Below are 144,179 nucleotides of genomic sequence, written 5' to 3'. Positions count from 1 at the left end.
ATCCTAAACCATTTGACAGTGATAAAAATAGGATCTTTAACTCCTAATCTTTATGCCAAGTCACTCATGAGTTAACTTAATTAAACTTCCAAAAATGAGTTCTAAGTTCTAAGAGTCTTATACATCCTCTACTTTTAATATGCACTTAATACACTTCTTAAAAATCTGGTCATCCTGATCTAATTACTACACAATATCTTGCTTCTAAAGCAAGACGTATTTAGATGATTTTTATCATCTGTGTAGGATATAATAATCATAAAATCTTGCTTAGCAGTGAAAGTTATTATTTATCTCTACTTTAAAAACATACCATAATCATGACATCTAAATATAGCACTATATAGCCAATTAAGCCTACTCTAAGTAGAATGTGTGAAGCTTCCAGATACATGCTCTTTTATATCATTTCAATTAGATTTCAGGACTTACACTTTGTGATAGCACATCCAGTTTCCGATTTCTTCTCTGCATTCTTGGCTGGTACAGTAAAAATGTAAATTAAAACCATTATTTACTTGTTCAGCTATCATCAAGTTTAATCCAGTAACATGATTATGTTAGTGGAGACTTCTTTTTGTGCCAGTCTTTAATCTTATCCACAAATTGGAAAGAATGCTGAGAAAAAGACAATCTCAGATGCTGGACAGAGCACTTGGCTGGTCAACAGCACTTGGCTGTTTTAAGATGTGCTAAGTAGAGCAAAACAGAGCTTCTGTAAATTATGGTATCTCATTCCACAGCTCAGAGAAAGTAACTCTTTTGACCTCAGTGCCAATAATAAGGCTAGATGGTATTCGCAAGTGCAGCTCACTTGGGAAAAGATAAAGGGGTGGAGGAGGGTGGCTAATGAAAGGAAGGAAGAGAAAGGGATCAGAAACATAAAAGGGGAAGATGACTAAAAATATGATAAAGAAATAGAAATGACCAGATATTCTATAGAGTCTAGTGCCAGGAGGCAATGGTCAGGGTAGGCTAGATGCTATAGTAGTAAAAAATATCCCCTGACTCTCTGTGGCTTGACACCAATATACAGGCTTCAGGTTTCATGCCTATTATTATCAACAGAGGAACCCTGCTCATTGTAATCACTCAGGGTCTTTAGGGTGAAGCAGCTACCACCATTTGGAACACTACAAATCCTGTACCAGAGTTGCCAATTGCACAGTAGCTCTTAGTTTTCTCCATGAAATGACACATATCACTTTACTTGATGTTATTAGCTAAAACAAGAAACATGGACCCACCTAATTTCAATGAGGGAAGGAAGTACTATTCTAAACATGCCTTGTAGGAGAATCATACATATTTGCTCAAGTAACAATAATATCTGATATTATTATAGCCCCTGCCAGATAGTGAAGTATATGAAGTGTATACCACATAGTGCACTGTGCTTGACTATCCAGTATTCAATTTCCCTTTATTCTCTCTCAACAAATTTTTTTTCCTGAAGACAGTAATGGGAACAACTAAGAACTACATCTTCCATTTTCCTTTGTAGACAGAAGTAGCTTTAGACATAGTTCTGGCTAAAAATATAAGTGGAAGCCATTATGTGGAACTTTGAGGAATGGTCTGAAAAACAGTCACAGACTTAACTGGCTCATAGCTTTCCTTTCTTCTCCTGGGGAAAGGAAATTTTGTGATGCTGGGGAATTGGGGAAGAGACATCTTGCAACCTTGGGGACCGGAGTAAGCCTGAGACACTGATAAGACTGTGATTCTAATGCATTAACCCTGAATTACCAACTTTCAAACTCCTAGTTGCATGAGGGAAAATATCTCCCTATTTTGTTCAGCCACCGTAAGCACTTTTGTATGCTGCTGAACCTATTCCTAAGCAATTCAGAGCGCGAAAGCAGGAGTATAACAGATCCTAAAGGACAGAATCAATTTACTAGAAACCCCGTAGTAGCAAGAGTTAAGGATCTGCTCATTTTTCTTTTCCCTAAATCTCTTTCAGAACTGTGGCACCAAAACAACATTTTTTTTTTCTCTTAGGAATATCTAGAATCACTTTCCACACTGTTCATAGTCTTCTTGTGACTCCATATTTCTATGTCATAAAGCTATGTGGAAAAACTGAGCACAACATCAGCTTTTGACTTGATTATGGTTCTAAGATGTTATTTTCTTCACATTTATTGTCTTTATTAAGTAGTAAGGTTATCAGTGAATCTCAGATATAGATCCTTTAGACCATCTTCCCTGGCAGCACCCCAAAATGCCTCCAATGCTCCCCACTTATGCTGCTCTCCTGTTACATTGCCCCAGTATAATCCTGACCCTCTCTAAAAGCCTATAGTTTGCTTTCAAGTCATTTATTTATAAGACAAATGTGTCAACATGATAACATTAGATGGATTTCTAGAGGCAGAAGCAAATTCTCAAGTCTAGGAGGGATAGCATGAGGAAGACAGGGTAAGCAGGTGGATAGTTCTGTTTCTACAACTACCATTGTGGGAATTACACAGTTACAATAGGAATTTATTAGCTTGCATATATTCAACTTTTTTGAAATATTCTCCCATGTTTTCTTCCAATCACAGAATATTGCCAGATCTTTGTCTTTCTGGTAGGTTTTCTTAAGTAAAACATTCTGTGGGTATGTGATGGTGATTACGTGCTTGCCATCACTTTGTTGTTCTCTTACTGCTGACGGACTGCTCCATAGAGTAAATGTTATGGGATGATGCTATGTTAAGCCATATTTTCAGAAAACTGAAAAAAAATGACCAGGAAATAGCTGAGGTCAATGGTTTCCTAGGGAAAAAAGAGATAACTGTATGTATTTATCCCTTCATGCCTTAGTAAATTTGCTGTCTCTGGCATGTGAGTTTTACAGAATGACAGGTGTCAGTTAAGAGAGGTCTGACTAAAAATAAGAAAAACATTGTTAGTAAAACACATATTGTTTAAAATTGTCTCAGAGAAAATCATAAAGAGCACTCTTAAGGTGTACTGGCACATACCTTTCCACAAAAAATACACCACAGGAGTAGAGGCCCAATTACACCAGTTCTAGAAAGATAAAACTTTCTTAAATTAAGTTTTATTTTTACACTAAGGAACATCCTTCACTTAAACAACATAATGCTTCTTTTCCAGGAGTGGTATTCTTCTATTTCCCTCACTTCCCCTGAAAAACTATTTAACAGTAAGGATTGATCACCATCAAACATGTTTATATTCATGCCACTCTCTCACCATAGTTCTCTAGACCAGGAATAATCATACAGCCCATCGCGGGCCCATCAATTTGTATGAACTCCAAATGTGGAATATAATGACAAAAAATTAGTGTATGTGGGTGGATAGAAATATGACTTGTAAATTTAACAGCTGTAATGTGGTCATATTCAATCATGCCGTGAATACAAGTATTTGATTTAAAAAGCAAAAGAACAATGCCTCATGTTCTATATTTTCCTCATGAATAACATAAGAACTTTGTCATGTCTTTATCTTCTTCTGGATTATCTCCATTCTCTCTTCACCAAATGTTGGCATTGAGGTAGCATAACATAGTAGGTAATAGCAGTACATGGAACTAACTGCCTGGGTATAAATCCCAGCTACACAGTTGATCAATCTGTGACCTTGAGCAAAGTCAACTAATTCTTTATGTCTCAGTTTTTTAATTTGTAAAATGGGGATATTAGTATTACCTTCCTCAAAGTATTGTCATAATAATTAAATGAATTAGTATTTGTCATAAGAATTAAATGAATTAATATTTATCAGATACCAGATGATTAATATCAACTAGTATCTAATCAGCTAGTATCTTTTATAAAAAATAAATACTATAAAAGTAGTATTTTATTACATAAATAAACATTAATGTTTATTAAGTGGAAAATGGAATTTTAAAAGCAAATTTACATGGCAAACACTTCAGTCATTGCAAATATTGACAGTATAATTATTACTAAGTATTTTATTTGTTATTACTTTCCATATCACATAACTTTCTTCTAAATTCATTTTCCTTTAGTGGAGTACATCCTCTTAGATTCCTTACAATGAGTATCTATCTGTGGGAAACACAGGTAATAGTTTATTTAAGATTTTGAATCCTAAAGTGTATTTTTAGATAGGACATCAAGACAAAACAGAGTTTATTCTAGGAATCCAAGGTGTTCCACATCAGAAAGATATACTAGTGTGATTCACTATATTGAGTCAAAAAAAAGAAAATCTACACAGTCATCTCAATATGTACAGAAAAAAAAAACTGCATTGGGCTACAGGATCAGCTGTCAACTTTGCTTTACTCCACCCACCCTCTTCTGTGGTCTACTCTGCATTGCAGATGCCAGAAAATTTATTTTACAGAATTTTCTTCCCTATATAGTTTCAGGCTAGAGCCTGCCAATGAAAGGACCTTGCACGATATTTGGAAAGTGAACTATAGGAGAGGTTTATATTCCAAGGAGGTTGTGAGAGCCAGATACCATGGTTTCATAGATTTCTGCACAAGTTCCTACTTGGCTGCTGCAGATCAAGACCAACACCTTGGCCTTTCCCAGAAATCGGAGAGTTGCAGCAGTTTCTTGGCAAACTTGGGAGAGTCACTTGTTTAGCGGTTCAGATTGAAATCATCAGTGAGTCTTGCCTTGACCCCTCAACTGCCACTCTTCCTGACCTTCACTTACTCAGCTCTTATCACATTCATATTAGTCTCCATTTCTGTTATTAATGGCATTAATTGTAATTATACTTTGGTACTATTTATTGAGTAAAACAAGCCAAATAAAATAATTTAAAAATCAGAAAACGAAGAATAGATAAAAATGTTCTTGTGCTGACAAAAGCTTAACCAAAAATTTACAAATACACTTATTTTTGTTTTTTCATGGTGAAGAATGCATTTAATTTACATTTCTAAATTTAAATATAATTTAATAATATCGATTGTTTTTATAGTTTCATTTCTTTTTCTAAATTTCAGCTTTTATTTTTGATTATGGGGGTACATGTGCAGGTTTGTTACATGGGTGTATTGCACCCAGGTAGGGAGCATGGTACCCAATAGGTAGTTTTTCAACCCCCTCCCCACTACCTCTCTCCCCTACTTCTAGTAGTCCAGAGTATCTACTGGTCCCATGTTTATATCCATCTGTGTTCAATGTTATACACATTTATTTTAAGGTCAGAAACAAATTACAATGTGCATTGTCACTTCTACTGTTTAACAGAACTGGCCAGGAAATTAAATGACCTAGAAGAATTAGAAGTGAAGGGATAAATCAATTATTACTTGTAATGATGGAAACATTTACATTAAAAAAAGATAATCAGCAAATTATACAAAATGATAAAATAGATATACTACATTTGTGGATGAAAATAATGGTATCTCCCGCATGTTCTTACTTATAAGTTGGAGCTAAATGATGAGAATACATGTACACATAGAGGGGAACAACACACACTGGGGCCTTTCAGAGGATGGAGAATGGGAGGAGGGAGAGGATCAAGAAAAACAACTAATGGGTACTAGGCTTAATACTTGGGTGATAAAATCATCTGTACAACAACCCCCCCTTACAGAAGTTTACCTTTGTAACAAACCTGCACTTGCACCCCTGAACTTAAAATAAAAATTAAAAAAAAAGAAAAATAATGGTATCTCTTTATATCATCAGTAACTGATTAGAAAATGTAATTAAAAATAATATACCATTTTTAATAGCAATAACTCACTCTCTAGAAATTAAGGCATAATCAAAAAGGAAATTCTTTGAATAGTGTGGCATCTGTGAAATAATAAGTATACAGATGTCTGGAATAGTTTTGTAACTGTCTGCTACCTGGCCACCAAGTCAAGGTTACATATTTCAGGAAACTTTATGGCAGCAATCAGCTTCTAAGCACCACTGAGAAGCAAACAACTCCAAACCACTTATTGCCTTATAGGAACAAATATTTATTACTTGACCGTATTCTATAAGAGCTTGAGTTAGCTATGGCTCTTCTAGGCTCTGGTAGGTTTCCCATGCCTTCTTATTTCAAGACTTAGGCTGAGGTAGTAGCTGCTATCTGAAGTCTGCTCTTCTCATGGTAGAGTAGAAACTTAAGAAGACAGAGCTAAAGCACAAAAGCTTCTCTTCTGACATTATATAAGTCACATTTGTTTACATCACATTAGTCAAGTAATGTCAATGGAACAAGGAAGTATATTCTGCCTACAGAAAGGCATAGTAAACGCAGAAAAGGAACAATTGAATATTCTGCAACTAAACAATTTACTGTATGTATGTAAGATGGTAGAGAGCTTGTGTGAAACACAGTAAATATTACACAAATTTTACCTCTTACTTTTATTTTGTTGAATTCTTACAATAACCCTGAGGAATTTTTTATTACAAAAAGTGGAACTTTCACAATAAACAAATAACGTGTTTAAGGTTATATAAATAGCAGCACCAGGATTTAAATTCAGGCATCTTGACTGAATCTGTGGGTATTTCCCATACCCACACAATGGTGATCATATAGAAACTGATCACAAAGTTGACAGTGTACTCAATACCAACACCAATTTTTAATTGAAAAAGTTACAGTAGCTTAAAGAAGCTTCAGGTGGTAAATTTTCTGCAGATAATTCCTCATCTAAGTACATAAATCCACCCATCAAGAATAATTTTCTTATTTCATCCTGTCTTTGGACTCAAACTTAGACTGGAACTATATTATCAGCTCTCCTGGGTCTTCAGCTTGCCAACAGTAGATCTTCGGACTCCTCAGCCTCCATATTGAAATGACAAAAGTGAAACTGAGAGTTTAAGCAAAGTGTGCTGAAAGACACAGAGCTCTGTATAATGAAATATGTCAACATTAAAAATATGTGCATTACTCAGTCAATTGATATTTTTCAATGACCAATATGTGGGATTGCAAAATCATACAGAAGTATAAGATCTTTCCAAAATGCAAGGTAAGTTGAGCACATGCATCTTGGAACCTGAGGACTGTCTTGACTAGTGCCCAATATCACTGACAACCCTTGCCCACTGACAAGCAGAGCAACTGTGCCTTGTTTATATCCCCTCAGAGCCTGACAATCAGCCCATGTAGTGACCCTTGTCCTCAGCAAAGCTATACCACTGCCTCCACAAACACCCACAATCTAGGCCACTGAGGCACTTTCTGACACCACTGATGCTGATTACAGCCAAAAAAATCACATGAAAACTACACTATTGCACCCACCCAGAACCAAAGTCAAAGTACCCTGCACAACTGAAACTATAGGGCACATCTATAGAAAGAAAACTCTTTTTTAAAATAATATCTACTCCATAAAATTGAAAGAGCCAACCACTCTACCAGATGCACAGATATCAACATAGAGACACAAGAAACATGACCAAGCAAGAAGCATGATATCCCCAAAGGAACACAATAATTCTCTAGTAGCAGAGCTTAAAGGAAACAAAATCCATGAAATACCTAAAAAATTTCAAAATCATGGTCTTAAGGAAACTCAGTGAGTTACAAGAGATTATAAATATATAATTTGACAAAATTAGAAAAGCGATGAATGATCTGAGTGAGAAATTCAACAAAGAGATATAAAAAGGAACCAAATTGAAATCTTAGAGCTGAAGAAACTAATGGATGAAATACAAAAATACAATAGAGAGCCTCAACAACAGTCTAGACCCAGCAGAAGACTTTCTGAACTTAAAGGCAAGTCTTTTGAAATAACCCAGTCAGACCAAAAAAAAAAAAAAAAAGGAAAACATGAATGAATGAAGAAAGCTTACAGGAACTATGGGGCACCTTTAAGCAAATAAATATTAGCACTATGGAAATTCTAAAAGGAAAAGAGATGAGTAAAGTGATAGAAAACCTATTTAATGAAATAATTGAATTGCAGAAACTGTACAAATACATGTAAATTAAACAACATGCCAAATGACCTGAATGACCAAAGGGTCAATGAAGAAATTATGAGGGAAATTAAAAATTTATTGAAACAAATGAAAACAGAAGCACAGCATAACAAAACCTACGATGTACAATAAAAGCAGTCCTAATTGGAATGTTCAGAGCAATAAACACCTACATCAAAAAGAAATAGAAATATTTCAAATAATTAACCAAATGATTTACATCAAGGTACTATGAAAGCAAGAAAAAAATCAAACCTGAAATTAGTAGAAGAAAAAAGTGACAGAAATCAGAGCTGAAATAAACAGAATTGAGACTAAAAAACCGAAAGATCAACAAAATGAAAAGGGGGTGTTATGAAAAGAAAAAATCTACAAACTACTAGCTAGACTAATAAAAAATAGAGGACATCTAAATAAGCAATACCAGAAATGAAAAAGGAGACATTACAACTGATATCACAGAAATATAAAATCAGTAGACACTACTATGAATAACTATATACCAAGAAAAATAGAAGACCTAGAAGAAACAGATACATTCCTGAACACATTCAACCTAGCAAGATTGAACGTGAAAGAAGCAGAAAACTTAAACAAATAGAAAATGAGGAATGAAACTGACTCAGCAATAAAAAGCCTCCCAACAAAGAAAAGCCCAAGACTAGTCAAGTTTTCACTGCTGATTTCTACCAAATGTTTAAAAAATAACTACCACCTATTATTTTCAAAATATTTCAAAAATTTAAAGGTGAAGGAATTCTTTCAAACTCATTCTACAAGGCCAACACTACCCTGATATCAAAACAAGACAAGGACACAACAACAACAAAAAAGAAAACCACAGACCAATACCCTTGATAAATACAGATACAATGATTCTCAAAAAAATGCTAGCAGACTGAATCAAACAGCACGTCAAAAAGATTGAACAACATGATCAAGTGGAATTTATCCCAGGGATGCAAGAATGACTCAACATAAGTAAACTGATAAATGCAATGCATCACATCAACAGAATGAAGGACAAAACCCATATGATCATCTCAACAGACGTAGAATTCATACTTAATAAAATTCAATATCTCTTCATGATAAAAACTCTCAAAAATTAGGTAAAAAAGGAATGTACCTCAACACAGAAAAGGCCATATATGACTTACTCACAGCTAACATTGTACTGAATAGGGAAACATTGAAAGCTTTTTCCTCTAAGAACTAGAAGAGGACAAAGATGCTCACTTTCACCACTTTTATTCCACACAGTACTGGAAGTTCTAGCCAGAGCAATTAGGCAAGAGAAATAAATAAAGGACAGCAAAATTGGAAAGGAGGAAGTCAAATTGTCCCTGTTTGTAGACAACATGATCTCATATTCAGAAAAACCTAAAGACTCCACCAAAAAACTCTTAGGTAAAAGAGTAAATTTTAGGGGGTGTTATGAAAAGATAAACAAAATCTATAAACTATTAGCTAGACTAAGAAAAAATAGAGAACATCTAAATTAGTAATATCAGAAATGAAAAAGGAGACATTACAACTGATACCACAGAAATACAAAATCAGTAGAGACTACTATGAATAACTATACACCAAGAAAAATAGAAGACCTAGAGGAAATAGATACATTACTGAACACATTAAACCTAGCAAGATTGAATATGAAAGAGACAGAAAACCTGAACAAACTGAAAATGAGGAATGAAACTGACTCAGTAATAAAAAGTCTCCTAACAAAGAAAACCCCAAGACCAGATGGCTTCACTCCTAAACACCTCCTAAAATTTGTATTGAACCACAAAAGACCCTGAAAAGCAATACAATCCTGAGCAAGAAGAATAAAGCTGGAAGCATCACAATACCTGACTTGATTAAAACAGTATGACAGTTGCATAAAAACGAACAGATCAATGTAACAGAATAGAGAACCAAGAAAAAAATCCATACATTTACAGCAATCTCATTTTCCACAAAGAGCATACATTGGGGAAAGGACAGTGTATTTAATAAATACTGCTGGGAAAACTGGATATTTATATGCAGAAGAATGAAACTAAACCACTATCTTTCACCATATACAAAAATCAGACAAGTAGACCACTTTTTTTGATATATATCAAGCTGTATAATTGTGGATCATATGATAGTTCTATTTTTACTTTGAGAAACTAGACCACTATCTGTCACAATATACAAAAATATACAAACATACAAAAATCAACTCAATTAAGATTAGACTTAAATGTAATATCCAAAACTATAAAACTGCTAGAGGAAAACATTGAGGAAATGCTTCAGAACGTTGGTCTGCGCAACAATTTTATGCGTAGGACCTTAAGAGCACAGGAAACAAAATAGACAAAGGGAATTATATCAAACTAAAAAGTTTCTGCCTAACAAAGGAAACAATCAGTGGAGTGAAGAGACAAACTACAGAATAGGAGAAATCATTTGCAAACTATTCATTACACAAGGGATTAATATTAAGAATATAAAAAACTAACAACTCGATAGCAAAAATCCAATAATCCATTTTTAAAATGAACAAATGATCCAAATAGGCACTTTTCAAATCTCTGCAGTCTCTTAAACAGATTGACTATGATGCATGTCACATAAAACAGTTTTCTTTTTGTTCTATTGTGGAGTTTTTCTGGGGCTGGAGAAAATTCTTTTAATTATTTTTCCAAACACTGTGTATAATTACCAGACATGATATAAACACATAAGGTGCCAACCGGAATTTACTCAAGAGGGGACTTTCCCTCTCAGACTTCCAGTCAACTCACACTTGTGCAACAAAGTGCATGCTGTCCCCTAAATATGCAGGCAGAACTGTGTTTCTGCCTATTTGGTATCTATAGTCCTCTACAGTCACTTCTAGAGAGACTAGACCAAATTTCTACCAACTTCACTGGGCAACAATCAATCATTTTATCCCAATGACTCTTGTTATCTTCAGACCTGAAACTGATTCAGAGACCATGGGGCCCACAAACCTAATCAGAGTAACGTGTTCATTGAGTACACATGCAGACATGAGAATCTCCACTTTCCCCTTTTTTCTCTTGGTAAAATGTTCACAAACGTGCAGGTAACACCTGCTGCTACTCCAGCCATTCAGGCCCTAAATCTGCAGCTCTACATTTTGTATCCAGGTCTTGAGATTTGGGAAATAGAAAATTTTTATCTAAAAATGCAAGTCCTTTTGGTTATCAAACTCAGACATTGAAATGAAAGTGCAGCTATGTCATTTTCCCATTTAAATTATGTATTCATCTCTTGAAACTGTTCACTATCGCCACAAGTAGATATATATTAAACTAATAATACCTCATTGGACACTATATCTCATACCCTAAACCGTAATGATATATGTCTAATCAATAACCAATGTTACTTCTTTAAATAAATAAAAATTTCTGACAACTCTAAAAAAAAAAAAAAGAAGACATATAAATGGCCAATAAGTATAAAGAAAAATGCACAACATCACTAATCGTCAGGGAAATAGAAATCAAAATCACAATGAGATATTGTCTTACCCAAGTTAAAATAGCTATTATAAAAAAGACAAAAAATAACAAGTGTTAGTAAGGATACAGAGAAAAGTGAATTCTTATACACTGTTAGTGGGATGGAAATTACTACAGTCATTATGGGAAATAATACAGAGGGTTTTCAAAAAACTAAAAATAGAAATACCATATGATCTACAATTGTAGTAATTTATATATATCCAAAGGAAAATAAGTCAGTATGGAGAAGAGATACTAGCACTCCCATTCTTATTGCAGCACTATTCACAATAGCCAGAATATGGGATCAACCTAAGTGTCCACAGACAGATGAATGAATAAAGAAAATGTGGCCTATATACACAATGGAATACTATTGAGCCATAAAAAATGAAATCCTGTCATTTGCAACAGATGAATGAACCTGGAGGACATTATGTTAAGTGAAATAAACCAGGCACAGTAAGTAAATACTGCATGTTCTCACTCATATGTAAAAGCTAAAAAAAAAGGTGAGAATAGGAAGACTAGAGGGAAGGGCAGCATAGGGAGAGGTTAGTTAACAACTACAAAATTAAAGCTACATAGGAGGAATAAGTTCTAGTGTTCTACAGCACAGTAGGGTGACTATAGTTAACAATAATTTACTGTATATTTTCAAATAGCTATAGGAGAGAATTTTGAATGTTCCCAACACAGAGAAACAGTAACTGTTTGAGGTGATGGTTATCTTAATTATTCTGATGTGATCATTACATATTGTTTACACATATCAAAATATTACACTGTGCCTCATAAATATGTACAATTGTTATGTAATTTTAAAAGTACAAGATAGATCAAGAGATTTTAATGTCACAAATTAACAAAAAAAAGTTTAGATGTAGTTTTAGTTTCTACATTGCAACCAATCTTTAAGAATAGATGAGTATAGAAATTAATTTAGAAACTACCACTTCTTTAGTTTTGGTGTACTATCAAAAGGTATGTTCACAATTATCTGAAAAAGTATATTGATATGTTCCTCCCTTTTCTAATTTCATATGTGTTTTAAGGCTCTGTTTTCTTCACATACCTCAACTAATACAACATATCACAATACATTGAATGCAGACACAAGAACAAAAGAATAATTTTCTCATTTCTTCTATAATTCTAGCAGAAATTTGCCAAATAATTAATGAGGCCACACTATATGGAAAGCATGGGGGAATAACTTAATTAATTGGCACTACTGACCAAAATTTAGTTTCCTATTTTTCATTCCAAGGAGAATTTTTGTTTTCAAGTCAACCATTATCTGCTAGCAGGATTCCTGTAATGTTAGAGTAATAAATTAGCATTTGGGCTTAAAATATTTATCAAGCTTGAGAGTATGTTTATGTATTATTTTTATTTTTTGAGATGGAGTCTTGCTCTGTCACCCAGGCTGGAGTGCAGTGATGCAATCTGAGCTCACTACAACCTCTGCTTCCCGGGTTCAAGCGATCTTCTTGTCTCAGTCTCCTGAGTAGCTCAGATTACAGGCGTGTGCCACCACATCTGGCTAATTTTTGTATTTTTAGTAGCGATAGGGTTTCACCATGTTGGCCAGGCTGGTCTCAAACTCCTGACCTGAGGTGATCTGCCTGCCCTGGCCTCCCAAAGTGCTGGGATTACCCTGTGAGCCACCGCACCCGGCCTAGAGTATGTTTAGAATGAATTTGTTTTCTAGGGGCTGATCATATCAGACCCTAATAAATTACAGATTCTGCTTAAGCAAATAAATCAAACAAATATATACAATTTCAACCTCATGCCCATTTACTTCAGCAATATGCTAACTTCGCAGGGTCTAGTAAAGACTAGATGTTACAGACTAAATATGTGTGCTACCCCCAAATTTGTATATTAAAGCCCCAATCCCCAGTGCAATGGTATTTGGAGAAAAGGCCTTTGAGAGGTAATTAAGGTTAGACGAAATCGTGACGTTGGGCCCTCCTGTTGGGATTAGTGCTTTTATAAGAAGAGACACCAGAGAGCTTTCCCTTACCCCAACACACACATTTACACAGAAGAGGTCATGTGAGTGTACAGCAAGATGGCACCCATTCGCAAGCCAGGAAGAGAGACTCACCAAAACCCAACCATGCCATAGCCATGATCTTAGGCTTCCAGCCTCCAGAATGGTGAGAAATAACTTTCTGTTGTTCACATCATCCAGTATATGCTATTTTGTTATGGCAGCCTGAGCTAAGACACTAAGTGAGATAAATGAAAAGCACCAGACATAGAGTAGGAGTTTTTAAAATGACAGCTGCTATGTTTTTAGAGGGTAAGGGTAGGAGGAAAAATAAATGATGAGTAAACTATGTCACTAATCTTATGAGTTTACAACCTAATATGAGTTTGAATTTTCTGCATGTAAAAGATGAAAGTTATAAATACACTGTAGAAATTTTTTAGACATTTTTTCCCAGTCATCTTTCTTTTTTAATTTCCTCTATTAATTAATTGATTGCTATACTCATTTATTCATCCAACGAGTATTTATTGAGTTACCCACTAAGGCTAACTTAGCAATGTTAGGCACTAAAGCTAGAAAGCTGAATAGTACATAGTAGTCCATTTCGTCTATCTAGATTCTCATGTCACTACTTCCATACCAACCTTTACAAGCAGATTAGAAAATAGTGTGAGTCCCTTTACTGTTTATTTAAATATTAATGATTTTTAAAAATCTCACACGTAACTTTATCTTTCTGATGTTTTATTGCAAAAGAACATTGCAAAAGGATTTTGGTTTCATAGTACATTCCATTTTACTTCTCTAACTAGGGTTAAGGATTCGCTAGTCCAACTTCTAGCCATTTTATACAACACAATGTCATGAATATTCATGTGTAACTCTTACCCCTCACTTCCATTTTTTTCACTAGCAGTTCCCTTCACCCTGAACTCCTTAAGTTATTTAATCTTGTCTTGTAAAATTCACACATTTCTATGGATCACTTCAAATCCCTTGTGGCTTCATATAAATACTAAAATTGTCCAGTGTGTCTCTTGAAGGATAGAGGTGAATGTAGCTGTTCTTATAGATCATATTTACACTACTTTCAATAACTTCTCTGGCTAATTTTTTTTTATCTCAAATGCAATTTCATGATTAAAACAAACTCTAAGACTTTAAGAGCTAAGAATAGTCATGCTCTACATCAAATATCCTGAAACAAAATGGAAAAGTAGATGCTAGGTTTTTTTCAGCAATTAATTCAATAAATCAATGTTTAATGAATGTCAGATATTTTTAGGAAGAATTATGAAGATTGTGATGAATAAATCACATAAAAATAAAAGTTATTTTCATAGGTAGGAAAGTGGAAAAGGTAATTTTTTTGAAGTCACAGTTAGTACAAACTACACTCCATAACCTTAAATAATTTGGAGAAAAAACTTAGTATTTTTTTTCTCATTGACTTTTGAAGGTACTTGTAATATTTCTATAGCATTTTGTTCCAGGTCAAGTAAGATATCTGCTATTAAACAATTTATAATGACATTAAGCCACTGTAGATTCGTTAGTCATAACTGAAATTCTACTGTTCTAATATAAATGAAATAGATGTTTTGGTGGTAATATTGTTTTTTATTCCATTTTTTCTTTTGTAAAATTGTAGTAAGAACATTAAACCTGAGATCTACCCTTTTCACAAATTTTTGTGTGTATTATACAGTATTATTAACAATAGAAGTGATGTTGTACACCAGATCTCTAGAACTTATTGACAGTGGATAACTGAAATTTATGAATAGCATAACTATTTATGAATAGCAAAGTTTTGAATAGTAATTTTTTATTTCCTCCTCCCCACATGCCCTGGAAACCACCATTCTACTCTCTGCTTCTAAGAGTTTGATTATTTTTGACTCTTTTTCTAAGTTGGAGTCATGCAGTATTTGTCCTACTGTGACCGGCTTATTTCACTTAGTGTAATATCCTCCAGGTTCCTCCATGTGGTCACATAGAGCAGGATGTCCTTCTTTTTAAGGTTGAATAATATTCCATTGTATGTATTTACCACATATTCTTTATGCATTCATTCATTGATGAACATTTAGATTGCTTCCACATCTTGGTTATGTGAGTAATACTGGGATAAACATGGGATTACAGTAGCCTCCCTTTATCCATGGGAGAAACATTCCCAGACTCCCAGTGAATGCTTGAAATTGTGGATAGCACTGAACTCTACATATACAGTTAACCCTTGAATAACATGGGTTTGAACTGTGCAGGTGCACTTATATGCAGATTTTTTCAATAAATGTATTGAAAAATTTTTTGGGCTGTTGCAATGACTTGAAAAAACTTAGAAATGAGCCATGTAGCCTAGAAATATCAAAAGAATTGAGAACAAGTTATTTGATGAATATATACAATATATGTAGATACTAGTCTATTTTATCATTTACTATCATAAAATACACATAAATCTGTTACACAAAATTAAAATTGCTCAAAAATTACCCACACAAACACTTACAGACCATACCTGGTACCATTTGCAGTTGACAGATATGTAAAGATGCAGAATGAAATCCTAACTGCATAAAATTAACTGTAGCACATACTGTACTACTGTAATAATGTTGCAGCCACCTGTTCTTGTTGTGGTGAGCTGAGCTCCTGTTGCAAGTATATGCTTGAAACGCCCTGTGACACTGATCATCTGCTTGTAAGAAGTGTGTCTTTCCAGTATATTGTGTGTCACACTAAAAATTGATCTCTGAAGTTTCTCGTATATTTTTCATCATGTTTAGTGTATTATAATATCATAGACCCGGAATAACACCATCAGACCCACACCAAGTGCTGGAAGTGTTTCCAAGAAACAAAGAAAAATTATGACATTACTATAGAAAGTTGAATTGCTTTATATGTACCTTAAATTGGGGTCTGCAGCTGCAGTTGCCTGCAATTTCAAGATCAGCATAAGGACCATTATTAAAAAGAAAAGAAAATTCATGAATCTGTCGCTGCAGCTATGCCAGGAGGCATAGAAACCACACACTTTTTGCAAAATACCTTTTAATCTCCTATTGAAAATGCAGCTTTTATGAGGGTGCAGGATTTCTACAAGAAAGGTATAACTACAAACTCTAATATGATTCAAGAAAAAGCAAAGTCATTATATGACAACTTAAAGCAAAAGAAAGGTGAAGAATCTAAAGCTGGAGAATTTAGGGCCAGCAATGGATGGTTTGATAATTTTAGAATGTGGTTTAGCTTAAAAAATGTCAAGATAACAGGAGAAGCAGCTTCTGCCAACTAAGAGGCAGGAACTGAGTTCCCAGGCACCTTTAAGAAAGTCATTTGAGGAGAAATAATATTTGCCTAGACAGGTTTTTAATGAAGATCAAAGTACCCTTACTCTGGAAAAAAATGCCACAAAGGACATTTATTAGTAAGTAAGAGATGGAAGCACCAGGGTTTAAGGTAGAAAGAGATCTGTAGTTTTGTGCAAATGCAGTTGGGTTTATGATCAAGATTTCCTTTACATATAAAGCTGCTAACTTCCGAGCCTTGAAGGAAAAAAATAAACACCAGCTGTATTTTTTACTGTATAAAAACCAAAACCAGGATTTTGGTTGTACAGTAAGAAAGCCTGGACAAGGAGAAGCCACTTTCTGGGTTGGCTCCATCCTTTCTTTGACCCTGAAGTCATGAAGTATCTTGCCAATAAAGGACTGACTTTTAAAGTTCTTCTGACATTGGACAATGGCCCTGCCCACCCAGAACCCCATGAGTTCAACATAGAGGATATCAAAATGACCTACTTGTCCCCAAACACAACGTCTCTAATTCAGCCTCCAGATCAGGAGATCACAAGAACATTTAAGGCTCATTACATACGGTACTTTATGGAAAAAAATGTCAATAATATGGAAGAAAACCCTGATACACAGATCATCAAAATCTGAAAGGATTACATCATTGAAGATGTCATTGTTGTTTAGAAAAAGCTGTGAAAGTCATCAAGCACCAAACAATAAATTCCTGCTGGAGAAAACTGGGTCCAGATGTAGTGCACAACTTCACAAGATTCACAAGAGAGCCAATCAAGGGAATCATGAAAGAGATTGTGGATATGACAAAAAAGGTGGGAGTGAAGGCTTTCAGGATATGGATCTTGGAGAAATTAAAGCGCTAATAGACACCACACCAGAGGAATTAGCAAAAGGTGACTTGATGGAGATGAGTGCTTCTGAGCCAGTTCCAGACTGGGAAGGAGAAGATGTAGAAGAAGCAGTGCTGAGAAAGAAATTGACTTTAGACAATCTGACATAAGGGTGCTGATTTTCAAGGCTGTTATTGACTCTTTTACAACATAGGTTTTTCTATTATATGGGCACTGAAACTAAAGCAAATGGTGGAAGAAAGGTTGGTACCATATAGAAATATTTTTAGAGAAATAAAAAGGCAAAAACTCAGACAAAAATAACGCTGTATTTCTGTAAAGTCACACTGAGTGTGCCTGCCTCTTCTGCCTTCACTTCCAACTCCTCCACCTCTTCCACTTCTGCAACTCCTAACACAGTAAGAGCAATCCCTTCTCTTCCTCCTCCTCTGCCTATTCAACACAAAGAAGATGAGGATGAAGACCTTATTGATGATCCATTTCCACTTAATGAATACTAAATATCTTTTCTTTTTCTTATGATTTTCTCAATAAAATATTTTCTCTAGCTTACTTTATTGTAATATAAAGTATATAATAAATACAACAAACAAAATGCATGTTAATCAACTGTCTTATATTATAGGTAATGTTTCTGATGGACAGTAGGCTATTAGTAGTTAAGTTTTGGGGGAGTCCAAAGTTTATACACAGATTTTCAACTGTACAGGGGTTGGCAACCCTAACCCTTGCAATGTTCAAGGGTCAACTGTACTTGCACACATTTCTTTTTCCTCCTTTAAATTTCACTAATAGATTTGTTCTTATTATAGATCTTAGCAAACTCAGCATCTGAATTTTTTTCTTTCCTCATTAAGTCAATAATTTTCACCTTTTTACTTAGAGGAAGCACTGTACTGCTTCTTTTTGGCATGTGCAAATTCATGTTTTGGGTGGGACAGGGTAGGACGGTAAATGATTTCATCACACTAGGCAGAATAGTCTGCAATTTAAACCTTATAAATTGTTGATTTCTGAAATTTTCCATTCAACATTTTCAGACTGCCATTGACTGTGTGTAACTGAAACCAGGGAAAGTGAAACTGAAAATAAGGGAGAAATACTCTACAAATATCTCTTCGAGATGCTGATTTCAAATCTTTTGGACAAAGACCCAGAAGTGGGATTGCTGGATGATTATGGTAGCTCTGTTTTTAATTTTTTGAGGAAGTGTCATGCTGTTTGCCATAGTGGCTGCACCGTTCTCCATTTCTATCACCAGTGTACAAGGGCTCCCATTTCTCCACATTCTCACCAATATTTGTTATCTTTTGTCTTAATAATAGCTATCCTAACAGATGTGAGATGATATGTCATTGTGGGTTTGATTGCCATTTCCCCGGTGATTAGTAAAATAGACTTTTAATGCACTTTCAAGACATTAGCTCCTCAGCAATGGGGTCTCCTTGTGGACCAAGTCCTTCTGATGTTCAATATTCTTATAAAGGCATGGCTCTTGTACAGACAGCAGAAGCATTAGCAAAGTGTTTTAACATTTATCTGCATATCTGGAAGCCACATTTTGAAGATTATCCAAACAAGGGTAAGAACTGGGCAAAGGGAATAATAAATGTCTTCTCCATTGATAGGCCACACAAGTCTACATACTGATCATCTGTCAAGAAAATAGTATAAATTAAGCAAAAAAGATGCTAATTGGAGCCCCAGTCCCATAAAGCAGATCATTTTCTTTTAAGTGTCCAGGGAACATGCAGAACAAAGCTGGAGTTAGTAGTATAAGTCACTGGGCAAGACAAAGCTGTAAGAGGCGTATCCTCAGGTAACCAAACCAAAGCATAATGTCCCTAGAGCTAAGCTGGCATAATTATTCATAAATTCAAATACAAGTTTCTAATTTTTCTGAAAAATGAGTTTGAATTGTGCCTTCTGGGAACTTGGTGTGTGGGAGGAAGTAACAGATCGTGAATAACCTAGCATTTATTGCAAACAAATATGGTCATTTAAAATGTCATCTCCTTGTAATAGCCAAGGGCAAAACACCAGAAATTAACTCAGCAAAAACATTTATGCAGTAGGTAAGTTTATGTGGGCTATGTGTTTAGCTTTATACACTGAATTCAAACTTGGTTAGTACCTAGGAATCATAGCAGAATGGCCAGTCTTAAGGTAGCTTCCTTAGACATAAAATTATGGACATCAGATTTTTTTTCTTGGATACTTTACAATTATCAGCTGAAGGCTGGTCCCTGCAGTAAATAACCACTTCAATTATTGCATACGATAAAATAATTAAATAATAAAGAATAATAATGAGAACAGAAAAAAGTAATTCTTGCACATACCATGTGCCAAGTACTATTTTAAGTCCTTCACATGTATTAACTGATCGAATCCTAATGACAAACTAGGGAAGTGCTGGTATTATTTTCTTTTTATGGAGAGTTTCATATTTTCCCGGTGTCACAAATTTTCTGAGGGTTGAAGTTAAAGTTCAAATACAGAATTCTTCCTCTGCATTCTATGCCATTAACCATTGTGGTTTATTCTCTCTCTCCCTCTCTTTCTCTCTCTCTCTCTCTCCAGCCTAAATTATCCATTAGACTAATAGTCAGTGAAACCTGACAGTCTGTTAAGTAGGTTTAAACATATTTTGCATATGGGTTTTGGTCAACTTTAAAACCAAAACTAATGTACAAATTAACTGTGAACAAACAATGATGCCAAGGAAATTCATATTAATAATATTAATTTAATCTAAGATATGATATTATTTTGCTAAATTTAAGATTAAAGTTGGTTTTAATAGTAGAATGATGTAACCAAGTTCACTTTTATATTGAATTAGTTTCGGAATTGCCCTTTAACAATATTCATATAAAGACCGACTATTTGCATGAGCATGTTATTAAAAATTGGTAGAATTATATTCAAGTTTATTTTCTAGATCATTTGCTGCTCTTTTTGAAGCATAGGGTGAAGCACTAGATTAAGTTTCAGAAGTGCCATTTCAGTTTTTGTAGTTTGTGAATGTATATATGTTGGGTACTACACAGAACCGCAAGTAGAGAGTTTATAATCCGACTTCCAGAAGATTTTCCTAGTATCTAAATTATAAGAGAAAAGAAAGGGACAGGGGATAGGAACTGGGGTAGGGCCATGCAGGCGGACAGAGGGCTAACATAATCACATGCCGTGAAAGAGGAAGAGGAGGAGTGATGGATGTCTGGTGGGTAACCAAGAGTGTCAACAGTGTATAAAGCAATTATTGAAATCAAGAACAAAATAAGTCTTCATTGCTTAAATATGTATTATCAATGAACTGCTTTAGTCTTTCTTCTATCTACAAATGTGGGATCTCCCAAATACATTCTCACACAATGTGAATATGGTCCTGACTGCCAGAATGCAGGTTGTCTTCTGTTTGTTGTTTAATTGGGCATGTCTTTACTACCAAGAATGAGGGAGGACAAATTATTTTATTGCTTGTATCTATTTGAACTTTTAAAAACATTTCATTTGCACAAAGTATTGTGATAATAGTCTTAACATAGAGCAGCCACATTTGATATAAATAAATACAAATAAATTTTATGGTAGTTTTAGGCTATAAAACAATCTTGATGATTCCAGATATGCTTATAATACGTTTAAAAATTTTTATAATAAAAAATGTAAAAATTATCATAAAATACTGGACTTACTGGAATATTTTCAGAAAATCCCAGTACAGTTGGAGAAATAAGCTGTGGTAAGAGACATTATGGAACAATACTTCAGGATTCCAACACCCCATACTGCACTGTGATGGCAGAGGCAAAAATCAAAAATAAAACTGGCTAAACAGAGAATTCCCATTTATTGGAGAAGAACTGAGTGAGGATAAACTGAAAGGTTTAAGGGAAAAAATAAACCTAAATAAGGCTTTTCTTCTTATCTTCATGCACTCAAAATGACAGTAGTGTTGAAGAGCTGTTTTGCCTACAATGACCTATGTATCCTATTCATGCAGATATGGTATGATGATTTCTCCTGACAACACATTTCTAAATGATTATTTTCCTAGACATAATTTTAAATGGATTATGTTATTTACATAAGCATTGGAAATGTTTGCTCAAGAGCAAATGGCTTTCCTTGCTCTTTACAGTGAATCAGAAGTAACTCACCTAACCCTTCACTTAAATAGCTCATGGGTAACTCCAGACGAGGCAATTGGAAAGGGTACAGGAAGACCGGGATGGTGGTGTAGTCACCTCTCACCCTAGTTCTTTGCCTTTAGCCTTCCTAATTGTGAGTGGTGGCTGTGATTACCACTGATTGTGTTAGCATGGCAGACAGAGCATGCCAGCGACAAAGGCTTGTGCCTCATTACTCTGAAAGCAGATTAGGAGGATTAACGTGCTTCGGCTTCACTATGAGAGTTTTTCGTTTTTAACACATGTTATGAATATAAAGAACCCACCTTTTGGTTGCCTTAGATCTCCTGAGAGTTGGATCCTCTGTTTTAGAAGGTCTGCCATAAACGAAAAAGCACCTATATGAGTTGAAGGGACCAATACTCATCCCAAATGACTTCTTTGAAACTACAGGTGTATTAAGCAGTGGGGAAATCTGGATGTTTGAATTATAACTGTGAAAATAGCTTTTGTTGGTAAAAGTACTAAAGGTCACTGGAGCCTTACATTTTGAAAGATAATATTTTACCCTGATTTTTATATTGGCTCTACGATGCTAAGGCAGGGACTTGTGGTCAGTCTGGCACAGGATATCAGAAGTCCTGCCAGAAACATTTTTCACATCCTTTGATGAAATACTGCATTTTATATGAATCATGGTGCCTCCTTTTCAAATCTGAAGGAATGGCTTGTCAAAAAATTCTCATAAATTCATGAGTATGCATGCAAGAGCAAAAGAAAGAGGACTCTGTGTGCCCTTTCTGAGTGGCAGAGAAGTCAATGAACATTTAGGAAATGACTATGTAAGAGTAATGAACCGTTTGGGAAAGCGGACTGAGAGTACTCAGCCAAGACCTACGATTAGGGCTAACGCAACATCCCTGTGGCTTTATTAACCCCAAAATGGATCTAATACAAGCTCAATGTGGTCAAGTGCCTGCTCACTGCTGCTTCCCCCACTGATGAATTTAAAATGACTTGCAGCCCCTGTACTTTTCAGTTCTGATAAGTGTCTATAATGGGAATTCACACAGTTTAATTGCCATTCACCCTACCGAAAATATAATGCCTTAAAGACTGATGGTGAAATTAGCCTAGGTCACAAAGTTTCTGACTGATGCTGCCTGAGGTAGTGGTGGCTCCAGTTCTTCGCAACAGGTGGCCCTGTTGCGTTCTTATGTGTAAGAAAAGGAGGATCTGCTCACAATAGCATGCTTGTGGGAAGCAAGCAGTTCTTTGAATGACTAGAGATTGACTCTTTATACTTTAAAAATGCATTAAGGTTGGTAGTTTCAAAGTAAAGTGGCCTGGAAGGATTTTATTGCTTTGGTCAGTGTAAAATCAAGAATATAAATTAGTAAGCCTGTAATTTAATGTTCTCTTGCTTTAACTAGTTCACAGGCACACTGAGAGCTGAAAATTTCCTTTGTTTGTAATGAATCTGTACTGTAAAATTATTTTGGAGATGAAACATAGATTTTCTATAGAATTATATAACTTTAAGCTTTAACATTACTATTGTTTTATCTAAAACATTAATCCTTTTCTGCCTCTGCCCCCTTTTTTTTTTTTTTTTTTTGAGATGGGATCTTACTCTGTTGCCTGGGCTGCAGTGCAGTGGCCCAGTGGCCCAATCTCAGATCACTGCAACCTCCACTTTCTGGGTTCAAGCGATTCTCCTGCCTCAACCTCCCAAGTATCTGGGATTACAGGCACTCACCACCACACCTGGCTAATTTTTTTGTATTTTTAGTAGAGATGGGGTTTCCCCATGTTGGCCAGGCTGGTCTCAAACTCCTGACTCCTGACTCCTGGAAATGCCTGGATGCCCAGGCAGAAGTTTGCTGCAGGGGTGGGGTGCTCACAGAGAACCTCTGTTAGGGCAGTGCAGAATGGAAATGTGGGGTTGAAGCCCCCATACTGAGTCCCTACTGGGGAACTTCCTGGTGGAGCTGTGAGAAAAGGGCCACTGTCCTCCAAATCCCAGAATGGTAGATCCACTGACAGATTGTAACATTCACCTGGAAAAGCCATAGACACTAAACACCAGCCCATGAAAGCAGCCTGGAGGGTGGCTGTACCCTGTAAAGCCACAGGGGTGGAGCTGCCTAAGACCATGGGAACCCACCTCTTGCAGCAGCATGACTTGACTTGGATGTGAGACCTGGCGTCAAAGAAGATCATTTTGGAGCTTTAAAATTTGACTGCCCCACTGGATTTTAGACTTGCATGGGCCCTGTAATTGTTTTGGCCAATTTCTCCCATTTGGATGGCTATATTTATCAAATACCTGTACCCCCATTGTATCTAGGAAGTAACTAGCTTGCTTTTGATTTTACAGGCTCATAGGTGGAAGGGACTTGCCTTGTCTCAGATGAGACTTTGGACTATGCGTGGACTTTTGGGTTAATGCTGAAATTAGTTAAGACTTTGGGGGACTGTTAGGAAGGCATGATTGGTTTTGAAATGTGAGGACATGAGATTTGGAGGGGCCAGGAGCAGAATGATATGGTTTGGCCGTGTGACCCCACCCAAATCTCATCTTGAATTGTGCTCCCATACTTCCCACGTGTTGTGGGAGGGACCGGTGAGAGATAATTTGAATCATGGGTGCGGTTCCCCCCATACTGTTCTCATGGTAGTGAATGAATCTCATGAGATCTGATGGTGTTTTATCAGGAGTTTCTGCTTTTGCATCTTTCTCATTTTCTCTTGCTGCTGCCGTGCAAGATGTCCCTTTCGCCTCCCGCCATGATTCTGAGGCCTTCTCGGCCATGTAGAACTATAAGTCTAATTAAGCCTCTTTTTCTTCCCAGTCTCGGGTATGTCTTTATCAGCAGTGTGAAAACGGACTAATACACATATACAACCAGAATGCTATTTATTTTGGCCAAGAAGAATGTGTACTTGTTTTGATAGTATCAAGTCCTGAAACATGTGCCTATAAAACAAATTATTTTAAGTTAATCAGGTATATTGTGCAAATTGAAGTATTCTAAAAATGAACAGATACATTATCTAAGCTGAAAGAGGGGAACAAAAATCAGGCAGTAAATGAGCAACTTGGTAAATATCACTATTCAGAGTGATTAATGGTATGTGCTTTTGGAGTCAAATTTGTCTAGCTTAAATATCAGCTGGCTAACTTTGGGGAACTTACTTAAGAGTTCTCCAAAGACCTAGAGAGACATCTCTAAGTCTCAATTTCTCCATCTTTAAAATTAGACAATAATTTTTACTGTATAAGTTTTTATAAAGATTAAATTAATTTTATAAAGAATGTAGCTCAGAATTCTACAGGTAGTGAGTTTTGATAATTGGTACCCATGAGATTTACTCTGTAAAAATTAATTTGACAAATATTTATTGAGGTCCATTGTGTGCCAAACATGATTTACTTACTATGTAGCAATACACTTGTGGGCAAAAGCAAGCATAGTCCTAACTCTCTCAGAGCTCCCCAGTTCAGCAGGGAAAATTCTTTAATCAAATGATCTCATGAATAAATTTATAATAAAATTACAACTGCAAAAAGTACATGGCACCATAAAAGGATTTAACAGGGAAATTAAATTAATTAAAGATACTAGGGAAGGTTTCCTTGAGAAAGTGACAATTCAACTGAAATATAAAGAAAAAATAGAAATAAAATACAGAGAAAGATTTCTCCAGGCAGCATTTATGAAGCCACATGGGATGAGGAAACACTGCTCATTAAGAGAGTGAAAAAAGCCATTGCTGTAGAACCGCTAAGTGTGAGGGAGGAACAAAGAGTTGAGGTGAGGATGTCATGGAAGGGGTTGCTTGTATCTTGCATGGGCTTAGAGTTTTAAATGGAGCAGGATCGTGAACATACCCCATTGAAAAGATGACCCTCACTGCAATGAGAAGAATGGATTGGAGAGCAGCATCAGTGGACATGTGTAAGCCAATAGGAAGCTTAGGAGTTTAGGAGTTTAGGCAAGAGAGAGTGGCAGTTTGAGATAGGGTAACAATAGTGGAAATGGAGATGAGATACTGGATTTGAGTTCATAAGTACAGGACTTGAAGTTGAATTTAAAACGGCTTTATTGCGAAATGCCTGGGACGCTATCCCTTATCCCTTCTCTCTTTCTTTTCTAAATGTCTGTTTCATACCTTCTCTTTTTTTCAACGCTCTTCCTCCTCCATTCGCACTCTCAGATAAAGACCTTGTTCCAGACTCACTGAAGAAATGGAAGCAATCAGAAGAAAAGTTCTGGATGCCTCAAACTGCACCTACCAGCTTCTGCACCCTCTTACACTGTCCCCTGCTCTGACTCTGGTTTGACTATACAAGCCTGTCTCTAGCTAGCTCTTGCATATGTGCACCGGATCCCACCAACACTCAATTTCTCCAGCAATTCTCTTCTCTTTCTGTCTTCCCTCTCCCTCTCTCTCTCACACCGTTCTCCTTAGTGTACAAATATGCCCTTTTTCTCTCATTAAAAAAACCCTCTTGATCCTGTTTTGTCCAATAGTGCTTTTCCATTGTTTTGCTTGATTTTAAGCAAAATTCCCCCAAAGAGTTATTTGTAGTTTTTCGCCAATTCTCCTACTTCTATTGTCTCTTTAAGCTCACTCCAAACCAGCACCATTCCACCAAAACTATAACATACTGTAACCAACAAGGTTTAGTCATGCACAAATTTGTATGCTGAGCCTAGAAAACACAAGAAAAAACTTATAAGAAATGTATAACCCTTAGTCACAATCAGAATAATTGTGAAACCTACAGCCACAATCTATTGCATGCTAACTGTTATTACAGACTAGCAACCTAAACCTTTCATGCAAATTCACATTAATTGACCTGCTAACTGAGCTATTTGGTGGGCAGAAGTTGGGTAGTTGTTATGGACAAACATTGTAACGCTTTATAGCCTGCTGCTGTGTCCCTTCTCTGCCAGCTTACTGTAGACCTCTCTGTGATTCATGGCTATCTCAAGAATCCAAGCGTTGATTTTTAAACTCTAATGCATTTAGGGTTATTTAAGAAGTAATCATACATGTTTTTGTCTTTATGGTATCATAGTAAGTATGAAAAATAATAAAGATGTCATTATTGACCACCAGCATCATTTAGAACATACCTAAGTGGGGGTTGGGAGGGGTGGTGAGGAAGAACCTTAGAACAACTGATTTCCTGAAACTATTTATCTCAATCAGAGTGTGTCTCATACTAAAACAGATGAAGGCAGAAAACAGTACAGTACATGAAGTGAGAGGAACGAAGATTTATTATAACTGGATAGGTTTTGGGACCACAATTAAATGTCACATTAATAAATGGGCTGAAAGAACATACTTTATCTGGAAAAATAATGAATTTAATAAAATAAATAAACTGTAAAACATCTGACTTTGCTGCCATTATAGACCTCCTCAGTATTTCTGCTTCAATTCTACATTAGGAATTCAAATTCACATCTATGCATCTGGCATAAATCAAAACTGATGAATTTGTTAAAGGATTTCTATTTGGTGTTGCTATTCAAGAAAATGAGTTGATTCATAACATCTTACAACTTGCTTCTGGTGCTTTAAAGGCAAAATCATTATTTTGATGTTGAATAATAATAAGAATTTTAGTATAAAGAAACTGAAAATGTTTACATAACATTGAAGCAAGACTTTAATATAGCAACTCAGGATTAAAGATAGGTACTACAATATGGGCTAGAAAATGATCTGTTGAATAAACTTAACAAATTTTTACCTCAACTATCTACAGTAACAGTCCTGATATCTTCAGGTTTATAAATAAATAATGAAGGTAAAATACACATTTAGGATAATATGATATTTGTCTTCATATTATATGTTCAGTTCAAATGGGTGCTTAAAATTATTAAGATGAATAATACAAAATTACCAAAAATATCAAACTCTAAACTTTTAACTTCTCAAAGAATGGAGGCCAGATAATATTAATTTGAAATATGTGCTATTGTCTGAATGTTGGCATATCCCCAAATTCATATATTGAAATCCAAACACTGAAGGTTATGGTATTTGAAGATGAGCCCATTGTGAAGTGATTGGATCATGAGGGCATAGTCCTTATTAAAAATATTAGTGCCCCTATAAAAGACCAAGGGAGCTTGTCTCTTTTACCCACTTGAGGACTCAGCAAAAAGATGCCATCTATGAGAAATAGCCCTGATCAGACCCCAAATCTTCCAGTGCCTTGATCTTGGACTTTTAGCCTCCAGAACTATGAGAAATAAATGTTTCTTGTTGGTAAGCCACCCAGTCTGTGATATTTTTGTTATGGCAGCCCAGACAGAATTAAAGAATATGCATATTTTGACTATTATGTGCAAGATATTCAGCAGCTGAGTGCATAGGGATGAACTGTCAGATATGAAAGCCATTAATCCCACTTGACAGTTAGGAACTTGAAATACGGTGAATCCAAATTGAGATGTGCTGTAAACAATTCATACTAGATTTTGAAGACAAGACTTATTATTTTTAAAAGAATGCAAAATATCTCATTAAGGACTTCTAGTATCCTTTCCAGAATGTAAAGAGCAGGAAGGAACATCACCCCCACCCTTATAACAAAAATGAGTTGGAATAACTTCAAATTCATGATTCTTTCGTAATCTTTCAGAGAACTGAGGTTGTAGAGCAACCAATGGGCCAAACTCTAAGGAGGGGCAGGCACCTGCAGGGAAAGAGGATACTGTGTGCTTGCTTCCCAGATGCCACTGGGCACCAACAAGTAGAATTCAGATACAATAGTCAATGAATTGGTGAAGGCTCAGGGAAGGCTGGAAGGGCAGTGCAGAACCCTTGAGACCTGTAGAAAGTGGGGAAGTTCTCACCTTCTTGTAGGATTTTTCTCCACGAATCCTCCCATGTAATCACAGAAAAGATGAGAGAACCTGAAGAAAGTATTGGATTTCATGCAGACCTGGGGTAGAAGAATAGCACACCAAAACAAGGAGCAAGAAACTCTACTTGAACTTTTTTTCTCATCTCCTCTGACTGAAAAAAGCCCATGGGAAGAAAGGAAACAAACACTTTTTCCTGTAGAGTACTGCTGACAAAAATACCAGGAAAAACCAACTTCTGGAGATGCTGGGCCCACACAGTCAGTCAAGGGGCAGGATAAATGAGAAGATCACATATATGAGGGTTAAAGATATTGTGCCTGTCTAAGGTTGAGGCTTAATCAGAACAGGGAACACCTCACCACCACCCACCACCCACCACCCACAAGCAAATGAGCTTCAGTAATGACAGTGGACAAAGAGACCCTCTCTGTGGTGCAATTAGAAAGGAGCACCTAAAGCTGAGGGCAAACAAATATTAATATGGCAAGTCAGTCCTCATTCTCCACATAAGGTTTCACGATGGGAATACAAAGGTTGCACTGATTTTAACTACAGAAACCACAGCTTCAAACATCTACACTAAAGATCTAGCAGATAGAAATATGTACCATTCCCAGGCTAAATTATATATATGAAAACCCACAGCCAGGAAACAAAACAGTCATCAGATCCAAACTCAGATATAGCACAGATGTTGGAACTATGTGACAGGAAATTGAAAATAACTATGACTAATGTGTTCAAGGTTCTAATGGAGATGGTAGACAACATGCAAGATCAAGTGGGTAATTTCAGCAGAGAGATGGAAACAATTAAAAATAATCAAATGAAAATGCTAGAAGTTCAAAAATACAGTAAGAAAGATAGAGTGCTCCTAATGTGTTCATGAGTACATTCAACACAGCCAAGGAAATAATCAGTGAACTGGAAGGCAGGTCAGTAGAAATCATGTGAACTGAAACACGAAAAAAAGAAAGAGTGAAACAAAAATAAAACAGAGCATCCACAAACATTGGTACAAAACCAAGCAGCATAACATACACATAGGTAAAATGCAGAAGGAAAAGAGAGAATTTGGTAGAAGAATTTTTTTGAAATAATGAAACAATGATGACTAAGGATTTCCTAAAAGTAATAACACATAACAAACAACAGATCCAAAAATTCATAGAACACCAATAAGAAAAATACCAAAAGAGAAAAAAACAAATGAAAGAAAACAGAACAAAACAGAACCACATACATAGACATATCATGTTCAAACTGGTGAAATTAAAATTCAAACTGAAAATGCTGACATCAAGCAGATATAAAAGTCACATTATAAACAGAGGAACAAAGATTAAACTTACAGTAGAATTCTTATAAGAAACTGTGAAAGCCTGAAGACAATAGAATGATATCTTTTTTTTTTTTTACAAATGTTCAATTCTTTATTAGTGTACATGTCATTACAGTTGGTTTAGATGGTAAATATAGAAATAAATAAAATACAGTTCATTCAAACAAAGGAAATTAAAATGAGATTAAAGAGTCCTGATCAAAAAAAAATTACAACTTTCAGCTGAAAAACTGTAAAAGTTACATACATACCTAATGGCACTAGGAATGTACAATCTCAATTATTGGAAATATAAGTGAGTGACTCAGTCATAAGAAATTATTTAATATTAGTATTTTTTCTTTTACAGACAAACATAACATACACACGGTTTCTACCTTCTATAAGACAAAGTAGAAAACTAACCATTACTGCATTTACCTTAAAACACAGCACTGACTGTGCCACAGATAACAATTCTATAGATAGGCCATGGTATTGAATGCATGGTTAAGTTTTAGGAAAGGCATATATTTCCAGAAGTAAGTATGTTAAATACACAAATATCTATAAATAACAAAAAGTTATCAGCAAAAATGCTTAGATTATAACATTCCCAAACTTTCTAACATTTTAAGTGTTTTAGATACATGTTGTCTGACCAGTTCATTTGGTTACAGTTTTAAGCTAGCAAACCATTACCCTATAAGAGGAGCTAAACTAAACTACAACACTGCACAAACTTCCCAAGGAAGGTAACTTGAAAAGTCTAAAAAGTGATTCCAATTATTCTAATTAACATTTGAGATGCTAAAAGAATCAATGACTCAAGAAACACTTTGAAGTAATTCCATTTTTCTTTATCAATTTTCTAAAAAAGTATTCACATAAATTTAAGATCCAGATTGCTTAAGAGTATGTCTTCAAAGTAGGTTTATCACTAAAGCATTCTGATCCATAGACATAGTCTTAATGCTTCTAATATGTAATTCCAACCTAAAATCACAATCCTTGGTTTGAAAACATCAAAGCTAAGAAACAAAAAAATAAATCAGGGTGAAAATGTGCAGCAGCTATAGCTACAAAAGTAGAAAATAAATTCTATTTTTTCCATATAGACTCTACGAAAATATAAAGCCCAAAGTCAGTGACAACAGAAGTTTACATATAAATGGTGTTTAAAAATAGAAAGTTTTCTAAAGCTTCTCATGAAATGTCAATGAATAGTCATAATCTGAGTTAAGACCTTATAAATCAAGGTTAAGTTATACATAACTATGCTGATTTACATAACTTCTACAATGTCCAACTGACATACATAATTTAGACAGCCATAGGAATTCATAATGCCCTATCATATCATCTCTCAATACTGGATGTTTATTGTTTTATAGTTTTACTACTTTAAGTACCAAGAAGCCTTTTCAGAGGAAGAGTTCCATCTCTTCCCTTGATCCCCCAAAGTATAGGTAACAAAATATAAAATTAAACAAGATTTATGTTTGATAAACTAACATATAAAATTACCATTGCAATTTTCATAGTGACTGCTAATAAATGTAACAGTCATCATAGAGCCTATAAAGTATATACTTGTTTTTTTTATTATACTTTAAGTTCTAGGGTACATGTGCACAACGTGCAGGTTTGTTACATATGTATACATGTGCCATGTTGGTGTGCTGCACCCATTAACTCGTCAGTTACATTAGGTATATCTCCTAATGCTATCCCTCCCCCCTCTCTAAAGCCAATATAAATGAGATCTTACTAACTAAATGTTAGTACATTTGTTGACCTGAATTAAATCCATCCAAAATTGAATGACAACAGAAAAATTTCATCTATATAATTGATCCTGTATTTAGGAGCCATAGAATATCTTTGATGTACTGAAAAATAAATGCTGTCAACCCGTAATTTATACTCAGTAAAAAATATCTTCCAAAAAGAAAGCAGATATAGAAAAAAAAACTGAAGTAATTCATTTCTAGTAAACATACACTACAAGAAACTGTATTAAGGTTCTTAAAGGAGAATAAATATAATACAAACAGAATTTTGGACCCACACAAAGAAATGTAGAGGGCTGGAGTATAATTAAGATAAAAGAACTTCTTATTTCTTAGATAAAATAGTCTGAAAAATAACAGACAGTTGCAAGAAAAAATAATAGCAATATGGTTTGTGTTTACAGTACACGTAAAACAAATTATATCAGTGGTACAAAGCATGGACGGAAGCGATTGGGAATATACTATTTTGAGATCCCTGTGCTACGTGTTAAGTGGTATGATATTTGAAGGGAGAATCCGATTAATTAAAGAAGTATATTGTAAATTCTAGGACATAAATGATAAATCAGTAAAGAAAATAAAATGGAACCATACAAAGCTCAATTAATCCAAAATAAGACAAAGAAAGTAATAAAGATCAAAGGGAATGAATAGTGAGAGAACAATTAGCGCGATGGCTCCCAGCTGCTCCCGGCATCAGCCTCTGAGTCAACCCAACTGAGGTCCCAAACATTATGAGACAGAGATGGACCACACTCTTTATACTCTGTTCAAAGTTCCAAGGAAAGAATTGTGAGGTTCAATAATAAGAAATTGTCATCTATAGACATTCTGTTTGAAGATAGTTTATTATATAGTAATAAGTAATTCAAACAGTTGGAATTTATTAAATTGAAAGACACAAACAAAAATACTACCCAAATTAAGCCAAATAAAAATATATGTATAATAAGGGTGTAGGAACATCTCAAATACTTTTGAGAAACATAATTGTGCCTGACAGGTCATAGAAAGTCTTTAGTCAGTGACTCTCTTTGTATCTCTATCTGGTGGCACATAGATCCCTGCATTATACAGGCGAATAGACTGGCGTATGAGACATCTGACACTGTTACTGACTGCTATTTGGAAAGAAAGTATCAAAAAACAATGTGACAGGACTTATTTCTGTGAGGATAAAGGAAAGAGTGATTCAGAGATTCTAGTTCAGCATACCCATTATGAACAGGGGCTTACAGGCCAAACAAACCTCAATCAAATTCCACCTGCTGTACTTTCTAGCTGGGAGGCAAATTTCTTTACCTTGCCAAGTCTCAGTCCTTACATATATATTTGGAATAATAGAAATTCACAGATAACATTTTAGAAATCAAATGATATACTGTTAACAATGTCCCTGGTTCTCAAGTAAGCTATTATTTTAGGGTGTTTTGGATAACTGGTTAATCAGGGGATTTAAACCACTGAGACAAAACAATAGGAAGAAGAATAAATCGGGGAAAAGAAAGTTAAATTTTGCACATGTTGAATTTTAAATGCTTGTGGGACATTTCACTGAAGATAAACAGTAGATAGTTGAGCATATGGGTCTGTAGGGAGCAAAGGAAAATAGGCTCAAATTAGATTATAGCCAGTTTCTGGAGGCAATTAAATCCCAAACTAAAATATTTTAGGTAATCAGAAGACGTTGGAAGCTTCAGAGCAGGAAAATGAATTCTGCTGCTAATAGAAAAAGATCTGTACAGAAATCATTCTTCCTTATGTGACTCTCTAATAATAAAATACTGGGAGGTTAATTTTAAGATACATTTTTAAGAAAAATTACATTGTTAAAGTGTTTAATTGCTCTAATCATTTTATATGCAAATAGTTTTCAACATCACTAATGGAGAATAATATATGCCCTCAGTGTCAATGTCATTTGGAAAATGATGAAGTATTTTAGAAAAGTTGATGTATATTGTCAAAGCATTGTAAAAACATTATTATTTAAAATTATAGAATTGTGGAGAGAGATCTCATTTTTAACCTGGGACTAGAGTTCAGCAAGTGAGGGAGGCACAAATCAGCGCTCTGTGTCTAGCTAAAGGATTGTAAACACACCAATCAGTGCTCTGTGTCTAGCTAAAGGATTGTAAACGCACCAATCAGCACTCTGTAAAATGGACCAATCAGCACTCTGTAAAATGGACCAATTAGCTTTCTGTAAAATGGACCAATCAGCAGGACGTGGGTGGGGACAAATAAGGGAATAAAAGCTGGCCACTCCAGCCAGCAGCAGCAACCCACTGTGGTCCCCTTCCATGCTGTGGAAGTTTGGTTCTTTCGCTCTTCACGATGAATCTTGCTGCTGCTCACTCTTTGAGTCTGCACTACCTTTATGAGCTGTAACACTCACCAAGAGGGTCTGTGGCTTCATTGCTGAAGTCAGTGAGACCACGAACCCACTGGGAGGAGCAAACAACTCCGGAAGGGAGGAACAAACAACTCTGGACGCACCACCTTTAAGAGCTGTAACACTCACTGCGAAGATTTGTGGCTTCACTCCTGAAGTCAGTGAGACCACGAACCCACCAGGAGGAACAAACAACTCCAGACGCGCCACCTTTAAGAGCTGTAACACTCACTGCGAAGGTCTGCGGTTTCACTCCTGAAGTCAGCAAGGCCACAAACCCACCAGAAGGAAGAAACTCTGGCCACATCTGAACATGTGAAGGAACAAACTCCACACACACCGTCTTTAAGAACTGTAACACTCACTGCAAGGGTCCGCGGCTTCATTCTTGAAGTAAGCGAGACCAATAACCCACCGGAAGGAACCAATTCCAGACACAGTGGCATGTGCCTGTAATCCCAGCTATCTGGGAGGCTGAGGTAGGAGAATCACTGGAACCCAGGAGGTGGAGGCTGCAGTGAGCCAAGATTGTGCCACTGCACTCCAGCCTGGAAGACAGAGCAAGACTCCATCTCAAAAAAAAAAAAAAAAAAAAAGAATAAGCATACATAAAAGGAAATGTATAGATACGACAGTTTTTAGGATTATTAGATGCAAATTATTAAGTACACTGAATAGACAGCTAGCTATAGACAGGTGGATGATAACTAGATAGACAATCTGCACAGATATATGCAGCGATTAAGAAACTAAAAGTTAACTATAAAATTACCTCCTGATGTACCAAAATAGATGTGGAAAATGCAATGATTCAAATTTAAAATTCAAGCAATGGTTTAAACACTGTTTTGACAAAGCTGAGGAAGGAGTTATAATTGAAAAGATATAATAGAAAAAATTATCCAAAATGTATTATTACACAGAAAAAAAGATTGCAAACATGTAAGGGGTTAAGGGACATAGAAAAAGAAGTGAAAGGTTCTAAAATGTATCTAATTTATGTCTCAGAAAAAAGGAAGAGAAAGAATCTGGGGAAGGTTAATATTTGAAAAGACCAAGATTGAAAGACTTTCAAAACTCATGAAACAGCCAGAGGTCCATCAAATCCTAAGCACAGCAAATAAAAAAATAAATCTTCAACTGGCCACATCAGAGAGAAGCAGAATAATACCAATAAAAGAGAGGCTCCTAAAAGCAGTCAGAAGTGAGGGGAAAATATGGGTTAGCAGAGAAGTTAAGTGGCAGTCGACTGGACTGCAATATTGAGAATCAGGAGGCAGTAGAATGCCTTTATTGTAATTTAAAATAAAATAATTGTCATAATTATATACTAAGAAAAATTCCTTCAATAATGAAGAGAAAATAAGAACATTTTGGATTTATTTTAAAGAGGTTACATCACCAAATCAAATATACTTCAGGAGTAAAATGGTTTTATATGAAAAATCTGAGATGTAAGAGAGAATGAACAAAAATGAATGGTAAAAATGATGAAAATAAAAATGAGGGTTGGCCCTGTATAGCAATACTAACAGCATCTTATAGGTTTTCAAATAAGATAAAATTAAAATTCACTACAACATGACAAGGTCAAGAAAAGGCTAGATGGATGTAAGATGTTTTAAGATGTGTATGTTTCCTGAGAAAAAGGTAAAGGTATTGACTAATGCAAGACTTTGATACATTTAGTAGAATATTCTGTTATTTCTATGGTAAGACTTAAAGGAAACAGAGTATATCTTAAAATCTGGTGAAGAGGAGGGAATGGAATGATAAACCATGAATGGGTAGATAGGAAAAATGGGGGGATTGAAGGACTAAGAATTTGCCAGATGAGTAGACAGAGACCACAAATGTGTCCTGGTGGGGAAGCCAAGGAGGAATTTTTTTCAAGGAAAACATGGTCAGCAAGGTCAAACACTAGAAGGACCAGCAAGTTAAGAAATTAAGAGGCCACTGAACTTAGGAATAAAAAAGATACCAAAGAGCCCATTGCGTTGAATGAGTTGTTTTACAGGACACCAGGTTAAAGAGAGCTAAGAAGTCAATGAGAAGAACAAAAAAACAAAAACACCCCAGACTGTATATGTCATCATCATTTACAATAATTTTGCCTTAATGTTACAATAGACTTTATTCCCAATTCCATTGCCCTCTATTTTGACCAAAAAAAGCACAATATAGTAATTGCTTATGACTTCAGTATTGGGCTTTTGAAAATTCTATTACCTGAATTTTGCATATTTATGGCAGAGGAATGGAACTGAATTATCACTTTATATTACTATTAAACAATTTGGTTAGAACAACATATACCAAGAAATCATTTCCTGTTTCTGTTTGGATAAGATCCTCAAAAAGTTTTCTGTCCATCTGAGTTTAATTCTTGTTAATCCCTATTATGGGTAACTAAAATAGTTTTTTATGAATATTACCATTCTTCAACATAAATAAGACTTTCAAAAAAATTAACCTTGAAGGAAAGGAAATGTAGGCATGGTATTTCATAGGAGGTGTTGCTTCAAGTGAGAATTGACTCATAATTGACTCATATTGGTGTGTGAAGTCAATAGAAAGGGTGGAAACAAATGGCTAATAGGTATAGAAGAGGCAAATATGGCTCAGAGGAAATGGAATCCAGAGCACAGGTAACTGAACTAAATTTGGGAAAGTGGAAAGAAAGCTATTATCTAAATTAGCTAACTACATGCAGGACACATGACACATATTTTAGATTATTCAATCTTCATAGCAACTCTATGCAACTGTATTATCTCCATTTAATAAATTAATGAAGGAAATAAGCCACAAAAAGTGAATGTAGATATTTTTAACTAGGGGAACAGGACATTGGGTGCATTTATTTATCATGACTTTTTCAAAAAACTGGATGGAAGGACATGTTATTCTTAATTCTGTTAGTGAGAGGTGGAGAAAGAAGCAGCCTCTTAAAGGAGGAAGCTAACCGTGTGAAAAATGAGACAGACTTGTTATATCATTTAAATGAATTATTGCATAGAGATGACGGGTCAGTTAATGTAGACGAGACTTTCCAGAACCCAAGTGTAGAAGTAGACAAGTTGAAGAGGGGATTGATCCAAAAAGATTAGCAAGGATACAATAAAATTTAGTCTCGTTGGCTAGATAGTGATTAAAATGATAGGCCATGATGTCTAAACTAGACAAAGAAGCAGTTTTAAAATGAGGGTGGAACTTATAATTTTGAAGAAAATGGAGTCATTATGAATTGTGAAAAATGTAGGTAGCTGGAAGGACAGCAAGTTTCACGCAAGAACAGACACTGAAATTATTCACAAAAACTTCTTTAATCTCCCTACCTAGAATTTCAGTCTTTTCTGTGTTTACATAGCACATCTACCTTTCTCACAACATTGACATAGTATGCCCTTTGCCAAAATAATTTGTATATGCATATGATTTCCTTTGGTAGATTATTAGAAATTGAGACTAGATTACACATGTTTAAAAGGTGTAATTAATAGATGCTTTATATTCTGATGGCTTTATTATACCTAGAATATTTTCGGTTATACAGGTCATATAGAATATTGGTGGCTCCCATCTATTTCAGTTATACAAATCCATCTCACCACCAGAAATATCTACAGGTCAAAACCTTCTGATTACTGCTCAGGTCTGTTGCCTATCATAATAACCAAACTCACTTTGCCTCTGGAATTCAAAGGCTTTTATTTGGCAGTCTCTGCCCCTTCATGTACCACCTTCCTGTTGACTGTGGAAAAGAAACACCTATCTATTGCCATTGCAGGGTTAAAGGAGCTAAAAACCAAACTCAAAATTTGACCTACGGACTACTAAATAATTTACTTGAGCCATCTTTTTCTTCATATTGTTCCCTTTGGAGTCAGTCTGGCACAAGTGTGTGTAATTGGTAGACTCTAAGGCATGTGTCTATAGTCAAACTGCAAGGAAGGACAGAAAGTGAGTTTCTTCTGCTTTGGGGAGAATGTACAAATAATCTGGCAATTTCTGGAGCTGATATCAGCTGTGGCTACAACAGTAGAAGAAATAGTAAAACTCCTACACCGCTGTCAATAAATAGTATGGAAATAAGTATAAATATTGATTAATGTCCATTAATACACTAATTGTTTCAAGCTAATTGCTTTAAGATTTTGTAATAATAATTGATAATTGGGCCTCCTGATATGGAAGCTTCTAAGAAGCCTTTCAGCAATCTCTGCTAAATTAGCATGAGTCACAACAGATGGTAAAGCAGCAATACACATTCCTTAAAAAGCACAGGATGATTTATGGCAGTCCTAAGTTTATTATTAGATTGGTGCAAAAGTAATTGAATTTTTTGCCATTACTTTTCATGGCAAAAACTAATACTATTTGCCAATTCTGTAGTTGCTTCTTATCCTAAATAGGTTAATTTTGAATGAATCTGATTAGTAATATACAACCCATTCTGGGTAATTCTCATGTAAGTAGTAAATACACAGTATATAAAAAACTTTAAAATGTATAAACACTATATTAAAAATGAACACCCATAATTAAGAGAAAACAATGTCTGGATATGATTAGACATTAGGATACATTGAATAGAATTTTTAAAGTATCAAATATCATAAAACAATAGTATTAATAAAGTACTACAGCTTGTAAAGTCTTCTAATATTCTGCAGAAATCACACCCTGGAATGTCTCTTGAATCTGTGTGATAATCAGTGCAAAACAAAACAAAAAGATTTTTATTTCTGGAACTAAAATCTCCTTGACTATTTCAACAAAAGTGTATTTGTGCTGTGACTAGCGATCTACATGAAATGATGCTTAGGTGTTTTATTATTACAAGTTGAAAGTGCTGAACATATAAATACTTTATCAAAATGGTAATCCCATTCTGTTAAAGCTTAAGACTGAAATACCAAAAAGTTTTAATCATCAACAAGAAAAATTTTTTAAACACCATGAATCAATGTAATTAAAACAATAATAACTTTTGTAAAAATAATTAGTCAAAAAACAAAGATTAAAATCATTTTAAAGAGCCATTAACTTTAAAAAAAATTTTTATTTACTGAAAATAATCTAAAATATTTAGAAGTTATGATACATTGAACGGAATTTTTAAAGTACCACATTGGTGGACTGCAGCACCCTAGAGTTTATCTTGTTGCAAGAAGTGATGTACCTACTGAAATGAGAAAACAGCATTTTAAAAAATATTGTGATTAAGACAGTGAAACTTCAGTTACTATCAACTTAGATTCAACGGTTTCCCCTAAATAAATTTGAATAATTTATTAAAAACTTAAATTCTAGCTCAATAGTGCTAAAATAAATACGAGTTAGATTGTATATCAAATTTATTATTAATGCCTGAGGGAAAAAGAACAATAAGGAAAACACATAAGTTTAAAAATCCTATTTGTTTTTTGATTCTATGTAAATAGTACTAGTGTAATTTTAATAAGAAAGTCTGTTTTTTCAGCCCAATTTTTAAGATAATAGTTCTATATTTTACATTAGTACTAATCTAAATCTTTGGATGTTGCCTTAAGAAAGTAAATATATTAAATTACTTTAAATATTTTCTTGGTGAGCTTTATATTTATTACTGTCTATTACATGAACAGTGTAGAATTAAAGCATATATCAGATTCCATATGAACTTGAATAATGAAAATTGGAAGAATAAATAGTACTCAAAGTTGTGGCTTTACTACTGAAGTTGCAAAAAGACTTTGGAAAACTTCAAGCCATTTGCTTTTATAAAAGTTGAGAAATGAGTGTAAGCATTTTGAAAATGAAAACTCTTTTAAACCTTTAGCTTTAATGTGCAATATTATCATTAGTGTGTCAATCTCTTCCTAATTTTTCAAGAAAAAAAATGACTCACATAAAACTAAATAACAGACACTTTGAGAGAGTAGTAGGGGCCAACAGGAAGATAAACTAGGCCATACCATGTGAAACTAAGACAAAAATAGAGTTTTAATTCTCAGAAAAAATAGATCACCGAAAATATTATATAAAAAATTTCTTTGCTTTTGGACAGCAAAAATGAAAAATATCGTGAGCTTATTATTTCTTTCAACTTTTGAATCCTGAAACTCAGCCAAATATTTGCAAAACTTTTTAAAGAATAAAAGTAAACAGAAATTAAATATAATCATGCCAACTAAAGTGTCACTTCAATAAATTATTTATGAAACAGTTAATCAGAAAGTTATAGAATATGTAAAAATTTCTGTAGTATTATAAGGAATTATAATTTTTAAAATAATAGAATTGTTTTAACATAAGCTAAGAAAAGATTTAGCATCTCAAACAATATTGTTAATGCTATGAAACTTCCTCTACTTAACTCTGGTGCAATTCATTTCACCATATGAAATGAACACCACTGTATGTTCATTTCACAAGGAAGTTGTCAAAAAAGTTAGATATGGTTTTCTATGTCAAGTCATTACTCTTCAGGAGTAACATATCTGTTAATAACCATGTTATACAAAAAAATCATGCCAAAAATTTGTGACAATTTTAAAAATTATTTGACATAGTATTTGTGGTATAACTTAGATTATGGAGTAAGCATTTTTATAATGTATATGTATTGACTGATTTTTTTAAAGAAAAAAGGAGATACTTCATGAAATTTAAATTTGTATATTAATTTATTACTATACTATTGGGAAATGTTACTCAAACATAACTAAGCTGTATAAAAAAAAACTAGTAAACATGGCAGTGACAAATGTCTACCATAACCATTTTCCATATATGGGTGCAGTGGCTCATGCCTGTAATCCCAGCACTTTGGGAAGCCAAGGCAGGAGGATCACTTGAGCCCAGGGGTTTGAGACCAGCCTAGGCAATTTAGTGAGATCCCCATCTCTTAAAAAAAAAAAAAAAAAAAAAAAAGTCAACAATCCCTGCTCTCTTGGAACTCCCATTGCGGTAGGGGTGGAGGGAGACAGATGATAAACAAAATAAATCTGCTGTACTGCCGAAACTTGTCACAGAAGCAACACTAAAGAGCTTGGAAAAAATAAATGACTGACACCTATCATTTTAAAAACAAAAGAAAACAGATTATGAAGGCATCTCAGGGCCTGGAGTGAGGGCAGTCAGGTGTTAAACTGGAATCCCCCGCAAAAGCCCGATTCTTCCAGGTCCTATTTCTGCCCCATAAGCTGGAGGAAGAATGGTGTGTTTTTGTTTTTACCTACTGTTAAATGTTTGGAGACACAAACTTAGAGTTCTAATAAGGAATTGCATTTCTTTCTCTGCCAAAACAACAACAACGACAACAACAACAACAACAAACCATTATCATCATTTAAATCATCAGAAATTGTTAAGAAATTACTTGCATGCATTTAACATGCTTCCTCTATGTATCCCCAAATAAAATATCTGTAAAGGCAAATCGCATAAGGCCGAGTACACATGAAAAAGCTCAGTTTACTTATCTCAATTTCCCAGTAGTTATTAAGAATATTAACGACAAATGCAATAAGAGTATAGAGCCTAAGTCTCTTCTTTGAGCTTGGTGTATTTATCCAAGAGACCAAGCTTAGCAGGATCTCATGAGAGTTCCTACCGGTACTTTTCACCCATTCCTGAAGCAGAGGTCACAGAACAGCAGCAATAATCCAGCACAAATGCAAGAGCACTGAGAGACTGGCTCCAGTGATCCTCCTGCGTTTCTGCACTATCCCAATGGCCCTGTGTATCTCTAGAGGCCATTGGGCTTCTGAGGCTAATAAAATATTATCATAGACCCTTTGGTTCCAAGAAGAAATAAACTCTACACACAGTCTTCTCCCAGCAAGCAGAGTATAATCTCAGGGAAGAGATAAGGCACACTACTCACACCCTTTGATGTCTTTTCAAATTAATCTTGCCATGACAAATCAATCCATTACAATACCAAAATGCTCTTCTTTATTTCATTGCCCATTTGTAGTTCCATCTCTTAAGTTAATTTTATCTGTTTTATATTCCTTGATATTGAAGTGACATTAATTTAATAATGTACTTTTTAATATAGGTGTAATTGAAGTGCACATTGGAGAGTCCTGCTTCTTAAGATCTAGATATGATTAGTTTGTTGCCCTAGTTCACATCTCCTGGAAAATTTCAATGCCATTTCTGAAATGAATGCAAATTTTGAGTGCCATCAGATTTTAGTTTTTCATTTCATTAAGTATTTATGATTTGTCTTCTACTTAGCTCAGTTCCTTGGTTGCTACTACAATAAAACAACTTAACAGGCTTTTGCTTGCCACATATTTTCCTAAAGGTTTAGGGGAGTGCTCAGGGGAGGATGGTTACATTTCAGGAACTAAAATAACATAAAATATTAGCCATTTCTGTTCTTGACATTTTTTCCCTCAAAACATGTAATTTTTCTTTATTATGTTCTTGCTCACTTCTTTTCTGTGACTTTTCATCTGCTCTTGCCATGCCTGTATTTCTGGTATTGTGTTATTTACCTATCATTAATTGACATATAATGCATGCACATAAACACCTAAGAATGATTATACAGTGAAACTTAGTTTCCTATGCAAAATTCCCAATATTATTCTCCAGAAGAGTCTATAGTCAGTATTTTATTCACTCTTCTGGAAATGTTTACACATATAAATTATATTTAAATAATACTTGATAATATTTAAATATTTGATAATATGACATCATACTATAAACACTTTTACCTCCTATTTTTCCACCAAATAAGTAACTAAATATCTAATAATCTTTTCAAATCAACATATTTAGTGCCACTACACTCTTTTTTGAAAGATGCAGAGTATGTCAATGTACAGGTTTACCATAATTTAGTAAAGCATATATCTGATGAAGTTTAGACTCTTCCCAATTTTCCGCCTTTATCCAAAAAGTGCTGTAATGATACCATTTTTGTTTACATTACAAATAAAATGTCTACAGTTACAAATAAAATGTCTACAGTTTAAATCAATGGATCAAAAGATTTATGCATTTTAAATCTGATACACATAAACTTGCCAAATTTCATTTCAAAGAATTTACACCAATTTACAAACATAATAAACAGTGTATAAATCTTTGTTTACCCAAGTATGTACTATAAAACTTTGGAAATTTGCTACTCTAATTGGTGAAAATCGTAATCTTATGTTTGAATGTGAATTTCTTTAACAAGGAACTATTTTTAAACGTCTGTACTTATATTAGCAGAGTTCTCTCTGTATCTCCAACAAGTTGTTAGCCAGTGTTACTGGCTTACATTTTGTCCATCGTATGTGCTGTGAATATTTTCCCAGTTTATCATTTGTCTTTTCATTCTTTCTATGGTACTTTTCTCTTGCAAAACAAACCACTCTATTTTAATAGAGAAATTCCTTTTTAAAATTTTGTTTCTTGTATCAAGAAGTCTTATTCCCAAATTTTTAATCTAATTACTCACATTTTCTCCTGTTCCTTTTACATTGTTTCTGATTTATAAAACATTGATTCAGTGAAAATATATTTTGGCATAAGTAATGAGACAGCAAGCAAAGCTATTTTTTCCAAAAAGCCTACTCTTGTAGAACATGAGCTTTCTGAAGGGGAGAAAAAGCAAAAGACAGATGATACTGTTTACATAAAACTCACATTGCTTCTTCCTTCTGCTCTCAAATAAGAATGTGGCCATGCTGGCTTTGCTTCACGTTCTGGAAGAGCTATCATTCTGTTAACTTAGGGTACATTTGTTTCCAATTTCTTAAAGTGTTATTTTTATATTATTTATTTTTATTTGTTTTCTATATTCTTTTTATTTTCTGTTACTATGTTTGCATTTACAATTTTTAATTTGAGTAAATTCAGAAAAGTCTAGAAAATACATATGAGATAAATGAGTAAAACACTCATCCCACAACTATAGATATCAACTTTTACTGTTTTGAGGTATATCACTCAAATACATTTTTATACTTATCTAAAATTATAAGTAGATGGGACCAAGATTTAAATTTTTCTTAAAAATTAAATAAGAAATATCCTTTTATGTTCAAAATATATACACTTGTACACACACACACCAAAATACCAAAATGACTAATATTGTTAGTGACACCAGATAACTGTATTTTTTCCTACAATCTTTTTTTTTTTTTTTTTTTTTTTTTTTGAGACGGGGTTTCACTCTTGCTGCCCAGGCTGGAGTGCAATGGCATGATCTTGGCTCACTGCAACCTCCGCCTCCCAGGTTCAAGTGTTTTCCTACAATCTTTATGTGAACAAAGAATTACTTGCAAGATTTTGCCTTTATTTAAAAAGAAAAAGAAACACAGATCTTCATGCATAGATTATTTTGTTTTCTCCCCTCTACTTTCCTTTCCCACCCTACTACCATTAGCTAAATAACATTAATAATCTCGTTATATAGCTAAATGAATACTTGAATATGTTTATGTATTTTTTAGGTATTTCTCAATTAGTAACACTTCAGAGAAATTCTTCTAGTTCATCAGTTATGTATAAAACATATTCTACTTAATAGTTGCATAATATATCACAGTTGGACTGACTGTACTACAATTATTTTAAATACTTTCATAATAATAGTTATTAAAATTCTTCACAAGTTTCTTTAAATATTTTCTTTAATGTATCCTTCTCTCTTGCTGCTTTTCTTCCACTGATCAGATTTCCGAAAAGTGGACTGCTGGCTCCAATTATGCATTCATGTTAAATTTTAATAGCAATTGTATGGTTGCTTTCCAAAATTATTATATTAATTGGCCTTTCCATCTGCATACATATGCATCATAACATATGCCTAGCTTTCCTAATCTCACCAGCACTGAATGCTACCAGGTTTCTTTTTTTTTTTTTTTTTTCAGACAGAATCTCGCTCTGTCACCCAGGCTGGACTGCAGTGGCACGATCTTGGCTCACTGCAACCTCCACCTCCTGGGTTCAAGTGATTCTCCTGCCTCAGCCTCCTGAGTAGCTGGGATTACAGGTGTGCGCCACCACACCCCGCTAATTTTTGTATTTTTAGTAGAGACGGGGTTTCACCATGTTGGTCAGGCTGGTCTCAAACTCCTGACCTCATGATCCGCCTGCCTCAGCCTCCCAAAGTGCTGGGATTACAGGTGTGAGCCACCACGCCTGGCTGAATGCTACCAGTTTTTAAATGTTTTATTGCAGAATTATTATACAGAAAAGTATACAAATCATACATATACAGCTTAATAAACTTTAACAATATGAACACACCTAAACAGAATGTTAAAAGCATTACAGAAGCCTTCCTTGTAGGTCCTCCTAGCACAGGTAGCCATTATCATGACTTCTAATAACATAGCCTCCCTTTGACCACTTGTTAAATTTGTATAAAAGTAATTAAATAAAGTATGAAATCCTTTGTGTTTGGCTTATGTTCCTCAAAATATTTGTAAGATTCATTACTATTGTTGCATGCAAAAATAGTTTCTTTTAATTGCTCTATAGTACTTAACTCTGTGAATATAGAATTTGATACTTTGTTTATCCAATGTATTGTCAATGTACACTAAAGTTGTATTCCAATTTTTAGCTCTTATGAATAGTGCAGCAAAGAATATTCCAGTGCGTGTGTTTTGGCAAACATATGCTTCCACTTCTGTTGGCTCTACATCTAGAAATGGAACTCCTTGGTAATAAGGCTGAATTATTTTTGTCTACATTTCCAAAGAGCTTTCTGAAGTGACTTTACCAATTTATACTCCTACTCATGCGCTGCATGAGAGTTCTAGTTGCTTCAAATCTTCATCAACGTTGGTATTTTTTTTCATTTTACTTTTAGCTATTTGGTAGTGTGTAGTTATATTACATTATTTAAATTTTATTTGCTTAATCTTTCATGGTGGGGAACATATCAACAGATATTCTCTAAAATTACTAAATCAAGAAATAATAGTATTAAAACCATTTGGAGACATAAAAACTATATGTAAGTCTCAGAAACTATCAAAAATACAACACATACATTATCACCGTTACAACCATCACTGTAACCAACCACCAAACCAAGGGAAGCATAGACTAGATATCTAAAGTGAAAAACAAAGTCCATATTCAATATAGAAAAAAATATCGGAATTAAGGAGTATACATTCATACCAGATCAATCAATATAAAAGAGATGAGTCAATTAAAAAATGTAGACTTAGATTAAAATCAAAGCCCGATAATGTGTTGTACAGAAGAAATATGCTTCATAAAGCAAAACACAGATATTGAAGTGAAAAAAAATTGATAGATATAACATAGAAATGAAAATTAAATGAAAACAGGTTTGTAATCTTATTATCAAATAAAGTCAAATTCAAGGCAAAAATACAGATTCAATTGTCACGAATTTTCTTTTGCACCAAGTAAGGTAACATCAAAATTAATTTTGAATAAACTCTATGAGAAATTTAAGGAATACAGGTAAAAATAAATCATAAAATAGTCACCAGAAAATTTTAACTTGTCTCTCAATCTATGAAATATAAAGTGGGTAAAAATAATTAAAATGGAAAAATCTAAATTGTAGACTTTGTAATATCAATTTTTATCAGAAATTGACATAAATGTTTTTCAGATGTTTATTGAGATAACTATATGCTTTTTCTTTACTAAGTTTGTTAATATAATAAGTTACATTTATAGATTTTCTAATCTTAAATCAAAATAATCCCACTGGGTCATGCTGTATTTTCTTTTTAATATAATGCTTCTGAGGAACATACATCTGTAGTTTTAAAGAACTGAATTTTACTCTTACCTTCCATCTTTTCTCACCACCACATTTTGGCTGGTTTAATTATTAAACCAGAATATTTCTTTATGTGATAACGTAGACACCATCTACATCAAATTACCAAGGGTAATTATTTACCAGGCAGTTTCTTGGGCCCAGATGAGAATTTCAATTCGGAATCTGTAAGAATAGAATAGGATCTAAGAATAAGCATTTTAACATGTATCAGAGATTTTCATACATGCTAAAATTTGATCTTGTTTGTTCTATTCTCATATATATATTTCATCTTTATAGTTAAAATTTATAAGTTGGTTTAGCTGCTTTTGACATTGTCAATTTAGCTATTATTACTTTTAAAAAATGTGCAATTTCAGTTTTTCCCAATTTGCCTTCACAAACTGTGGTAGTTTTGGTGTCGTGGTATTATTTCTATATTAACAAAGTTATAAAATGTGCATTCTGGATTCTAATCATAACTTTCATATTTTGTAGAATTATTTATGTATTTAAAATAATTTAATGATATATATAGTTGAGTATTTTATTTAGGTTGATGCAAAAGTAATTGCGGTTTCTGCTTTTAAAAGTAATGGCAGAGGCTGGGCGCGGTGGCTCACGCCTGTAATCCCAGCACTTTGCGAGGCTTACCTCCTCATCTGAGGTAAGGAGTTTGAGAGCAGCCTGGCTAACATGGTGAAACGCCATCTCTACTAAAAACACAAAAATTAGCCAGGCGTGGTGGCAAGTGCCTGTAATCCCAGCACTCGGGAGGCTAAGTCAGGAGAATCGCTTGAACCCAGGAGGTGGAGGTCTCAGTGAGCTGAGATTGCACCACTACACTCCAGCCTGGATGACAGAGGGAGACTCCATCTCAAAAAAAAAAAAAAAAAAAAAAAGTAATGGCAGAAACCATAATACTTTTGCAACCACCTATATCAGATATGACAATTTCTGCCTTCTACATTTAGGCATTTAGACTATTTACATTTTTAAAATTTTTTCAGAAACATCATATCATTCTGTCACCCACACTGGAGTTCAGTGACAGGATCATAGCTCACTGCAGCCTCAAACTTCCGGGCTTGAGCAATCCTACTGCCTCAGCCTCCCAAGAAGCTAGGACTACAGGTGCATGCCATCATGCCAGGCTAATTTTTTTTTTGTAATGTCTTTTAGAGATGGGGTCTCACTATGTTGCCCAGGCTGCTCTCACATTCCTATACTTAAGTGATCCACCTGCCTCAGCCTCCGGAGTCGCTGGTATCACATAGGTATGTGCCGCTGGTTTCTGCCTCTACATTTACATTCAATATAATTGCTGATGGCATTAGGAGTAAGTGATCTTGATTTTTAAAATATTGTTTCTTCCTCACCACAATGCCTTTGGTGACTCCAATTACACATATATAAAGCCATTTGAAGTTGTTCCACAAATCACTGAATCTCTTTACATTTTTAAAATTCTCTGTGTGTTTCCTTTTGCATAATTTCTATTGCTGTGTCTTCAAGTTTACTAATCTTCTGAAATTTCTAGTCTGCCGTGAATCCCATCCAATATAGTTTTTATCACAGATATTGTAATTTTCATCTCCAGATATTTGGTCTCGATAACTTTTTATAATTTCCATACATCTACTTAAATTTTTTAATGTACAGAATAGTTTTATGTGTTAAGCTCTTTGCTGATTTGAACACATGTATCAGTTCTGGATCAATTTAGATTGATTTATTTCTCTTTTCACTATGGGTCTTATTTTCTTGCTTTTTTATGCCTGATAATCTTTGATTAGATGACAGAATTTGTAAATGTTTTCCTGTGTCATCCTATATATATTTTGCCTACTGATAAATGTTTTGAGCTATATTTTGTAATATATTTAAATTTCTTAGAAACAGTTTGATTCCTTCCAGTGCTGCCTTTAAGATTTGTTGAGAAGAATTAGATTAGCATTTTGTCTGGGTCTAATTATTTCTCATTACTGAGGCAAGAACCCCTCTAGGCACTCCACCAACGCTCTGTGAATTATGAGGACCAAAATAATCATCTTCCAGTGAGTAGATACCCATTTGACTTACTGAATCTAGGCAAAGGAAAAACTACTGGAAATGTTCTGACCCATTTCTTTAGACTGTTTTCTGCTCTTTCCTTTCCATTCTTACCTTCCCCTCGATGTCTTCCTCTTCCCACAGAAGATAAACACTCTTGCTACAGCACACTCCTCACACTTTTCTACAGCATACCCTCATCCCCAGCTGGGTGAAAATCAGGAGCCAATTAACACAGTAATTTACTATTTAAGCCTCAACAAATTTATGATATAACTGTTGAAAGAAGGAACTCTAAGTTATATTTTAAAAATAATTAAATTAAAATGTTATTCTGGAGCATTATGAGAGCTTTTAGGTGATTTTAACAAAAATAGTGTTGGTGTCATAAGCTTACTCAGTTCACAGAAGAAGAGGCATATCAAAGATTTTTCCCACCTTGGCCCAGGACCCTTCACTCAGCATTGCATATCCACACTGGTGCAGCCTTTTCCCTCTCTCCTCATCTGTTCCTGATTTGAGCCAGTTCCTGCCCAGGTGCAGATACTTAGTTCCATGTCCCCTTTAAGAGTCTGTTACCTTGGACTTGGCTGTTGCTCTGGATTCTCTAGCTTCAGCTTTAAGCCTTGCCTAAAGCAGATTCACCCACTTGCTTTCTGTGCATGATGATGTTAATTTGTTTAAAGCCATGAATTTTCTGCAAGGATGACATAACTCTGTTGCACCATCATGCAACTATCTTTAAGAATGTGTTGGTGGATAAAATGTATTCAGTAACAGTCTGTACTGTTATAACAAAATACCTGAGACTGGATAACTTGTAAAATTCATTTCTTACCATTCTGGAGATTAGGAAGTCCAAGATCAGGATGGGGCAGGTTTGGTTGTCTGTTGAAGACTATTCTCTGCTTCCAAGATGGCACCTTATTGCTGCAACCTCTGGAGGGGATATCACTGTGTTTTTATATGGTGAAAGGTGGAAAGGCAAAACAGCCAAATTTGCATGAAGCCTCTTTTATAAGGGATTTAATATCATTCACGATGGAAGGAGCCCTCATAATTTAGTCACGTCTTAAAAACCCTACTCTTAATACCATCACATTGGCCATTAACTTTCATCACCTGAATTTTGGAGGAAATATACAAACCACAGCAGGTGGTGACTATATCAGTACAAATGATTATCACTAGTAGCAAAATGGCTCAACCATGTTCAACCATGTTTTGAATAAGATTAGCACCACATCACAATATTGACAGTTCCAAAATTTCATCCATATTTCCTAGTTATATCCACTAAGAAATTATCTGTTGGGGGGCCTGTTCTTTAAAAAACATTCTAATACTCATAACTATAATAAACTGTTTTGTGCGGTCTTGGGATATAATGACAGTTATAAGCAATTCTCATGAGGGTCCTTGTAGGTAAGGAATGCCTCCATCTAATTTTAGACTTTTAAGCTAAATATCAGAAAGTAAGTATAAAATCCATATCTTGGAGACAAACCAGATTTGTATAACTCCTGTGGAGTTTTGAGGTCATAAGTTACTGAGTACACCATATTTGTCGGAAAACTATTGAGGCAATTGTTTAGATGGAATTATCTTTGTAAATAAGTAGGAAGTTCTTATTTTCAGTAAATTATTTTTCCTGGAATAAAAAGGCAGAAACAATCCTTCAGTGTCAAACCTATATTATTGCTTCAGTGAACATAAAATTACACTATCTATGTTCCCCTAGATCCTGTTGTTACATCCCTCAATATGGTTACATCTGATGGAATCCAGAGATTATTGTAGATGTGTTTTGACTGATGGTATTTGGCTTCAACTTATACACAATGCATGCAGTAGTGCTAACACTAAGTATGTCCCTCGAAGTCTTTTGTTTCTCCCTTCTCAGTTGCATTCTGGAAACAAGTTCTGATTTGCTTATACCAGAGAACAGGAATGATTGCACAATAGGTACCCTCCAACAATTCACAAGTCTTTGGAGGCAGATCGTAGCTTGTGTATCCTAATGGATACTAATCATTTAAAAACGTGTCAGTGTTCAAAATGATAAGCATCAGTTTGACATCTGTCATTTCTGACTATCAACTGGTTGGGGGAAGTAGGCTACACTCACCAAGGAGCTTTTTCAAACTGCATATATTCAAATTATTTTGTTTACATTCCAGAGTGCATTCTCCTTTCCTCTTCACCCCACTCCACCCACAGCCCAGTGGTAGTTACTCCTGTAGGGACAATGGTGGAAATAGGTCATTTGGAAAAAGGCTAGTCACCACTTTTAGATAGTTAGATGTTCTATACACAGATAATATGTGATATTAGATAATAGTGTGTGTCAAGGAGATATATTTGTTTGTCATTAAATATATGTGTGTATATACATGTATGTACTTTCTTTTTTATAGTTTGTTAATTTTCTATGACAAGGGCAAAATTAATTTAAAAATAAGTATTGACTTGTTATTGTTTTCCTTCATTTATTGTGAAGATATAGTGCTTTTTAATTTTATTGTTATAACATAATCCTTTGTCATGATCAGCCACGTGGTGTTTTGCAAGTAATTTGTTAAAGTGTTGAAAAATTGCCAATTATTTGTTTATAAAGGAGAGTAGATTCAGGGTTAGCCATTTTCACTTACTTCCATTCAATTACACAATCTCAAGTTAGCAAGGAAGAGCTGGAGTTACAGATAACATGAATGCGAATTGTTATAACCTGAAGACTATTCTTTTTATAACCTCTTCCATATCTATGAGAAATTGTGGAGTCTGTGGACGTCTTTCAAGTGTACTAAGGCAGAAAAAGGTCAATGGTCTAACAGACAGTTATCTTTATAAATCCTCAAATCAGTCCTTAGAAACTCCTTAACAAAATTCTTACCTGAGTTTAATTTCATGGGATAAAATCATTGAGTTGTTTGCATTCTCTAGTATCTTTGTGTTGTTTCTTTAATTTTTTTGTTTTCTTAAGAAAAAGTAACATTTTTATCTTTTGCTACCATATATATTAATATTTCATCTCTTATCAATTTGGAAATTTTGAAGACTCTTCTCTTCCTGAGACATTATTATTTCCTTTTGCTCATCCTAGGAAGCTAATCCAGAATTTAGATTCTTCTGTAGTTTTTAGATAATTGTTCCAGTATTGGTATAATTATATAGGATTTATCCTTTCTTCCTCCATTCCAATCAGCCCATTGTAGGAAAAATGGCCTTGATTTATACTTTACTCCTCAGTCTACCTGTACAAATAGGGCAGTTTTAAAGAGTATTTTTAACACCTGAGCCTTGTTAAGAGAAAAGGAAAAGATAGAGTCAATTTGCATCACTCTGGAGAATCTACGCAGGTACTAAGGAGAAGATGAAGTTGAAAGTAGAAATTACACCCTAAGATTGCCAGACTCTCTGATAGCAACTGAGTGCCATATCCTCCCCTCCATGCTCTCCCCTGTATCTTAGGGATTTGAAACCTAAGAACACTTCCCTAGATCCATGCCAGTGAGGCTAGAGTTGTATAAATTTTGGAAACCAGAAGAGAAGCAAAAGGCATTAATGGATCTACAGTAGAGATGGCAGGAGTGTGGGCTTAGCGAGAGGCAATAAGATTTTACAGATAAATCTGTACTTTTCCTGTACATCATCCACTTTCGCACTGCTCACACTAATAGTAGTTTCTTGCAATTTTGCACTTCCTGGTTTCTTCAATACTAGCGGATACTTTCCCTGCCTTTAACTTCCCCAGCTCTTCCAGTGGTTTTATAAGATTTTAATTTCTTGAATTAAATAACTTTCTGCTAGAAATATCTGCAATGGCTTCTCTAGCTATCTGAATCATGACTGCCTCCTCCATTCTTCCCTGGTGATAAAGTTCTAGCTAATTTTGAGTGAGCCATGAATGAAATCTATGTATAGAGCCCTTTATACTTATGCATGTGTCTATGTTTAATGGCCTTCAAAAAACAAAAGAAAACCAGCCTGATTCTGAACAAATATATCTTTACTGGACTCTTGTGTAGCTAAAACCTTCTTTTCCTAGAAGACATATGCTAAAATGGGAAACATTTATGGTTTACAACCTTGCAAATCTATCTTCAAGTCTTGGCTTTAATAAATATACTTCACTTCATAAACTCAATTTCTTTGAAGGATATTTATTGACCACTAACTTGGTGTCAAGAATTGCAAGTAAGTGTGATAACCACCATGGTTAAGACAGTCCCTGTCCTGGCCCTCATGATGCTTAAAATCTAGCAGCAAATATTAGTGGAAAAAAAAGACTCTATATGAGATAAAAAACACAGGCACAGTCAGGTTCTAAACAACCTTCCATGTCGTAAAAAGATTCTGAGTTTATCATATAAGAAGACGTTAAAGTGTTTTCATGAGAAGAGTGATTTGATAAAATCTGAGTTTTTGAAAAATCACTGTGGCTAATGGGTTAAAGTTGGATTGGATGGGAAGAAAACAAGATATAGCGACCAATTAGGAAGCACCTATATTAATCCAGATGAGACATAATAGCAGTCTGGGGAGACAATCATAGCCTGGACCAAGGGAACGGAAAAAAGTAAGTTGATTAAAGAAACACGTAGGAATTAAAACAAGATGTGGGAATTAATTAGATACATGCGATAAAGAGACTTGTAAAGGGTGATTCCAAAATGTAAGGCTTTTGGGAAATAGGTACATAGTAGTGTCATGATTGAGACAGGGAATATGGGAAGACAACATGGAGGTGAGCTGGGATGAGGTGTGCATTGAAATGGCAGGTTCTGTTTGAGACATATTGGATTTGATTTGCTGGTGAGACACCCATGTGGACATGGTCTGTTGGCCGGTAGAGATACAGATTTGAAGTTAAGAAGAAAGGCCTTGTCTGAAAAATGAAGATCCACGCATCCTCATATTATATATTGTAATTGCAGTCATAGGAGTGATCTATTGACTCAGGTTCAGGTACAGAATGGAAAGAGAGCTGGACTAACTGTGGAACAGCCGCCTTTATTTTTCTTTTTTAGTTGCATTAGTCTTACTGCCTTGTCTTAGACAAGCACTCTGATATAAAATTCCACACAATTTCTCTAATTTTCCCAACTTTTTAATTTCAACATAAAGCCACTACATAAAAGGTATTTTATTAATGAATTGACATAATGAATTGGATAAGATATATGTTAATTGAATCATTGATTGGATTCTAATAATTTACTAATACAACATGTAACACAGTAGCATATACATTTCTTACAGTGTAATAATTCACCAAGAGTGTAATAATTACCAAGAGGGAGGGTAAATCTTTAACCATAGTTTTCTATTAGCATCTTAAGCAAAGCGACTGCTACTTAAAAGACAAAAAGATTATTTTTGAACAATTTGCTGAGTCTAACAGAAAAATGAATCATTTGATTATATATTACAGATATACATTACTTTTTGTTCGCTTCTTAAAGTCTTACACCTAATCTAACATATTGTTTTCATTCTTTTTCAGTATTCCAGAAGTGCAGTGCACTTAAAAACCAGTCCTTTATATCTGTCATGGAAGGAATTTAATAGGAGCTATAGTATGAATTTTAAATATATCCATAAAGTAAAGCTCTCCAGTTCATAAAATTAATGTTGTAACTATATATCATATGCATGTTGAAGTTTTTTTGCTTTAAAAATATATTCACAAATTCTGTCATATTTACAAAAATATGACTGTAATGAAACTTTAACAGCATCTAAAGATGTGTGACTCTTTTAACATCTCAGTTGTTATTTTTTATGAACATAGAAGGTTTTTAAGCATCTTTGGTCGGGTCCTATTGAAATAACAATTTTATTCATAAAATAATTGAATAAAAAATACTGTAGCATCTATGTTCTACAATTTATAGAAACAATTTTTATGTATATATTCATATTATATAAAAATATAGCTAATTATTTTGAAAAGAAGATAAATAACTTATGCGAAATTGGTTGAAATACAACATTTGCAAGATGAAATGAATCCAGTGTTTTTAGTACCTCGTACCAGATAGGTCCATTTTAATGTAATTACATTGTTTTATTTAGTATGAATGGGTCCATGGAGGATGAATTTCAAAGAAAATAACACTGCAGTGTTCTTTAAATACATGAGAGCTATGTACCTGTGCAAAAATAGCTTATAAATACTGTGAAATGTTACAACATGCCACAAAAATTATTCTCTAGTCTGATTTAAATTTTAGTGTAGACAAACTTAGCTCCAATAGGAATAATAACAGAAATCATACATGTTCAGAAAGGTATAACAATAAAAGTATCAAGTTGTATGCTTGTTATCTAAATAGTATCTCCATAAAGCAGATGTAACTTGAAATTAGAAATTAAATGATGTTTTGCATTTCCTGTAATTCTGAGAATTTCAGCTTTTGATTCAGAGTTGAAGAAACTTTCACCAAACGTGCAATTGGTTTTAAGAACAATTGGCTCACTGAGTGTTGAGGAGTTCCCCTATCATCTGCCAAAATATTAATGATATAGCAAATTTCAGTTTGTTTCCTCGAAGCCATTCGTATAGTTGGCAATATTTTCCTGCAGCATTCCCTGATGGATTTTGTCTAGAGAATAAACAAAAAAATCAAAATGCGATGAAGGAGAGCCTGTGGCTCCCTGGAGAAATTTCTGTTCAGTGGTGTTTTCATCAGCCAAGCAGGGAGCAGTGAACTGCACAGCTCCCCAATCCAGGTCCTAACGTGATTTGAAAGTCAACTTATTTTCCCACCGTCTCTTAGCAATGCTGATAATACCAATTTCTTGTTCGAGTTTTCTTCACTCCAGGAAAATAATCAAAAGTACTTCTCTCTGCTTTTACTCATAATTCAACCTACTACCCAACCAACTGTTAAGTAAACCATTTTGTTGCCTTATCTTTGAATTCCAGTATTTTCACACAGGCTCTGCCCAGCCCGTTTTCCAGGAATTAAATAGCAGATGCTTCCATTTAGATCCTCTTCTTCTTTAAAATGGGAAATCAGTTTTCACTTGTGAGCCGCCATCAACCAGATTCATAGCTCTGGTCAGAATTCATCCATACATTTTCACACCACAGCTTCCTTAGACATTGGTAGCCTCTGTGAAAGAGTCATTGGGGCCACTGTTCTTTCTGACCTCCAGGTTCTTTTTAGCCTTGAATGTCACAGACACCTCAGAGTGAATGGCATCCAACCGCTGCTCACAGCGGAAGGCCGAGAGGAAAGCCTTTCTATAGTTGCTGTTCATCCAGCCATAGAGAAGGGGATTGGCAAAAGTGGAGCACATGGCGATGATGTGGAACACTGTGAATATGAGCTTGTACTCCTTCAGGTCCAAGACCTGGCTGTCAATGTCAACGGCAAGCTGGAAGGCATGAAGAGGCAGCCAGCTGACCGCAAACACCACCACCACACACACTAGCATTTTGGTGGTTTTTTGCCTTCGCTGATGGTAGTGGTCATTTGCAGCTCCAGGACTGACATGGTTCTTCAATTTACTCCAAATGCGAGTGTAGGAAAATGATATGATGCCCAGAGGCAAAACATACAAGATCAACAAGGAAGAAAGACTGTAGACAGTGCCATAGATGCTCTTCTCCTCGCCAGGCCACTTTTCAGTACAGGCCACAATCTCAAAGTCCGGAATGATCTCAATCAGCGAATACTCCCGGAAGATGGCCAGGGGACTTGCCAGCAGGGCACTGATGCCCCAGGCCAAGCCAATGATCAGGAAGCTGATTCGCTTGGAGATCTTGCTCTCTAGGTGGTAGACGATGCACCTGTGCCGGTCTAGGGCAATTACTGTCAAGGTGATTGTGGATACTTGTACTGCCAGGCCCTGGGCATAGGGCACCAGGTGGCACAGGACAGGACCCATTTTCCACTCCCCCATTAAGGTATAGGTAAGAGTGAACGGTAGACACAGAGTGTTCACCAAAAGATCTGCCACAGCCAGATTGGCAATGAAAAAGTTGGTTACTGTGCGCATGCTCTTGAATTTGATCACCACATGGATCACCAAGGAGTTGCCAATTACCCCAAGCAAGATGATGGAGCAGTAGGCCAATATGAGGACAACTTGTACCTCAATCAGCTTGGTACTATCTATAAGCTCTGGCTCAGGGTCAGGGACCAGTTCACCTCTAGGAGTTGTTTGTGGCCCATATTGTTCCACCTTCATTTCTTCCACTGTCTGGTTCTCATCAGCCTCTGCACCTATTGGACCCATTTTCAGTACAGTTCCACTTGGCCTGCAACCAGCACAAGAGTCTACAACCTAAAAAGAAAAAACAAAACAACAACAACAACAACAAAAACCAATGGAACGAGGAAAACACAAAGGTGAAGCAAAGAAATTTCACAAATGGACTGATTTAATTTTGGTTGGGGATCAAAATATCCTCTACTCTCTAAAATTGTGCATAGCAAAACATTTTAATGAAACAGACCCTTTAATAAGTCTATTGTCAAATATGGATCAATTAAATCAGGTTTCTGAAATATATCCTATGACGGTAAAGTATAATACTGATAGTATAGACATAATTTCAAAGTGAATGCTATCGAATGGATTAATTTCATTTTAAGTGGAATGAATATTATAAACTTTATGAATTGTATAACCACTATAAATTCATTGAATTAATTTTCAGGTAGATAAAAAAGTAAAGTTTCCTTCAATATCTTGACCGTTTCAAATTTATAAATATACAGCAACAAATTGTATAAGAAAGGGGAACATATTAAAACTATTTGTCTGATGCCTGAACCTTGGGACTATGAATTATCTCAGATAAACCAAGCAGATTCTGTTTTTGGTGCAGGATTTAGTATTAAAAATAGTATTAAAATATATAGAAGAGTTACTTTTTAAAAACTTAATTTCAATAGCTTTTAGGGTACAAATGTTTTTTGGTTGCATGGATGGATTGTATGGTAGTAAAATCAGATTTTAGTGCATCTGTCACCCAAGAAGTGTACCTTGTACCCAATATGTAGTTTTTTTATCCCTCACTCCCATTCCCACCCTCTCCTTTATGAGTCTCCAAAGTCCATTATACCACTCTGTATGCTTTTGTGTACCCACAGCTTAGCTCCTACTTACAAATGAGAACCTATTGTATTTGATTTTCCATCCTAGTTACTTCACTTAGAATAATGGTCTCCAGCTCCATTCAACTTGTTGCAAAAGACATCATATCATTCTTTTTTACAGCTGAGTAGTATTCCGCGGTGTATTACATACCACATTTTCTTTATCCACTCAATGGTCTAAGGACACTTGGGTTGGAACAGTTGCTTTTTTGAATGATCTTAAATAAACTTCTGAACTAACATATAACATTTCATGCTTTCTCGAAATCTGTTAGCCCCCACATTTAAGAGAACCCGCAGACTAGTATGTTACATATCTCTTCTACCTGTTATTTTCTCATCGTTTCTACAACATTGGTTTTATTCTTCTTAATCTCTTATCATAATTACTTTAATCATCTTCTAACTTACCTCCCATCTTCTTTTGCTTTTATTTATTAATTAATTCATTCACCTAACAGAAATAATCGAGTGTCTACTCAATGCCAGGGGTGGTTTTACCATCCTGGTGCCTTTACTTCTTCAAACCTGCATGCGTCGCGCATTTAAAAACCTATGTCTTGAACTAGGGTTTTTGCCGGGTGAAGACAAGAGGATAGTACCTCTACTCTAAGGCTCTCACATTTTACTGGACAATGCCTACTCTGATATTAAAATGTTTTTTTTTTCCTGAAATTCAAATGTGATCATATTGTTTTCCTCAATGTCTCCAGATTGTTTGAAACAATATGATGTATTTTTTTAATATAAGTTTCATTTTTTTAGTGTGTTAAAGCATTCAGAGCCCAACACCATGGTGGTAGTACCTTTCAAATATATTCATAATCACAAAAGGCTGCCACTGTTCGTTCAGAGCTTCTTTTATGAATTTGTTTTTATGAACCTTTCAATGAATGTGTTTGTAATTAATAGCAACTAACACCATTTGTAGGAGAGTCATATATTTATTCAGCCCACAGATAATGCCTGGCTGGGCCTATGTGCCCCCCAGCTTGTTCCCTCACCTTTCCTCTGTTCTGTTCTGCTCAGTACCATGGGAGGGCTGACTCTCACAGAATACATCTTCAAGCTCCAAGTCCTTGGGATTCTGGCTGGGTTTGGTCAGTGGGAGGCACTGGCAGGCTGTTGGAGGACAGCAGGAAGGGAGAAGCCACTATATTCTTCTTCCTTCCTCTCTGCTCTTGGCAGTGCCTTTACAGCAGTTCTGTAGCTCTGGTTTTCATAGGACAGACCTATTGTGATTCTGATTCCAGAGGGTGTCCCTGGTCCGGGGGCCTTGGTCACACTACCTCTTCCTCATGTCCATCCAGCTGGAGGCAGTAATGACTTCCTGCTCTTGCTAATCCCTAGGTAGTCTCAACATCCATTGTTTGGCTTCCATCACTTGTTTAATCAACTATCTGCGTTAAATTCCTCCTTTTTTACATTCTTGAATAGATTCTGTTTTGCATGATCTGATAATAACATATATATATGCTTTCGTTAATTTGCTCTCCCACCAAAGGATCTGCACCCACAGGTTGACAACACTGGCTTATAGAAGAAAATCCCAACTCCTTAGCCTGACATTCGAGCCTTCTCTTGAACTCATCCCTGCATATCCCTCTGGCCTCATCTCTGCTGACAGCCCAGTATATACTGTCCACTTCTGTCATACTGCCTTACTTCCAATTCCAGTAACACCTGAGCATTGTTCGTGCCTCTCTGCCCTCCCTGTTTTAAACTGGGAAGCCTTTCAATTACCCCAAGCCCCTGTGCTCACTTCTTATGCCGCATGTACCACATGCCACATTGTGACTGTTTTCCTTCGTTTACCCACCACAGCAATCTCTTTGAAGACAGAACCTGGACCTTCTTCCTCCATTGTTTAATCCCTAGCACACTATCTAGTACATTAAAGGTACTCAGCAATTTGGCAGAACAAATATAAAGCTAAAGGAAAGCACAATTTTACTGAATAATCAATGTCAGCAAAATGGAAAGTATAATTTTGATCCTTTCCTTTACTGAAGACAACTGCCTATGTAGGGTTCTTTCCTATGACATAACATGCGTATGCTTATTTTCTTATTCTTAATCAGATAACTGCTTATACAAAAAAAATTGTCCTGAGACCCTGTTAAATTAATTCCTGATTATAACATTTTAAATTGTCAGTATAACCCATAAAGAAAACTTTATGTTTCGAAGGTTTCTGCTCCCCCAACTCTCTTTCCCCCTCTCCATTTATCTCACTTTTTTTTTCTTTCCTCATCTTTCCCTGTCTCTCTGTCTCTCACCACTCCCCCTTCCACAGGAGCGTTACTATACAGAGAGACATGAGAGTTTCCATGTACTCAAGTGTTTGCTGTACTGATATATTCCTGCTACCTCTGCATAAATTTCACATAGAATGTTCCAAGGAGCCCCAGCCTCTTTTCACATGTGGCTCCATTCCTTAGTAATTAGAGAAAACTGAAACAAACCATTCATATCTTGGAGTGTATGTTTGATAGGCCACACCATATCCCCTAGACTAAGAAAGAGCCTGGTTTTAGAGTACAGTTACTCAATCCTGACAAGCCATTTAGCCATTTACCGAATTAAAGAGACTCCAAGAGGCTGGAGTTTGGAGGTTATACCTGACTAAATTGAGAGGAAGCATGAGATTGAAGGGTATTAGGAGAAGGAGTGTACTTGATTTTTTGATTTGCTTTGCTTTTTCTTCTCAGTCTTGTTTTATAAATTTTGAAGCCCTTTTATTTACAGCTTCTCTGTAGGAATGGTTGTTGAGCTACAAGCTATTAGAATATAGACAGTGTTAGCTGTGCTTAAGCAGGTTACTGGCCTTCAGCCAGGTCAAAGCATTACCCAGAGCAGAAAATGCATCATTTCATGACAGCACTTCTGGAAAAGTAGAAAAGGAAAATGGTACACAGAGGAAGTTGCCATCAAAAGCACACAAAGGAAACAGCAAGCAGACAAGGGAATAACCTTTCTTTGAAATAAGGCAAAATGAGATATTTACATTACTTAAGACATTTAAAGAGAACTTTTACTGGTACAATTTTCCTGAATAAGGGAATCCTTAGAAACTTCGTCGTAGAAACATTTCTTTGCAGAATAGGAAAAGCGTTTCAGGACTTCCCCAACACCCGACCACCCAAGATTCAAAGAACTTCAAGTTATTTGAGTCAGAGACCAGTTCATGCTTTGAGGAGAGATATTTAAATCTGTGGGGGCTTTTTGCAACAATATTGTCACAGGTTGGCCTTAGTAAACCTACACATCTTATCAAGCACAATATCTTCCAGAACATTTTTCCCGGGGAAAAATATCTCAGAAATCAATCTCAGAAATCAAAAGCCCTGCATTTGCCTACACTAATTAGTTCTAGGAATGGGGGCCGGGGAGGGGGAAGAAGGGAAGTTTCAAGAATGCTGCATACAAGACATGATTGTTTGGCTAATCAGTAGAAAGTTGAAAATATTCACCAAAGGGTGTGGGAAGCCTTTCTTTGGAAACAGCATCTCCATTTCATGTCACTGAATTTTAAGTGATGTGTACCTATTGCAAAAACTCTCAAAGCTTTTAATGTTGCCTCTTTCCCTGCCACCAAAAGCTCCTGCCAGTGGGTGAGACTTTCTGATGTAAAATGAGCAAACACTTAAATGAATGTGTCTCCTCTTGAACAGCTTTGGAGAATCCAATAGGACCTTCTGCTTTAGACAAGTGTTTGATTTTTAAAGAGGCAGGAACAATAACAACTTACTGTTCTGGAAAGATAATGACCTATCTCAAAGAAGGGTCAAGGAAATAGTAAATAATCTTCAACAGAAAAGGGAAAATCTAGAGAAAGTAGAAAATGGGGATGGTATTACATCCTCCAAACCGCCACCTCGCGCCTAAAGGAGGAGGAAAAAGTCCATACACTCATGAGGACCTCCTCATGTCCCTCTTCATAGGAACAGAGCGCTCCTCTAGGGACATTCTTGTTCCCAGGAGGTGAATCAGAGTTAGGAATTACACTTACTGACCTGGACTTCGCGTTTTTGCGGAGACGCGGAAACAAGATGTGTGCAGTCCCTCTGTCCGATGATTAGCCAGCCGACCTGGAGAGGGCCCTGGAAGGTCCCCAAAGGCAAGTCCGGTTCCGTCCGCTCCTAGGGTCCAGGACAGCCCGCGCAGCGTGGGCGGGCAGCCGGAGCAGTCAGAGCGGCTGGGCGGTTGGCGCTGCCCGGTCTGCTGCCGACCTCTCAGGCCAAGCGCGCCTGGGCACCGCACTCACTCGCGGGGTGGGAGGGTGAAGGTGGGAGGATCAGAGATGGGAGCGTGGGGAGGGGGGCAAACCCCACCCTTAAAGACAAGAAAACAGGTGCAGAGGCTGCGGGCGATGGTCCTGTAGGGGAGGGGACTGGAGGAGAAGTTTTGGTGGCGAGGGAGCAGGAACAGTGTCCAGGGTCTCTCAGCCGCCTCCCGGGCTTGCAAGCCCTCTCAGCCAAACCCTACCCAGAGGGGCGCCCCCTCGCGGGTCCCCAGCCACCACCTGCAGCTGCTGCTGTCACCTACTGTGCCACCCCCAAGTTTGATACTCTGGGCGTTTGCGCCACTCCTACCTCCCTTCCCTTCCACGAATCTCTCCCTTTGCTCTCTACCCCCTACTTCCGCGAGAGATGGCCCGGCGAAGACAGACCTCCTGGACTTGAGGCCGAGTTCACCAAATCCGCCCCGGGAAAAGGCGAGGGCAAAGGCAGGGCGGACAGACCCAGCTGCGACTGAGGGGCTGCGGTCCCTAGCAAGGCAGGCAAGCGAAGACCTCAGGCTGGCGGGAGGAGGGCCGGAGCTGGAGAATCCCCGCGCCTCGTAGGGGCTGAGAAAATTCCACAACTTCCAATCGAGAGTTGTTTTCTTTTTTGTGTGTAGGAGCAGAGATGGGGAGCTGTATCCGCGCAGAACCCCGGAAAAGCGCCAGCAGGATTGCACCGAGAACAAATCCTCCGCACCCTCGCCCAGGGCTGGGGCGCAGTGCGCTGTGCTCCTCTAGCTGGGCGGTCCCTGTGCTCCAGACAAGAAGGTAAAGCGAGTTCAGATCCTGCTGCCCATGATCCGCAATTTCCCTAACAGGTGTCTGCAGACAGTTTATAAGTTGAGTAGTGCAGATTCAGACTCGATAGCCAGGAACCTGTGTTGTGAGCTCTGGCTGGGGGCAAAAGCTAGGATAGGGATAGGATAGGAAAGCTATGGGACATGAATAAAACAGCAATCTCTCTCTCTCCTGATAGCTGACTTCCGGATCCTTCACTCTTTGATCCTGACCCAAGCCACCCGTGCCACCAGGAGCGCATGCCTCTGGAATACTCCCTCCTGGTCTCCTTGTGGTGAAGCCTTCCGCTAATGCCCAGAGCCTCCCAGGCTGGATTAGTGGGTAGGAGCAAAACAGGATGGTGGAGACAATCAGCAGAGCAGCAGCGTCTGTTTCCTCGGGATTCCTCCCAGGAACACTATTCGAAGCCATTCCTTCTAAAAGTTTGCAGCCAGTCTCTCTTTCCTTTGTTCGTTTTTAGAGGAGGCAGTAGAGCTACCTACATACAAAAACCAAGGCCTGATACTGGTAACCTAAGTCGTTACTTAACCATCCTGTTCGGAGGCTTTGCACACATTACTTTTCCTCTATGCATTGTCATTTCTGAAATAAGGATGGTCATACTGATGTGCTTGGAATTTCTCTGAAGTATACTCCTAAAAGATTAGATTAAGATTAGATTCTGCTACTCTAAAATGAAAAAAATATATTTATCTGTTAAAAAAGGTAATACATATTCTCCAAGATGTTAATTAAAGTCTTCCCTCAAATGGATTGGATTTTCAATTCCTTCAGGATTTTCCATACCCTAATAGTATTGCATTTGTAAGGCATTTTTACAGTGTAACCTGAAATTCATCTTCAGTTAATATAGAATTATGCCCACAGGAGTATAGGAATTGTTTATAAATCAAAGCAGCCCGGGCTTTCCAAATACCTAGAAACAAAGGTAAACAGAAATGGAAATATTTAACATGTTCTACACAGTTCCACTTAAAGTCTTTTTGTAGTTGTTTTTTTGTTTGTTTTCTGTTTGTTTGTTTGTTTTTTCCTTAAGAAAATACTCTTTGCCCAAATATGTGTTATATGTGACAGGTTCCATTCTTCTCAATATATCTGCATTGGTGAAGAATGAACTATATACCAATAAGTTATAACTTTAAAAGAGTAGAAATGGATTTAAACAACGACCACAAAAACAAATCAAATATCCAGCAAAACAGATGAGTGTTGTCTTTTAGAGCAATTGCTTTGGAAAATTCAACCGATTTCACTGACATTGATTGCACAAAACACGTTTTATCTTCTTTAAAATTGCTTTTCAGAAGCATATTAGCAGCCGTAAACAACTATTTGTCTCACTCTCTTATAGAAGAGTATTTGTCTTAGTAGATTCACATAGTTCCACAGACATCTAGTCAGCAACCTCAAAAGAGTAAATGATCTCTATGATTAATGTCCTTTAATAAAGTTCAGAATTGGATGAGAAACTGATAAACTGAAATGAAAGTCACTTTATAGTGTGTCATATTATCAAGGAGAGCTGTGGGAATTAGCTTATGACACTTTTGTGCATCACAGTCTAGTTAATGTCCTTAAATGTGCATGCATATCCTGTGTATTGTAGTAACAACGAACCACTCTGATGAATGTCCATAAACCCAATTATGACACTGACCGGAGTTTGGGAGTTTGTGGAAGTGGTGGTGAAATATCGATTAATCCAAATTGAAATAGGACAAGATTATTGATGCTTGATTTCTTTTGTATCAAATCATTTAGTTGCTCAGGAAATTCCATTTCTAACCAGAATATGTGCTGTGATTGCTCTTCAAATAGAGAACAGACTGAAACTCAGATGCCTGCATGGTTAGGGCCAATGACATAAATGGACCAGCATGCTAGGTTGTAGGAGAGTGGAAAATGGTGATTGCCATAACACCTTGAAGAGCACAAAAGCACATGCTATAGCTAAATGTGGAGATTGCTTCTCAGATTACACTCAGCTGGCCTGCAAAAATCTTGATTCAGTATTGTCAGATATGATTTTTAAGAGAAGCAAAATCCATATTGTTAAAAATCTTCTGAATTTTAAATAAACCAAATTAATTTTTAAAAATCCAAAACTCCTAGTGGACAGGCCGAAATAAATAAGAAATCATAGATAGATAGATAGACAGACAGACAGACAGACAGACAGACAGATAGATAGATAAATAGCAGCCTGACTCATCATGGGCCTCCAATATTGTAACCTGTTATATTAGTATTTGATGTCTGAAAATCTCCTTAAATATTTAAAACATAATTCTACTATCATTTCCCCTACGCCGTTGACCATTTCTCAATGCACAGAAATACAAAAGGAATACAGCCAAAGATTAGTTGCCAAATAAGTAATTTTTTTTTCCATTTCTGGTTGAATAGATGTTCCCAAGGAGACTCTGCAGTAAGATATTTGTTGAATAACTGAACAATCCAAATATTTTAGATAGCTAGATGAAATTTCAGAAAAGCTCTTCATTAAAAAAGAAAAAGTTCAATAATATCAGTATTGAGGACCACTTGTGATATATACTTATTAGATAAAGAAAATCATGATATAGATTTCCTTCAGTGTAATTTCATTTTAACAGCAAAGATGCTTCCCCCAAGGTATAAATAATTTCATTGCTATTTTGATTATAAAAATTATAATCATTGTAAAAAGCTAGAATAAACAAAAACATCATAGAAGAAATAGGCATTATCTAAAGCAATGCAGTCCCACAGAACTTTCTGCAATAATGGAAATGTTTTGTATCTGGGCTGTGCAGTACAGTAGCCACTAGACGTATGTGGCTATTGAGCACTTGACATGTGGCTAGTGCAACTGAAAAACTGAAATTTTAAATTTTATTTAATTGTAGTTAATTTTAATGTAAAACTAAACATAGTTGACCCTTGAACAGCACAGTCTGAACTGCACAGGTCCACTTAAACTCAGATCTTTTTCAGCCAAACACAAATGGAAAATATAGTGTTTGCGGATGTGAAATGGCCTTTACAGAAGGTCCATTTTTCATATATGTGGTTCTGCAGGGCTGACTGCCAGACATGAATATGCAAGGGTTCTGGCATATGCAGGGGTCCTGAAACCAATTGCTGCACTCCCTGCCCCCCGCCCCAGTAGAGAGAATGACAACTGTAGCCACATAGGGAGCATAAGTGGTGGACTGTATAAAGTCTAAAATTTCATCATCCAGCAAGACCATCATCAGCATATTGGTGTAAAATATCTACTTTTAATTAACTTGTAGCCTGCCTTCTCAACTTTTAAGCTTAAAAATATGTCAAAAACATATTTCCATTTCCTTAATATAAATATACATCCTTCCTTTAATGGTTGCCTAGTCATAAACTGTATGATTATATTCTCATTAGTTATTGTTGTTATGGACAAAACTGTGAGAAATAATCTTGGATATATTTGCAGTACCCTTGTCCAGTTATTTCTTTCACATAAATCAGCAGGGAGTAAGAGCAAGGCATTTAAAAATGTTTTCCTTAAGCCAAGTTCACATTACATAAACCTTAACCACAAAGGTTAAATTGAATGATGAGAAAACCAAGAAGCTTCTTCCATGAAAAGGCAAATACTTCAGGTAACATGGAGTCCACATAAAGTGTTCAGTATAAAATTTCAGTGGCCCCAGGTGGGGAAGATTGAAGCGGTGACTTTTTGGATATGGGGAAACTAAATCGGGAGAAAAAAAAGCACAAGAGAATAAGTTTCTTTGGATTCCAGGGTTTCCTGGTTTCATTCTGCCAGAAAGCTAGCTTTTTTTTTTCTCACTTTAATATCAGGGTTCCCCGACAGATTACTGAATAACTTGCAAGCCATATCAACCTGACTTAAACCACAGACAGAACAAAGTAGTGCAGTTCGGCTGGAATGTGGAAGCTGATTCCCAAAGAAAAGAAGTAAATCCACAAATCAGGCCACTGGCCAAAAGGAAGAAATTTGAGGAAGGGAGGAAGAGCACAGGACCAAAGAGTGAGCACAGCCAGCTCAAGTGGAAGACTTCTCTTAACTCCAGTAATGTAAGAAAAGCTCAGAGAAGCTAATAAAGTCATGTACTTAACTTCTTAGGTTAAACAAAGCCTAATGAGTTCCTAGTTAGGAAATATTAATAATCAAACTAGCTGAACATGTAGTTATGGTGTTTAGTATATTTAAAACTGATTGTCTTGCTTTATTTAAATGCTCCATACATTTAGTGATTATTTTTAAGCTTATTAAGTCCCTCTTGTAGAACTAGTATCTAAAGTTTCAATAACTGCCTTGTAGCAAAAATTATGGAACCTAGATATCCTAATGGCCATTTGGTTATAATATAGATTCTCAATAGGTCATATTGATATTTCTGTTTGGATCTATGCCTGCTTTTCCTTTCATGGAGAAGAAGGAGCAGAAGGAGTTAATACCTGAACATATATAATTGGGGCTGCATCAAATACACATATAAAAAAGTCTATATAAATGTACTATTTTCAAATAATTTTTTTTAAAAAACCTCCATTTTTTGAAAAACTAGTCAATCTAATCAAGTTTGTTCTGATGAAAAATTGACTTCCTTCTCTGACCTTCATTTGTAGTGAGTAGTCCAGTAAAGTTTGAATGGGCAAGAAACGGTCATCAAATCGTGAACTTCACAAATCTGATAGGCTAAATTTCTTAAAATGTTTGTATGCAATATGAATAAGGCAGGTGTCTTATTCAAGAAAAGCAAGTAGTCATTCAAAGTAAAATGTATGCTACTTCCTAAATTGGGCATATCATTTGCTATGATTTTTATTTCTATGGATTTGGCTTTTTATTTTTGTTTTGAGTTTTTAATTGCAAATTCAAAGCAATTAAGCAGGATTATAAGCAACATATGCAGCATGTTGCTGAGATTTTTACTTTTTAGCAATCATCCAGATGGATATTGATACTGATAAGGAACCAAATCTAAAAGGGTATTTAAATGCAAATGATTCACAGTTTGAATTTTAACTAAGAACAAAGGAGGGGACATTTTTAAGTGGAATTCAGAATTTAATCAATGCAAATTTTCATTTGATTATCTGAAACATGCACAGAAGACCCATGGCTAAAGAGGAAACATGCACCATTTTAGAACTTTCAATTTTATTTAATGAGTGTTTATCCTTGTAGCATATAGAGACATAATTTGATATATATTTTTGAATCATACACTGAAAACAAATTTAAGTTTTAATTTTTTTAAAAGAGTACAAGTAAAATCAAACCTCTTTCTCATGCCAAATTACTATTGATATCTCCTGAGAAAGGGGAAGTGAAAGATTTATATACAGTTTTCACATAGCATTTTGGAGATGGTGAAATGTTCTATTCAAAATAAAAATTTCAGAACATGAAATGAATAATGAAAGTAGCATTCAATTCATGACTTATTACTCTTTTATTATACAAAAGAATTATATAAAATACATATATGATTTTATTACCCACCACTCCTATAAACAAATCTCTATTGAGGCTGTATGCTAGACACTGTCCATGTAAAGATGAATTGCACACAGACCTGCTATTGGTTGTCTCTAGTCTGTTAAGGGTACACAGGCTTTTAAATAAAGAAATACATTAAACAGATTGAGATTTCTGAGTGGACTCTGACAGCAGCTTTGAGACCCCAAGGAGGAATGGTCATTTGTTTTTGTTTTTGTTTTAAATGAATCTTGTGTATGGGAAGAATTAGAGAAATGCTTTATGGAGGAGGTACCCCAACCCTTTGTAAACCTAGATAGAAATCCTTCTTGGCTTTAACCAGCATTGGGATACCATCTTCTTTATGAAATATATTTCTCCATTGCATTTAACTGGGATATGTGATACTGAGTCAATGTAGAACCCAGTGGTGAAGAACAACCTTTTACATATGTCAAAGTATAATTTCCAAAGTTAAAGACATTATTCTCAAACAAAATATATAGTGAGTATATGTCAAAGATCTATTTAATTGATAAATTAAAGGGAACCGGCACAACAACAAAGCTGGTTCAAAGTAGGATCCCAAAATCCTACTTTGAATGCATATATAGTCAGTGAAAGAAAGAATCCTGGATAAGACTGATGCGTTAATGCAAAAGTGGCAGATATCCTGCTGTGCTATAAAGCCATAACTTTTGGACTTATATTTCTCACCAGGCAGAAATTATTTACATCTCTGCTGGGAAAAATAAAATTTCACAATTTTCTATAAGTTTGCATCAGATTTTATGCAGCTGGACTGTAATCTAGGGCACACAATAAGTCAAACTAAGTAAGTCACTTTAACCTGGCAAGTCAACTGACCTTTAGGGTCTTAAGATGATGCTCCAACGTGACATTAAAAGGGCATGTGATCATCCTACCCTGCTTTCTTATTGCAACCTAACAAACTACCCCAAAACTCAGTGGCTTAAAACAATTATTTTATGTTGCTCTTTGTGGGTCAGAAGTTCAGGAAAGGCCCAGTTAGGTGGTTCAACTCTGATCCACGTGGCATCAACTGAAGAATGATGGTAACTTGACTCACATGTCCTGGCTCCTGGGCTGAGTTGGTGATAGTACTTGGAGGCTCATTCTTCCCCCTGTTTACACATGACAATCTCAGAGTATTTAGACTTATAACATGGATTTTAGCTTTCCAAAGAGAGAAGCTTCTAAAAGAGAGTGTTCTATGTGACCCAGGCAGAAACTATAAGACTTCTTATGACCTCTCAAGGCCCAGAACATCTCTTCTGCTGATCCTTTGGGGGAAACAAGTCTCTAAGATCACACTATATACAAAGGGAGAAGAGGAATATACTCTAACTGTGAATGAGAAAATGGCATGTATATACAATGAAGGGAAGGAATTGATGATAGTATAAGAGAAATATCATTACCCATCCCTTTGCCTTGCAGTATATATATTGTTTGCATTTGTAGTTTTATATTTTATTTTATTTTATTTTACTTTAAGTTCCAGGATACAAGTGCAGAACGTGTAGGTTTGTTTCGTAGGTATACTTGTGCCATGGTGATTTGCTGCACCTATCAACCCGTCATCTAGGTTTTAAGCCCCACATGAATTAGCTGTTTGTCTTAATGCTCTCCCTCCCCTCGCCCCCAAACCACCAACTGGTCCTAGTGTGTGTTGTTCCCCTCCCTGTGTCCATGTGTTCTCATTGTTCAACTCCCACTTATGGGTGGGAACATGCAGTGTTTGATTTTCTGTTCCTGCATTAGTCTGCTGAGGATGATGGCTCCCAGCTTCATCCATGTCCCTGCAAAGGACATGATTTCATTCCTTTTTATGGCTGCATAGTATTCCATGATGTATATGTATCACATTTTCTTTATCTAGTCTATCATTCATGGGCATTTGGGTTGGTTCCATGTCTTTACTATTGTAAATAGAGCTGCAGTAAACATACATGTACATGTGTCTTTAAAGTAGAATGATTTATATTCCTTTGAGTATATACCCAGTAATGGGATCGCTGGGTCAATTGGTATTTCTGGTTCTAGATCCTTGAGGAATCGTCACACTGTCTTCCACAATGTTTGAACTAATTTACATTCCCAAACAGTGTTAAAGTGTTCCTATTTTTCCACAGCTTCTTCAGCATCTATTGTTTCTTCACTTTTTAATAATCACCATTCTGACTGACATGAGATGGTATCTCACTGTGGTTTTGATTTTCATTTCTCTAATGAGCTTTTTCCCCATATGTTTGTTGACCATGTAATGTCTTCTTTTGAGAAGTGTCTGTTCAGATCCTTTGCCCACTTTTTTATGGCGTTGTTTTTTCTTATAAATTTAGTTAAGTTCTTTGTAGATTTTTGATATTAGACCTTTGTCAAATGGGTATATTGCAAACTTGTCTCACATTGTATAAGGTTGTCTGTTCATTCCAACGATAGTTTACTTTGCTGTGCAGAAGCTCTTTAGTTTAATGGTCAATTTTGGCTTTTGTTGCAGTTGCTTTTGGTGTTGTCGTCAGGAAGTCTTTGCCTATGCCTATGTCGTTAATGGTATTGCCTAGATTTTCTCTAGGGTTTTTATGGTTTGGGGTTTTACGTTTAAGTATTTAATCCATCTTAAGTTAATTTTTGTATAAGGTGTAAGGAAGGGGTCCAGTTTCAGTTTTCTGCATATGGCTAGCCAGTTTTCCTGGCACCACTGATTAAATAAGGAAACCTTTCCACATAGCTTGTTTTTGTCCAGTTTGTCAAAGATCAGATGGTTGTAGATTTGTGGTGTTATTTATGAGGTCTCTGTTCTGTTCCATTGGTCTATATTTCTGTTTTGGTACCAGTACCATGCTATTTTGGTTACTGTAGACTTGTATATAGTTTGAAGTCAGGTAGTATGATGCCTCCAGTTTTGTTCTTTTTGCTTAGGATTGTCTTGGCTATATGGCTCTTTTTTGGTTCCATATGAATTTTAAAGTAGTTTTTTTCTAATTCTGTGAAGAATATCAATAGTAGTTTGATGGGAATAGCATCGAATCTATAAATTACTTTGGGCAGTATGGCCATTTTAACAATATTGATTCTTTCTATCTGTGAGGATGAAATGTTTTTCCATTTGTTTGTGTCCTCTCATTTCCTTGAGCAGTAGTTTGTATTTCTCCTTGAAGAGGTCTTTCATGTCCCTTGTTAGCTGTATTCCTAGTGCCTTACACTATATTTTAGATGTTGTTTGTTTGTTCAATACACACATTAAAGAGCAACTTTCCAGTAAAGGCAGAGCCAGAGACTGCAAAATCTAAAAATTTCTCTGTCAATAGAAGCCCAATAGGTAAGAATACACAATGAAAATAGAAGGGGTATTTACAATGTGTGCACTTAGATGAACATGGTGTTCAGTACACATAAACAATTTGTAAAAAGGAAAAATTACACTAGGAGGCAATTTCTACTTCCAGACTGTAGGTTTTAAGTAGATTTACTCTTGTATTGGTTTACTTAAACTGAATGGTATTTAAGCTTGTTAAAACCCTAGGCAAGAACACAATGCAAGGTTTCCTGGTAACCAATTTCAATATTTAACTGCCACATTCTCAACACTACTTTCATTGGGTAGTATAGCCCAGGAGGAAGGAACTGTGGAGAGCTACCTGTACTCTATACATGGCCTTATTGTTGAGTAATGCATAGAATTTGGTCTTGGAAGATCTGAGCAATGTCTTGAACATGTGGTTCACTTGCTATGTGATTTGAAAATGTCATTTAATCTATCTGAACCTCAGATTTCTCCACTGTAAAATAAGAGGCATATATTAAATTTGACAAGGGCATCTGACACTGAAAGTCAGTGAAATCACTTAGCTTTCCCCAACAGAAAAAAAAATATATCAAATATATATATTATATATACTATATAATATATCAAATATATTATATATACTATATAATATATATCAAATATATTATATATACTATATAATATATATCAAATATATTATATATACCATATTATATATCAAATATATTATATATACCATATTATATATATCAAATATATTATATATACCATATTATATATATCAAATATATTATGTATACCATATTATATATATCAAATATATTATGTATACCATATAATATATATATCAAATATATTATATATACCATATAATATATCTATCAAATATATTATGTATACCATATAATATATATATCAAATATATTATATATACCATATAATATATGTATCAAATATATTATATATACCATATAATATATGTATCAAATATATTATATATACCATATAATATATGTATCAAATATGTTATATATACCATATAATATATGTATCAAATATGTTATATATACCATATAATATATATATCAAATATGTTATATATACCATATAATATATATATCAAATATGTTATATATACCATATAATATATATATCAAATATGTTATATATACCATATAATATATATATCAAATATATTATATATACCATATAATATCTATCAAATATATTATGTATACCATATAATATATATATCAAATATGTTATATATACCATATAATATATATATCAAATATATTATATATACCATATAATATATGTATCAAATATATTATATATACCATATAATATATGTATCAAATATATTATATATACCATATAATATATGTATCAAATATATTATATATACCATATAATATATATCAAATATATTATATATACCATATAATATATATATCAAATATATTATATATACCATATAATATATATATCAAATATATTATATATACCATATAATATATATATCAAATATATTATATATACCATATTATATATATCAAATATATTATATATTTATATTTATATATTTATATAATATATTTGATATATAATATAGTATATATAATATATTTGATATATATTTATATAATATATTTGATATATATATTTATATAATATATTTGATATATATAAATACATAGTACTTTATTTCATAGGCATATTACTTAATTTTAAAAGTTTTATATATATAACTTTTAAAGATATATATATTTATATACATATATTTATACATAATTAATTGTGAAATTTACTAATTTGGTATTTGGTTTGACTCCACTGAAAAAGGGTTATTTATTCACATTCATACTATTCAATACTTTCACAGGCATATAACTATGAAACATGTAGAACAAATTAAAATTTTCAGATGATGCTAAGTGCATGGTTCCCAATTTTGCCCTGATGTAACCCAGACAACCACAGCAAGTTCACATGAGTGCTCATGGGGTATTTGACATTTTAGAGGAAAGCCCAGACATGCTCAATACCTGTTAGATACCAATATTTAATATCTATTAGGCACTGCACAAAGTACAGCATGAGCTATTTCACAGGGTCAGTATGAAATTGTGCCACATCCCTTTTGATGACATATTTTTATGAAGCTTGGTTTAAGAAATAGTTGCTGTGATAAAAAGAAATTATCATGTGGAAAGTCAGAGAGGAACAGGAAATGAGAGTAGAAGTGGCGTGAGAAGTTGTGTAGAGCCCGCCAGGCACACATATATCTCATTAGTATGTGGTTGTGTTTATTAAGAATAAAATAATACAATTTTTTCAATTTATATGTATGTTTTTCAGATGGACATATAGGTGCTTCTTTTGGCCTGGGGGAGCACCATGAAGTTTTTGCTCTCAGACCATGTCTATACATATTATATTTTGCTCACTTATGGAGAAACCATTTAATTTAGCTATTCATGTTAGTTCTTTAACATATGATTACCCCAGAATGTTTTTCAGTGAAAGTTACTATTAGGAATTTATTTTTTTCACTTATAGAGAGGGTTTAATAAAAGCTCGTATATATGTGCAGGCATGCATACATCAGTATTTGATGGAGTTCTTTGAATTGTTCTACTTCATCCCACTCTAGCAAGGATGACAGAGAGCTCCTCCTAGTCAGGAAAGAAGGGAAGGAAGTAAGAAGGAAGGAAAGCAGGCAGGAAAGAAGGAAGGAAGGAAGAAGTGGGACAGGGGACATACAGGCACATAAGGAAAAGTAGAGAAGTCACACAATAGCATAAATTATAAGTAGGTTTACACTCCAATTTGTGACCTTAGGTTTATTCAGAAATGTGATACCTATAAATGATTTAATAGTCATTCATATATGACATCACTACTAAACTAATTACTGGAAACCTATATAAAATGAAAAATGTTTACCACAAAAATAGTATTTATTTTAAATGCAAGATATGAAGTTGGATGTACATTATAATCATATATTTTTAAACATGACAATGAAAAAAACTCAGAGTAAATATATACAAAAGTTAACTATATTTATGGCATGAGTACTATATTAATTCTTTCTTCATCTTTCTTTTTGAATTTTCCCAAATGAACCTTAGTATTTTGAGCAATGAAAATAATATATATTATGTAAAATTTCTTTTAACAGAGATAGTTCTGGAAAAGTGAAATGTGGAACTCAACCTATTAGCTATTTAATTCATGACATCTCTTAAAATAAATAGGAATTTTACTGTCCCATCCACACAATTCTTTCCCTCAAACTCTATAGCCTAGATGAGCTCCTTTGAACTGAAGGCCCACATTAGAATCACCGGAGGTGCTTTTTAAGTATACAGATGATGGGAGCCCCTCTCTGGCCCCAGAGAGTCCTCTTTGGTACATCTGGAAGGCACTCACAGGGCCACATGGATTCTGTTACTTCAGCCTCACCACTCTTGACTATGACTCTGTCATTCAAGCACCTGCACACCTTCCCTATTCCCTTATTAAAAGGCTTTTTAGCTACCTTTTTCTCTTCCCTAATTCAAACCACTACTCAAAACAATTCCAGACATAATTCAAATCCTATCCACAAAAAGACATGGACCATCTTTCTGAGCCCTAGTTCCTTTCAGTCACTCCTGCCATTCCATACTGCCTTGACTTCAATCTGTAATCTCAATTTCAGTCCTGTTGAGCCCATGATTATATCATTTATGTTCAAGATAATTATATTAGCATTTGGCCATTCTCTTCAGCATCTTTCTTTCCACCACTGATGACTCCTTCAAAGTTTAAAAGATAAACTATGTGAATTTTCTTTTCGGTGCTTTATCCTCTCCCTCCCTCCATGATAACCTACTCTCAGGAAAGCCTCTAAGGTAATTCATGCTGAGGTGTCAGTAACCCATATTGGGGAAAAAAAAGATGAAGCAGAAAAAGTGAAGCTGACAGAAGAATGCTCAAACTATAAAATGTTAGACACCGACCAGGATGTAAAAGGAGTGTAATTTTGGTTGAGTTCCATTTTTGGATTTTAGCAGCAAGATCTCCTAAGCTTCTGAAGACCATATTATCATGCATGGGCAATGCATTTATGATTTTTTTTCATTCTTAGAAATAATTACTAAGACCTTCAATTTAATCCTTTAACATGTAGATGACTCTTGAATAAAACTTTCATTTTGTGGAATCCATTCTACACTTCCCTTATCATCACTGAGTTATTTTCTTAACACTAATAACTAAGAGCAAATGTTATACAATCTTATAATCTTCTAACAGCTCTGTCCTCTGGCATCTTTTTGTGATTTCTTGTATTTCATGGCAGTTTTAAAAATAGCTGTAGTAAAGCTTCTGACTGGTTCATTCATCTTGCTCTTGGTCTGCTAGCACATCTAAATTTGATAAAGAAATCGTTTTGTTTGGAGATTCCAATTACCTAATTGAGTTTACCTGAAACAGGGAAGGCATACAGAAAATGTAAATATAGCCTTCTGTTAAGTGGATTGTACGTTATATTATATATCACTAAGATGGTAATATTAATAGATGGAATAAAATATAGGTTATATTATAATACTAAGACTATATTTAAATAAGCACAGTGGATAAAATACAAATATGGAATGGATCATAAAAAAACTAGGGCTATATTTGCTCAACTGTGGTGCTAGGATTTGGTTCCCGTCATCAAAATTGTCCGGTGTTCCTGACAATAATGCAGATTCCCAGACTCTGCCCTGGACACTAAGGTCAAAGAATCTCTTGGCATGAGAGACGCAATCTGCAATTATCAAACTCTCCAAATATTTTTTCATTTATACCTAATTTTAAGAAGCACTTAATGGGTGAATATATTGCGAATACGCCAATAAATAAAGGGATAAATACATATGAAGGAGAGAGAGAGAGAGAGAGAGAATGTCATCTGAATTATTCAGGTTGACATGTTATGTTCTTCAGAAGTTGCTGCAGAGTTCTTTATTTCCCGTTGCTCATACAGATTTAATGTTAAAATACATTTAGTTTCCATTGATAAAATTCTTTGTCGATATAAGTTATCCATTGTAAATTCTTGGGGATACATCTCTTTGCTTAATTAGCTTTGTAGTTAGAAGACATACACATGACCAAAAAGCATGTGAAAAAAATGCCCAATATCACCAATCATTAGAGAAATACAAACCAAAACCACAATGAGATACCATCTCACACCAGTCAGAATGGCTATTATGAAAAAGTCAGAAAATAGCAGGTGCTGGAGAGGTTGCAGAGCAAAGGGAATGCTTATATACTCTTGGTGTAAATGTAAATTGATTCAGCCACTGTGGAAAGCAGTATGGAGATTTCTCAAAGAACTTAAAACAGAACTGCCATTCACCCAGCAATCTCATTACCGGATATACACTCAAAGGAATATTAATTGTCTACCAAAAAGACACATGCATTCATGCGTTTATTGTAGCACTACTCACAATAGCAAAGATATGGAATCGACCAAGATGCCCATCAGTGGTGGATAAAGAAAATGTGGTACATGTGCACCATGGAATACTACACAGCCATAAAAAAGAATGAAATCATGTCCTTTGTAGCAGTGAGTGTAGCTACAGTCCATTATCCTAAGTAAATTAATGCAGATATAAAGAGTCAAATATTGCATGTTCTCACTTATAAGTGGGAGCTAAACATTGAGTACACATGGACACAAAGAAGGGGACAAAAAACACTGGGGCCTACTTGACGATAGAGGGTGAGAGGAGAGTGAGAGTCAACAAACTACCTGTCGGGGACTATGCCCACTGCCTGGGTGATGAAATCATTGGTACACCAAACCCCAGCAACACGAAATTTACCCATGAAACAAATCTGCACATGTACGTCCTGAACCTAAAATAAAACTTAAAAAAGAAACAAAATATAAAACAACTATTATTTCCTAGAAAGACTATGCTGTACAGTAGATCTGTAGGAATTATTCATCTTGCACAAACGAAAATGTGTGCCATCTGCTTCCATTTTTCTAGCTTTGTCAAGATACAGTTGACAAACAAACACTGTATGTATGTTTTTTAAAAAGTCAGAGACTCACTTCCCTAGAGAAACAGTCCATTAACATGCTAAGCAGATTAAATTTCCTTATCAGAGAGCTCTTAGCCCTGTGTGTCTCTCTTTGACACTTGTAGCACTTTCAATTTCACATTTAAAGTGTTTATTTTACACTGTGATGAATACCTATTTCCCAGCTAGACCTTGAGAACACAAGACAGGTTCTGTGTTTGTTTCAATGTTTGTTTCATCCACCACTGTATCATCAGCATCTAGCATGGTGCCTCTTACACACAGATGTCAATAAATGTTTCTCATACATTTGCACATACTAGAGAGGTAGGAAAAGGTAGTGAGTGTTCCAAATATTCCTCCTATTAACAGGTAAAACTACGGATGCATGAACTATTCATCCCTCTTAATGTCCTACTCTCTGTTCCATCAGTGCCATGCCTAGGTGGACCTCACATCTCTTAGAGAGAATACTGAACAAGTCTCTCCTTCTTGCTGTCACCTCCTCTTCTAGGTACAAGTTATCCACCCCACCATCTAAGGAAAGTAGATTTCCCTCTGACTCAAGGACACAAATCTTTCCATTTCTCCTTGGATCCCATTTCTCAGGTGAGCCCTTATTTCTGAAGTTAATTCCTGCTTGCACCTTGGATAAATAATGGCTCACACATCTAACAGAGATAATTGTGACCTCATGATTATGTGTAAATGGGCTGGGGACTTAGCCTGCCTGGATTTAAATACTTGTTATGCCACCCATTAGCCATTAGGCTTCTGGGCAAATTAGCTGGACAAGTCCTCTGGGCTTCATATTCCTTATCTGTGAAAGAGGGGTAATAGTATTGAACCTATAAAGCTGTTGTAAGGATTCGATGGGACCATATATATATATAGTCTCTAGGATTAAAGAGTTCTACATTTGGCTCAGAGTAAGCTCTCAAAAAATATTGGCTATTATTATTAAATGGACATCTTGCCTCCTTCAATCCCTTCTCATAACATCTTTAATCTCAAACACCAGATTTTTTAAAAACTATTGTGTCCTCCCTTACTACTCCATTCTTGCCTACTTAAAATGGACACTCATACCAGAAAAGATATTCCAGATGAATGGAAATCTAAATGGGTTATTACCCACAACAGGCAGCACTAGGCCTTGTCCTTCTACAGCCTACACAGAAATAATTCCTTCTCTTCTTCCTCACTTCCAGACACTGGGTCTAGAAAACACTAGCTGTCTTGAGGTTTGGAGCTGAGAAAATGGTTTATTCTCACAATAATGTTAGTCGTAAGAGTTGTGCCTCTCTTGAAGTCTTGCATATTTTCAAGTTACATTTACTAAACTCTTGGTTACTCATTGATGGGTATTTGAGCCAATGATAGAGTATAGAAATTGAAAGCTGTTAAGCAATTAATTTTGAAAATTTTAAAACTGTGCGTGAGATATTAAATATATTTACTAAGAGCAAGCTATGTCTATAGAAAATTGCATATTTTGCAGACTGAAATGGACTCTTTTTTGTTTTAGAAAATTATTATAAATACCTAGATCAAGAATGTAAATTGAGCATTACAAATTATCCTGTGCAATGATTAGAATGGTCATAAGCAAGCTACTAGGACTTTTTTTTCACAATGTCTTCACTAATATATTCTCACCCCAAATCAGACAGGTGACATAATTTCAAATAGAAATTATTTTCTATTTGCCAGTCTCTTGGAGTTGGTTCTAACAGATACAAAATTGCAAACTGTTTATGCCTTCTTAAATATAAAACCACAGGTTACATCAACAGGTCAGCTAACAAAACAAAGCAAGTGCATTCATCTCTGGCAGCTGTCTTGAACACTATAATAATCCTGTTTTGAAAGACAGCACTTGTGATCCAGAATTACTTTGCAGTTTCATTATTAAGGTAAAATGGATTTGAACACTGATACCCCTACCTTACAGAAAAATGCTATAAATACTGGAACTCAGAAAGATAAGATGAAAGTATCACCAGAAAATTCACTCAGAGAATGATATTTTGCATACGATGATGCATAAAGTGGTGACTTTAAAATTCACCAAACATAAATGATTTCTAGAATCCATATTGCTCTACAAATAATCAAACAACATTTTAAAATAAAATATTTATGGAGCATGTAATACGTGACAGCCACTTTACCAGTCCCTGAAGTAAGAGTGACAGTTCTCGCTCCAAAGGGCTTAAAGTCTAGTTAAAGTGTTGACATGTGAAAAATAAGTTGCAATGTTATAAGTACAACATTAGAAAGTCCACAAGCCATAAATTTAGTCCAGCAAAGTAAAATGCATGGTTAACTTTCCCTAGGAAAACTGAGAATGTAGAGATGAAATTCAGGCAAAGATTTGAGAGATGAATAAGGGTTTGCCACTTAGTTACAGAAGGAGAAAACATAAGTATGTACCTCTAATAAATTTTATTTTCCCATTAGAAGTAGAAAACATTAATGTGAAACGTGTTTTGGCATCTAGATTTATGGTACTTCAGTGTACCTCACTATGCATTTGCCAGATGTCTGAAAAAATGGGAAAGTTTTCACATAAGTTTAGAAAAGTGCAAAGAGAAAGAAAGAAAAGTCTTCCAGTTAGGCTACAGTTCCAAGATTATGAGAATTACATTTAGGTGGTAAGGTGGAAAGCTTGCTTGACTAGGGAATGCCTGTGCTTTTGTACCTCCTATTGGACAAAGAATGTGAGATTTTATGGTCCTCACTTCACCTGAAAATGAGATGTGGAGCTAGGTTCACATTAACCAAACGAAGATCCACTCAGCAAAGTATTAAGTGCCTGTGTCTTTTTCTTTTCCTGCAACCTTCGGGAGAATGCATCTCCATTCTCTTCTTCACCTCCTTCTATTCTGCCTCTTCTCTGCTCCCTTAGTTTAGGGGTTTCAAAAACGCAAATGTGCTTTATCTTTTCCAATTGAACATGTAGTTATCTAGTTGAGAAACAATGAAATAGATAACTTTAAAACCCTCTTCCAGCAATAAAATTCTGTGATAATTAAGAAACAATAGTTATTTTTTGACAAATGAAATTTAAATTCTGAAAATATAATTAAGTTTGTGAATTGGAAACATATAGTGAGAAACACAAACAGTAATCATTTAAATGCTTTTTGTGTAACAATGAGAGAGCCAACAAAGAAAAACTACCAATTTGCTTATTTTCCCCTTAGTAAGAAAGATGCTTGGATATTGAATCACCTGCCTTTTCATTTGACCAATATAGACATAACCTCATACATTAAAGCTCTGAAGGTGCACCCAGGTAAATTCCAGGTAAATTGCTATTGATATTTGGCAATTCTGGTTTACGTCACTGAATGAATTTCTGAGCTAATTATCATGATTTTATCCCACTTCTTCAATGCATTTGCTATTTTGTACAGAAAATATACATTTCAAGTATTTAATTTAAAACATGACAGTACTCGAGAACAGAACAAGAATATATAATAAACACCCTCCTTTTATTTTACTCTATCTGTCCCTTACTCACTAATATAGTATAGGAAATTGAGGCTGGGGAAAGTCAAAAATAAGAGAAAGTTTGTGAAACTGTGTTACCTGTTTTGTTTTGAGTGATCATTTATTTAATCTATGTTCTGATTACAAAATATGTTTTCAATACTCTGTTCTTCTTAAAAACTCAAAACTCTAAATAGCCATATTCTTGACCTTTCCAAGGAAATGATACAATACTTGAAAACAGGCATCTAATTCAGTCTTAACTAATAGAGTCATTCTTTAATCTTAGCATTTTTCCTAGCAGTTAGGAGCATCAGGAAGGTATACCTTTTATTTAACTTGAAACATGGATTTTTAAAATTTTACTCGAATTCAAATGTTGCCCATGCAATTCTTGCAGAGTCATTGCATTGGTTTTAAAAACATGTAAATGTCTATCTATGTGTGGGCCTGAGCTGCATTTTCTCTTTCTCCCAGGATTTAAAAACCTAAGCATTAGCCCTGATGTACATTCAGTGACATCCAGAGAGAGAAAAGCATTTGTTCAAATGTATAATTTGATATCACTAATACAGATGAACTCTGCTTTAAAAGACAAATAGCTCAATATAACTTAAAGAAAAGAAAGAGTAAGGATATGCAAAAGTAACATTGTAACATGCTCTCAAAAGGATTTTTTGCTTTCCAATGGAATTACTGAAGATTTCCTATAAATATTGAAAGCTGCCGACATTATTTGATTTATAAAAAATTGAATTAGGAAACATAGGAGTAGAGCCCCTGCAAGATGATATGTACGGCATTTTATAAGCAACTAGGGCTGAACAAGTATATTTTTTATTCATTTTATATTATATTGAACAATAACTTTGTGGCATGAATTTTGCTCTATGTATGTGATAGATATATAACTTCTAACAATGCTACTCTAAAAGATTCATAAATTTGAGTCTAGCCCATGCAAAAGCCCACCATCTAGTGGACAAGAGATACATTTTAAAAATTAATTATGTCACAAGGTGGTAAGTCCTATAATACATATATGATTCACAGAAGATTTAACATTTTATTTGTATCTACCAGATACAAACAGATGGGGGCTAGGACAGAGGACAGGAATTCTAAGCAGAGGAAACACTCTAGCAAATTCATGGAGATGCAGTTAGTGCTGACACAGGGGACCGGCTCCATACAGTGTAGGATGCCTTTGGTGAAATGATAGAAGATTATACTGAGGAGGTACATAGTATCTGCGTAACTGAAGGTGATGTACTCTAGGCCAGCTAGTTGCATTATTGTATTGATAATGTATAGTCATTGAGAGGTTGAAAGCACACAAAAAGTGTAGTCATTTTTGAGATTTAGTAAGAACATTCTGGTAGCAATGTAAACGTTTTATGGGAGAGAGGGATGTGACTTAGAACAGTGATTCACAAATCAGGCATATTGTAATATTAGAATTACATGAAGCACTTTAAAAAAAGCTCTGCAGGTTTCTGGTCCCCATCCTACATTTAAAGAGGTCTGAGAACCTGTATTTTTTAAAAGTTCCCTTATTAGTTATTTATTACTACATAAAACACTACCACAAGTTTTTCAGCTGAAACAACAAGTGTTTATTATCTCAGAGTTTCTGGAATTAGGACATGGTTTATCCACGTCTTCTACTTCAGGATATCTCACAAGGCTACAGTTAATATTTTGGACAAATATGGGGTCCCATCTGAGGTTTGACTGGGAAAGGATCAGCTTCTAAGGTCAGATGGCTGCTAGCAGGATTCAGTTTCTTGTGGGTTGTCAGACTGAGAGCTTCATCTCCTTGCTAGCTGTTGCCTGGAAGCTTCTTCTGTCCCTTGTCACATAGGTCGCTCTATGTGGAGGTTTACTTCATTAAAGTCAGCAAGGGAAAGAGTCTGCTAGCAAGAGGAAAGTTTTACTCATATGTAACATAATCATGGAAAAGACCTCCCATCACCTTTGCCGCTTTCAACTGTTTTGAAGCAATTCACATGGTGTCCATACTCAAGATGGGGGATTCATACAAGGGCTTGAATACTGGGAGACAGGGGAAATCAGGAACCATCTTAGAATCTGCAGACAATCCACCTCATGTAATTCTGATGCACACACAAGTTTGAAAACACCAAATGAGAGACTTTAGGATGCAAAAATTTGGCAAGGATTAAGCTTAGAGAGAAGATCTCAAAAACTTTGAAAAATAATGTACATAGAACAGGTGATTCTTTTGTATGGGGAATGAGGTTAGGGAGGAGACAGCCTGATTATCAAGCTTTGGACATGGTCATTGAGTGTATAGTGAAGCCACTAACCAAAAGAGGAAGTAAAAAAGAGAAACATGTTTTGAAAAATAATAATGGATTTAGTTTTAGATCTGCTGTAGTCAAAGTGCTTTTGGGGTGTGTTATGTGGAATACGGCCTCAAAAGAAAGTGGATGGCATGTCTTTTCAATGATATTCAGAAGCATTGTTTGCCAGGCCCACCAAAGGTTTATTGCATTATCTAGGAGAATGTTCTTCATTCCGCTCACTGTTGACAACAAATTAAAGGTCCTAGACTTAGGTTACATATTAACTTGCATATTTTTGTCCACTGCAGTTGCAATTTCTTTTCAGTGGAAAAGATAAAGGTTGTGGCTTATTTTTCTGTGCAGCATTAAACATTTTTTGCAACTACATTGACAATCTTATTTGTAATGAAATTAACTACAAGCGACCAGAGCTATGAATAGTTTCTGAACTCACCTTACCATTTTACTCTTTCATCAATAAGATGAAGAAAATATTTGACACATGCTGTTTATATTTGTATGAATCATGTGTGTATTTTATCTTTACATTTTGAAAATTATCCTTTGGAGGTACTGCCAAGATGCCCAAGTGAATTCATTTAACGAAGCCAGTTAAACTGCACTGTGTAAGAGCAAGACACTCTCTCTCTCTCTCTCTCTCTCTCTCTCTCTCACGCTGCTCCTGAAGTAGCAATCAAATTTTACCTTTGCTGACTCTCCAATTCTCTAGGTTTTATATCTACTGGTTTGTTTCTTTGTGTTTTTGGTTCTTGTCTTTCTTAGAGTCTCATTCCATTTGCACATAGAAAATGGTATTCCTCAAAAACGGCGACAATGACCAGAAAACCAGATTTATGATCTGACCTTTTAGTGATTCCTGCTAAGATGATGGGGATCTATTCTCTGTTGCATGTTAAATAGTAGAGAGTGTACTTTCTTATTATTTTATTCCATCTGTTCACACAAATCAATTAAGGAATCATTTTGTGGCCACTAGAAAGGAGGACATCTCTCTGAGGTCTGATGTAGTGAGTTTCAGTGATTAATTTACCCACAGCTGAGAGTGGAGCTGCAAGCTGTGTGCCTGCGCATCTGTAACTGAGAAAAACCTTTATCTGTTGCATCAGTATAAACTATTTCCTACTTCCATTAGGTTCCAATTAATTAGATTCTGAAGTTCCTCTAATTAAAGGAGCTCTGTTCTAATTACTTCATAGAGAATAATAAGACTAACATAAATCTCATCTTTCTCCAAAATTGTAGAAAATAAAGAAGCTGAACTTTTCATACTTCTATGTGTTAGACTTTTAAGGAAATTTTTTCTTTTAACTGACAGCCAAGAAATATTTTTATATAACAACCCAAGTTTACACAGTCCAGGTGAATTCTTAGATAAATCACATTACTTGAATGAGCTTGGTTGAAAAACACAGCTATATTTGAACTAACAGAAACAGGGAGTAAAACAGTGGTTACCAAGCTGGGGTGGTCAGGAAGATGTCGGTCAAAGGACACAAAATTTCAGTTACGAGGAATAAATTTTAAAGATCTACTGTGTATCATGATGAGTATAGTTACTAACATTATATTGTATACATGAAAATTATTAAGAGAGTAGATTTTCAGTGCTCTTGCCATACACACACAAAAAATAGCAAGCATATCAGGTAATTCATGTGTTAATTGGCTTGATTTAACCAATCCACAATGCAAACATATATTAAAATATGTTGTATACTGTAAATCTATACAATTTTAACTTGTCAATTTAAAAATATAAACAAAAAATAAACAAAAAATGCACACAGCTATATGGCTTTTTCTTGATGTGATTTTCAGATTTGTGTTTGTTTTCACATTAGTTGACACTAGTTCATCTGAACTTACTAAATTTCTTACACTGCTTTACTAATCAAATAACCTAAAATATGATTTATCATTATGGTTAATATAAAGCTGTGTTAAACTAAATTGAGTCACAAGTCTGACAAATTTTTTTATATAGGCAGAATCATGTTTTCTTATGTGTTAGTTTAAAACATGACATCCAAGATTCTTAATTAACTGTATAACCTTGGACTAATATTAAGTCTAGTTAATAAATAATCTTTGGATCCCTGAGTAAATTTTAAGCAGGAAAGAACACTGACACCTTGGTCATAAGGCATAGTTGTTAACACATGTCCCTTTGATTCTTAGTATGATACAGAGTGGCGATACTTTTGGGCCTTGTTAATGAATGTGTACTATTGCTCTTGTCACTTTTCAGAGGTGTAAACATGATGTATATGCTTATCATGTCCTTGATTATTTACAAAACAAAAGAAGAACACATTTCACTCACCCCTGAAAAAGCTAATATTTCTTACAATAGATGGTGTGACTGTCTTTTATGCTTTCTTAAAAAACTGTAATCTACACTGATTAAATAGATAGGCAGTTATTATTCACCAGGCACACATGATTCTCTCTTAATCAAGTGACAAGAAACTTTCAAAAACTTGTTTGATTTTTGTTGTACCAAAATTAGATCCTCCATTTACAAAAAAAAAAAAGCATTTTTTTAATATTTAAAACTAACTTAGAGATTTTCTCCAGGGAGTCTATTTGCATTATGAAGAAAGGGATATAGAAATAACTAGTTTTTTTATGCTCCATATTTCTTAATTACTACTAACAGTATTATAAGAACTCTATGGGGATAAATGTTCAATCAAAGGATAATTTTGTATAGGTAAAATGTTGCTACTGTAAATTTTTCAGGGACTACAGAATAGACTGGAAGACCTTGGAGGTGTTTTAATGACCTCACTATCATAATATGTCTTTATGTTTAGAGGAAATATTGAAGGAGTTTTTATTAAAAATACATGTTGGCTGGACGTGGTGGCTCACGCCTGTAATCCCATCATTTTGGGAGGCCGAGGCAGGCAGATCACAAGGTCAGGAATTTGAAGCCAGCCTGGCCAATATGGTGAAACCCCCGTCTCTACTAAAAATACAAAAATTAGCCACGTGTGGTAGCAGGTGCCTGTAGTCCCATCTACTCGGGAGGCTGAGGACCTGGGTGACAAAGCGAGACTCCGTCTCAGAAGAAAAAAAAAAAAAAAATATATATATATATATATAGTTGTACCTAACAGGATTTTTACTCTCTCTCATTCCAATATTGTTGGTTATTGCAATAAATTAACTATACCAGTCTGTCTCATCTGCAGTTATAAGCCTTACTTTGAGGCTTATAACCCTGCTATTAACTCAGACCAGAATTTTTGTCTTTGGCCAAGAACAGTCTCAGAGCCTCAAGGAAGGGACTGTAATAGAAACTTTTAATAATAGACAATTCAAATAATAAACCCTTGCACACAGATTCCTAGGCAGACTTGCCTTGAATATCTTTGAAATTGTGCCAGGGGACTGAGTCAGGATTTCTGGGGCTCTTTTGAGTCCAGAAGCAGATGACTTCATGAAAGTAGAGGGCTGACCCAGGATCCAGTGGAACAAAAATTAACTGCATAGGGCTAAATAAACTGATAAGGGACATTTAATTTTGTTTATTTATTGGGAATATTGATATTTTTTCAAGGATTTTGTCTTTCAAGGAAAATATGTGGAAGCTATATTTCTTTATTCTTAATCTATGTCTAGTCTTCAATTTAGCAGACTATGTATTTAAAAATAAAATGAAATATATCTTTTCCATAGTATCTGATATTCACTGACAGAATTCAGAAACAAATATTTTGACTACTTTCCCTTACTTTTCATGACAATACAGTTACTTGCATAGGTTTAATAATAATTTGTATTACATTTTACCAGACACAATTAGACAAATAGATTGTGCAATAAAGGCTATCGCGCAGCACAATATTTGAGAATGATTCTCAGTTATTCAGATATGACAAAGAAAACACTAAGAAATAATGATTGTACTTGGTATATGAAACCACTGCCTGCAAAGCCAATGGAAGAAAATAGGTCTCAGACCTTTTTTATGGCTCAGGGAGCCCCAGCTTCATGGGTCTTTCCTGGCAGAGAGAGTGTGTACTTTGGAGGATCTCTAGGACAGAGAAATCCACCCAAATTTATTTATAGGTTGAGAGAGTATACTTAGCTTTGTTTTTTAGCCTTGGAATAAATACAAGTAGTATGGGCTTCTCAAAGTCTAATGTGAGATAACTTAAAACATCTCCACGTAGAAATTATTTCTCTGGGTTTAATAATTACTTGATATTATATGTCTCTAATCTAGTAAGAATAGGTACAAAGATGAACTTTGGATTTTCAGGGTAAAAGCAACTTGGGAAAGTAGAGACAACCAGGGTAGGCCAGCCTGTCAAGGGACTTATCTGGGCATGAAAGGAGAAATATTGTTTGAGGCTAGAGGTGGGGTTCAGTGTCAAGAGAGGGTTCTTCTTAAATAAGATGGAACTTCACTGTACCTGAAAAGACCTATAGAAAGCATAAAAGGAATAATAGCTAAGCCTTGAATAAAATGGAACAAGATATCATCAAGAGTAAAGGAGAGGTATTATCCCTAAACTGGGTGTACAGCTCCTATTCTGAGTCTAAAGGGGAGACAGGAGGAAGAAGGGTGACATGGACACATTTGTAGGTAAGAGAGGGGATGGAGTTTACTAAGGATGGAACTTATAGTTGTCATTTTCACTGTGAAGTAAATGGCTTGTTGATTTGCTTAGTATATAGGTTTGGGGTTTGGTTAGGGGCTTTGAGGGTATAGTGTTTTGCAGGGCAGTCCATGTTGTTGAGTCCCTGTGTAATCCCTACCACTATTGTCATTTTGTTCAGGAACGCAGTAAGCAAGCACTGTGCAGAGCAGGAGGTCTTGTCCACATAATTGCTGGATGCTTTCAATATTGGAGCAAGCATTCCAGTTGTTCCAATGGTTCACTCATTTCCTCACACTCTAGGCCCTTTGTAAAACATCTGTTGATGCCTTCTTCTTGCAAGTCTCCTTATCCTCATTTCTCTAATCCTTTTAACAAAATCATTAAACATTGTCCATAAATGTATGTAGATCCATGCCTCTGGCCATCTCTTCTTTCAGAAAAACAAACAAACAAACAAACAGTGAAAACCAGATGTTCCACTTGAAGTTCTGCTCAACTTGGAGTGTATTTCCTTCCAGGCTGTCTCTTGGAGTCTTCCTTAGCTGGCGAAAACGACAGCATTTCATTTCTGGATGGAACCAGATTATTATGCAAAGTCATTTGGAAATAAAATTCCTATATTTCCTCCTCAGCCCTGAGGTCATAGGGAACTCCCATGAGGTCATAAATGTGCACTGAAATAGAGGCGTTTGTTTAGCAAAGTAGGTACTGCACAGAGAGAGTGTGAGTTGATTGCTTATACAACTTGTTATACAATTTGTATATTCATTACTTGGTCAGGCCACAGAATTGCTTTTAACACATTTACTTGATGACGGAGTGCTCCGAGGAATACCCGAACTTATGGTTTAACAGATTAATAAAACTAGAACAGCTCTGCCGGGCATGGTGGCTCATGCCTGTAATCCCAGCACTTTGAGAGGCCAAGGCAGGTGGATCACCTGAGGTCAGGAGTTCGAAACCAGCCTGACCAGCATGGTGAAACCCCATCTCTACCAAGAATACAAAAAGTAGCAGGGCATGGTGATGGGCGCCTGTAATCCCAGCTACTCGGGAGGCTGAGGCATGAGAATCGCTTGAACTCAGGAGACGGAGTTTGCAGTGAGCCAAGATTGCGCCACTGCACTCCAGCCTGGGTGAAACAGCAAGACTCCATCTCAAAAAACAAACAAACAAACAAAAACCTATAGCAGCTCATGACAGGGAGCTTGGGTTGAATGTTCTCCCTGTGTCCCATGTTCAGATGGTCACTCTCTTCCAAGTTCCTATTTAAAACCAAGAATAATAATTCTTGGTCAAAATCTCTTACTTTAAAATAATATTTTTCAACCAAGAGGAGTTTGCTTTAAAACCCAAGAGAACTTCATTGTGATTCTCCTATTGTGGCCTGGGAGAGGCTCTGCATAGCACTGACACTTTAAACATCATTCGCTCTGTTGACTCTAAAGAACCAAGTGACATCAGCTCGCAGTATTCCACGATGCAGCCACCAAAACTTCTCTTTCTCTGGGCCCCATTTCAAATTTCTGAATTATCACTAAATTAGTTTGGGAAACATGACCAAATGCAGTTTTGTGTTACCTCTGAAATCCAAAGACACCCACAAGTGACAGATGCATATTGCTTTTAGAGGTAGGTAGTGCAATTTGTCTTAAATTCTGGAGAGGATAAATTTACATACAACTAAGACCAGTGGACTCCAGAAACATGGTAACTGACTCAAATTATGCCCGGTTTTAAAAATGCTTTTCCTTTTGGTGGTGGTGTGAGGGGTAGGATGGAGCAATGTGGTTGGAATCAAGGAATTAAAACCTAGATAATATCTTAGATGGTTGATAACTCTTTTGGTCTTAAGGAACCCATGATTAATTAGCCTTTAGTTATTCTCTCTGTGGGACAAACCATTCTGCTTATTCCTTTAGTTCTACTGCTTATTGGGGAAACCACACTCACTTTGCACCTGACAGTCAAGTTATATTTTTTTGGATTCCTTCAACTGGGACATTCCATCATCCCCATTGAATTCAGAGAGCCCCTTTTAATGGCAACCTGTTCATGTTCACCCTTCCTCTACAAAGAAGACCCACTACCATGTGTGTTATGGAAGTTTGTGCTAGTCCCACCAATGTATTTGTCAATGTCTTGGTGTGGAACATCTTAGTCTGTTTGGGTTGCCAAAACAAAATACCATAAACTGGGTAGTTTGTAGACAACTTTCTCACTGTTCTGGGGGCTAGGAAGTCCAAGATGAAGCTGCTAACAGATTCAGTGCCTGGTGAGGACCCACTTTCTGGTGCATAGGTGACACCATCTCATTGTGGCTTCACTTGGTGGAAGCGGCAAAAGCTCTCTTAGGCCTGTTTTATAAGGGTACTAATCCCATTTATGATCTAATCATCTCCCAAAGGCTCCTCTTCTTAATACCATCACCTTTAAAGGTAGGATTTCATATATGAATTTTGAGGGGACACAAACATCCAGACCATAGTAAGGTTTTTTTTTTTTTTTTTAATGCTCTTTTACAGAAGATCCTTAAGGAGATAAGTGAATGGTTGGCATATTCTATATGTATTCCAACGTTTATTTCTCCCTAACTCTTTGAATATTTCATACCACTGGTGATAACATCCTAAATTCTGTGCTTCAGAAATTTGTGAGGGTTTTTTGGAAGCCACAGTGATGGGCGGATTGGAGGGTACCACAATCATTTCGTGAATGAGATCAAAAGAGTCTAGATATCCTGAAGTGTCAGGGCAGTTCCTCACTATAAGAAGTTATCCATGTACTATGTAACTTTTGAATGCACTACCGGGTAATTGTGCATGTGAAGGGCTTACAATTACCCTAAAACTGATCCTGGAAATGACCTCCATGTCATGTAAAAAGTACAAAGTATGTTTGCACAGATTTATTCATTCTGACTTTTCTAGTAATACAAGTAAAGGAAAACTATAATTTGTTTATGTCTTCAACTTTACTAACAGTTGCTCACCATTTTGATAAAGTCTCATCACTGACTTTTAGACTATTTATTTTACTTGAATCACCAATAAAATGTAATTTCATCAGTTCAAATGTATAGACATTACTATCACATATAATCTATTTATATATAATAAATAAATGTGTTTTAAAATGTCAAATATAAATAAAAACGTCAAAAATCAAGAAAATATTTAAAATTGAATGCTCTTATTTCTCATACAAATAGACAGTTACTAACATGCCTACTCTAATATAAAAACTGTAAAAAACATGAAGCCTAATTGGAAGACTTTGCAAAGAAAAAATAGTCATCAAATATATATATTAGAGTTCCAAGATTTAAGGGAAGACTTAGGAAGCCTCAATTTTTCCCTGGAATATTAGAAAAAAATAGTCAGAAGGATAAAACTGTATTGTTTATCACAAAATAACAGAATCACAAAATGTGTAAGCCATGCAAGTTGGTAAAAAATTATCTTGTCAACTTGTATAAGAAGTATAATAATGAAAGAATATCTAAAAAATCTATTCCACTGAGCAATCACATTGTTTCAAGTTGAGGAAAGATGGAGAAAATCATCTGTGTAATGAACTGCATTCAAGCAAATTTTCATGACAAGTGGATGTTAGCACTCTTTGTGTTAAAAGAAAAAAGTTTTTCCTAATTGCACATCTAAAGTTTATAAAAAATACAAAATTCATAGCAGGAATGTTATTTTTAAAATTACTGATGGCAGCATTTCTGCTTCCATGTGAAAGTAACAGTTTCAGGCCAGGTACAGCAGCTCACACCTGTAATTCTAGCTCTTTGGGAAGCCGAGGCAGGAGGATTCCCTGAGCCTAGGAGTTTGAGAACAGCCTGGACAACATGGCAAGACCCCATCTTACGAAAAAATAAAGAAAAAGAAAAAAAATAGGAAAAGAAAGTAACAGTGTCTGGAATCACCCCTCTGTTGTAAGCAATAAAAAAAATAAAATAAAATAAAATATAGAAATAACTATGTTTACATACTAGACAATAGAAAGTATAGGACTTGTCTCTCAGACAAAGTAAACCACTGAAATGAACACTATGATCTCATCAGCTTTCTTCCAGGAGAAAATTTCAAGATGTTGGAAGAGAGAGTGAGATTCCTCCACTGGTCTTATTGACTTGAGGAGACGCAGACCAGACCTTAGGGAGGTCAGGCAGTCTAGAATTTGTGGGATAGAATATCAAAAAAGAGGAAACTTTGCAGTTAAAGCTACAAAAGCTGCATGGGGTCCTGTTGGGTCTTGACTAAAACCCAACCTGTATATGCAGAAAGTGAGCTCGCATGAGCCAACATAAGACAAATTCCGTGGAAACAGCAGTTGCCAGAGATGAAAACTCCCAAGAGTTCATACTGGGGCTGAAAATATATGAGTTGCCACCAACCAGAGTTGAAAAGACTCACTGCATACACAGGGCAGTCAGTGAAGATCCTAAACTGCTCATATCATAGAAATGGGGGCTAAATAAACCCAAGGGTAGTGACTACTCTAAACAAGCCTTCTAAAAGGCTTTAAAAGCAAGCCTCAAATCAATCAAACTGTCCCTCAAGTAACTTGACAGCTTGCCAAAAAATTTCAACACCACTTAAAAGGAATACAACAAAATCTGGCACACACAAGAAAAATCCACAATATCTGGCATCCAGTCAAAAATAAGTAGACATACAATGAAGCAGGAAAATATGGCCCATAACCAGGAAAATGTCAGATAATAGACATAAACACAGAAATAAAGATATGATAGAATTAGCACACAAGAACATTAAGAAAGCTATTGCAATTATGTTGTATTCTCTGGGTTGCCATTGGAAACATTAATGTTCATAATTAAGAGAAAAAATGACACATATGAAAAAGATAACTTCTAGATATGAAAAATACAGTACTAAAAATAAAAATATCACTAAACGAAATTACCAGCAAGTTGGTCTTTGCAGGAAATAAGTATAGTGAGTTTAAAGATAAAGAAATAGAAACTAGCAAAAATGAAGAATACAGAGAAAAAAGGACTAATTATACACAATTACTCGGTGACCTGTGAAGAAATATCAAGTTGTCTAAGAGTTGGGCAATAGGAGTTCCAAAAGGAGGAAGGGGAGAAACAGCAAAAGTACTTGAAGAAATATCTGCAGGGTTTCCAAATTTAATGAAAATGAATATCAGACAAAGCAGACTTCAGAGCAAGTAATTTTAGCATAGACAAAGGGTAACTTCATTAATAAATATAAAGGGTTCTATTTACTCAGATTTGACAATTTTAAATGCACGCTCACTTAATATGCTTCAAATAAGTTTCAAAATATATGAAGAAAAACTGAAATAGTAAAATGATAAAGAAACAAATACACAAATACAGTTGCCTGTTTCAACCTCTTCTCTCAGTACTTGTAGAACAAGTAGACAGAAAACCAAAATGTTATAGAAGACTTCAACAGCAGTATCAACAAATTCCTCCTCATTGACATTTATATAAAAATTTACTTTATAACTTCGTGTACATATTTTCAGAAGTACATGAAACATATGTCAAGCTAGTGCACATGCTAAGCAGTAAAATGAGTCTCAATAAAATTAAAAGAATTAAAATAATCTTGAACAAAGATGGAGTTAAATTGATAACAAGATAAATATTTACTGCCACTTTTTTGCTGCCTTGAAACCCACACTTTTTGGGTACTGCCTCTTCCAGGAGAGCTGTTAACCTAACACAGCTTCATCTTCCCCTGACATTCATCTTGGTGGTTTTAAAACAGTAGTTAAGATACAAGGAAAGGTGTGAATGAGGAACAAGAGCAGATGATCTCACAGTATTTCAAAGGCAAGTAGCTGCCAACCTCTGGCCTTAGCTTGATGGGAGGGGAGGAAGAATATTTGAAGAAACTTCAAAGCAAGCAACTAAATTCTTAGACTAGAAATATTCTTATAACTAAAATTAGACTGTTTTGTGACTACACAGAACCATAGACCTGCTTATAACTTCAGAGTAAGCAGAAATACCATATGAGGTAAGTTTCCAACCAGGTGCTATGGTTTGAAGGTAGGTTCTCCCCAAAATTTATGGTGAAACTTAACCCCCAATGTGGTGGTGATAAAAGGCAGGGGTTTTTGGTGTGGTGGCTCAAGCAGACCTAGGTGTGGCTAAGGCTGCTGCTCTGGAAGATACAGGCTGTAAACTTTGATGGCATACATGTGGTGCTAACTCTATGGGTGTGTAGGGTGCACAAGCTGGGGAGGCATGACTGCCTTCACCTAGATTTTGAAGGATCCCTCAGAGAGCACAAGCAGAAAACTAACACAGGGGTGGGGCTACCACAAAGACACCCCACTGAGGCAATATCCAGTGGAGCCATGGGAGCAAGGCTATGCCTGCACTCCCAGAACTATTGAGCCACTGGCATGCAGCACCAGCCTGGGAAAACTGTAGGCAGGGGACTTAAATGAGTGACAGCTGAAACATTTAAGTTGAACTGGTGGGGACCCCAGTGTGTCCAGAGGTGGGACATGGAGTCAAAGATTATTGTCAAGCTTTAAGAGTTAAAGCTTGTTTGCCTAGTTGAGTTTGGGACTTACTCGGTACCCATTAACCCTTTCTTCTGGCTTATTTCTCCCTTTCAGATTGGAAGTGTGGGTCCTGTTTCTGCCTAGCCATTTGTATTTTGGGAGCATATAACTTGCTTGATTTCACGGGTTAACAGCTAAAGAGCAATTTGCCTCAGAAAGAAACACACCTTTGAGTCTAACCTATCTCTGACTTGATGACATTTAGGTGAGAACATGGACTTCACACTTTTGAGTGGAAGATGGAATGAATTAAGATTTTGGAGACTACTGGGATGGAATGAATGCATTTTGCACGTGAGAAGGACGTGAATTTGGGGGGCCAGTGTCAGAATCTTATGGTTTGAATGTGTCCTCTCCAAAATGCATGTGTTAACACTTAATTTCTCTTCTGAGGTATTAAGAAGTGGGGCCTTCTAGGAAGTGATTATGTGATAAAAACGGCTGGAAGGAACTAGCTTAGGCCCTTTTCTGCTCTTCTGCCATGGGAACACAGTGTTCATCCTCCTCCTGCTTTGTCCCTTCTGCCATGTGAAGGTACAACTCACCCCTCTGGAGGATGCAGCAAGGCACCATTTTGGAAGGGACACTGGGTCCCCACCAGATACCAAATCTGCCAGTGCCCTCATCTTGGACTTTGTAGCCATCACAACTGTGAGAAATAAACTCCCATTCTTTATAAATTATCTAGTGTGTGCAGTTTTGCCAAAGCAGCATGAACAGACTACTACGCAAAGGCAGAAGAGACTACCCTCACTGAGTAAATGTTAAAGATCTGTGGGGACACAAAGCTGAAGTTGTGTTTATGTATCCTAACGTGGTGGCTGCACTGGCTATCAGGTAGGGTAACCACCTAATTTATCATGTAAACAGAAGAATTCTGAAAGGAAAAGGGAACCTTTTAATAGCTTAATACATTGGGCACAAACCAATACTATCCTGAGCAAACAAGGCTGTATGATCACTATGGGAGTATTATATTCCTTGATCTGCCAGTGGCCATCTACCACATAGAAAGACCCCACCCGAGAAGAAAGCCAACAGAGTTCAATGCAAGACTGAGAGATGGAGGGAAAGAGGCAGGGCTGCTTGTGTTAGTGAAATGCCAGAGCTTCACTAGGTCCTGCTGCTCACTGCAAAGACTTCCAGTCACTGAGACAAGGCTTTAATAGGGTGCTACAGCCAAGAGAAGGGATATACAGTCTCAAATCTATCTCACCAACCAACTAAAATTGGGGGTTCTTTTTAGCAGGGAAAACAGGAATTGGAGAGGGGTAAGGAAGCAAACATGATGGATAAGATGTCTGACATCTCATTGTCTGGATATGGTGATCTGACAAGTTTCATTTCCTTGGCTGAAGTTTGTTTTCCTGAGGTAGGAACTTAGATGAGACAGATGTACATTTCAAGTTTTAAAATTAGGAAGGTTAACTTGTATGTTTATTCAAAAAATCCCATAAATATCCGTTCTATGAGACGATTGGGCCCATTTCAATGGCATGAACTTTGGCCCTTCCCAGGTGTGTGTGACCCACTAAATTGTCTCTCTCTCTCTCCCTCTTTTTTTCTTTTTTCCTTTTCTTTCTTTCCTTCTTTCTTTCTTTCTTTTCTTTTTTCTTTATTTTTATATTTTGCTTGAACTGATCAGTTTAACCACTATCACTTGGAACAAACAGAAAATTAGTACATATCACTTTCTCAGACATGTGAGCAAAGATGAGCTAATAGATTAGTATCTTGTCATTTTTGTTTGACACTACACTTGAGAATAGGCTTTTAACAAAAATTATACATAAAAACTGACAAATCGCTATTATATGAATATTGCAACTAACTACTTTTACCAACATTAAAATCTGCTAATTACACATAAAACAAAATGATCTTTCCATTTTCTTAGCAATACCAAGAAAAACAGGACTAAAGACTAGGCTAAGATTTGGATATTGAAAAGCATGACCAGACAGCAGAAGTGAGGTTGGTTTTAGTACAGATAGTACAGATAGTATAGACAGAACTTTCTTTCTTCATTGGGGTTTAACTGATGTTCAGGTAAGTCGACCTTATTTTCTCTTCCACTTTTAAAAACTTTAAATACATGCAGTTTTCACTGACTGTATCTCCCCTGTGTATTTACAAATACTTCAGCAGATTATACTGAACTTGCATCATTTCTTTTTCTTTCTTCGTACTCCTTGAAATCATAATGGCAAAACCAAATCTTGCTTTTTTGCAAATGGTACTCAGCTGGCGAAATTTGCCTTAATGATACACTAAAATTGCTGCTTCACATTTCAGTCATATTTTGTGCAAGACTTTCTCAAACTAACTATGGAAAATTATGATAGAAGAGCAAGGTGGGTCCTCAGGCTTCACAAATGAATTATCTTTTCCCTTTCATATAGAAGATTAAGATCCAAATCCATTTTTAAAGATTTTAAAATTTTCTCTCTATTAGAGAATAGTTTCAGAATAACTCAGTTTTATTAAGTGCAATTTTACATCCTTGTAGCGAAAGAGTCATAATGAATAAAAATGAGTATGGTCGAATTTAGTATTGTGTGATAATTTTCATGTTATCAGAAGTAATTATTTGATTCATGGCAATGCCTGAATATCAGAAAATTTACATTCACATCCTTTCTCTCCTGAACTCTCCAAATTGCACTTCCTCAAACCTACTTTGAGACTTTTTACACTTGTTCCCAAAATTCTTTTCTATCATGGCTATGTCTCAGAGTTATTAGGGATGGAAGAGAACTATCTTCCCAGAATGGGGATGTATAATTTTAGTTCCCAAAATGTAATTTTTAAATCTACAGTCTTCCTTTATGCCTTATATAGTAAAAGTTCTCTTCTTAGGCTGTTTACTGAGTGAAATATATCCTGATCCAAATACTTAAAACAGATTTTAAAGTAGGGATTTAAAATATATATATATATATATATATATAAAGTTCAGCCAATGATATGCCAAATTTCCTTGTCCAAATATCTGAGCTCTATCACTTACCACCTAGGAGACCTTCTTCTCACCCATTTTATTGCAATAGAAATCATAGCATTTGGCAAATGTGAATAGAATATTTATGAGAAATAAATGAGACAACATTTAGATACCTATAACAGTACCTGGTATATACACTTTAATTCTTTTGAATATGGAGCTAATTATTTAAGGGAAACTTGGTTCTTAGCTTTTTCAACACCAATTGCAGTCAGAAATTCACTATTTCCACGTTATAATCCCAGAGTCTTTCTGAAAAAGATCAATGCAAAAACTCTGATCAGAAAGCCAGAAAAATCCAGTTATCTAATGCTCAGAAATGGAGTAAATGAATCACCTACAGATGTCCAAAAACTGCAGCTCATACTAACATTCGAACAAATGATTAAGTTGAACTTAATCTCAAAATGATTTAAACAGTTTAAATGCTGTTTATTGAAGCATTAAAACATGTATTAAAGTACATAAGCACTGGAGGTAGAAACATTTTCATGCATGAATTTAGACTGCAGGAGAAATAAAATCTTTCTTTTAAGCAACACAAAGGAAGTAAAACCAAATTAATCAAAACTAAAATATACTGCTTAAAAGAGAGAAAAACACATTTAGTTACCTGTTTATGTTTGATAAGCTTCTATGAGAATTCGTGTCTGTGGCTTTATCTGAATGAATATGGTTCCTCAATACGTAATCTTTATGCCTTCTTAACCATGAAATTAAAAAAAAAACACACAGAAAAGGGAGCATAGCTAAGAGAATTTGGAGGTGTACCAAAATTTTGTGGTATAAGTGAGACAATATATGGCATAAAGCCATGCTTTTCCATCCTCATTGCATATTAGTATCCTCTGGAGTGCTTTAAAAATGCCTGCAGGAAATGCAAATCAAAACCACAGTGTAATACCACCATACTCCGGCAATGATGACCATAATCAAAAAATCAAAAAATAATAGATGTTGTCATGGATGTGGTGAAAAGGGAACACTTTTATACTGTTAGTGGGAATGTAAACTAGTACAACCACTATGGAAAATAGTGTGGTGCTTCCTTAAAGAACTAAAAGTAGATCTACCATTTGATCCACCAATCCCACTACTAGGTATCTACCCAGAGGACAAAAGTCATCATACAAAAAAGACATTTGCATATGCATGTTTATAGCAGCACAATTCACAATTGCAAAAATATGGAATCAGCCCAAATGCCCATCAATCAACAAGTGGATAAAGAAAATGTGATATATACAGATACATATATACACACACATATATATACACACACACATATATATATACACACACACATATATATATATACACACACATATATATACACACACATACACCATGGAGTGCTGCTCAGCTATAAAAAGGAAAAAAAATGGTATTCGCAGCAACTTGGATGGAGCTGAAGACTAAGTGAAGTAACTCAGGAATGGAAAACCAAATATCATATGTTCTCACTCATTAGTGGGAGCTAAGATATGAGGACTCAGAGGCATAAGAATGATACAATGGACTTTGGAAACTTGGGAGAAAAATGGGAGGGGATGAAAGACTACACATTGGGTACAGTGTACACTGCTCAGGGGAGGGTGAACCAAAATCTCAGAAATCACCACTAAAGAACTTACTCATGTAACCAAACACCACCTGTTCTCCAAAAACCAATGAAGTTTAAAAAGCAAAGAAAAAAAAGAATGAAAGGATAAAATAAATTTAAAATAATGTGGGTGGAGTTTAAAAGGTAGGGAGTAGATTCAAGAAGGCCAGCTGGGATCACGGTTAACACATCTTATCCTGACAGAAAGAAGGCTTTCACTGGGGCTGGTGGTGAGGGGTAACTTGAGATGTTTAGAATCCAGTGGACCTCAGATAAATCATGTTCTGATTGGGGTAATTTTGATCATGGAGATATAGACAATGGTGAAAAACAATAAATAAATAAATAAATAAATAAGCCTGAGACCCAATTCCTGGGATTGTGATTTAATTAGTCTCATATATGGCCAAAATATTTATATATTTTCAAAGTTATCCAGATGATTCTAATGAGTACCAGGGATCAGAAGCACTGGATGAAGATTTTACTGGGTGTAATTGCCTGAGTTTAAATCCTTGCTCTGTTTTGTACTTGCTGTTTATACTTAAGCAAATTATTTAACCAATCCAAGATTTAGTTTCCATGACACATAATTTATTATTCACTGCCTGGCATAGAGCTGACGTTTTGTAGTGCTATTTATTTATGAAATATTTTACTATAAATATTTAAACAGAAAGTCTTCTGCTGTGCCCTGTCAATATATATTTTCCTCATGCTCTGAGTGCCACTGGATAATCTCATGCAATGAAAGCTAGCATTAGAGACAGTGGTCATGACTCTGTGCTGTTGGTTATTTGAGCGAACTACTAGAAACTATCCACAAAAGTGTGCTGTGCTGTGGTAAGGTTGAGTGTTTTGAAACGTGTTATCTACTCCTCTAAGGCCTCACTTTATGCCATTTATTTTATGATTCATAGAACTCATAATGGATAACAAAGTTACTAATAGTACAAAAAGTGCTTCAAAATCATGTAACTAATATAAAAATTATTTATGGGATATTTAGGTTTTTTTTTTAATACTAGGTCTTCAAAATCCCACAGTATGTCTCACTTTAAACCAGGCACATCTTTTAATAGATGTTCCATAAAATAAAGGGTTTAAGATGTTCCATTAGCCACTTATGGCTGGTAGCTTTGGAGCTTCTCTGCCTGGACTCAAGCAGTGTGGATTTGAATCATGGTTCTGTGGTTTATCAGTTATGTGATATTGACAAGTTTCTTAACCTCAGTTTCCTATCTATAAAACGATCACATGGGATAACCTATGTAAATTCCTATGACAGTATCCATAATAAACTCTTGATTAATGTTAATAATAATCACCATTATTCTTATCATGTTCATTGTCACTAACAAAATGCTGTGCAATTGTCAGTGCTGAGTCAACACTGTGACTTTCTGAAATCTCTTCTCTAGAAACACATCTAGTAAATGTTCAAATGAATGTTAAAAAATTATATAAAATATTTATTACTTATTACAATAAAAGGGTTCTAATTCCAGGAGCATGTCTCCCAACTGTGTTTAAAGGAAACCTCTGGCCACATTCAATGATTGAAGAACTGTAGGAATTTTTTTTATAGTACATCCCTTTTATTACAGTACACGATGGCATAAATCTCCAGGGAATCCCCATGTAAAAACTTATGAATTACAGTCATTCTCATATTCCCCAAACACATTTGACCATAAAACCCTTTATTTTATGGAACATCAATTAAAATTTTGTGAAAATTGTGCTCTACAGGCTATGCCTTGGGAAATGTATGGAAAATATCTGCTGTAGTGGTTGATCTCTGTCATAGAGAAGAGCCTTGCTTCTGTTTACCTCAGACAGGAGGGAGTTGGTTTCCACATTGCTTTAAAACAGTGAGGCATGGTGCAGCTCCCTGATCCACAAGTCACTGAGATCTCTGAAAGTGCTCATCTGATGTGACCTCAGCAGCCTCATCATGCTGCTGCTTCTTATGCTGAACATGATAAAAAGTCACTCATGAATCCTGTGACCAGCCTGTGGCACCATGTCACTTTAAAGCTCACCTGCAGCTAATTACTAACAGAATGTTTAGGGTCACATCATTTCTCTCCTTCTCTTCCTCTTATTTTCCTTTTAGATGTGTGATAAAAAATATTTCTAAATCATACTGAAACAGACTAATCAGAATTTTAATTAAGTTCAATCTCTGGGCTTAAATATATCTTTAATATGTGGAACACTATCACTAAAATATGCAATCTTGCACCCAATATGAACATATGAATAAAATACTAGAAATCTGTACTTTTCATCAACATAGTGGAATAGCCTAACAAAATGTAATTTCAGGTTCAATATTTTTTGAATCTCCAGAGGGGATTTACTACCTGTTCAAATAGATAAGAATAATATGGAATAAGTGTTTTAATAATCCACTGAAGTATATTCTTCTATAATACTGGAAAAGATTTTTACTTTTTTGCAATCTACTTCATTATAACATTTTTATTAATTATAAAATAATAAACCATAACCCAATAAAGGCAAATAACTTCAATTTCTAGATGTCCCACCTTGAAACACAATCCAGTATATATTAATGAACAAGTCATTTAACCTTTCTATGACCAGAGTTTCTCATCTGTAAAATAGAAGCATTTTTGGTACTTACCTCCTAGAACCATTGTGAGGAATATATGAGATAAACTGTGTAAATGTGTATTGTGCATGTGAAGGACAGACTCTAATGTAGCCCTCATAATCCCTAACAAGGTATTCATGGCTTTGTATCATGTATTTCCTTTCAGTGTAGGTAGGGCCTATGTCTTGCCTCTGGCTAGTCGAGGCAATGAAGTACATGCGATTACATATAAATGATTACTTCACATGAGACTACAAAATCCACCTTGGGAGGAAACTCCCTCTCTCTTTTCCTGCCGTTGAGGAAGCAAGCAGCTATGTTGGGGAGGCCCACATGGCAACTGAGGATGGCATCTAGCCAGCAGCCAGCAAGAAACTAAGGCCCTCATTTTGGCAGCCTATGAGGAACTGAACAATGCCAACTACCACATGAGCTTGGAAGCAAATTCTTCCCCAGTTGATCCTCAGATGAGACCACAACCCCAGCTGACACCTTGATTGTGGCATTGGGAGACCATGAAGCAAAATATCCAGTTAAGCTATGCCTAGACTCTGAACCCCAGAAACTGAGATAATACATGTTTGCTTTTTTAAGCTTCTAAGTCTGTGGTAATATTATTATGCACCCACATGTGATTAACAAGGTGAATTATGCATAGTAAATGTTCAAATATATTAACAATATAATAGCTAATATATTTGAACGTTTGCTATGTCATGCACTGTATTAATCATATGTGGCTGCATTATTATATTGTTAATATTATATTCTTAATATAATAGCTAATATAATATAATCTTTATATTGTTACAATAATTGCTATTGCAAATAGTAGAAATCTTAATTCACATTTAATTTTGATTATTTTATGTGCTAATGAAGATTACATTTCTTATTTTTACTAAAGCTTTTGAAGTTGTGATTTTGCTACTCAATTTTCTATTTGTTTTTATGAACAAATGTGCTATTTACTCACCTACTTTCCTTTTTTCTCCAAATTACTTTTCACAACTGAGATGTGAGGAGATGATTGCAGGTAGAGATTCCTTTCTCTTTCAAAATTTGTATTTGAAGTCCAAATACTTTTGACTAGAGGAAAACAAGGCCCAATTCATGCCTCCAGGTGTACAGCATACAGTCAATGAATGTTAGTTTCTTCCTATACAGTATACAAAACAAAACAAAATACATGTATCTATATAAGAAAATGTAGGTAGGAGAAGGGAGATTTGGAAGGTTAAGCTTTTCTTTTTTGAAAGATTAATTTTTAATCAAATGAAAACATCTATTAAAAAGCATCAATTTTAGTGGTACAACTCAATGAATTATCACAAATTGGTGATGACTCTGGTAATCACCACTGATGTCTACACATACAACATTACTAGAATACCAAAAGTCCCCTTTGTACCACCAAATTTAACCATAATCCTGGCTAATTTTTCCTATTTGAAAAAAAGACCACCAATTTTAACCATAATCCTGGCTAATTTTTCCTATTTGTAAAAACCCTTTTCCATTTTTTTTTCCTTGCTTACTGCATCAGGAACTGGGACAAATGTGTCAAAATCTCCAACATGAATTTGGGTGCACATTTTTTTCCCTTAGTTCAGTCACATTTTGACTTATAGTTTGAGGCCAAGTTATTAGGTTCATACAAATTGGATATGTTATAGATACTTGATGAGTGGAACAGTTAGTATTATAAAATATTCCTCTGTACCTTTGATAATGCTTCTTGTCATTAGAATTTACATTTTCCAATTGGAAGCCAATAATCAAAGGCTATAATTATAGAAAAAAATTACAAGGTTGTTAATTTTTACTTAAGACATTTATATTGCATAGACTTTTAACCATATACAGCTTTATTTGACATTTAAATATGTTCTATCCTAAAATGCAGTAATAGCCACTAAATTGATGAAAAAGTATAATCTGAACAACATAAAGATCTCTCTAACCACTCAAAAATCTTGAATGTATTCTAAAACAGGATTTACAGACCACAAAATGCTGTATAGTTGTAGTCTTAATTAATAACTATACCATACTTACATTTAAGTAGCTAGAAGTACCATATTCAAACTACTTGCTTTCTATGAGAAAAAGACTCAGAATTCTAACAATGTAATTAAAACTGAAACCCTTCCCAGAGCCACAAAGACAGCAGCTGTTGACGTCTCCAGTTCCTGCAGCACCCTTCCTCCTCCCATTGTCACTTTCCCCCTGCCAAAAAGGGGAAAAAAAGAAAAATCCAAAAAAAGAAAACCATTTTTTTTCTGCACAACAGTGGGAAAGATATTGCTAAATTTCCTTATCATATGGGTTTTTCCATGCTACCCCCAGGGAAAAAATAAATGATATCCCTCCTTAGGAGAGCACACATTGAGAGTAGCACTGAAAGACATTTAGATTTGAGAACCCATGCCACTATTTGCTCATGGGACAGAACGAATCCCCTTCCCACAACCATCTGCTGACTATCCCCACTTCACCTTAGTTTTCTGCAAAGCTTAGAGACCGTGGGGCTAAAGTCTTGTGTTTTTCCTGATTCTGCTTAACTCATGGTGCATTATGATGGAGTGAGTGACTTAGAACAACTGTTGTGGGGAAAAGTGGAACTTTGCACTGAAAAGAAGCTTAAGATAAGAGCAAAGAGATTTAAGAAGGAGGAATTGGTGGAGAAAGAACATGAATGTAAGGCAGGGAGTGAGGACAGGAATAAGGAAAGTGGTCACAGGGCACACTCTCCCTTGAAAGCCCAAGAGTCTTTTGGTACTTTTCCTTATTTAGATTTACGAGAAAATATAAGTCAGTCAGAAATTTAATCTCTTTTTTCCTGTCTTAACTCTTTTTTAAATTTACTGTAAACTTTCTAGTTCCAGTAATGATTTTGCCTCTCTCTGCACAGACTACATGTAGCTTTTTAAAGATTAAAAAGTAGTGTGTGAGAGGAAGGAGGATGAGAATGAGTGATAGGCCATTTTATAGGTGTTGGTGGAGAGCCCAGGGTCCAGCAGGTTGACTAGAGTCTAGAAATATTAGATAACCACCTCAAATCACAGAGTTAGTGAGTGAAGAACTAGGACCTAACCCCTTTTGAGTCCAGTGCAGGTTTACATTTAGCCTCTAATTGCTTTTTTTCCACCTAAACATGTTATTCAGGCTTGCCAGTTTCTAGAGCAGAAGGAAGAAAGTAAATTCTGTACTTTTAAAAATCATTTAAAGAAATATATATATAAAATAAAATGTATATATATATACACACACACAAAGAAATATATATGTACATATATACACAAAGAAATATATGTGTATATATATATACATATATACACGCACACACAAAGGGTACTAATTGAAAAATCAAGTCACAATCAAAAAAATTTGAAATTTAATATTTGTAATGTTCATCCTAAAGAGTATTTTTTTTGTAATTAAATTAGAAATCAGAATTGTGACGGAAATGCTGAATTGACCTGGACTATGCCAAGCAGCAATATTTGGACTATGCCAAATCAATAACAATTGATTTTTTTCTACTCCTTTTGTTGTGTGATTAACTTATTTGTCCTCAGAGAAAAAAGGAATTTAATGAAAAGACACATTTTAAATGCACATACACAATGGCAACAGCATTATAAATATTGATTGGCTGGATCTTCCTGATATACAGCAAGTGCTCCTAACCCTGGTTTTACAAAAGCAAGCCGCATGTCATAGAAACATATGAAGTTGTATCTCAATCCTAGTGGGGATGATGACAGGGTGGTGAGCGGTGAGAAATTACCTATCGGGTACAATGTACACTATTTGGGTGATGGGTACACCAAAAGCCCAGAATTCCCACTATACAATTTACCCCATGACCAAAAAACACTCGTACCCTTAAATCTATTGGAATTTTTTTAAAATAATAAAGTAAAACAAAAACAAACCTGAAAAAATTGGATCTCAGAATATGCCTCCAGTTTATTAGTTTTATATCTTCTGCACGTATTTTGCGGGCAAGAATCAATTTTTTGTTAGATTATTAAGTGGGATGGGTTTTATTTTAATATGCTTCCATGAGATATCTTTAGGTATATGGAGAAAAAATAGGCTGTATTCTAGAAATATAGTCTGTTCTACTATAATGCTTGTTTCTAAAATACAACTCTGTTTCAGTGTGATTGACATGTTAGGAAAGAAGTTGATCATAACACTGATTTGCTTATGCACAATACTGTCCACTAGGTGAACACAGAAAACTGCATTCACCTGAATAAAAACATGTAGAAATACACACACATAGATACACTTCAATCATCTACCAGCTAGCTTGATTCAATGCATGTGTGATAAGCCGAACCTACCTTCTCTGGTGTTACAACTTTCCATCCAACTCCAAATAACCTTTCTTCTGCCACTTCACAATAATGCACAAGTTGCAGCCCTTCCAATGCCCAGTTACACAAGGAAATTCAGTTTTTCTCCAGGTAAAGTGCCAAATTTACTATAGATTTTTTTTTAATTAACCATTTAATATGGGTAAAACTGTGCTGCCATTTTTATCAGGCTACTACTTTTTGTTTTGTTTTGTTTTGTTTGTTTAGATGGAGTCTCACTCTGTCGCCTGGGCTGGAGTGCAGTGGTGCGATCCTGGCTTACTGCAAGCTCCGATCAGGCTCCTACTTTTTAAAAATATGTCACTGACAGTTTTTGAGTGTTGGGCCCCTAGCCCCATTTCTCCCATATACCCTGTCTTTCTTACTGCATGATTTGTCTAGTGCAGTACATTTTAGGAATATATCTGTTACAGCAGAAATGAAGGTACCTTGAATAAACACTGTCTTCTCCCTGGGTTGATGTCCTCATCCACTGTTTCCTGTGGCTCTTAGCCCAGCTCTCTGAGAGCTTGTTCTTTACCTCTTATCCTCCTTAGCCATATCTGAAGTAGTTGCATGTGTGCTATGCCTCCTCAGACACTGCTCAGCTTTATCAGCCTATTTCCTGCCAAAGGGGATGATATTGCAACAAAAAATCCACAACACCAGGGTCATGGGATGATATGACAGTTACAGCCTATGTTATAGACCCACCCTGTGGATAGGAAGACATATTCCATTAGGATAAAAAGAAGAAAGCATATCAGGCAGACACAAACATTAATTAAAATAGTCATGAAAGCAGGAGTGTGTGTCCTGACCCAGAATAAGAGGCAACTTTCATTATTGAGCCTCTTTGAAACCTTCTGACTATCCTGGAATGGATTAGAATGAGTGATCTCAGTCATCTGTCAATATAGCCCCTTTCCATAACCTTATGCCAACTCAGCTAGACCTGCACTGGGCTTGCTTATTCACACACCCAAACTCATGAACCTTTGTTAAAGAAGCCAGTGGAATTCGAGAAATTCACTTTTCTTCTGAACCATTCTGCTCCTGGAAATGCAGGTCAGGGTGTTTTTCTTTAAGAATGCCACAGGTAATAAGTTCATTCACCCATAAACTTTCCTATTATTTTGTAATTTTTAAAAAAATCTCAATTATTATGTATTCCTTATTACACCCTAAGCATTTGAGATTACAAATTTCTAATCATGTAAAGACATTATATATGAATAAAAACAAGAAGGTCGCATTGCCTTGTAAACCCGACGTACTAAAGGAAAATAACATGACATTTTACAACCAAGAATTTAGAAAGAAAAAAACCCTGAAATCTTTATTTTTTTCACAACATTTAAAGGAAAATGGTTCAAATTATACTGAGAAATATAAAAATTTTGGAGAAAGCAAATTCACATCTATAAGCACATCATGTGGGAAGACTTTGTAATAAGAGTGCTTTGGAAATATTGCACTAGAAATGAGTAAAATAAATGAATGCTTAATGGTATCAGGCAATGGCCAGATATGTTCATCTCCATAAAGAGCCATACAGCTCTGGCATGAGGCAAGCAATGCCTTTAGGTCAGAGTACCTTTTGCCTGGGAAGTTCTTAGAAGAGTAACAGCGAGGAAACTAACAGCTTAAGAGAAAATAATTGCCTTTCCTAAGATGATCCAAATAGTGTTCAAGTCTTCAAACTTTGTTTTGATGCTCTTTCCAGCATACCATACTGTTTGGTGCTCTTATCAATATACCCTGGTGTCTCCATACCCATACTGTGTAGAAGAAGAAATCTTGGACCTTGTTTATAGAGAAAGACTCCATACAGGCAAGGTTGGGATCCCTTGAAGAGTGTCACTGTGTAAGTATTATGGGTTAAATTGTGCCCTCTCCCCAAAAAAATACATGTAAATTTTAACCTCTGGCACTGCCGTGAATATGACCCTGTTTGGAAATAAGATCTCAGTTGTGTAATCAAGTTATAATGAGGTCATTTGGGCAGGTCCTAATTCAATATGACTGGCATCCTTACAAGAAGAGAAGACAGAGAAACACAGGAGGAAGACAGCCATGTGATGACGGAGGCAGAGATTGGAACGATGTATCTACAAGCTGAGGAATGCCAAGGATTGCTGGCAAACACCAGAGGCTAGGAAGAGGGAATGAAGGAGTTTCTTACAGATTTTAGAGGCAGCATCGCCCAGCCAATACCTTCCTTCCTGAACTGCGAGACATGAATTTCTGTTGCCTTTAGAGTGGTTGAGGTTCTTTGTTACGTGACACATTACTACAGTATTTTTGTTTCAAAACAGGCATTGGACCCTGGCACAAGAAGCTGTGGCAGACACTGTTAGCTACCTAGACAAAATCCATACTTGTTGCATTGCATCTCTTCCCTGCTAAAAAATCCTGATTTTGTTCAGACATTGAACACTGATTTGCCTACTTCTGGCCCCACACAGAAGGTAAAATGTAAATTAACCTAAGTCACTCAGGGTCATCTCATCTCCTTTATCAGTGGTGTTTTGTTAAACACTCTTTTTTCCCCTTAGACATTATCATGTGTGACGAGCGGCTTACATGGTGGTTTATGTTGTTCAGCCAGGTTGCTGCTATGAAGGGAAAGTCAACAAGAACCACAGAGAACTCAACCTGAATACCTGACAACACCGAGCCATTGAATTCAGCAGTCCTATAACTGCCTTATTCTGGGCTTCTTACCACACAATGTGGTATTATACCATATCCTTGTTTAGTTGGATTTTCTGTTACATGATCCTGAAATCATCCCAATTGATGGAAATATGAAGGCAACAGAAAGCCATAGATTTTCCACGTCCTCATCACATTGTCCAGAGGCAGACAGTACCTAGGGGCCTCTCAGTGAGGCTTTGCCGTCTCAAAAATGCCCACTGGATTGCATAAATCAACAGGATGTTTCTGCATCTCAGGTTATTCATTTTATGCAAAATATATATGTCAAGATTTTTACATTATTTACTAAATGCAATGGCACAAGAAATATTCATAATGCATTTTGGATTATAAAAAAATGAAAACATTTAGCTCTTATACCTTTTCAATTATTTGTGTTCCAGAAGCAGCCACTGCAACTTATAATGATTTCTAACAATCATTCTCTCTGTTTTTCAAACTCCTTTCCAATTTTCTGCATAGTTCAAAAGTCTAACTGTTATAATATCATGAAATCATAGACTTGGGAAGGATTAAAAATTTATTTCACCTTCCGTCACCCATTTGATATTTGAATTCTCCCTCCAGATCCTCACTGCAAAACCAGAATGTCCTTTCCAGTGACAGGGAACTTACTACTTACTCTATCTTCAGACAGTTTTATGTGTAAAAAGTTCTTTCTTTCTAGGTTAAAAAAAAATCTCTCCTTGTATATATTTTGCAAATGGCCTTAATTCTACCCACAAGGACCACAGAAAAATTTAATTACTCTTTCATGTAATAGCCGTTGTCATGTGAAGTCAGCCATATAAGTCAATTCTTTTCTTTTCAGTCCCCTCAATTCTCATTTCCAGGACACACACACGTGTGCGCGCGCACACACACACACACACACACACACACACTACTCCAAGAATATCTTGACTATTGCCTTTAATTAGAACTGTCCCCCTTTCCTCATAATTATTATAATTTTATTAATGCATTTAATGGTCATTGAAACTTTAGTTATTTACACACTCTGCAGCTAAGCCCATGCCATCTACTAAAATATTTACATTACGTCCACATTGTCCCCATTACATTTCATCTTGAGGGATGTGGTCCATTGATCAGTTATTTATTGCTTTCTGAGTCCTGGGCCAACTATCCACACATTTGCCATTTTGACCAGCCTTATTCTTTTCTTAAATTTGATATTCATCTAAAGGGTGGACGTGACCCTCCTTATTGTTTTTATCGTTAGACTAAACTTGCCTCTCTTCTCCAAATGGAGATGTTTAATCTTTGTAAGTTTAAGGGTCCCCACTTGACATTTACCTAAGATTGCTTTTTAAATTCCAGGAAGACTTGAATGATGCAGACTCAAGGTAGACAACGAGGGAGGGAGGTACCTGCTTACGTTGGCACCTGAATGTATTGTTATCTGCTGAGCCACCTCGTGTTCATTGTGACTTTGGTTTTATTAAATGCATATCCTGCCATATTATTTTTGTTCCTTGCAAAAAGTTCCCTTCAGATCTGTGCCATGCTGTACCCTGAGCACAAAGGCTTATGCCGTTGCTCCCTTGCCAACTTGGAGATGTCAACCTAAATAACAAAGAGAGCCTCTCTAAAAGAAAACTATATTTATTCAGGAGTAGAACATTGCAATGGGAATACCCATGCAATATTAAACTATGTGCTTTTTCTGGGAGGTAAGGGAAGACAAAAGTTTTTAAACAAAAAATGAGGAGGATCACATAACTGTTTTGAGATAATTATCCTTGGCTACAAAGATCAATAACAAAGGTGATGCCAATTCAAAGTTGGACAGGCAGTTGCTGGAGAGATGTCCTTGCAGAAGGATTTTGTCTTTTTAGTAGAAGATTGCAATGACCTTAGTTTAAGGTTATGGTTTTTTGTGGAGTCTTTTGTGATAGCTTTGTTATCAGGCACACAAGCATGAGAACCCCTCCTTCATAGTCTTCCCTGGCTCTCTTTGTTGGGGTTCTTTATTGTTTTCGATATTAGTGACTTCTTTTTATTCTGACAGCTTTCACATTTGCCCCTTTTGATCAAGATTTTTTTTCCAAAAGCATCACTGATCAATCATCCTGCAGTTAGGTTTTAATGATCCTTGGTGCCTGGATGAATCTTTCCTGCTTGCTGGTTTCATCACACATTACGGGGAATGATTAGCAACTAGGAATCAGTATTCAAAACTTTTTTTAAGCCACATTTCAGCAGCAAGGGAGTTTTGAAGGGAGTGGCTCTAAAGCAAAATCTACTTGGAGTCCATTATTGAGTTCAATTTTGTCTGTTCCACAGTCTTTTGTTATCATCTCAAAGTGCTGGGCCAACATTATTCTGTTAGTAGTACTTATGTAAAAAATTTAACAAGTAATAGATACAAAGTTTTAAAAGGGAAAATACAAAATAAAATTAATATTAATATGACAGTCCCAGTTTATATAATAGTTTTCAGCCATAAACCCAAGCTTAAAGGCAGTCAGTTTAATAAGTCAAATGACCTTAGGGAGTTAGGTTGTAACTATGTGGCCTGTTTTTTAAATTTTGCGTATATGAGTCTCAACTTTCCTAGAGGGATTTCTCCAGGTCCACCAAGCAGTATTAGCAATTGTACAGATATTTTTCTTACTTAACTAAGGGATTCTAAGGGATTTTTTTTTAGGTTAAGTTCTGTTAAGTTACCAGAAGATACTGGTTGTGAAATTTCATTACATACAACATTATCCTGTTATATAAAAAGGTAGGCCTTTAGAGGGGTAAGAATCTCATTATGATACACAGTCCTATTCTGAAGCCTTGGGAAGAACTTTCTACAGTGTAAAAATGTCACCTTCTCCTGCATCCAGCAGTTTAGTGGACTTTCGGTGCAGCCCATACATCAGGCACAAGCTTTATTTCTTAAAATGCATCTAGTTTCAGCTAGGGCTTCAGGAAAATAGAAATTTTGATTTTAGCTGGACAGTTGTAGCCAAATATTGAATAAAATTAGAAGAATTTAGGACCTAGTCTAGTCTCCAGGTAGATAACAAGTATTTGAAAACAATGCATAGGGTTGCAATCTAACAGGTGTATTACAGTTTTTCTTTTAGAAATATATTTTTTGCTCTCTCTTGAGAGGCTCAATAATGAAAGTAGCCTCTTATTCTGGGTCAGGACACACACTCGTGCCTTCATGACTATTTTAATTAATGTTTGTGTCTGCCTGATATGCTTTCTTCTTTTTATTCTAATACCAGATTTTAAAACCTCTTGAGACAGGAAGCCAAACCAAGGCTGACTTTAGATTGTACTTACAGTCTTGAGGTTCTTGGACCTGCCAGCAAATAACGTTATTTATTTGTTTGTTTATTTACTTATTTATTTATTTATTTGCCAACTCACTATAAGACTGGGAATCCTTGAAGCTAGGCATTTTATGCACATTCTCAAATATTATTTCAGTCAAAGCCTCAGTAGTGTAACCAATTATATCCTGCTGTAAAGAGAGAGAATTTATTGTTGCTCAAACTTCTGTAACCTGTATAAGTAGCATGGTGTCAGCATCTGCTTCTGGTGAGGGCCTTAGGAAACTAACAATGATGGCAAAAGTTGAAGGGGGATGCTGGGGATCCAATTTTTTGTTGAACTATTGCAAATAACTGTATTGTCATAAAAATAAGAATACTCATGAATTTTTCTGAGTTTTGGGGAATCAAGTAGGGAGAAAAAAGTAAATGCTTCCATCTTTGTTCACTCAAGTATACTTTACCAAATTGTTATAAATTATAGATCACTTAAGAGAGAAAATTTTCTTAAATCTGGAAAATAAAGCATTTAAGTAAATGTCAACAATCCTTCAAATAAAGGTCATAAAAACTTTATTTTCAGAAGTTACTGAATTTCATGTAATTGATTTTTTATTTTGCTTGATCTTCGTTAGCAGTTTTATAAATTCATTTGTTTTTATTAGAGTCTGGAAAGTTTTTTTTAGTGCATCAATCTTAAAGTTATCAGAAATCTATGTCCACAAAGTACTTGTTAGAGTTTTTTTTCATGAAACAATTTTGGAGTATAGTTTTCAAAATGCTTTTAAAGAAGAATTCAAACCAATAACCCTCGATGAGAAAAACTTAGAATAGCCATGATTAAAAATCTGATGATTGACAAGGAAATTGAGTTGTTTCTATTAAATACAGCATTTAAGATAACAACTAGAATCATGACTGATAGCATCATGTCAAAATCAACACTTTTATAAATTTTATATAATCATTAGAATACTCACATAAATAACATACTCATAAAAAATATAACTTTAGGAAAGATTTAACTTAACCAGAATTATGCCTCATAACTTACTAGATTTCTATATATTGATATCACTTTTGAAACATTTATGTCAAAAACATACCCATAAATGTAACTGGAAGAATATATAGTACAACTTATCATTTGACAATGCTTCCTATACAATTTACCAGGTAAGCGCAATCATTTAATATCTCTATAAGAGATACATTCTTTAAGGATCATTAGGGGCCCAACTGAAACATCTCAGTTAATTTTACACCACAGAGACTTAATTCAGAATTTTGGTCCCAGGGAAACCTGTAAAAGATGTCAAAGTGTCAAATGACTTGATCAAAACAGAATCACAGGTCACTCTACGAGAATACATATTCATTTAAGCAAAGTAATAATCAAAACACTTCTGTGTTAGTCCATTGCAGCATTACTATAAAAAAAAAAAAAACTGAAACTGGGTAACTTATAAAGAAAAGAGGTTTATTTTGGCTCAAGGTTCTGCAAACTCTATAAGTAGCATGGTGCTAGCATCTGCTTCTGGTGAGGCCTTAGGAAGCTTACAGTGATGGCAGAAGTTGAAAGGGGATTCTGTGTATCAAATGGTAAGAGAAGAAGCAAAGAGAGAAGGGGGAGGTTCTAGACTCTTCAAAGCAACCAGATCTTGCATGAACTGAGACAGAACTCACTCATCGCCAAGGGGATGGAGTGAAACCATTTATGACAAATCCACCCCCATGATCCAACACCTCCCACTAGGTCCCACCTCCAACATTGGGAATCACATTTCAAGATGATGTGGAGGGGACATACATCCAAACCATATCATTCCACCTCTGGCTCCCCAGATCTCATGTTCTTAAATTACAAAATACAATCATCCCTTTCCAATAGTCCCCCAAAGTATTACAAATCTCCAGTATCCACTCAAACGTTCAAAGTCCTAAGTCTCATCTGAGACTCAAGACAAATTCCTTCTACCTATGAGACTATAAAATAAAAAATGAGTTACTTACTTCCAAGATACAATGATGGCATAGGCACTGGGTAAAAATTTCCATTCCAAATGGGGGAAATAAGCCAAAAGAAAGGGGCAACAGGCCCCACAAAAATCTGAAACTGATCAGCACAGACATTAAACTTTAAAGCTCCAAAATAATCTCCCTTGACTCCATGTCCCACATTTTGAGGATAGTGGTACAAGAGGTAGGCTCACATGGCCTTGGGCAGCTCTGGGCAAACTCTGCCCTTTGGCTTTGCAGGGTGTAGCCTCTGTAGCTACTCTCACCAGTTGGAGTTGAGTGCCTGCTGTTTCACCAGGCTAAGGGGGCAAGCTACTGCTGGCTCTACCATGTTAGGGGATGCAGGGTTATGACCCCCTTCCCACAGCTTTCCTAGCCAGTGACCCAGTGGGGGCTCTATGTGGGGACTTCAATCCTACATGTCTCCTTGGCAGTGCTGTAGTAGAGAATCTTTGCAGGGACTCTGCCCTTGTAGAGTCTGACTTGTAGGGTTCTGTCTTGGCACCCAGGCTTTCTGATACATCTTCCTAAATCCAGTTGGAAGCATTGAAGCCTCCTTTACTCTTGCATTCTCTGTGCCTATAGGTTTAACTCCACATGGAAGCTATCAAGGTTTCCAGCTGCTTGTGTTCTCAAAGCAGCAGCCCAGTCTGTATCTGGGGCCTGTAGAGCCAAGGCTGGAGCCACAGCTGCTGGGATGCAAGGAGCTGTGTCCTGAGACTGAGCAAGGCAGCAGTGCTCTGGGCCTGGCCCACTGAACCGTTCTTTTCTCCTAGACTTCTAGGTCTGTGAAAGAGGGGGCTTCCTTGAAGAGCTCTGAAATGCCTTCAAGGCCTTTTTCCCATTTTCTTGGATATTAACACTTGGTTTCCTTTTAATCATGCTAATGTATTTAGAAAGTGGATGCTCTGCAGCCCACTTGTATTTTGCTGAAAATGCTGTTTCCTTCTTTACCACAATGCCAGGCTGCTGAGTTTCCAAACTTTTAGGCTATGCTTCCCTTTTAATTATAAACTTCAACTTTAAGTCATTTCTTTGCTTCCATATCTGATTGTTACCTCTTGAATGCTTTGCTACTTAGAAATTTCTTCTGCCAGATACCCTAAGTCATCATTGTTAAGTTCAAACTTCCACAGATTCCTAGGACATGAACAGAATGCAGTCAAGCTCTTTGCTAAGGTATAACACAGGTTACCTTTACTCCAATTCCCAATAACATCTTCATTTTCCTCTGAGACCTCATCAGCCTGGCCTTCGCTGTCTCCATTTCTACCAGCATTTTGGTCACAACCATTTAACCAGTTTCTAAGATGTTCCAAACTTTTCCTTATCTCCCTTCCTTCTTCTGAGCCCTCCAAACTCTTCCAACCTCTGTCTGTTACCCAGTTCCAAAGCCACTTCTCCGTCTTCAGGTATCTTTATAGCAATGCCATAGTCCTTGATACCAATTTTCTGTGTTAGTCCATACTTGGGTTGCTCTAAAGAAATAACTGAGGCTGGGTAATTTATAAAGAAAAGAGGTTTATTTTGGATCATGGTTCTGCAGGCTGCTCAAGAAGTGTGGTGCTGGCATCTGCTTCTGGCGAGGGCCTCAGGAAGCTTACAGTCATGGTGGAAGATGAAGGGGGAGCCAGCAAATTACATGGTGAGAAAGGAAGCAAGAGAGAGAAGGGAGAGGTCCTAGACTCCTTTAAACAATCAGATCTCACATGAACTAACTAAGCAAGAACTCAGTCATTACCAAGGGGGTGACACTAAGCAATTCATGAAGGATCTGCCGCATGATCCAATATCTCCCACTAGGCCCTACCTTCAACGTTGAGGATTACATTTTAACATGAGTTTTGGAAGGGACACACACAGAAACCATATCAACTTCCAAAGTAATACATAAAGTTACATGGATTAAAAAACCTTAACCCTTTCAAAGATCAGTTTTCCTAGGTAATCAAAAACGTAAAGAAGACAACATAGGAAATTATCTTAATAAAACCTAAATTCTATTTTTTAAGGCCAGTTGCCAAAAAAGTAGAGAGAAACCGCCCATAATGAGATTGTTTCTCCGAATGGGAAGCCCATTTAGACAACCTGGAAGTTGAACCTGATGAAAAGAGTACTTGAATTTAATCAGACACAAGAAGAATACGTGCCCAAGGTTATGAGTATACATTATATTAAAGAAGAATGTAAACAAGAAAACTAGTACATTAAGCAGGGGAATACATGGCTCTTAGAAAAAAGTAAAAGCATGTCAAGCTTACTGGCTACATGAAAGAATTCAGACACATCATGAAAGCTATGAGTATGGAAGCAAGTTTTACTGAAGGAAGACATTGCTTTTCTAGGTCTTGGAAGGTTTCAGCATCAGGCCATAACAGCAGAGTTGGAACTAGGAAAAGAACTTATAGGAGCTGATGAAAAGGCTGAAAAAAGAGAGTTATCACCCCAGCCAAACAAATATCTATATCATCTCTATCTCTATCTCTATCTCTATCTCTATCTCTATCTCTGTCTCTATCTCTATCTCTATCTGCCTTTCTACGGGGAGAAAGAAGAATAGCTAAAGGCAATGATGCATGACCTGCAAATCATGTGAAGTGAGATACAGCAAGAGTTGAAACTCTGAGATATATATCTGAGAAGCTTGAAAAAGAGAAATTTTACTTCAAGAAATGAAATTACCATTCTGAAGGAAAAAGACAGCATTTCCACCCTAAAACAAGGAAAATTTAGTGGATCTCAGGAATAAATGTGCAGAAATAGAAACTTTCAACAGTTTAGAAGATGTCTGTTAAAGAAACAGATTTCAGAATTAAAAATCAATACCTTTTGCAGTTTTACTAAGAACAAATGAATACTTTAAGAAAACCTTGTCTGAACATGGGGAACCAAATTTTTAGTTTCGTTTTAGTGTATTTTTAATATCAAAGCTCAAGTTTTAGAAATACTTATAAATAATTTTTTCTAGATATAGCAACTTAATCATGCACATAATTACTTTCATAAATTCCTACTTCATAAACATTATCATTACATGCTCAGACCATTTATGACATGCCTGGAATTTCTACATTCTATACTTCCTCTTACTAAATGACCAGTCATTTTAGTTTAGGATAAAAACTTATCACATAAAATTATCTCTCATATAAAATTATTCTCTTTTCTTTTAACCTTTATTATCAAAAATTCACTTTCATACCCATAACTTTATTTACATATCTTCCTTCTACTTCTGGTTCATTTGAGTCTTGTTTCTGTTTCCTTCTTAAATGCATATTTTGAAATGACATTTAAATAACCTCCAAATTAGACAAAATTATTCTTACTTTCTAAAAAAAAAGGACATTTTGACATTTTTATGTGCTTATTATGATTTGTCTCATTAAAAACTTTTTTTGCACATCTTACATACAGAATTTTACATATATGTATGTGTATATATACATACGCAAATTAGATTTTTAACCCTTAGCAACCCTAATTTTTAGCAAGCAATTTTGAACCCTCACATATCAGTATCTCATAGATAATAACCATTTTATAATTTATATAAATTTGTTTCCCTATAACAAAATATTCATGCATATTAATAACCCAAATATACTTAACCTTTCTATGAAGTTTGAGAAGCCTAGAAGAAACTTATATTTATGTTCAGTAATTTCATTTTTTAATGTTATTTGGAAATAACTCAGACATTTCATGAGTATCTATTATTTAATTTAATATAACACAATTTTAAGATTTCATATTTATAGATAATTATCCCATTTAAATTTACCAAATTTATTTAATATTTAACAGTTTACCTAGATTACTTATGAAAATTGAGATATTAGAAAAAGCTAGTCATCATTTCAAGTTATTTCCCTGTTAATAATTTTTATATACTGTGAATATCAGGTGTTTACCTAAGTAAGAAACTTAAAGTTAAATATATGGGTATTTTGCCAATAACTAAGGAGATACAGCTATTTTTATTAAGCCAAGAAAGTTAGATTAGTCTCATGCGCCAAAGAATTATACAAAGGTTATTCTGTTTTGGGCTGAGTTTATAGCTTTATAATCTTTGTGTCAAATGCTGACACCTTAAATTATCTATCAAACACAAATGTAAAACTATTAGCTAGTAAACCCAGGCAAAAATGTATGCTGACAATTCTGAAAATATTTATATTTTCATTTTACTAACAATTATGATGGAGCTGTGGTAATCTGTGCATCCATTAGCTTGAAAGACCTTTAAGACTTTTGCCTTTGCTGGAATGCCATAAATAATAAGTTTTATCTCAACACCAGTAGAAAAGTTAGATTTAAAGTAGGCAGAAGAAAAAAAAAATAGCTAGAGAACTTAGCGGGCTCTACAGGTTAACTATATAGTTGCAGGTCTTTCAAAGAGTTCAAGTCAAGACCATTTAAGTTCTGAATTTTCCTTAATGTAATTTGCCCTTTAGTTTAAAAACTGTGTACAAGAACAGGCCCTCATATATAGCTGACTGAAATCCCAGGAAACCTGGCACAGAGTAATGTTTGAGAATTCCATTTTGTTTCTTATTAATCTCTTCAGAGCAAAGAAAATTCGACAAATTCTTTCAAAGAGTGTCAGGGGTTTCCATTGGAGTTTTAGATGGTGACAACCACTCTAGTTGCTTTTAATTACTCATACTTCATCCATCATTTAGAATGTTTATTTTTTGTTCTTGGACAATTTTCAGAAACAAGCACAAGAAGAGTCAAACTAAATCAAAATAAATTATGGTAAGAGGGTTTACAAAAATTTTATATGAGGTATGCGGATCAACAAAATAAATTCACTAGAAAAGGCATTCCTCTCAGACAGAATGTAAATTCTGTAGAAACCAGAGTACTCGATCCAAAAGACAGTTGGTGTTATATTAGAAAGAACTTAACAGATAGGACAAAAAGTATTTTATCATCCTGGCAGGGATGTAAGATTCTTTATTTAAGATGACCTTATATCCAAACCAGATCCCAAATAGTGTCCAAAAACCTCTACCAAAAAGAGAGAGGCTCAGCCTGAGAGAATACTAACCAGGGCAGAAAAGGTGAGCCATGGAAGCAGAAGACAGCTCGAGGGGCTGACGTGAGTACTGCATATCAGTACTTGGGATATGCAGTTCTTGGGAAAAACCACCTGGTTTCCTTCTGACAGTGATCTTACTACAAGTCCCATCTCTGACACCATTTATGTCAACCTGCATAACAAAGAGAGAGAGGCTCTCTACAATTAAACAAAAATTGATTCAGGGGTAGAAGATTGCAATGGGAATACACATGACATAGTAATTATGTGAACATTCAGGAAGGTAAATAAAGACAAACATTTTTAAAGAAAAAATGAGGATCACATAATTGTTTTGAGATAATTATCTTTGGCTACAAAGATCAATAACAAAGGTGATGCCAGTTTAAGATTGAACAGGCAGTTGATGGGCAGATGTCCTTGCAGAAGTATTTTTTGTGTAAGGTTGTGATGGCCTTTGTGCAAGCTTGTGTTTTTTGCAGAGTGACATGGTTAGGCTTGTGTCCCTACCCAATCTCATCTTGAATTGTAATCCTCATAATCCCAATAATCCCCACGTGTCAAGGGTGTGACCATGTGGAGGTAATGAATCATGGGGGCAGATTCCTCTGTGCTGTTCTCCTGATAGTGAGTGAGTTCTCTCAATATCTAATGGTTTTATAAGGGGCTCTTCCCCCTTGGCTCTGCACTTCTTCTTCCTGCTGCCTCGTGAAGAAGGTGCCTTGCTTCTCCTTCACCTTCGGGCATGATTGTAAATTTCCTGAGGCTTTCACAGCCATGCTGAACTGTGAGTCAATTAAACCCTTTTCCTTTATAAATTACCCAGTCTCAGACAGTTATTTATAGCAGTATGAAAACAAACTAATACGCAGAGTTTTTCTGATACTTTTGTTATCACGCATAGGAGTATGAGAACCCTTTCTTCATAGTCTTCCCTGGCTCTATTTGTCAGGGAAAAAACAAACAAACAAACAAAAACACTAGTGACTCCATCTTGATTCTGATAATTGTGACAAAGCCCAGAGGGGTGCTGTGGGGTGACTTTTTGCTCATCTGCCTAGACAAGCCAGGCAACTATAGCTACTCTTAGTGTTGGCATCCACTCTATCCAGGACAGGGCACAGAGTTCCCCACTGCCGCATCCCTCTGCACTTATTCTGGTGGAGCGTGAGCTCAGGGAATAGTCACTATCAGCAAATCACTGGCAACTAAACTCTTCTCACCACTCCTGGACTAATTCTCCTTCCTCTACAGCAAGGAGGACCTTTATCTTAACGTCAGGAACCCATGGTTTTCTAAAAATCCAAGTATTTTTACAAGTGTATTATCTTTACCAGAATCCTTTTCATTCATTGCAAGGCCTAAAGTTTAAAACTCAGGATCTGGGAAAGAATATGTTTTCTCTGTTCTATGCTTCTTTCCTATAGCAACAAATACAGGATGACCCAGTTACTAAATAAAGAAAGTATCAATGAAAAAATGGGGATAGCAGACAAAAAAACCTAGCAAATATTTCAAAATATTATAGTAATGACTGCAATGTATAACTAATAAATGATGTTACAAAAAACAGAACTAAAAATAGCGATCTTTATGTACTACCAGAAACCAGAAACCTTCCTTAAAGTAAGAACAATATCTAAGTTTCCAGCTATTTAAACCATTCTGATGTTAAGACATTTTTTTCAAAGATAAAATATCTCCTTCTCTACACATTTGAAACAATAACCTTAATTCCACCCATGAAGCTACAAAAGTTTAATTCCTTTTCCATCTTATTATAAGATTGTTGTTTTGCTCTAAGTTCACCAGTTGATAATAACCCTCTTATTTTTCTATTATTTTCCATAATATTATAACAATATAAAATAATATGAAGTATATATAATAATATGACATTAAGTTATAATAATATATAATTAATAATAAAAATTTCCAAATAATAAATGTTGCATCCATTTCTCTATTTTTTAGTTTTATTGTTATAATTAACAAATAACTCCCACAAAAAATCAACTTAGACTCTGTGATGAACAAACTCTAGAGTGATATTTCCCACCTTGATGTGTCCCTACCTTTGTTTAATCTCCTCCACTTGAGTGTCGGTGGAACCTGTAACTTGCATCTAACCAATAAAAAAGGCAAAGGTAATGGGATGTCACTCTCATGATCAGGTAATATTATATGGCAATAGTAATGAGAAATCATGACCATAATTACATGATATAATATAAGATTCTGTCCCAACAAACTGGCATGGGAGACTCTCCTTGCTGACTTGATTTAGTTTTCATCCATGTGGTAGAAGCCCACATAGCAAGGAACTGTCAGTCTCAGCCGGCAATCAAAAAAAGTCCTATGCTCTCAGTCACACAGTCATAAGGAAATGAATTCTGCCAACAACCTGAATAAGTTTGGAAATGACTCTTTCTGTTTTCCCTAGTTATTTCTGCAGATGAGAATGCAGCCTGACTGACACCTTGGTTGCATCCTTGTGAGATCCTGAGCAAAGGACCCAACTAAGCTGTACCCAGGCTCTGAGCCCAAGGAAATTGTGAGATAAGTATGTATTATTTTAAATCCCTAAGTTTATGACTTAATGCAGAAATAGAAAACTAAAACAGACCTTTACTGCACATCACACACAAAAATTAACTCAAAATGGATCATAGTTCTAAATGTAAGAGCTAAAAATATAAAACCTTTAGAAGAAAATCTTTATGATCTTTAGTTAGTCAAAGATTTCTTACATCTGACATCAAAAGCATGATCCATAAAAAAAGATTGGATTCTATCAACAGTAAAAGCATTTGTTCTTCAAAGTCATCATTAAGAAAGTGAAAATACAAGCCACAAAATCATAGAATATATTTATAAATCATTTTCCTGATAATCAACTTGAATCCAGAAAATATAAGACTTTTATGACTCAATTTAAAAAATTTTTTAAATTTGGCAAAATATTGAAATAGACATTTCACTGAAGAATATAAATGGCTATTAATCACATGAGAGTAAGTTTAACATACTTAGCTCTTTAACTATGTTAAACTTAGCTTAACATAGTTTAACATACTATGCATTTTATTAATGCATTTCATTAATAAAATGAAAAGCAAAATACAATGAAATACAACTACATGTATAATACAATGGGCATTATAAAACTTACAATACCAAATATTCATAAGGATGTGGAAAATCTAAAAGCTTCATAAAATGACAGTATGATTGTAGTAATACACCCGAGTTGCTTTATAAAACAATAGGGAAGTTTTAAAAATAAATTAGCATATGTTGCCATATGTAGTAGGTAGAATTAAAAACTGGTCCCCAATATTTCTTGCCTGACACCCTCAGGATTGTTAATATAATGAAACATTGTAGCTGTAATTATATTAGGTTATAACATAAAAAGGGATTTTATGATTGTAAGTAAGGGCACTAATCAGTTGACTTGAGGTCTAAGGGGGGTTATGAAGTTGGGCCCATTTTAATCACACATGCCCTTTAAATGCAGAACATTTCCTCCAGCTGGTAGAAAAGGGGAAATTTACAGAAATCTGAAACAAAAGAAGGATTTGCTGCTCCATTGCTGGCTTCCCTGATAAATTATCTGGGTTGCCTCTAGAAGCTGAAAGCACCTCCCAGCAAGGAAATGAGAATCTCAGTTCTACAACTGCAAGGAACTGGATTTCACCAATACTTAACAATTGATCCTTGGGAAGTATTCTTCCCCAGAGTTTCCATTTGAGAGCCCAAATGGCCTACAACTTGACTTCAGCTTGTGAGACTCTAAGCAGAGAGCCCAGTTAAGCCTGCCTGGACTTCTGACATGCAGAATTATGAGAAAATAAATGGATGCTGATTTAAATCACTAAGTTTGTGGTGATTTGTTATGCAGCAATGAAAAACTAATATGCCATACAGCCCAGCAATTCCACTCCTAGGGATCAACCCAAAAGACATAAAAACCCATCTCCACACAGAGGCTTGCATATGAATGTTCACAGCAGCATTGTTTTTTCTTTTAATTTTATTATTATTATACTTTAAGTTTTAGGGTACATGTGCACAATGTGCAGGTTAGTTACATATGTATACATGTGCCATGTTGGTGTGCTGCACCCATTAACTCGTCATTTAGCATTAGGTATATCTCCTAATAATATCCCTCCCCCCTCCCCCCTCCCCACAACAGTCCCCAGAGTGTGATGTTCCCCTTCCTGTGTCCATGTGTTCTCATTGTTCAATTCCCACCTATGAGTGAGAACATGCAGTGTTTGGTTTTTTGTCCTTGCGATAGTTTACTGAGAATGATGATTTCCAATTTCATCCATGTCCCTACAAAAAGGACATGAACTTATCATTTTTTATGGCTGCATAGTATTCCATGGTGTATATGTGCCACATTTTCTTAATCCAGTCTATCATTGTTGGACATTTGGGTTGGTTCCAAGTCTTTGCTGTTGTGAATAGTGCTGCAATAAACATACGTGTGCATGTGTCTTTATAGCAGCATGATTTATAGTCTTTGGGTATATACCCAGTAACGGGATGGCTGGGTCAAATAATAATAAAGAAGAAAAGAAAGAAGAATCAAATAGACGCAATAAAAAATGATAAAGGGGATATCACCACCGATCCCACAGAAATACAAACTACCATCAGAGAATACTACAAATACCTCTACACAAATAAACTAGAAAATCTAGAAGAAATGGATTAATTCCTGGACACATACACCCTCCCAAGACTAAACCAGGAAGAAGTTGAATCTCTGAATAGACCAATAACAGGCTCTGAAATTGTGGCAATAATCAATAGCTTACCAGCCAAAAAGAGTCCAGGACCAGATGGATTCACAGCCGAATTCTACCAGAGGTACAAGGAGGAACTGGTACCATTCCTTCTGAAACTATTCCAATCAATACAAAAAGAGGGAATCCTCTCTAACTCATTTTATGAGGCCAGCATCATCCTGATACCAAAGCCGGGCAGAGACACAACCAAAAAAGAGAATTTTAGACCAATATCCTTGATGAACATTGATGCAAAAGTCCTCAATAAAATACTGGCAAACAGAATCCAGCAGCACATCAAAAAGCTTACCCACCATGATCAAGTGGGCTCCATCCCTGGGATGCAAGGCTGGTTCAATATATGCAAATCAATAAATGCAATCCAGCATACAAACAGAACCAAAAACAAAAACCACATGATTATCTCAATAGATGCAGAAAAGGCCTTTGACAAAATTCAACAACTGTTCATGCTAAAAACTCTCAATAAATTAGGTATTGATGGGATGTATCTCAAAAGAATAAGAGCTATCTCTGACAAACCCGCAGCCAATATCATACTGAATGGGCAAAAACTGGAAGCATTCCCTTTGAAAACTGGCACAAGACAGGGATGCCCTCTCTCACCACTCCTATTCAACACAGTGTTGGAAGTTCTGGCCAGGGCAATTAGGCAGGAGAAGGAAATAAAGGGTATTCAATTAGGAAAAGAGGAAGTCAAATTGTCCCTGTTTGCAGATGACATGATTGTATATCTAGAAAACCCCATTGTCTCAGCCCAAAATCTCCTTAAGCCGATAAGCAACTTCAGCAAAGTCTCAGGATACAAAATCAATGTACAAAAATCACAAGCATTCTTATACACCAATAACAGACAAACAGAGAGCCAAACTGTGAGTGAACTCCCATTCACAATTGCTTCAAAGAGAATAAAATACCTAGGAATCCAACTTACAAGGGACGTGAAGGACCTCTTCAAGGAGAACTACAAACCACTGCTCAATGAAATAAAAGAGGATACAAAGAAATGGAAGAACATTCCATGCTCATGGGTAGGCAGAATCAATATCGTGAAAATGGCCATACTGCCCAAGGTAATTTATAGATTCAATGCCATCCCCATCAAGCTACCAATGACTTTCTTCACAGAACTGGAAAAAGCTACTTTAAAGTTCATATGGAACCAAAAAAGAGCCTGCATCGCCAAGTCAATCCTAAGCCAAAAGAACAAAGCTGGAGGCATCACGCTACCTGACTTCAAACTATACTACAAGGCTGCAGCAGCATTGTTTTTATTTGCCAGAAGTTGAAAACAATGCAAATGTCCATCAACTGATGAGTGCATAAACTAAATGTGATATATACATACAGTGGAACAGTACTCAGAAAAGGAAAAGGAAACAACTAGTGATAAACAGAATAATGTGGGTATACCTCAAAGTATTATGCTAAGTGAAGTACAGACACTAAAGACTTCACGTTGTATGATTTTATTTAAATGAAATTTTGAGAACAATAAAATTATAAAGGCAGAAAGCATATCAGTGTTTCTGAGTTTTAGGGAAGAGAAAAGATGAAATACATACAGGCATGTGTGATATTTGAGAGACTATGAAAATGTTCTTAAATTGAATTGTTGAGGTTTATTTCAATACCATATAAATTTACTGAAAATCATTGAAATATATACTTACAATAGGTTAAGTGCACAGAACATAAATCAAATGTAATAAAATTATAAAACAATGCAAAATAATATGAAACCAAAGAAAACATGAGATTCCGCCACTCATTCTTCAGAATAACAATACCAAATATTTCTGAGGATGTGAAGCAAATGAAATTTTTATACATTCTCAGTGGGAATATACATTAGTTATAACCTCTTTGAAAATTTATTTAGGAATGTCTACTAAAGCTGAACAAAAACATACCCTGTGACTCAGTAATTATACTACAAAGTATGTACCCAACAGTAATAAGTAAATATTTGCACCAAAACTATATAGAAAAATGTTCACAGCAGCTTTGTTCATAGACAAGAACTGGAAAAATCTATCAAAAATAAATTAGAGAAATATACTATTTATACTCATAAAATGGAAAACTATCTGACAATGAAAAAGGAATAAACGTGTGTCACACAGTAACTTAAATGAATTTAATAAACATGATGTTGAGCAAAACAAAACATTACACACAACATAGAACCTACTGTATGATTCATTAAACATGAAGTTGTAAAACAGACAAATCTAAACTTCAGTATAGTAATGAAGAGGAACAGATGTGAGACTTCTGTGATGTTTACTATCTTCTATTTATTTTTTCTGGAAGAGAATTACACAGGTATATACATTTGATAAAATTCAATGATGATTATATCTAAAATTTGGCACTTTACTGTGTGTAAATTATGTCTCAATAAACTATTGACAAAAATTATATCTTTTTTAGATCATATAGAGATCTAGTTATAATAAAAATGAAATTAAGAAAAACAGTAAATATTAATTAAAAATGAATGACACATCAAATTCAATAGAAACTGTAGCCAAGGAATAATTTCAGAATATAATATATTCATGCATGAATATAATAAACACACATATAAGACTTATAGATACAATAATATTTAGAGTAAAAATTGAAGATGTCTAGTGCCTAATATTTATATATTCCTACTATGCCATTTTAGGGATAAAATAACAGCCATAATGATGTAATAACCTCCCCACCATGCACTTCAAAAATGCAAGTAGTGTATAATATTAAATTAGAAAAATAAATTCATAGTGTGTGTCTGGAGAGCAATCGGCTCATTATAAACTTCAACCAATTTATACGCTCATAATAATATAATGAATGCAAATAGATTTTTATTCAAAATACCAATTTTTTGCCTCAATTCTTTTTTTTTTTTGGATCATATTAAATTTTTTTTTTTCTTTTATTATTATTATTATTATTATTATACTTTAGGTTTTATGGTACATGTGCGCAATGTGCAGGTAAGTTACATATGTATACATGTGCCATGCTGGTGCGCTGCACCCACCAACTCGTCATCTCGCATTAGGTATATCTCCCAATGCTATCCCTCCCCCCTCCCCCCACCCCACAACAGTCCCCAGAGTGTGATGTTCCCCTTCCTGTGTCCATGTGTTCTCATTGTTCAATTCCCACCTATGAGTGAGAATATGCGGTGTTTGGTTTTTTGTTCTTGCGATAGTTTACTGAGAATGATGATTTCCAATTTCATCCATGTCCCTACAAAGGACGTGAACTCATCATTTTTTATGGCTGCATAGTATTCCATGGTGTATATGTGCCACATTTTCTTAATCCAGTCTATCATTGTTGGACATTTGGGTTGGTTCCAAGTCTTTGCTATTGTGAATAATGTGGCAATAAACATACGTGTGCATGTGTCTTTATAGCAGCATGATTTATAGTCCTTTGGGTATATACCCAGTAATGGGATGGCTGGGTCGAATGGAATTTGTAGTTCTAGATCCCTGAGGAATCGCCACACTGACTTCCACAAGGGTTGAACTAGTTTACAGTCCCACCAACAGTGTAAAAGTGTTCCTATTTCTCCACATCCTCTCCAGCACCTGTTGTTTCCTGACTTTTGAATGATTGCCATTCTAACTGGTGTGAGATGGTATCTCATTGTGGTTTTGATTTGCATTTCTCTAATGGCCAGTGATGGTGAGCATTTTTTCATGTGTTTTTTGGCTGCATAAATGTCTTCTTTTGAGAAGTGTCTGTTCATGTCCTTCACCCACTTTTTGATGGGGTTGTTTGTTTTTTTCTTGTAAATTTGTTGGAGTTCATTGTAGATTCTGGATATTAGCCCTTTGTCAGATGAGTAGGTTGCAAAAATTTTCTCCCATTTTGTAGGTTGCCTGTTCACTCTGATGGTAGTTTCTTTTGCTGTGCAGAAGCTCTTGAGTTTAATTAGATCCCATTTGTCAATTTTGGCTTTCGTTGCCATTGCTTTTGGTGTTTTAGACATGAAGTCCTTGCCCATGCCTATGTCCTGAATGGTAATGCCTAGGTTTTCTTCTAGGGTTTTTATGGTTTTAGGTCTAACATTTAAGTCTTTAATCCATCTTGAATTGACTTTTGTATAAGGTGTAAGGAAGGGATCCAGTTTCAGCTTTCTACATATGGCTAGCCAGTTTTCCCAGCACCATTTATTAAATAGGGAATCCTTTCCCCATTTCTTGTTTTTGTCAGGTTTGTCAAAGATCAGATACTTGTAGATATGTGGCATTATTTCTGACGGCTCTGTTCTGTTCCATTGATCTATATCTCTGTTTTGGTACCAGTACCATGCTGTTTTAGTTACTGTAGCCTTGTAGTATAGTTTGAAGTCAGGTAGTGTGATGCCTCCAGCTTTGTTCTTTTGGCTTAGGATTGACTTGGTGATGCGGGCTCTTTTTTGGTTCCATATGAACTTTAGAGTAGTTTTTTCCAATTCTGTGAAGAAAGTCATTGGTAGCTTGATGGGGATGGCATTGAATCTGTAAATTACCTTGGGAAGGATGGCCATTTTCATGATATTGATTCTTCCTACCCATGAGCATGGAATGTTCTTCCATTTGTTTGTATCCTCTTTTATTTCCTTGAGCAGTGGTTTGTAGTTCTCCTTGAAGAGGTCTTTCACATCCCTTGTAAGTTGGATTCCTAGGTATTTTATTCTCTTTGAAGCAATTGTGAATGGGAGTTCACTCATGATTTGGCTCTCTGTTTGTCTGTTATTGATGTATAAGAATGCTTGTGATTTTTGCACATTGATTTTGTATCCTGAGACTTTGCTGAAGTTGCTTATCAGCTTAAGGAGATTTTGGGCTGAGACAATGGGGTTTTCTTTTTTTTTTTTTTTTTTCTTTTATTATTATTATTATTAATTATTATTATACTTTAGGTTTTATGGTACATGTGCGCAATGTGCAGGTAAGTTACCTATGTATACATGTGCCATACTGGTGCGCTGCACCCACCAACTCGTCAGCTAGCATTAGGTATATCTCCCAATGCTATCCCTCCCCCCTCCCCCCACCCCACAACAGTCCCCAGAGTGTGATGTTCCCCTTCCTGTGTCCATGTGTTCTCATTGTTCAATTCCCACCTATGAGTGAGAATATGCGGTGTTTGGTTTTTTGTTCTTGCGATAGTTTACTGAGAATGATGATTTGACAATGGGGTTTTCTAGATATACTATCATGTCATCTGCAAACAGGGACAATTTGACTTCCTCTTTTCCTAATTGAATACCCTTGATTTCCTTCTCCTGCCTAATTGCCCTGGCCAGAACTTCCAACACTATGTTGAATAGAAGTGGTGAGAGAGGGCATCCCTGTCTTGTGCCAGTTTTCAAAGGGAATGCTTCCAGTTTTTGCCCATTCAGTATGATATTGGCTGTGGGTTTGTCATAAATAGCTCTTATTATTTTGAGATACGTCCCATCAATTCCTAATTTATTGAGAGTTTTTAGCATGAAGGGTTGTTGAATTTTGTCAAAGGCCTTTTCTGCATCTATTGAGATAATCATGTGGTTTTTGTCTTTGGTTCTGTTTATATGCTGGATTACATTTATTGATTTGCGTATATTGAACCAGCCTTGCATCCCAGGGATGAAGCCCACTTGATCATGGTGGGTAAGCTTTTTGATGTGCTGCTGGATTCTGTTTGCCAGTATTTTATTGAGGATTTTTGCATCAATGTTCATCAAGGATATTGGTCTAAAATTCTCTTTTTTTGTTGTGTCTCTGCCAGGCTTTGGTATCAGGATGATGCTGGCCTCATAAAATGAGTTAGGGAGGATTCCCTCTTTTTCTATTGATTGGAATAGTTTCAGAAGGAATGGTACCAGCTCCTCCTTGTACCTCTGGTAGAATTCGGCTGTGAACCCATCTGGTCCTGGACTTTTTTTGGTTGGTAAGCTATTGATTATTGCCACAATTTCAGCTCCTGTTATTGGTCTATTCAGAGATTCGACTTCTTCCTGGTTTAGTCTTGGGAGGGTGTATGTGTTGAGGAATTTATCCATTTCTTCCAGATTTTCTAGTTTATTTGCATAGAGTTTGTAATATTCTCTGATGGTAGTTTGTATTTCTGTGGGATCGGTGGTGATATCCCCTTTATCATTTTTTATTGCATCTATTTGATTCTTCTCTCTTTTTTTCTTTATTAATCTTGCTAGCGGTCTATCAATTTTGTTGATCCTTTCAAAAAACCAGCTCCTGGATTCATTTATTTTTTGAAGGGTTTTTTGTGTCTCTATTTCCTTCAGTTCTGCTCTGATTTTAGTTATTTCTTGCCTTCTGCTAGCTTTTGAATGTGTTTGCTCTTGCTTTTCTAGTTCTTTTAATTGTGATGTTAGGGTGTCAATTTTGGATCTTTCCTGCTTTCTCTTGTGGGCATTTAGTGCTATAAATTTCCCTCTACACACTGCTTTGAATGCATCCCAGAGATTCTGGTATGTTGTGTCTTGGTTCTCGTTGGTTTCAAAGAACATCTTTATTTCTGCCTTCATTTCGTTATGTACCCAGTAGTCATTCAGGAGCAGGTTGTTCAGTTTCCATGTAGTTGAGCGGTTTTGAGTGAGATTCTTAATCCTGAGTTCTAGCTTGATTGCACTGTGATCTGAGAGACAGTTTGTTAGAATTTCTGTTCTTTTACATTTATTGAGGAGAGCTTTACTTCCAAGTATATGGTCAATTTTGGAATAGGTGTGGTGTGGTGCTGAAAAAAATGTATATTCTGTTGATTTGGGGTGGAGAGTTCTGTAGATGTCTATTAGGTCTGCTTGGTGCAGAGCTGAGTTCAATTCCTGGGTATCCTTGTTGACTTTCTGTCTCGTTGATCTGTCTAATGTTGATAGTGGGGTGTTAAAGTCTCCCATTATTAATGTGTGGGAGTCTAAGTCTCTTTGTAGGTCACTCAGGACTTGCTTTATGAATCTGGGTGCTCCTGTATTGGGTGCATATATATTTAGGATAGTTAGCTCTTCTTGTTGAATTAATCCCTTTACCATTATGTAATGGCCTTCTTTGTCTCTTTTGATCTTTGTTGGTTTAAAGTCTGTTTTATCAGAGACTAGACCTCTGGGGGCAGGACACAGACAAACAAAAAGACAGCAGTAACCTCTGCAGACTTAAATGTCCCTGTCTGACAGCTGTGAGGAGAGCAGTGGTTCTCCCAGCACGCAGCTGGAGGTCTGAGAACGGGCTGACTGCCTCCTCAAGTGGGTCCCTGACCCCTGACCCCCGAGCAGCCTAACTGGGAGGCACCCCCCAGCAGGGGCAGACTGACACCTCACACGGCCGGCCAGGTACTCCAACAGACCTGCAGCTAAGGGTTCTGTCTGTTAGAAGGAAAACTAACAGAAAGGACATCCATGCCTCAATTCTTTAACAGTTACATAGCTTACATTATCACCCATACCACTCTAAGACTAAAAAATACATGTGTTCAGCTCTTTTTTGGTTTAATCAATCTGACTGATGAAAGAAAAAAATATGAAATTTATTCCAAGCTGGTTTGAGTTTACAATACATTAAAGTTTCACAAAAGGAGCTATAAATGTAAAATATTCTAGTTAATATTTAGTTTATTTGACATAATTGTCCAAATACAATGTTTCACATAATTATTACTATATATAAGAGGGATATTACAGTTTTAAGGTCTTAGGCACATATAAAACTGATTTTTAGAATAAAGAATATGATAGTAATAATAAATAGGTAAGAATTGTTGGCACTTAGTATGGGCCCTAAGCATTATATGTCAACTTTTCATTTTATCTTCATAATAACCTTATGATATAAGTATTCTTATCACCTCATTTAAGAGATGGGAGAAATGAAGAGTTAAGTTGCCCAAGGTCACCCACTAGAAAATAGCAGAGTTAAGAAGAGTTGATTGTTCTAGCCCCCAAGGAAATTCTATGATGTGGAGTGACCTCGAGTTCATAAATATACCAAAACAAACGCAGTGTACTTTAAATTAAAATTATGAGACAGGCTGGGCACAGCAGCTCATGCCTGTAATCCTAGCACTTTGGGAGGCTGAGGCAGGAGAATTTCTTGAACCCAGGAGTTCGAGGCCACACTGAGCTATGATCATGCCACTAAATTCCAGCTTGGGCAACAGAGTAAGTACTTGTCTATGTATATGTATAGATATACATATATGTATATTTCTATGCTACATATATGAAAAATATATATGAAATAAATGCAATGTATTAGTCTCTAATATACATGTTAGTCTAATATACTAGAGACTAGTAATAATAAATAAACACAATATGTTTATTTCATATATATTTTTTCATATATATAGCATACAAATATATGAAATAAATGCAATATATTAGTCAGTGCTGGCTTCACATTGCCAATTATGTTGTAAGCCCCTAAACAAAGCCACACACATCTTTATGATGCTACAATCAAGCCTACTAGAAAGATAGAGCCACTTATGCACCTCTTCTGTGCTCCACTTGCCATGGCTTCTCCAGGGAACTAGCTGCCTGATCATAAAAGGGTATTTGTAGCTCAGCTATAATGATCAATACTAAATCCACTTGCAACTTAAACAAGGGATTTCTAGGCCTTAATACAAAGCACTCCCATGCATTCCCAGATCTCCATACCAAATGAAACGGCAATAGTTCTGGTTCACCACCATTCGTTGGCTCAATGCAGTCCTTCTAGGGTGAATAAATGAAATAGGTTATAAGCTGAACCTCAGTGTGATATTAGTGAGCATGGCTTTTGAAATTATGAAAACCTGGGTTTACACTGTTGCCATGATAAATACTGTGTAACCTTGTGTAAACTCCTCTTTAGGGCCAACGTCTTCATCTAAAAATACACAAACTCTAGCTACCTTATAGAGTTGATGGAACCATAAATAAGATAGGAACCATAATGCTTAGCAAAGAGCCTGGCATAGCCATTACCTCAATTAATAGTAATCTCTAAGATAATCATATTACTTAATCGTATTACTTGCTAAGAACAGATTATGTTTAATTAGAATGCATTTATTTATATATTTACATTTTTATTTTACTTTTTTTGGAAAAGTAATATGTGCACACAGATTAAAAAATAGATAAAATGTATAGTGAAAAAGAGGCCTCCCTCCATGGCTCTTTTTTCCTGAAAATTTTTTTCTACAGTGATACCCACTTTATGAACTTTCAGAGAGAGTTAATGAATATACCAACATAAATGTAAACACTCCTTTAAATATAAATGATACCCATTACTGAACATCTTAGGTTTTCCATTTAATTTTATATCTGAAGATCACTTAATATCAAGGCTTTGGGGATTTTTGAGGTGGTCCAATAAAAAGCATGACTCGGCCAGGTGCGGTGGCTCACGCCTGTAATCCTAACACTTTGGGAGGCCGAGGAGGGCCGATCACTAGGTCAGGAGTTTGAGACCAGCCTGGCTAACATGGGGAAACCCCCTCTCTACTAAAAATACAAAAATTAGATGGGCGTGGTGGCACGTGCCTGTAGTCCCAGCTACTCAGAAAGCTGAGGCAGGAGAATCGCATGAACCCAGGAGGTGGAGGCTGCAGTAAGCCGAGATCATGCCATTGTACTCCAGCCTGGTGACAGAGCGAGACTCCGTCTCAAAAACAAAAAAAAAAAAAACAAAACAAAAATGACCGTTCTTCACTAGACTTCTTGACCAATTGAGATGTGACAAGGGTCACCAGATGGAGAACCCAAAAACTGGTTTTAGTACTGATGAAGAACAGGTAAGAGGACTTAGCTTAAAATGAGAACCAAAGGACTTGCTAATCCCCAGTTCCCCAGTAGAGACCTTGGAACAACTGACTGGAGAAAAAGTTGAGTGCAGAGCGGACACACTACAACTTATTTCTCCAACTGTCTGAGTGGAGGCAGAAGGACTAAAAAGTGAGTTGCTGGATTAGTTCTACCAATTTGAGAAACATTAATCAATGCCCATCTCCCACTCAGCAGTTGCTGATGTAACTAAATGTGGAGGAGTAAGTGTAAACCAAAACAATTTAGAACGTCTAGAATTTTTCATAAAGCTACTGAATATATTTACCTTTCACCTCTGAGTGACTGTTAGAGTAAAGCTACTCTAACAATTGTGGGCTTTTACTAGAATCACTCACTTAATCCAGTGTTTATTGAATAATTCATGGGTTCAATGTAGACTGTTAAAGGGAAAATTCCCTATATATGGAAACTCTCAGTGAAGTGGAGAAATAGCATACACCTCTATAAAAAGGACGTACAGGTATAATATGTTCATTTAAAAGTATCACATAATACTCAATTGAATGAATATGCCATAATTTACTAAACCAGTTACATTTTTGGTTAGGTTAAGTTTTTTCTTCTATTAACAATGCTATAATGAGTATCATTGACCACAGGTTCTTATGTATATGTGAAAATATATGTATAGGATATATTCTTAAATATGGAAATATGGAGTATTTGATTGTGAAACTTTCATAGGTATTACCAAACTTCCCAGTGTAAGCAAAGTATGAAAATGCATTGTACAACTGCTCAGGTGTTGTGTTCACCAAGATCTCAGGAATCACTGCCAAAGAACTTACCCATGTAACAAAACACCACCTGTGCCCCCAAAACCTATGGAAAAAAAAAATTAAAATGTGTTGTACAAAAAGGTACTCATTTCATCTTCATTAAGTCACTAAACCATAGTGTTAGTTTCTTGTAGATCACAAGGCAGGATTAAAAACCATCCATCTCTAATATCAATTCAGTGTTTCATCTTCTGAATAGAAACATGTCCTTGAGACAGAAAGAGGCAGTATTCCTTAGCATGCCTAGGTCACTCCTTAGCATGCCAAGAGAGCTCTTAAGACTTCTGAGACATAAGTTTCCAGACCAGTCAACCTTCAGGCAACTCATTTACCCAGCATTCAATAATCTTTTGCATAAATGCAGCATCTTGTTTATTGATCCAAACAGCAGGATACCAAATCTGGCAAACACAACTAAAAGGGAAATGAAACAGCAGTGGGTCATGAGTAAAAATACACTAATGATTCCTCTGCAGACACAATTTTAGAAATTCTGTCATTGTGAAAGCTTGTCAAGTCTTTGTTGTTTCTTTTTTTTTTTTCAAAATATGACACATCTTTTTAAGTAGAAATTTAAAAAGAGAAATGATGGTAAGTGTTGCAGGCATAAATTTGTCCAACAAATGATGCATGCTAGATTTGACTTTTAAAAGAATGTTTCTCATAACATTTCAATAAACGCAGTGTTTGGGAATAGGGTGAATATGTAAAAAATTGTTCATTATTTTTTATAAATGCGCTGGCTAGTTCATACTTGTTTAATCCTAGACCATTTCTTGAAGTTTATTATCAGGTGCCGTAGTCAATTATTCTAATTTTTTTTAATTCTAGAAATGCTGCTACATCTATGCACATATGATCTAGAAACATAATAAAAATGACAGAATATTTTAAAATCAGAGGCATTCATAATATGAAAAAATGCAAAAAGAAAAGATTCATTTTGGAATTCACACTTATAGTAGGAGATCTGGCATTAAAGTTGTTCTAATCACCTTTTCTTACCCTTCAATCCTAGGATTAGACAATACTGTGTAGCACTCTATTATTTCTATATTTCATTTTCTATTAAGTGTATCTAGCAAGATAATCTGCTATATTTGTTCATTTAATTGTTTATTCATACAGTCATATAATATATATATCTTGAGCTTCAATTATACAGTAGGAGGATTCTAGGAATAAAATGGTGAGTTAAAATAAGCACCACATCTTCCTTGTCATCTACCAGAAGACAGACCTGTTTTAGAAGTCACAAATTAAATGTATAAATACAATCTTTAGTTCTATGAAGAAAAATATATGAAGGGGTAAGAGCAAACATAACATCAAGACCTGTTAGGAAGTTTCATTAGGATGTAATATGGTAACACGAAGGATGAATGTATATTAACTTGATGTAGAATGTACCAGGCTAACTGACGAGCCCTGACAGACCTATAAGGAAGGCAACATTACTGGAGGAGCAAGAGTGAGGGGCGACTGGTGAGGAGTAACACCAGAGTGGCTATTGAGGGGCAGATTTTTCACATCCTTGTATGCTATATTATGAGGCTTGTTCTCCTTCCTAAGAGCAAGGAAAAATAAAAGGACTTTAAACAGAGAAATGGCATAATTGTGCTTGCACATTAAAAACCATCACTCTGGGTATAGAATTCTAGTGAGAATTTGATTGAGGCATGGGAGGCTGTTGGGGACAGGAGACTGTTGCAGCAGCTCAGGCAGGCAATACCAGTGGTTTGAACTGGAGTGCTGGCAGTGGAGATGGAGAGACCAAGACAGATCATAGAGATTCTTTGAAGTAACATTGGTAGAACTCTGATGAGCAGATAGGTGAGGTAAGGGAGAATATCAAGGCTGACGGGCGGGAAACTGAATGATAGTTCTCCAAGAATGAAGGCAAAGAGTAGGTGTGTGGAGTTTTTATATTGGGCTTGTCAAGACTGAGGTGCTTTTCAGACATTTTTCTTGTTGACGTGTATGATTTATTTAATTTTCAACTTCATTTAGGAAAGAGCTTAGTGAGTCCTTTCAGTTAAGATGTCAAGAGGTCCTGGATCCATCTAGTAAGTTTTCAATGCTCTTGAGCAGGCTGTCAAAATGGCATGAGAAGAGAAGATCTCTGAGGATAAATATCTGCAAACCAATGGCAATGGCAGTAGGGGCAGGGCTCCGTCAAGCATGACACCCCAGCTGGACTAGAGAAGAGAAGCAGGTGTAACCGAATTAGGGGTATAATGGGAGAGTGGTTTTGCCAAAATTATATATACCTAGGTCAAAATGTGTGATATTCACATTTATACTCAAGCTGAAGAATTCCAAAAAGTTATGCCTGTGGCATCACAGAGTTTGTATTATTGCAGCAATATTTGGAAATTAAGACTTTATCATTTATCCTATGGCTGAATAACTTGGCGACTGAAAATATCAAAATAGAGCAAAAATACATGTTTACAGCATTGCTCTAGAGGCCATCAACCCTTTAAAAATCTAATACCTTCAATTCGTGCATAAGGACTTTTGAAAACTTCCCTGCTATGACAAAATTAAATAACTCAATTATCTAATAAAGATATTATACATTTATTTTATTCCATTGGAAATATCTTTTATTCTGAACTCCAAGCATAAAAATATTTCATCTTTTTTGAGAGTAAAAATTGAGTACTCTTAGGGAGAAAAAGGCACCACATACAAATTTTAAAATCCTGCAATTAAAGACAAGTAAACTTTCAGTAAATTTTCCAAGGACAATTTTAATAAAAACTTATAAATCATATTTGAATAGAAATTTAAATGGTAGAGTCATATATTCAGGTATTTAAAACTAGCTGACACAACACAGCAGTGCCAAAATGAGTAGCTTAATAAAATAAGGTCTTAATTCCTGCTCCTGTCAAATGTGTCAAAGGCCAGGCAACCCTCTTCAATAGAAATACTATGCCATGCAGAGCATGTGGTCACTGAGGTTTCCATGGAAGTGGGAGAGAACAGTAGAGGCAGCTCACTAACTCTAAAATGCCTTAGCTCAGAAGACATAGGTGTCATTGCACTTACAATGCATAGTCCAGAATTAGTCACGTAAACCTAACATAACTGCAAGGGAGGCTGAGAAATGTGGGGAATTTATAGATAGTTGGTGAGTACTAGCTGCCTGACACAAATGATCTTCAACATGATAATTCTTCCATGTATATTCAGATGTCTTTATATTTTGGTCTGGAATAGTTGTTTACTCTCAATTCCAGTCCACTGAAGCACTGCATACAATATAGCAAAATACCTATGGTTCTTCCACCTCCAATATCTTTGACTGAAATGGCAGCTTAGCCACGGTACCATAGTTTTTCAGGAGTATTCATAATGATGACTATAGGAACCTGGAATTAACAGGTTTACTACAATATCTAGCCAAAAATTCCGCCAAGGAGTTCAGGTGATAGTCAAATGCTTCCCAAAATATTTGTTTAAAGACAGGCCTCCATTTTCTCTATAAAGAAAATATAATTTGTGCTCAAATATCAGTCATGTGTATTCCACTTCCAATAATGGTCAAGTAAACTCATACTAGGCTGATCCTTCTCAGGAAACAACTATACATTTTGGAGTAATTATAAAAACAACTACAGAAGTTACTAGAGAGGAAATTTTAAAAAGGAGGATGAGGAGGAGGAGGGGGAAGAAGCAGCAAATTTGGGATGGGGAGTCAGTACTTGGAAAAAGGGAGTAGCATTGGACATATTTTCCTTTTAGGGGGCTTTTACACTGAGGGACCTTCACAACCTGTGCCTGGTAAGGTGTTTGAAAATGTGATAGAAAACCTACCAAACTTCTGGGTTAAAGAACCAGAAGACAGAGTTTGGGTCAATCACAGCCATTGAAAGATCAAAGACAGGCCCCAGAAAGAAGAAAGGCAGAGAGAGGAAGCTCCAAATTCTATAAACAAAGCCTAAACTCTTGGCCTACACCTAAACTATTCATGTGTGTGGCATCATGTGTGCGGCAGACTCCAAGCACTACAGATAAAGCTAGAAGAACTGAAATGAGATACATACTACTGACCAAGAGAGAGTTTGCAAAAAAAACCAAGTTAATTGCTGAAACAAACCAAAAAAAAGTTAACACTTCTTGAGGGATATAATGGAACCCAAAATCTTCACAAGTTAACATTAACAAGTTCAAGTTAATCAACTTATAAAGAAGCAGGAAAACATAACCCATTCTCAACAGAAAAGACAGCTAACAATGACCCAAGATGATCCAGATGTTAGAACAGGGAGTTAAAAGCAATTATTACAACAATGCCATAAGGACATAAAATAAATTATAATTGCAGGGAACTAAAAGTAGGAAATATACACAGAAAACTAACACAAGAACAGAAAACCAAACACCGTATGTTCTCACTCATAAGTTGTAGTTGAACAATGAGAACACATGGACAGAGCAGGAGAACATCACACACCAGGGCCTGGGGGTGGGGTTCTGGGGGAGGGATAGCATTAGGAGAAATACCTAAGGTAGATGACGGGTTGATAGGTGCAGCAAACCACCATGGCACGTGTATATACTATGTAACAAACCTGCACATTCTGCACATGTATCCCAGAACTTAAAGTATAACAACAAAAAAAAGAAACATCAAATTTCTTAAACTGAAAAATATAACAAAAATAAAATATTCAAAGAATTAATTTATTAGAGGAATAAAGATAACAAAGGAAAGCTTGTGAACATTTGATGATACACCAATAGAAATTATTCAATCTGAAAAAGATACAGAAAAAAGAGTTTAAAAATAAAAGATTTAAAAGCTCTTCACTGACCGGTAAGAAATATTAGTCACTGAGATGCAATTGGAGTCCCCAAAGGAAAAGCAGTAAAGAATAAAGCTTGAAACATTTTTTGGAGAAATGAGAGCCAAAAATCCCAAAATTTGGTGAATGATAGGCATTTACACATTCAAGAATTTCCACAAACATCAAACAGAATAAATAATAACTAGTCACATTATAATCAAACTTCTGAAAAACAATGATGAAGAGGAAATTTTAAAAGACATCAGAGAAAATGACACATTAAGAGCATCATTAAAGATGACACTGCAAAATAACAATCTTTCAAATGGTTGTAGAATTCTCATGAAAAACAATAGAGGCCAAAAGATAGTGGGCCAATATTTTTAAAGTGCTGGAAGAAAAGTTGTGAACCTAAAATCTAATCTATACCCTTGTGAAAATAGTTTTCAAAAATGAAAGCAGATAAAAGACATTTTCCAATAAAAGAAAACAGATTTTTTGGTCTCTAGCACATAGTTGCTCTGTGTAAACACATACATATATTGGAAATAAATTGATGGGAAAATATATACCATAAAAACAGTAAGCTGGAGGAGGTCAGAATATGTATGAGGTCAGAATGAGATATAGTGAAAAATACCAAGTTAAGATTATTACCAAAGATGAAGGGAAATACTTCATAATGATAAAAATAGTAATTTATAAGAACATAATTTTAAATGAGTATATATCTAATAGAAATTGAAAGTGCATGAGGCAAAATTGACAGAAGTTAAATAAATAGATACATTTATATTAATAATTACAGATTTTATTGATACTCTTTCAGAAATTGATAGAACTACACAAAAAATTAGGAAAGATATAGAAGATCTGAACATTGTCAGCCACGTTGACCTAATTAATATTTGTAGAACTGTACACCCAATAACAAAGAATGCTCATTTTTTGCAAGTGCACATGGTAATTTCACCAAGACAGCTCATATATTGGGCCAAGAAGAGTCTCCATAGACTAAAAGAGTATAAAAATTATGCAGGATATATTCACTGATCACAGTGGAATAAAATTAGAAATCAATGGCAATCCGAGCTGTAAGAAACCCCACAACTTTGGAAATTAAACAACTTCTACAAAATCCATGGATCAAAAAAGAAATTAAATATATTTAATTTTTCTAAACTAAATGAAAATAAAAATACAACATATCAAAACTTTCTAGGGCAGTGAAAGCAGTGCTCACCAAGATATTTACACCTTTAAATGATTAGAAAAGGAATACAGTATATCAGTGGCCAAAGTAAATTGAAGAAAATAATGAAAAGTAGAAACTAATGACATAGAAAACTAGCAATAGAAAAAATGAACAAATCTCAAAATTGGTTATTTGAAAATATCAATAAATTCAACCAACTATTGGATAGATTTATTGAAAAGAGAGAGAAGAAACACAAATTACAGATATTAAGAAAGTGGAATTTTATGAATCCTACATATATTAAAAGCAGTTTAAGGGTATATCATGAACACAGTTTTGCCACCAAATTGGATCATTTAGATGAAATGAACAAATTTCTTGAAAAATAAAACTTACAAAAATTGACACAAGAATATCTGAAAAACTTTACAACTACTAAAGATAATTTCTTTTCAAAAACCTTCCCACAAAGAAAACTCCAGGCCCATATGGTTTTACTGGGGACTTCTATCAAATAAACAAAATCATGCCTTTCTTGCTCCTTCTGAACTCACAGGAAAGAAAGGTCCTCAACTCATTTTATGAGGCTAGCATAAACCTAATAGTGGAACCTGATAAGGAACATAACATACCAATAACCCTCATGAAAATAGATGCACAAATTTTTAGAAAATAATAGCAAATTAAATCCAATAATACATAAAGTATTAGCACTATGCATATATGTGTTCTTTACAGTTTATTCACTTATTTGACAAATATTTATCAAAAACAGAACATTAAACCAGAAACTTGCTATAGAGAGGAGCATCTGTAGTTTTACTCAGAGATGTGAAATTCCTTAAGCACCATTTCCTCCTTAACCTGCTTGACCTGTTTGGGTATAAAGAAAATGTCAGCACTTCTTAAATGATGAAATTTGACAAAGGTCTCCACTTCCATTCTCTCCCTCTACTCGAACCCATATGTGTGTTGATCATATCTAGGGCTTCACTTTAACAGAGGGTTTTCTTCTTTTTGAAGAGGATAAGTAATCTTGTAGCATGCTTTACCACCAGGCTTTTTAAGAGGTAAATTCAAAGTTTTGTTATACTCAAAGATGTTAAAATTGAGCCTTGTTCTCACAAAAATATTCTACACCATATGATGTATTTTCTGGATGGTTGGAGCAGAGATACCTCCACTTCAAATATCTTTCCTTATAAGAAAAATTGGTAGCTTTTGTGTTTTATCATATTTGTAAATAGAGTTAAAAAGCAGAAGATACATAAGCTCAAAAATATTTCCTTTTCTTTAATATTTTCCAGTGAAAAAGCCAGGCTTAATCTAAACAAAGATACACAATCATAATAATAATGGACAACAAAGTTTCGTTTCCCAATTTGAAGCTGTTATTGATAAAGTATCCTAAGAGTGGTGGTAATTATGCCTCATTTAATTATAAACAACATATTCTATGGCACTCTGTAATTTTTAAAAAGAGAAACCATATGTGAATGTCACAATTTATTACATATTATTTTTCTTTTTTATTGTATTCTTCCTATTTTTTTGTTTTGTTTTCTTCTAGATATGCACATTTTGTTGTTTGTTTCCAGTGAGAAATTTTTTATTGAAACCTAACTGGACAATTCCCATATCCCACTCTGCTACCCAGATTTTCAAAAATTATTCATGATCCATAGGCCCAAGATTAATATCCGGTCTAAAAAATTCTGCACTGACATAGGGACCTTGTTAAATTAAATGATGATTCAGTACCAAAGAGAAACGTAATGATCCAGTGAAAGAATCTAAGTTAGAAGTCTGAGACGTGAACTTGCCAGATGTGGCTTCCAAGTCTCAAATGTATTTCTTCACCTATGTTCTGAGCATGCTCAGTACAGTAAGCATAATAGCTGTCAACAGATGTAAAATAATTTCCTTTTTTTTAATACGCTGATATTCAGCTACCTCAGAGAAAATTAGATTTTCTTCAGCCTGTCTCTAAGATTCAATGCCAGCAGTTCTTTTTTTTTTTTTAAACAAAGTGAGGGAGGTGACCAGAAGGCTCAACATTAGTCCCTCACATCAAGAAATCTGTATCAACCCCAGCACTTCTGACAGCTTTGTCTGCAGCCACCATTGTTTTTAATCTGACCAAGGTTTCACCCTTCTCCTTACAGGTCCCAACCCTGGTCATACAAATGTTTTCTTCCTGTTTACCTGAGGATTTCACTACCACTTCCTGTCTTGCAATATTGGAAGTACATACATGGACAGTTGGTAGGTATAAGGCTGTCCCTAAAATAGTAGCATTTTATCTGAGATATGTCAATTTATCTTTTAACTGGCCATATATAACAATGCTTCAGACAATGTGATTCAATGTGATTCTTTTGAGCTTAGCTTTATTAAACTGAAAGAGGAAAAAATAATAAATGCTTTTTCAAGAAAGGAAAAGTGGCATTTGAGGGCCCATTTAGCAGGGGTATCCATTTGAAAACATTATTATTAATGGCTAGGGAATCCTGTTCATGGAGATAGGGTTTGCAGCCCTCGTTTTGAAATCAGTCCTCTGTGTCTGAGGATGGTCATTCGTCACAGGTGGGAAGGCAACTGCTCTTTCTATCCAGCTGCAGCCAACAAGACCTTCCAATACTTCATTCAACCTCCCAGTTTTACTAAATTACTGATTTCACTCAGTATATCCAAGACTGAATTTTTAAGGAGAAAAAAATACAAAATGGAAGACAGTAAAAACAAACATTATTTGTTTAAACAAAATAATGATACTACAAAGTACAATAATTTCCCTCAAGTCTGAGTTCTGGAAATAACCTTTAAGTGGCTGATGGATTATGCTTTTTTTAAATGCATCTTAAAATGAAGAAATAATTTTCTATTATAACTGAACTGAACTTCTAAATCTATTCAATCTAAACACCCTTCATGCCTGGGAAGTAAGCAGAAAAACATGTTGCATTTAAAATACACATTTACTGAGTATTTGCTTCATGAGCATCAAGTAATTTGAATTGAGAAGTCATTGGATGCA

The 144,179-nt window shown here is 35.5% G+C and overlaps 1 protein-coding gene across 3 annotated transcripts; it reads right to left on the bottom strand.

Annotated features, from left to right (window-relative positions):
• Window positions 1–54,059: 54,059 nt before the first annotated feature.
• Window positions 54,060–98,743, bottom strand: NPY2R (neuropeptide Y receptor Y2). Of its 3 annotated transcripts, none has more exons than XM_054554622.1 (2): window positions 98,670–98,743; window positions 54,060–57,261 (listed from the first exon to the last, which is right to left on the bottom strand). In XM_054554622.1, exon 2 carries the CDS (start codon window positions 57,211–57,213, stop codon window positions 56,068–56,070), a length of 1,146 nt encoding a protein of 381 aa, XP_054410597.1. In that variant the 5' UTR covers window positions 57,214–57,261; window positions 98,670–98,743; the 3' UTR covers window positions 54,060–56,067. The 3 variants fall into 3 exon arrangements, with proteins under 3 accessions (XP_054410597.1, XP_009234042.1, XP_002832879.1); XM_009235767.3 differs by lacking the exon at window positions 98,670–98,743 and adding an exon at window positions 62,092–62,525; XM_002832833.5 differs by lacking the exon at window positions 98,670–98,743 and adding an exon at window positions 62,096–62,525.
• Between the last annotated feature and the right edge of the window lie 45,436 nt (window positions 98,744–144,179).

The sequence above is a fragment of the Pongo abelii genome, chromosome 3 (genome assembly GCF_028885655.2).
Source record: "Pongo abelii isolate AG06213 chromosome 3, NHGRI_mPonAbe1-v2.0_pri, whole genome shotgun sequence".
NCBI lineage: Eukaryota > Metazoa > Chordata > Mammalia > Primates > Hominidae > Pongo > Pongo abelii.
Note: the sequence above shows the minus strand (reverse complement) of the source record. Positions and strands in the feature narration are given on the sequence as shown.

Bases quoted from the DNA above. Each gene is read 5' to 3' on its own strand.
- NPY2R (XM_054554622.1), bottom strand. From the start codon at position 57,213: ATGGGTCCAATAGGTGCAGAGGCTGATGAGAACCAGACAGTGGAAGAA.